The 144,179-nt window shown below is 37.8% G+C and overlaps 1 protein-coding gene and 1 pseudogene across 4 annotated transcripts; both read right to left on the bottom strand.

The window, feature by feature from the left end:
• Positions 1–37,116: 37,116 nt before the first annotated feature.
• Positions 37,117–112,535, bottom strand: HYCC1 (hyccin PI4KA lipid kinase complex subunit 1). Of its 4 annotated transcripts, XM_054564421.1 has the most exons (12): positions 95,937–96,141; positions 78,987–79,065; positions 72,089–72,190; positions 65,218–65,397; positions 64,210–64,290; positions 63,591–63,706; positions 63,133–63,228; positions 58,788–58,904; positions 55,670–55,757; positions 54,992–55,151; positions 42,307–42,602; positions 41,408–41,519 (listed from the first exon to the last, which is right to left on the bottom strand). In XM_054564421.1, exons 2-11 carry the CDS (start codon positions 79,035–79,037, stop codon positions 42,334–42,336), a joined length of 1,260 nt encoding a protein of 419 aa, XP_054420396.1. In that variant the 5' UTR covers positions 79,038–79,065; positions 95,937–96,141; the 3' UTR covers positions 41,408–41,519; positions 42,307–42,333. The 4 variants fall into 4 exon arrangements, with proteins under 4 accessions (XP_054420394.1, XP_054420393.1, XP_054420395.1 ...); XM_054564419.1 differs by lacking the exons at positions 42,307–42,602; positions 95,937–96,141 and adding an exon at positions 112,471–112,535 and having other exon boundaries at positions 37,117–41,519; XM_054564418.1 differs by lacking the exon at positions 42,307–42,602 and having other exon boundaries at positions 37,117–41,519.
• A 24,424-nt stretch (positions 112,536–136,959) lies between these two features.
• On the bottom strand, positions 136,960–137,528 carry LOC129063008 (60S ribosomal protein L18-like; annotated as a pseudogene).
• Between the last annotated feature and the right edge of the window lie 6,651 nt (positions 137,529–144,179).

Raw genomic sequence — 144,179 nt, 5'->3', positions numbered from 1 at the left:
TATATCACACTCTTTGGGATTTCATTTGTGACTGAAGTTATGGATATAGCCCATGAACCAATACTCCAGAGTTTAAATAAGTTAGCCTTTTTTGGATGATGTGGCTTTACAGAATGCCTTTTCCAAGCCTCCTAGGTGGACTGAAAACAATCCTGTTGACTAGGAAGCAAAAAAGTACGTAAAAGCTTGGGAAATTTTACATTCCTATTAAGGAGAGGAGGGATCAAAGACATTAGAGCCAAAAGCTAAAAGTAGATCTACATTCGAACAAGTAAGTCTCCAGATATTAATTCATGGTCTTCTAGACAGGTGAGTTGGTACAAAAATATCTTTTACACATAGAAATTGCCTTTAATAAAAATAACATGAGTATCTTATACATAGGTAATGCCAGAATTTCTTTTCTTTCTTTTCATGTTTTCAGGAATTTAATATTAAAAATCTGTGATGGGTAAGAATGTAAAAACTACATTAAAATATTTTAAACATAGTACCAGAGAATGACACAAAGCTGTAGAAGTCTATTTCTAGGTTTTAAAAGTTATTCTCTGTTGTTATTATGTTCAGATCTGCATTCTGTTTAACTAAATAAACCAAATGAGTGAGATCATCATTCACCACATCATTGGACATGCCATGCACAAGAGGATTGCCTTTGTTTCTTGGTTTCCTGTCAATCCAATCAGCAAGTAAGACCTCAAGTATGAGTACAGATCCAGCCACCACCAAGCCAAACCGTGTGGTTAGGAGAAGATTGTGTCCATATAATTCTATCAGGAACACAGACGTGGTGAAAGGCCACATTCAGTCTCCCTGAAAGGCAGCAGGAGCAAGGCATGCATCAGGCATTGGCCTAAAAACTGGAACAAAGTTAAAAACCAGAAGGACGCATTTCACCCAGAGGACATTTAATACTCCAAATTTAAAACCAGAACCTATCACATTTTAAAATACAACATACTTTTAAAAGTTGGACAGAATATACTTTAAAATTTTGGAAGCATCAAAGAGCTAAGAAGCCTGTGCAAAAATATCAGATGAATACTTGTGGGAACATGAGAACCCCAAGAAGCAAGCCCAAGAGGCCCTGGAATACCTGCCTGATTCAAAAGATACAGCTAAGAAAAAAACTGCCATTGTGGTGGCTTCGGAGAGGCCAATGAGGGAAGTGCATGCCCATCAAAAATGAGGACAGAGGTAAAATAGTTTCCACTTTAAGCTGAGATCCCATATAAGTCTACTCTCAGGATAAGTGAGGGTAAACTACAAGCAAGACAGCCCTTGCCTGGACTTGCGGTCCAGCTTTCCCTCACCCGCTTGGGCCAGGAAACCTCAGTTCTGAGCCTGGTTAAATGGGTCCCAGTGGCAAGTGCCCACTATGCACCTGGCAGAAGCCAATTAGAGTCCTCCCTAAAGGAAGATACAATCACCTTAGGTTTTAAAGTACTCCTATAATGATTTTAAAATATGATGCCCAGCACACAAAGTTATACAAGGAAATGAAGCACCATGAGCAAGAGCTATGATAAATAACAGACAATAGAAACAGACCTGTTGAGAGTCAGATATTTAATGCATCAGCCATAGGCTGTAAAATAATAATGCTTACTGGGTTTAAGGAAAGAAATACCAAGTCTGACCATGTGAGCAGGGAATTGGACAGTAAAAAAGAACCAAACAGAAACTCTAGGACTGAAAAATAAAGCAATAGAAACTAAAATTTAAAATTCCATTGATAAGTTCAACACAGATTTTAACTAAAAAAGAGGCAGTTAACTGGAGACATGTCTGAAGAAAAACCCACATAAAGCACAGAAAAACAAGTTGAGGGAAAAGACGGTAAAATAAGAAGAGAAAAAAGGAGAAAAAAATATAATGGACCAAATAGAAAACACAAAATAACACAGTAGATTTAGCTTAAATGTATCATTAATTATCATTAGGTATAAATGAACTAAATGTTCCTGTTAAAGGATAAGTATTGACAAGTTGGATTTAAAAATGTAACTAGATGTTGTTTGCAAGAGACATGTTAAAACGAAAGTATAAAAAAGATTGAAAGTAAAAGGATGGAATGACATACTACGCAAACACTAACCAAAAAGAATGTGTCACTAAATTGGCATCAGACAAATAGAATAAGGCCAAAAAAAAAGTATTCCTTGAAATATAGAAGGTCACTTCATAATGATAGAGGCTCAGTTCATCAGAAAAATACAAAAATTCCAATGTTGTATATATGTAATAGCAAGGGCTAAAAATATATAACTAAAAAATGTGTAGAATTAAAAGAAGAAATAGACAGTTGTTGTGGAAGCTTTTAATGCACCACCTCCCTCTTTTAATATGTATTAAGTGTATATATTTATATGTATTTTGTATATTATATGTGCGTGTTCTACCTAAAGATTACATTTAAAAAAAACACTGTACCCAACAGTTTCAAAATACACATTTTTTTTGGTGCATAAAACATTTTTAGGAATTGACCAGATAGTGAATCATAGAGCAAATTTTATTTCAAAATATTGAATCACACAGAGGATGTTCTCTGACCTCAAAGCAATTAAGCTAGAATTGACTTTTTACAAATCAGAAATTCCTTATCTGCTTGCAAATTAAGGAATACATTTCTAAATAATTCACAGGTCAAAGTAGCAATTATAAAGGAAATTATAAAATATTTTTAGCTAAGCATATCAAAACTTGTCAGTTGCAGCTTTAGGACTACTTAAAGAGAAATTTAGCGTCTTAACTACATATATTAGAAAAGAAAGTCTGAATTCATATAGATCAGAGCTAAGTATCTATATGAAGAATTTAGAAAAGGAACAGCAAATTAAACCCAAAGGAAATAGAAGAAAAGCAATAATAAAAGTAAGAGCAGAAGTGAATTAGCTAGAAAAATGAACATACAGTAGAAAGGTTTAATAAAGCCAAAATCTGGCTCCTTGGGAAAACTAATAAAATAAATGGTTGTATATTACACAATGAAATACAATATAGCAGTGGGACGTATGAAACCAGAACCACAACAACACGGGAATTACCAACACAATGTTGAGTAAAAGAAGCCAGACAATAGCATGTGTAAGTTAGGATGTCATGCGTAGTAAGTTCATAGTCAGCTTGAACTAAACTACACTAAATCATATCACTTAGGGATGCCCACCCCACTGGTAACACTATAAAGAAAGCAAGGGGGGGCTGCCACAAAAGTGGGGCTCATGGCCATGTTCATTGGTGAGAAGGGGGTATGATTGCAAAGGGCCCCCCGGGGGAGTCTTCGGGGACAGCGACAGCCTGGTTTTTGTCCTGAGTGGTGGTTGCATGGTACTCACTTCCTAATTATTTATTACCAGCATGTCTTGCACACATTTTATGTACTTCTCTCTTTGTGTGCTATAGTTGGTCATTCAAAAACATTTTTAACAAAAATATACACATATTTTGCATTGGATACTTTGAGCCATTCTAATTGTCTATGACAGTTCTCCTAACCACCCAAAAATACATCACGTTCATTTTGAGTCATCTTACCCATATTGATAAGACACAGCTTACATACATCAAAAACCTTGGGCTCATCCAGTAGATCAAAGCTGCTCCTAAAACTCATATATACAAATGATAAATGTTATTAAATAGTAAAAGTACATGTATTTATTTTAAGCAAATTTTGCTAGCTAGCCCAGAGAAACTACAATCCCATTTAATGGACCCTCTGGAACCCAAAAGGCAGTATGAAGCACCGAGAAAGGACATCGAAGCTGGACACACCCTCCCCTGACACAGGAGCGCGACACACCCAGCTACCCCAAAGCTGGAAGACTGGCGTCTTGGTCCTTCACGCTGTGGAGATCCGCAGCCCCACAACCCCCCGCAGGTGCGCCCCATCCTTTACCATCCGGCATTGCCTGAGGTACCAGGGTTTTGCTGTCCACATCACACCCTAGCGCTGCACAAACCTTCCAGCGACAGGCCCTGCATTGAACAGCAGGGTGTTTGGCCGGTACCACAGCCTGCTCCCCGCAGGCCCCACCGGCCCCCAGCTGGTATCAAGAATTTCTTGGGAGCTGACTTCTCACATCAGGAATTCCCTGGAATGGTTCCTAATTCCCATCTGGCCCAGCCTGCTGGGGAGAGGGCCAGGGTTGTGTCACCCCGCCCGGGCTGACCTCACTTCAGAGTCATTCACTAACCACAGCCTATACCCTCATCCCCTCCTGCATTTTTCTTGACAACGACTTTCCCATCATCCAGACTTCTCTCCTGAAATTGTTCTCACCCTTGCTCTGAGTTGATGGCCTTGTTTCCTATGTCACTAAAGAGACATAAAAGCAGTAGGAGAGGACTTCTCTGAGTTCCCATCACTGCACCTGCCCCCCTGCCCACAGCTGGGCTCTGCCTTCCCACCTGTTCCGGTGGGTCCCTGTCCACACTCCCAGCAAAGCCAACTCCTCACCACCTCTCCTCTATCTAGGACATGGACTTTTTTTTTTTTTTAAGTAATGTACCCTTATTTTATTAAGATTAAGTCAAAAGGAAATATCTCATATAAAACACTGGAGGAAATCAGTTAAAAATTACTTATCTTACAGGTAAAATCTAAGTTTGGATATAGAACAGTCACCTGGCTTCTATCAGTCATAGGACAGCTCCCAGCGGTCACTGCAGAGAGACAGGCAAGCCATAGGCTACAGGTACAGCCCCAATAAGACACTTGGGTCAGGGAGCCTGTTCAGCCTTTTCGACTTTGAAGAGAAGGGGGACTCTTCGACCTGTTCCAAGCCACTCCTTCAGCAAAGCCTCCGCATAGTGGGCAACGTCATAGTCAGTCACATCCCAGAGGTTATCCGGAAACAGGGAAGAGCCAGCCATGATATATTTGAACACAACGCCAGACATCACCACCACCAAATACTAAAATATTGGACAAATGGACCACTGTAGTGGTGAGGGACTTCTGCACACTCCAAAGGCCTTCTGAGACCAGGCCATGCAATTCTATGCCCTCCAGGGACACATGACTATGGTTCCCAATGTTTTTCAGGTGGCTATTATTATAAACGAAAGCCTGCTCTTGGACCAAGGGATAGGGAAGGGAACATAGCTAGAGGGAACTCTAGTTATGACTATTACTTGCTATGGTCATTCACTGGCTTTCATTTAAAGAGCCCAGGTGTTTAGAGTATCTGACTTTATGGCCTCATGCAAGTTGGGGAGAAAGTAGAAATTCAAACAGTTGCTGAAAGCTTTTTTATTTTCTTTCTATAGGAAGTCTGATGACTGAGATTGAATTGGGCATTTTTGTTAATGGCTGGGCACACTCTTCTAGCATGAATGAGAGAACACGTCACCTACCTTGCATATAGAAGACATTCGATCACCTGTGACTACTGATATGTTGAGTAGTGTTATATATTCTGTTTTGCTGCATCATGTCTATCACAAAGAGAACCATCTTCAAAAGTAAACTATTTATTAAAATATATCACCAAACTTGAAAGTGAAACAAAAGATAGTTTTCATGGATGTCTACAAAGTTTCTATTTCACTGGGCTAAAGAGATCATGTGTAGGAAGACAAGAAACTCAGTCCCTCTTTGTGCACCATTTGTCTTTCTGTTAAATATCCTCATGATATATATAGTGTGTGGTAGTTTTAGTTTTAGTTTCATTTAACATCATTTCTGTTACCTCCTAAAAACAGAACAATTTCCCCTCCAGTGAAAAAGGGCATCTGCTTAGCAAATGGCAAGTAGCTGCCATTTCCCTTTCTCTTGTTAACAGAACATCAATTGTGTTCAGACAGTGCAACCACAGCGCATGGGGATGAATCACTGTGGATGTAAGTCACTTACTCTGATGCCATTTCTGACCCCCTGTGGCTAGGATTGGCTTCTGACAGTTGTAACCTCTGAGGGGGAAGCCAAAGTCTCCTAAGGGCTTCTGAGAAAGATTCTTCTTTCTGAGAAAAGAGGCAAGTATGAGAGGAAAGCATGCTTTGGCTGTTCCCCACGCACTCCCTCGCCTTGAAATGTGGCTGTGATGCCCGGAGCCCCAGCAGCTGTCTTGCCATCAGGAATCAACAGCTCCAGAAGCCAGTCAGCTGAGGATGACAAGGCAGATGGGCGGAATAAGGCAGGGCCTGGATGGCATCACTGAGTTGCTGCACCAACCCTGACTTGACAACTTCTAGCCTTGCTTCTCAAGTAATGAATGTTCAAGTTTCAGCCCTTGTCTTTTACTTGCAGCCAGAAACATTTCCAACTGACAAGACAGACCTTTAATTGCTGGTTCAATGGCCACCCACATACCCACTCTCTCGATTTGACTATTGTTAATCTTTATCATATTTGCTCCATTTATGTATGCATATTTTCAATATATGTTGAAAATAAGTCATAGACATCATAGTACCAACCCTTTAGCACGTATCTCCTAAAAATAACAACCACAATGCCATTATCCCTCCTAAAAATATTACTCATTTTCTGATACTATCTGTGAGCTAGTCCTTATTCATTTTCCCTTGCATTCTCCCAAATGTCCTTTTGTGGTGGGAGAAAACTTCCATCTAAATGATGCACATGGGACTTGGAATTTCATTTTACGTTTTCTTCTTCATTTAACAAAAAATAAATAAATAAATAAACAAATAAAAGACTGACCATTCCCTCTTCTGTATAACAAAAAAGCCTCATTCTCCAGACTTGGATGGTTTCTGAGCCCAGGAGAGCCCCTCAGAAGATTTGAATTAAACTTTGGAGATAGGATCGTAACAAATCACCCAAGAGCCCCCGCCACATACCTTTCACAAAGTGTTGTAAGAATTCCCTTGGAAACTTTTTTGGGATTGTGCGCCTGGTGTGCTGATGCTCTTCTCAGTTAGACAGCGAGGCAAAGGGCTGAGAGCCCTCAGTGGGCAGTGAAGCCTCTCTGGTTTGGGGACCTAACTTTATCCTTCCCCCTCAAGAGGCCCCACACATCCCACTCCGCAACAGACATGGAATGAATGGTCTGAAAACAAAAATAGAAGGTGACCTTTTTTTACCCATAGTTGTGGTCATTATAGCACTAATTGTATATTTGCAATCATCAGCACTCTTTATAAACATAACCAGGAAAAATTAAGATGCACCTACACTCTGGAAGAGAAAGAGAGAGAGAGAGAGAGGAAAACAAAGCAAATCGTTTTGTGACATTTAAATTGGTGAAATCAACGGAATTCTTTGTAAAACTTTGTTATGCAAAAGGACAAATGTTGCTTGATTCTCTTTGCTTTTTAAAAAACCTCCCATTTTACTTCATTAAAAATCACTATGCTCAGAGGACCTGCATGATTTCAGGTGGGCGATGTGAAAGCAGCAGCAATGAGCCCCCTTTGTCGAGTAGAGCGGCTCAGAGTAATGTCTAAGCAGAGACACATCTGAATGACTCTCGTCTCTCTTCAGTTGCCTGGTGCTGGTGGTTTTGCTGTTTTTCCCCATATCCCAAAATTGTGGTGTCATTTAGTTCTCTCAGCATTACTACATGCTAGGAGGAAAAGATTTCAAATAATAAAAAATGCATTTAAACTACTGTAGTATGGTCATAAACTGGAAGAATTCGAAGTGTTTTAATTTACTTCCAATTGAGTTCCTCTAAAACCACTAATGTTTTATTCATTTCAACTGCAGAAAGTTAATTGTGTAGTCTATTATAAGGGCTTTATTGCATATGAATAAAATCATAGCAATTGGTGTTGGCAGATAGAGGCCTATTATTAATGCTAAAGCCCATTATTTGGGGGGAAACAATCAGCTGGCTCTTGTCAGAGACAAATTTTTCACACACAAAAAAATAGTTGAAGATATATTTTGACTAAATTATCTGTGTTGCCACTCAACTCAGGAAAAATGGTGTAATTTGTCCTTTAACATGTTATTTTTCCCACGTTAAGTCTTCAAAAGGACAAATTTATTATGCTTATATAACTAATGCAAGTCATAAATAAAAGCTCCATTATGTTTTCACGAACATATATCCCCAAGAAGCAAATGCTTGCTTCTGCTAATGACTATTTTACTTCTCTATAGAGTTAAAACAAAGAATTTCTCAAACTTTAACATTTTGCTTACCGAACACAGAGAGCAGGAAGGTCCAGATCTCTCACTGGACTCACAGAGGCCACATAGAGAGAGGAATTACAGAGCAGTGCCATGAACGGCTTCTGAACCACACACGGGCATTGCTACATGGACCGCTCCGTGCAGAAAATGCTGGAAATGCAATGTTTCCTGGAAGCTGTAGAGAGAGGCCAGCATTTTCTGCCTCCCGTGACCGCCCAGCACAATATGCTCTGGTGGCGGCCCTTCTGGACCTGTAGGTTGCTGCCCTGGGAAAACAGATGTACCATTTCTCTTCTTTCAACTTGGTCAAGCACGAGAGGTGTCCAAAACATCTCTGTCTCATAAAAACCTAGGCCACGAGCAGGAAGACTTGTTAAGATTCTTAAAGATGAAAGTGTTATTCTGTAATTTGACATGTCAGAAATCAGAGGCAAACAGGAGCGGGCCCTCTACAGAGTTAAGTGGCAACACGTCCCCAGGTTGCCTTTGTGTTTGGAGTGTCCCCGTAAGGGCCGTGGCTCCCCAGGCCTTTCCAGGGCAAGGCTGTGCAGCATCTTTCTCTTCCTCAAGGCTTTGAGGCAAGGATGTTCATTCTTGCTGCCTCATTCCTTCAGGCAATTGAGCTGCCCAGGACCTGAGCAGATGACACCCTACTAAAGGTTCATGCCAAGCAGAAGTTTGGGGCTGGTCCTCCTTGGTTGATTGGCCTTCTTTCCAAGAGCAACACAACCTAACTAAAGGATTCCACTTTTTTTTAAAAAAATACTTTATTTATTCATTTTTAGAGCAGGGAAGGAAGGGAGAAAGAGAGAGAGAGAAACATCAATGTGTGGTTGCATCTCACACACCCGTTACTGGGGACCAGGCCTGCAACCCAGGCATGTGCCTTGCACTGGGAATTGAACCACCGACCCTTTGGTTCGCAGGCTGGTGCACAATCTGCTGAGCCACACCAGCCAGGGCTAAAGGATTCCATTTTTTATGGCAATTTCAGGAATCAGTATTTTCTTTTGGTTGGAGGATGGAAGGTTTGGGGATGTTTCCAGTTCTTTGATTCATAACATAATGCATAATGATTAGTGGAAATTGTAGCCTAGCAAAAAAAAAATTTTTTTTCTGTCACAAAGCCTTAGAGCATTGAGTGAAAAATCCTTGAGGCCCCAATTCACTTCAGTAATGACCTAAAATATTTCTTACAAACAGGTTCAGAGTCTTAGCTGCCTCTATGTTTAGTCCACACATCTTGTTTGCAGTTAATAGCAGAATTAGTTGAAACATCTAAGATAACAAGACTTTTACTTTATAAATGTCCTACCAAAGAAAGCCAAAAAGCTATCTTGAAAGCATTCGACTTGACACATTCCAGATAAATTACTTAAATTGTGCTCCAAGTTCTTCAGCCTAAAATAAATGGCTTTGTTTGCAGAAATGTGTATGGTAGCACCCATTTGTCAAAGCTCCTCACCCCCTGGAAGATGCTGCAGGCCTGGGACGCCCCGCACAGGGGCAGGGCTATAGGTTGGCCCCTGAGGGCAGGGCTCGCAGCTGCTGTGCTTGCCGCCCTGTCTCAGGTCCCAGACACAGGGCTGGGCACAGGCCAGGCCTGCAAGGAATGAGCCCATTTGCTGTCTGTCTGAGTATAAAAATAAAGCAACAGCACTAGGCGCTGAGCTGGGAGCTCAGAGAATGACAAGGACATTTCTCTGCTTTATCTGTAATGCACACACGTGTTAAACCATGTGGAGAAAAAAAAGGAGCAGGTGTTGTTTTTTTCTAAAGGAAAATATTCACAAGGTACGTGGAAATATTAACACAACTCTGAAACTGCAGGGGGCTTCCCAAGGCAGGAGCTGACAGAAGTCAAAAAAGCCAGCTTAGCACGTGAGGCAGAAACTGGGTGGAACTTGGGAATGGGAGAAGAATTTTACAGCTCTTCATCCACTGATATATATACACACACATTACATTGTGTTAGAGATGCACATATAAATATATATACATAGTACATGCATACATATATACACAAGTATACGTACATATATTTAAACACACTTTCTGTGATGTATCAGAGATCCTTTGGTCATGAATAGTGAAATAATTCCCAAAGTTTGGACAGAAGTGAAAGGTGGGGAGAAAGCTGTTTCTTATTTAGCACAGGACAACCAGCTTCTTAAAAAGTACCTTTCTCTACATAAACTATAAAAACCATTTTAAAATATACCGTTTTATACTTCCCACACTTGTAAGGAACAAAACTGACATATCCAAAGTCAATATGAAAAGGAATTATTCACAGGCCCCCAGAAGCCAGCCCTTCTCTCCTTTAAAAGGTGTTTCTTGTTGTCGTTGTCCTAAGGAAGAACTGCGAACTGGGAAATTGTTGCAAGACTTGCACATAGATGGGTCTTTATTCCCCAAAGCCGAATATTTGTCCCTTGCTACACATTGCCTGATAGAATTACACACTTGATTGAGTAGCCCAGGGGCAACTGAAACCTTATGGTAACAGGCTCAAGGAGCCAAGGAGGGGGCGATGGGGAGCCAGGCCAGGCGGGGCTCTCCAAAGGCACGCACGTTCCAGTTCAAACCAGGTATACTTCCAGGGGTACACAGGTAATGCTGACCCCTGTGCCCGAGCGCCGGCTCCACTCCAACGGCCTGGGCTCAGGTCCGGGCCCCTCTACTCACCAGCCACGTGGCTGCAGTCCGGTTCGTGGATTTCTTCAAGCCTCAGCTTCTCACCTCAAAGTGGGGGTAATAATAGTACTTAGCCCACACCGTGGTTGTGGAGCTTAAAACAAGCGGTTAAGAAGTTGAAAACGTTGATAATGGAAACATGGAACAGACTGGCAGCTGTAAGGCGGGGGCAGGTGGGGGCTGGTTGAAAGAAGGTGAAGGGATTAGTCAGAGAACAGATGCGTGACCCATGGGCACCGACAACAGTGTGGGGCTTGCCTAAGGGACTGGGGGGCTGGGTGGAGGGGAGGCAAGATTTATTTTTGGGTAGTCACAGATACACAAATTCATCGGGTAGAAGTTGGTTGAAAAGAATGGCATCTGGGCTGTTCGGGGGCATGGAATTAGGGTGTTCGAGGGCAGATTTGGGGAAGTGAGTGCTAAAAGAGAGGCATGATGTTCTAAAAAGTTCATTCAATTATTTGTTCAACATTTATGGAGTGCCCACTAGGTCCAGTGGTGAGGATATTAAAGAACCAAGGCCATTAGCTGTTGTGCCCCCAAAATCTTAGCCATTGCCTGTTAGCCACCTAAAGGGTTTTTGCACGATGGAGTAGACCTCCTGCTCCTCCGTCCACCACCAACCTGCCTCGCTGCTGGGGAGCTCAGACGAAGCCTTGAAGAGCTGCTTGTCAGCATGTCTTTTTAACAAGGTTCCCGCCACCCCACCGTTAATGTTTTATTCAGTAGAGGAGAAAGGGGTGGTTGACAACAACCACTTTATTACTTTCATCAGTGTTTCTGAAATATATTTTAAAAATAGTTACTAACACCAAAAAGAAATATTCTTTCCAGAGAGAACTGGGACCCATTGTGGTGTGAATGGGCAATGCTAAAATTTGGACTATATAGGGTAGTTAAATGTGAGGGTTGCAATATTGGAGGCAGGGAGAGGGAGACCCAGCCAAGCTTCCCCTACTTTCTCCCCTGAACTGCAGTAGGTTGTAAAGACCTGGGGAGTCCTTGGCTTGGCCTGCCTCACATCCCCAGGTGCCTAAGAAGTCAATCCTTAGCCTCCAGCCCTTAGACTCCATGCCTGCTTGCATCAACCAGTTATAGTCAAGTGGGCACTGGAATTAACCCGAGTTTTCTTTAATAGAACGCTAAACAGAAATCCATGAAGGGCTAAGCAAGCCTTCCCTTCCCCACTCCTGCCTCTCCACACTCTTCACACATTTAGAGCCCGTGGAGAACAGGGCTGGTGGCCTTAAGTAGAACTTAAGCTAGTCCTTTTTTCTTTTTTTTTGCAGCCCCCCTTTCCTTACAGTGACTTTGGTCTGTGCCTTCCCCCTGCCCCGGGATGCCCAGGCCCTGACTCCGGGGCTCCTCCCCCGCAGGAGAGCCCTCCCGGTGGCCTCACCGTTGGCACAGTGCCCCTTCCGAAGGTCCTTGTTCACGGTCTGAACCGCAAAGCAAAGGCTGGGGTAAGTGCCTGGATCCCCATCTCCAGCCTGGGGACAGACGCCTGCTCTATGCCTCCCGAAGGGCTGATGCTGAAGAAGGGGGTCCCTGGAGGCACAATGTTTCCAACACTTTGTCTTTAATGGTGTATTTCAAATTCTGTTCGGTGAAGGGGGTTGGAGTGTGTTAGGTGGTAAGTTTTTCTGGAGCAGCTCAAATCTCCCCACGTTGCCCTGCTAATAATGGAAAGAAATTATTCTATGAATTTCTCTAATATCCCTCTCATTCTCAAAATTTGAGGGCTGAAATCAGGGGATAAAATTGCCACCTGACTACAATTCAGCAAGATGGGACAGACTACAAGTTATAAATTATCTTTTATGTAAAGTGAAAGTGAGTTTAATGATCAGTAAATGAAAACTGGATTATTTAGATACTTTGGCAAGAAATACTCTGGACTTTTAAAAGCAGTCATTAACTACTATGCCTGTGTTAGGCAGGCTGAAATTTAAAAAATATATTCCATATACGTTACTCATGTGTACACACACTCCTTTTCTGATAAATCATTCCATTTATATTGATTTGATGTCAGAAAAAGCTTCGACTGGCTTAATCTTGGAATTTCCTCATTAAATGAAAATATGTGAATTATCCAAAAAATCATTTTGGATAGAGTTAAAAATGCATGTGTATAGTGTGTTTATGTAATAAAGTAGTTTCTTTAGAATTACAATTTACTTCCACCGTGTCTAGGAGCATTCTAGGTATGGTGGGAAGATAATGTGTAAAACTGAATAAAGAGTCTAACGTTCTTTCTTCCCTTTTCATTCATGTGTCACCGCTTCTGCAGTACCGGGCTCTGTCAAAATGTAGTTCTACTTGAGGCATTTATGTGCCAATGTTCTCTTGCAAAAAAACATCGCCGGAAGTATTGGCAGAAATGACAGGAATGTAAAAGCCATGTGAATAGTCAAGGGCAGGGACCTAGCAAGTGCTAAGCCTGTTGGGTGGGTCACCCCTCTGGCAGCCCAGACCCCTGTACCCCATGCGCACATGGGCCACCCCAGTACTGGCCTTCCTTGCCCCTCTGCCTCCTTGTGAACTGCATTTTTCTCTTAACTGCTAAGGGATGTTCGGCATTCTTACTGTTCTTTCCTGGCATTCACCTTATTCTGCCCCTCCCCCCACTGACAGTGGGGCAAACAATGCTAAAAGTTTTAAGAGCATCATTGCCACACTGCAAGTTGTCCATCATAGTTCATCTGCAGAAATCCATTCATCACTTCTCAGCTACTTGTCATAATTCAATTTTTCCACCTTTTGGATCTCCCATTCACAGTGTTGTTCCTCTAAACAGCAACCTGCGGGGAAGGGTGAGAGGCAAAGCGAGCACCGAAGCTCAGCGAGGCAGAGACGCTGTTTTTATTATTGTCATTTCCTTGTATCGTACACGCTGTGATATGCAGCTAGAGCAGCTCTGTGGCTAATATTATATTTGAAATGAAGAAGATTCCAAGTTCTTCAAAATTTGCATTCTCAGAAGCTGTCTTCTTGGATTTCTATATTTTAAAAATGATCTTCTGAAAACTAAGATCGGATTAGTCGGCTTTGCAAATTCCAGCAAGAGACTGAGTCCATATCACTTGAGGATCTATTCTGTCGACTTCCCTTGCTTCCCCCTAGCCAAAAAGATAAGCCATTTAAATTTTTTATATAATTACTTTAAACATCATTTTTAAGTATCCAACATACAGCTAGCGAGGCCCCTGGGAGTTATGGTAGAGAAAGAGCAAGGGACAAGGGAAAGCAATGCCAAGAACTGAAAGAGGAAAATTCATCAATTGAATATGACTCTAAAGCTATGGAACAAAGCAAACATTATCGGGCCGACTGTACTTCTGGTTTAGTCGTTTCTGAGCTAACCCTGAATGAATTTGTTCAGTTTGACCCCTATGGAGCTGGCTGAAGGGCACGCAGCTCACAGTTGCATGAATTTTTCCCTCATGTGACAGTTAAGCTGCAAGGCGAAAGCACACAGCTGTCTGGCAAACGCACAGCCCAGGAGAAGTGGGGTTTGGTTCTCGTCCAGCTGCAGACTCCTGACTTGATGAAGTCTCTGAAAGTGTCTGCACCTTCGTTTTGCCTTTTGTGTAATACTCTTTGGTTATTGCATGGATCTTAAAAAAAAAAAAAAAAGAAATTTCACTGAGCATTCCCTGGCAGAGAGAAGAAGAAAGACCTTGTTCATGCCCATGTTAAGCCACCTATTGTTTTCCAAAGAGGAATCTTCTTTGACAGTCTGGGAGTTCAGGGTGCTAATCCACCCCTTATTAACTCCGAACATTTGGCAAATGGCTTAACTTCTCTGAGCCGCATGTATTCACAGATACTGAGTTACTACATGCCAACCAATTTTCCAGGGGTTGAACAAGACAAAGCCTGTGCTTACTAAGCTCTCATTGTTACGGAATGAGAAACAATGAACAGATGGACAAAGAGGCATTTAAAATACTGTCAGGTAACGCTAAAGGCTGTGAAGCAAGGTGAAGCAGGGGGAAGGAGCGTGAGGGCAGGAGGCTAGTTTAGGCAGAGCCATCAGGAAAGGGGTCCCTGCAGCGTGAGGATGGTCCGGAGACTGAAGGAAGTAAGGGGCCCAGCCCTGTCTGGGGAGAGAACAGAGACAAGTATGGCCGGATCCGAGAGTGGCAAGGAGTCGGGGTGATTGGAGTGAGGTCGGTGGGAGGCAGAATAGAAGGAGATGAGGTCAGGGAGGTCCGGGGGGCCAGTGCACGTGTGCCGCCTGGGCCACTGTGGGACATCATTCAGCAACAGGAAGTCGTCGGAGAATTTCAGCAGAGGAGCGCGAGGATCTGATTTCATGTGCTAGAAGTGGCTCAGGTTGATGCTGTGGAGAATGGGCTATCTGGGTGTAACCATGGTAACAGAAAGGCCAGAAAGGAGGTTGCAGTACTGACTGTGGCAAGAGGTGATGGTTGTTCATGAATCTGTAGCATGAGGATAATAGTAGCAACAACTGCGTGGCACTGTTGTGAGAATTCAATGAGATAACACAAGTGGCTTAACATAGCGCCTGAAACTAAGCAATAACTCAATTGTAGCATCATTATTGTTATCATCATGACTATTTGGGTGCAATTCTTCTACCCCAGCTGGTAGCTTCGTTTCTAAGTTCTGGCACCCCCTTTGCTTTGACAGATTCCAAATACTCCTTTATCCCCTCTAAACATTTCCTCCTGTGTCCTAAGGAAGCCTGGTGTACAATGTGCTTGGTCAGAGATGCGCAAAAGGCTTTCTCAAGACTATTTTTCTTAATTGTGGCTCTGAGTCCTGCCTTTGTGACAGTGGAGGCAGCAAGGTGGGGGGCACTGGCCCAGCGCCATTTCCCGGGGGCAGCTGGTCATGCGGGAGCCCATTTCTGGACGTCACAACGACCGGGGTCAGCGCGGGCACTTAGTGGGTGGGCTACTACATGGGGCAGCCCTGCGCAATAAATGATTTCCAACTCCAGCTGCCCATGTTGTCCCTCCAGGAAACAATGAGGCGGCAGGAGAGTCTCCCTCCACGCAAGGGGCACATGGCCCCACTCCTGGGCAGTTACAGAGTGGGGCAGGGAGACCGGGAGACGCTGCTGTAGGGGAAAGAGCATTGGGTTCAGGACTAGGTCTCTGTCTCAACTATCATAATACAAGTCATGTGAATTTAGATATTTCATTCGTTTGGCTTCCTTATCCATAAAAATGGGAGAATTTTCTTTGACGACCTCCCGGAAAGGTTAAGGAAGTTCAATAAGATAATGCCTGTGTGTGCATTTATTAAAACATAAATCACAATGTGGCTGAACAACCTGTCTCTCTGCACATACAAGTCACTAATGAGATAGAAAATGCAGTCTCTGCCCTAGATAATTCATAATTCAATCATCATTAACAAAGAGCTGCAAGCTCCCATTAGAGAAGAGAGTAAGAAATGTGTTTTCAAAATCACAGGCCTGATTTTCACAAGCCAAACATTTTATATTTAATTAAACTTTGCAAATGGTTTTCTTTTCATTTCTTTTCACCCCTGATTAGCATATTTCCCAAGTATATCCATGTTGTACTAAAATATATTAAATAAAAGATACTTAAAACGGTACTTAGGCTTTGTAAAACAAAATTATAAGTAAAATTATTTATGATATCTACCTTCTTTTTAAACAAGGATAGAAAACAGACTTCTGATCAAGAAGGAGGAGGCTTAGGTAAACATGCTTTGCCTCCTTGCACAGCCACAGAAGGTATTACAACTAGACCTCAAAACAAGTAACACCAAAAACAGTCAGGAAATTGAGCTGTATGGAAGTCCAACCACCAAGGATTTAAAGAAGCCACATTTATCCAGACACAGAGACATGGCGTGGGGTGAAGAGGCGGTCCCATATTCATGTGTGGTGGATAAACATCAGGAGGGATACCTTGGGAGTGAGGAATCCCAGCCCAAGGCCAGACTGCACAGTCCAGGGTTCCAGAGCTGGGAAGATAAATCCCCCTAACTTCTCACTATAGAGACCAGTGGGGGTTAGGGTGGTGGAAGAACCTGCCAGCCTTTCAGGAGACTCAGCTTAAAGGGCCTGCTTGGACTTATAACATATGCAGACCCAGTCCCCCTAGAATTCAGCACCAGAGCAACAGCTGGAAGAACACCAGTCACATATGGGAAGTGTGTGGGGTGACTGGAAACAGGGCAAGTGCCAGGCAAACCTCCAGGAGCCAGAGAGTGGACTGTCCCCTCTCCAAGCTCTCCCCTCACACAGAGCCACAGAGAAGGTTGTCCCACCCTGGATATCACCTAAGGATCTGCCCCACACAATTTACAGGTGTCTTTTCTACAAAGCAGCTCTACCTAATACACAGGAACAAACACAGGGAGGCTGCCAAATTGAGGAGACAAAGAAATATGGCCCAAATGAAAGAATAGGAAAAAACGAAAGAGAACTACATGGAATGGAGATAACCAAACTATCAGATGTAGAGTTCAAAGCACTAGTGATCTGGCTGCTCAGAGAACTAATCGAGTACAGCAACAACATTTAAAAAAAAAAAAACAGGAAGAAATGAAGGTTATACTAAGTGAAATAAAGAAAAGTCTACAGGGAACCAACAGGGGAAGGAATGAAGCCAGGACTGAAATCAATGATTTGGAACATAAGGGAGAAATAAGGATTCAACCAGAACAGCAAGAAGAAAAAAGAATTTTAAAAAAGATGAGGTTAGAGAAGGACTGAGGGTGGGAGGTGGGGCTGGGTGGGGCAGGGGAAAGTGGTGGCAGGAAAATGGAGGCAAATGTATTTGAATAATAAAATAATAATAATAAATAATAAATAAATTTATACATTCATGGAAAAAAATGAGGATAGAATAAGGAGCCTCTGGGACATCTCTGAACATACCAACATATGAATCATAGGGATGCCAGAAGGAGAAGAGGAAGAGCAAGAAATTGAAAACTTATTTGAAAAAATAATGAAAGAAAACTTGCCTAATTTGGTGAAGGAAACAAACATACAAGTTCAAGAAGCACAGAGTCCCAAACAAGATGGACTCAAAGAGGACCAAAACATGTCACAATTAAAATGTCAAAGGTTAGCCCTGGCTGGTGTGGCCCAGTGGACTGAGCACCACCAGCCTGTGAACCAAAAGGTTGGCTGTTCAGTTCCCAGTCAAGGGACATGCCTGAGTCGCAGGCCAGGTCCCCAGGCAAGAGGCAAGGAATCAATGTTTCTCTCCCTCTCTTTCTCCCTCCCTTCCCCATCTCTCAAAATAAATAAATAAAAATTTTTAAAAGCCAAAGGTTAAAGATAAAGAGAGAATCTTAAAAGCAGCAAGAGTAAGGAAGACTTACCTACAAAGATGTTCCCATAAGACTGTCAGCTGATTTCTCTAAAATAGGAAAAGAAAGAACCCAATGGCACAAATTCAGCTATTTCTGCTTTGTTTTGTTTTGTTTTGTTTTTGTTTCAATTATGATCATCTTCTTTTTGGCAAAATAGTCTCATTGGGAGAAATCCTGATTTACTAGGATAAAATTAAACTGAAACTAATCAAATTTCATTTTGCAGTCAAAAAATAGCTACTCCTATGCATTCATTCATTATTCATTCACTCACTAATAGTACATAATTACTACCTACCTCAGTCAAGTTTTGAACAACCTTTCAAAATTTATTCTAAAGGGCACTACTAGCCCAAATAAATGACAAAACAGGAATAAGAGATATAGGGGCAACAAACACTAAAAGCTAGACTTTGTATAATTCTTTGAAAGAGATGGTTTTCTTTAGTTAGTGAAATAAATTATTAATAACAAAAAAATGTATTAAAAGGTACTAAGGTTAAAATTTTGACAAACTAAATATATTAATAAGATTAATTACTTCGGCCGACATAAGACTATCAGCTGATTTCTTAAAAGAAAGCTTGCAGGCAAGAAGGGCTAGAAAAAAGTATTCAAAGAGATGAAAAGCAAGAACTTACAACCAAGATTACTCTATCCAGCAAAGCTATCGTTTAGAATTGAAGGGCAGATAAAGTGCTTCCCAGATAAAGTGAAGTTAAAGGAGTTCATCATCACCAAGCCCTTATTAATGTGAAATGCTAAAGGGACTTATCTAAGAAAAAGAAGATTAAAACTATGAACAGTAAAATGAAACAAACTCACAACTACCAACAACAAGATCTAAAAAAACAAAAACAAACTAAGCAAATAACCAGAACAGGAACAGAATCATAGAAATGGAGATCACATGGAGGGCTTTCAGCGGGGAGGGGGAAGAGAGAGAATGGGGGAAAAGATACAGGGAATAAGCAGCATAATTGGTAGGTACAAAATAGACAGCGGGGTGCTAAGAATAGTACAGGAAATGGAGAAGCCAAAGAACTTTTATGTGCAGCCTATGGACATGATCTAAAGGGGGGGATTGCTGGAGGGAATGGGGGTACGGGGCAAAGGGGAAAAATGGGACAACTGTAATAGCATAATCAATAAAATATACTTAAAAAAAGAAAATTCAGGTATCATTGTAAACAAAGAAGCAGTGTGGGACAGCAATAATTCAAGAGGAGGGATGGGGACTTATTTTTATTACATCAAAGGCTAATGTATTAACTCAGAAAATAACTCCAAATGGGATACTATTAAACATTTAAAACTATATTTTAAAAGCTATAACAAAAACAGTAGACTGGCATATTTCTCTTAACTATGGAAGAATAATACCCAACAAAATGAAGGCCATTTTCATACACATAAAATATAAAACTTTCATAACTGTGCAAAATATAGGAATACTGATCAAAGAGAGAAATATATAATAAACTATTGAGAAAAGTTTACTGTCCAAACAATTTTAAATATAGAAGTTCAGCGCCTTATTCTACTTGACTTACAAACCATTTACACATCAAGACTTGCAGACATCAAATTGTCAAAATAAAAAATGCACAGCCTTCCTGGCTTTCTTTAACAAGGAAATGAGCATTTTAGGGCACAATTATATATCTATTAAAAAATTCAGAACGAATTAAAGCTCCAGACTGGGCGTACCGGTTGGTGGAGGTGGGGGATGGATGGTGTCGGGAGTAACTCACAGATGCTGACACACAGATGTCACACGTAATTTGCAACAATGCAAATTTTTTTTATGATTCCAAAAATCTACCTAAGCAATGAGCCATGAAGGAACTAACATCCTTAAGTGGCTAATTCTACTCAGGGGACTCACGGTGGAATAGTAATAACTTGAACCATTATGTTCAAAGTATTGATACGACCTTGGACAAGTCATTTCACTGCTCTTGGTCTTGCTGCTGTTAACCTGTGTGTGATGGGTTGGACTAGAGCAATGGTTCTTGCGTTTAGTGTCCAAGTCAATCGCCTTGGCAAGGCGGGTCCAAGCTCCCGCTGGAGAACAAGGAAGTCTCGAAGAGGTGGGAAAACTTCCCTTTTTACCTTACTTAATGCAGCTAAGACCTGGGTTTTTAAAAATGAGCCATTATTATGAAATGAAGATAAAAATAATGAAAAAGTATCAGCACCTGGAGACAACGAGCCAGAGACTGGCTGAGGCTGACATCTTATCACCTTTGTCCCTCAGGGTGACCTCAGCACAAAATCCCTCAGGCCCTAGGCTCTTGAATGGAGGAGTTCTGTTAGAGGAGTCAACAGCCATTCAAAAACACCTACTGAGGGCTTTCCAGGTATTAGATACTTGATTGAAACAAATGTTCTCCTGGGATTTACCTAAACAAATTGTAAGGAAATGATCGTGAGTGTGCAAAAACATTTTGAAGGACACGTAGGTAGAGCCAGACAGACATGCTTATTAAAATGCAGCTTCCAGTTCTCCATGACTGCCTCCCTCGCCTGCTGAGCCAGAATCTCTGTTGATAAGGCTGAGAAATCTGCCCAGAAAATGCTCCTGCAGGCAGTTTGAGGGCTACACTTAAAATCAAAAGTAGACTTAAAGGAGCTATAAGGTCTTTCTGGCCCCCAAATTTTCCAAGTCTATAATTTTGTTTTTAATAAGTTAGAGCTTAGAAATAGCTTAAGTGATGAGAAACAGGGAAACGAGTGAGGCATATCACTGTCCAAAGGAGTAGCAGAAAGGTCCATTCGACAAATTTCTTTTGGAGGATTTGGTGCTCTTCATTTTATTGGATAACAAGAGTCTCAATACCCATAATTTTCTTTCCGCCATGACTTCCATCGTATGCTCCATCTAAGTGGCTTTCCTTGGCGAGATATTCTGCTATGAAGCTCACACCCCAGTGTTCCAGCACCCAGACACCGCTTGATTCTTTTCTTGCTTATGATTTCGGTTTTATTAAATCTCTGTTATGGCCTTCCAGGTACTATGCAGAGTAAAAGAATGATAAACAACATCCCCCAACTATGCTGATTAATTCCAAGCACGTCCTTGATCTATGTCTTCTACAAATGGCATTTACCCCTCTCCTTTTGTCACCTCATCAGTGATTCTCTAGCCTGCCGTTAGCCACCTTTCCAGCATCGAAACACTCTGTACTCCAGCCAAAATGGATTCTTCATACCTGCTCTCATCAAGAATTGACCTTACGCAGAGAGGCTCAGCCTTTGCCCTGAGCTCCTGGGAGGTGATCTTTAATTCTTGGAATGCCCTGCCTCATTAGAGAGTCGCTGTTTACCTGGGGGCTTTGGACCACACTGGATAGCCTAACAATGTGATTTATGGAAGGGTTTCAGGCCAGGCAGTATCAGCTTGACTTCCAGAGGAACTAGAGACTGAAAGCTAGCCATGCAGGTGGACAAATGTATCTACATGTGACCCCAATAAAAGTTCTGTACATCAAGGCTCAGGTGAACGTCCCTGGTTGACAACACTCCGTGCACCCTGTCACACATCGTCACTGGCAGAAGGCAGTGCTGTCTGGGACTCCACTGAGCGAGGGCAACTGGAAACTCCACATGGAATCCTGGACCCCGCCCTATGCACCTCTCCTACAGACTGACTTCATAGTCTGTATCTTTTTACTGTAATAAGCCATGAGTGTGACAGCTTTTAAAAGGGACTCCGTGAGCCCTTTTAGTGAATTATTAACCCTAAAGGTGGTCCTGGGGACTCCCTAACTTTGCACGCCTAGAACGCTCTGAACACATCAAGGCAGGCCTTTCCTCCCACAGCTCCCTCTCTCCGATAACCCTGTTCCCCATGGCCCTGCTCTCCCCTACTCGTCTGGCAAAATCCTGCTCTTAGATTTGGGGTCATCAAACAGCACCTCTTTTGTTGCGTCCTCACCTCACCCCTCTTTCAGACACAATTAGTATCTCCCGCCCCTCCCACATCGTGCCCCTACAGTTCCATCAGGAGACCTAGCACAGATAACCAGGTCCTTCTCACCTTTGTATGCCCAGTACCCAGCAGAGTGCCCAGTATATAGCAGGTACTTAGTATATGTGTATGGGTCGAATGAACTACATATAAACACAAATAACTAAAATAAAGAGGAAATAAGCTAGGCTAAAAAAAATGCACAATTGAAGTAAACTCAGTGGAAAACATGTAAGGCCATTAATAAGCATCAGCAAGGAATATCGTGTAATGTGTATTTAACATTAATATTATTTATCTTTAGTAACCAGAAAAGGCCAGTTTTCTTTTAATATGCAAAATGAGGGTAGGACTGCTATGATAAAAATTATTTACCAGAGAAGCACATGTATAATTGCAGGATTAGGAGCTCTAAATTATGATGTGTAAAATTTTACTAAAATGGGTAATTTTTCATATTTTAAATTCATAAGCAGATTTGTTTTAGAAATACAATTACTTTGGAAAATAAAATATATCATTACATCTCCCTGTTGTTTTCCTGGCCAGTAAATTTTAGTTAACTTCTAGTGAGTTATTGTAAGAAAGCATTTCAAGCATATACTCATTCTTTCTGAAGTATGTTTACTCAAAAAAACCCTTCCAACCCAAAACACTTATTCAAAAGAACATAAGCACCCCTGTGTTCATTGCAGCATTGTTTACAACCACCAAAATATGAAAGCAGCCCCAAGTGTTCATCAGTAGATGAGTGGTCAGAACAACTACGGGACATTTACACAATGGAATACTTACTGCTGGCCATAAAAAAGAAGAAAACTTTATCCTTTGCAACAGCATGGGTGGACCTGGAGAACATTATGCTAAGTGAAATAAGCCAGTCAGAGAAATACAAATACCATATGATTTCTATATGAAAAAGACCGTTAGATTCACATGTGGAATCTAATGAACTGAATTAACAAGCAAACTAGAGACAGACTCATACATAGAAAGCAGGGCAACAGCTATGGGGGGTGGTTAGGGGGTGGAGGGATTGAGCAAAAATGAAAAAGGAAAAAGGACTCATGAACATGGACAACAATGTGGTGATTGTGGGGGCAGGGAGTGGGGTATAAGGGAAATAAATGGAAATTGAAAAAATATATAAAAATTAAAAAATAAATAACTTTTCCATGTCAAAAAACATACCCTTAAAAAATCCACAAAAAATATGTTACTCTCATAATTTCATGTTAATATTTTTTAATATAGTAGTTATTCAATTAGGGTTTGTCTGTTTGGACTTCCACAAAAGCCGACATCAAACAACATTTCATGGAAATGCTAAAGTAATAAACATGCAAAGTGCTCATTTATACAGTTTTGGTTTCAGGAACAGTCTGAGTTTTATGACCTTTTGGCTTCATATGATAGCATCTGTGGACAGTCACTGGAATTGGACCGTAGCAGTTGCCATCAATTTGGTAGCTGCTTTGAGGCACTTAACCTTAAGAAGGTCTTGGGTAAACAGGGTCCCTGTAAATGAGAGCAGCGGTGTATTAGGTTGGCCTGTTATTCTATTTTTGTTTTTCTTGGCTCATTTTTTAATTGTTAATTACAGTTAATTGCCATGGTACTAAAGTTCTGTTTGGTTTTGTTTTTATACCAGACAATCGTTGATAATCAGTCTTGAGAGTCAGTCTTTTGTTTAAAAGAAAACTTCAGTAATGTCTTTGGCAGCAAGATAATTTACCCCTAAAATAGTTCCTGGAAAGGAATCATTTACTGTTCTCATATCTACATTAAGCACAACTTCTCCAAAATATTTTTAATTCTAGAACTATACTTTAAAGTATATTCCAACTCAATGTTTCTTGCCACGTAGCCTCAACGTAGCAAAGCCAGATATCCATCTTTTTCTCAACAGGAACAAACAGTGAAGTAAGGAAGACAAATGTATTTGAAGATTGGCTAGTTATCATAAAAGTACAGTGATTGACTTCATAGGAGACTACAGAAAATTTGCAACTTGTTGGAAATGTTGATGACATGTTTTTCAGGAAAATCTAGTAAAACTCAGAAAGAACAGAAGAAAAACACATGGGATGTGAGTTAAGATTTTCTCCATCCCTTACAACTCCCAGGTCAGCTTGACAGAAGCTCCGTTCTAATTGGATGTGGCCAAGAATATTGGGCTTCCTCTCCCCTAAGCTCCTAGTCGAAGGTTAATATATCTCAGGAGAAGGGCAGGCCACCAGCATGTCTGATCCACTCCAACTCCAACAGGAAAAATTCCTGGAGAGTGCAGCCAAGGGGTTGGGGGCTCCATAACTCCACTCAGCACGTATGCATAGAATAAAGACTCTGCCCCAGACATAGCAGGCCAAGAATACTAGGGCCCCAATTACCCCACTCCCAGCTCCCCCAAAAGGCAGAGTCTCCATGCCAGGATAGGTAAGCTAAGAAGATCAGAGGCTACTTCCCCACTTGGCACCCAGAATAGTGCTTCAGAGAATTTTTTTTAGGGGAAGAGGTTGTTCAGAAGAAAAGAGAGCTCTAAAGATTTCCCCAAAGGAACTGACTTTATCTGAAAGACTGTGGGAAAGTTCACGCCTAAGGGTGCTCTGGAAAACAACAGCTCAGCTCTTCTCAATTATAAGCAGCCATTAAACCATAGGCCAGCTAGTTCACCAGAGAGAACAAAAAAAAACAAAAACAAAAACAAAAGGACAGCTAAGAAGTGCCCCATATATGGAAGTTAGAAAAAATTTCAAAGACTGGCCTCAGAAAGTGGTCCTACCTGAATTTAACTGGATCAGACTGAAGAACAATTTATGCCCCAGTGCACTGTTGGAAACAAAAGAGGACTTAGCCAGTAGTAATTCATAAAGCCTAAAAGTTGGATGTGATGCCAAATGAAGTAGACAGTTTAACAGAGAGACCAGGGGAAGACACAAATAAAGCCCTTCTAAAACCAGTATTATCCAGACATGACTGTGTGCATGCCCACAGCACTGGCCTCCAAGATGTGACACCACATAGTGGGAGGAAAAACAAACTTCACTGGGATAATGTAACCAATACTTTCTCTTCTCTTCCTTCTCCTCTCTTGCATCACACACACACACACACACACACACACCCCCATTCACGCCGCAAACAACAATAAAAATAAGCCCCAGATGAAGGGAAGGGAAATCAGTACCCATAGTTGCAATATATTACTTAATATGTCCAGTTTTCAACAAAAATTATGAGACATGCAAAGGAACAGGTAAATGTGAGTCATACATAGAACAAAATAAACTGAGAGGAATCAGATGTCAGATTAACAAAGACTTCAAAGTATCCATTATAAATCTATTCAAAAAACTCAAGGAATTTATGATAGAATGTCCCATCAAATAAAGAACATCAATTAAGAAATAGAAATTATAAAAAAGAACTACATAAAAATCTGCAGTTGAAAAGTAGAATAAATGAAGTGAAGATTTATAAGAGGGGCTCAAAGATAGAGTTGAATTGCTGGAAGAATCAGCAAACTTTAAGATACATCGCTAGAGAATACATAATAAGAAAAAAACAGAATAAAAATACAATCAGAGAGGAAAATAGAATGAAGAAAAATTAAGTCTCAGAGAAATATGGGACACCTTTATGTATACTTTCAAGTAATGAGAGTCCTAGGATGAGAGAAAAAAGTAAAAGCACAAAAAAATATTTGAAGAAATAATGGCTGAAAATGTCCCAAATATGTTGAAAAAAACATTAATCTGCACATCCAAGAAGCTCAACAAATTCTGAGTAGAATAAATGCAGAGATACAGAGTCTAACATATAATAATAAAGACACTGAAAGGCAAACATGAAAGAAAATCTTGAAAGCAGCAGAAGTGAAATGTCTCATCAAATACAAAGAAATCCCCCCAAAATTAACCCTTAACTTCTCAGTAGAAACAGTGAAGGCCAGAAGCCAATAGGATGACACATTCAAAGTGCTGAAAGGGAAAAACAAAAACAAAAACAAAAACAAAACCTGTCAACCAAGAATCATTTCCAGCAAAAAAAAAAAAAAAAAGAATTGTTGAAATAAAGACATTACCAGACAAAGCCTGAAAGAATTCATTGTTTGCAGATCCACCTTCCAAGAAATTTAAAAAGAAGTTTTTCAAGCAGAAAGCAAGTAAAACCAGATGGAAATAATGAATCTACATTTTAAAAAAAAACCAAAGATATGGATAAGAGCAATAATGTAATTATAAAAGTATATTGCAGTACAAATGCATGCTTCTCTTTCATTTCTGATTTGCAAGAAAACTGTACACAAGTATGTATGCAATTGTGGTGTTGGACCTATCACATATAGAAATGTAATATACTTGGTAGTAATAGTGCAAAGAAATTGGGTTAGAGCAAAGTACTGGAGTAAGAAGATGACACCAGATGGTAAATTAAACCAATAGGAAATAATGAGTATCAAAATGGTAAATAAGAATTTAAATATAACTTCCAGTCACGATGGTGGCAATGGGCAGACATGGCTCCCCTCTTCGTACAACCACATCAAAATTACAACTAAAGCACACACAGAACAACCATCACTCAGGAATATCAGAAATGATGCTGAACGGAAATCTGACAACTACAAAATCAAGTTGAATGGAAGTCTGACAACTATGGAATTGAAAAAAGCACATCCATCCAGACTGGAAGGAGGGGCACAGACATGGAGTGGCCTGGCCCCACACCCACGTGTGGTGGATAAAAATCAGAAGGGCTATCTTAGGAATGAGGAGTCCCAGCCCCATAGCAGGCCTCCAGCCCAGGACTCCAGTGCCAGGAACATAGATCCCCAGAACTTCTGGCTGCAAAGACCAGCAGGGATTTTAGTCAGTGGAAGAAACTGTTGGAGCCCCAAGCAGTTCCTCTTAAACAACCCACACATGGACTCACCTACTCAGCCTCATTCCCTCTGAGCCCCAGCACCAGGGTAGCAGCTTGGAAGGCACCAGTGGTACACAGGGAAACTGAAGTGTCTGCAGGAAGGCAAGCTGAGGCCCCATTGTCCCTTTGCTAAACCCTCCCCCGACAGAGTTGGTAAGCTGGCGCCATATCTGAAACTCCATCAACCTGGCTAACACTGTTTGACCTGCCTTGGAGATGCCCAGAGGCTCTGCTCTATCCAACTTATGGGACCACTCAAGCTGCTTTTCCGTAAGAACGGCTGATCTTGGCTTCTAAATCCTATCAAACAAGCCACAGCTGGTTTCAGTGAGCCCTAAACAGCCAGATTAGATTCACAGCTGGGCTTCACCTGGGAATCTCCAAGCCCAGCACAAGTAGGAGCCATCTCAGAATGCTTTAGGGCTCAGGCAGGGTGGCCCTCGGCAAAACACAGATTGGGGCTGACTTTGGCCTGCACTGCCCAGAAAACCCCAGGGCCTGCACACCCAGTGAATAGCTACAGATGACATTGAAGCACCACTGCCCTGCCCCTGCACAGCTGATCCTCCACGGAGGGTGGAGTTTGGTGGTCAGTGGTCACAGCCAATCCTTGCAGCGGAGTGGCCCGGGTAAATCCCTCCCATTGACCTGCCAAACACAGCTAAGGCTCAACTACAAGAGGAGGATGTACTCAGCTCACACAAAGAGCACACCTTGAGTACCCAGCTTGGGTGATATGAGAGGCTGTGCCACTGGACCCTACAGGACACCTACATACATTAGGCCATACTACCAAGACGTGGAGTCAAAGCAGTTCTACCTAGAACATAGAAACAAACACAGGGAAGCTGCCAAAATGAGGAGACAAAAAAAGATGGAAATAGGGCCCAAATGAAAGAACAGATCAAAACTCCAGAAAAAAGAGCTAAACAAAATGGAGATAAGCAATCTATCAGATGCAGAGTTCAAAACACTGGTTATAAGTGTTATATAGTCCTCAAGGAACTTAGTGAGGACCTCAGCAGCATAAAAAAAAAAAGAAAAGAAAAAGGAAAAAAAACCCAGTCAGAAAAGAAGGATGCACCAATTGAAATAAAGAACAATTTACAGGGAAACAACAGTAGAGTGAATGAAGTCGAGAATCAAATCAATTACTTGGAACACAAGGAAGCAAAAAACAACCATGCAGAACAAAAAGAAAAAGGAATCCCAAAAAATGAGGATAGTATGAACAGCCTCTGGGACAACTTCAAGAAATCCAGCATTTACATCATAGGGGTGTCAGAAGAAGAGAAAGAAATGGGAAATCTATCTGAAAAAATGGTGAAAGAAAACTTCCCTAATTTGGTGAAGGAAATAGGCACGCAAGTCCAGGAAGCACAGAGAGTCCCAATTAGGATGGATGCAACGAGGCCCACTCCAAGACACATCATAATTAAAAGGCCAAAGGTTAAAGATAAAGAGAGACTCTTTAACGCAACAAGATAAAAGAAGTTAGTTACCAAATGGTTGCCAGATGGGAGGGGGGTGCAAGAGAATAAACAGGTTGGGGGATGAGGAGTGCAAATGGGCAGTTGCAGAATGGCCAAGGGATGTGAAGTACAGTATAGGAAATGGAGTAGCCACAGAACTCATACTCATGACCCATGGACAAAAACAACGGTGGGGGGACTGCCTGAGGGAGTGGGGGGCACTGGGTGGAGGTGGGCAAAGGGGGAAAAATCAGGACCACTGCAATAGCATAATCAATAAAATACAATTAAAAAAATATTTTAAAATAATTGAAATATAACAAGTGCTATTCATATACACTCTTGTCCTTTCTTTCCTCAGCTTCTTTAATAGACATAAAATTACATAATTTTATAATTAAATACATATATAATATACTACTGGGTTTGTAGCACATAAAAATTCATTATGTATAACAATACGCAAAAAGGGAGGAAAAAGGAATGGAGTAATAAATATCTCAATATCTTAATGGAATTCAGTTAGTATAAACATGAAACTGATTCTGATCTGTTATTATGAATATGGTGAGCCCTAGAAGAACCAGTAAAAAAAAACTCAAATGGTTATAGTAAAAAAAAAAAAAAAAGGTAAAAAAAAACTTTTGAGAAATAAACGAGTTATGAGTATGGAGTTGAATAATGATACCCTGCCTCACAGTTCATGTCCACCTGGAATCTCAGAATGTAATCTTACTTGTAAATAGGGTCTTTGGAGATGCAGTCAAGTTGAAATCATACTGGATTAGGGTGGACCTAAAAATCCAACTAATGGTGCCAAAACCTTCAGGGAGCCTCCAGAATTAGACTTAGACTCCAGAATTACGAAGAGGCATGGAAGGATTCTTCTCTAGAGCCTCCAGAGAAGGCACTGAGTGCTGATACCTTGATTTCAAATTTTTAACCTCCAGAACTGTGAGAGAATACATTTCTGGTGTTTTAAGGCACAGAATTTGTGATGATTTGTTATAACATTGTGATGATTTGTTCTAGGAGGTTAATATACCAACCTTGAATTACTAGGATGAATTTTTGTTGATCTTCTGCCGCATCATTATATCCATTATTGAAGGTGGTGTATTGAAGTCTCCAAATAATTGTACATTTTTCCTTTCAGTTCTGTCCATTTTTTCTTCATGTATTTTGGGGCTGTTTTTAGTGCATATGTTCTTAATTTTTATATCCTCATCCTCATGATGGGTTGAAATTTTTATCATTATATTGTAAAATGCTTCTCTATTTCTAATAACATTATTTGTTTGTTTTAAAGTCTAATGGTTTGATAGTAGTATAACCATTCTGGCTCTCTTGTGGTTGCTGTTTGCATGGTATATCTTCTTTCTATTTTCAATCTGTTTGTGTCTTTGAATCTAAAGTATGTTTTCTGTAGTCACCATGTAATTTTTTAATACAGTCTAGCAATGATTCTCTTGATTGTTTAATCCATTCTCTACTATAAACATACTGAGTTCTCAGTTTTAGGTTTTGCATTTTTCAATGTTAAAATTCTGAATTGATTTAAAAAATACTATGATTCTCATGGAATTCTCCATCTTAACTCATTAATCGAAGCTATGTTTAAGTCCGTCTCTAATAACACTTACAGCTGGGTCGTCTGTGTATCTGGTTTTATTGCCCTTTTGCTCATGGTTCTGCTCTTCGGCATTCCTTGCAATTTTTGACATAATGGTAGATACTACATACGATACACTTCAGTCTCTGGATGTTATCTTTAGACAGAGAGGGATCACCCTTTCCCTGGTAGGAAGATGGAGTAGTGACAAGCACATCACATTAATCCAATATACAATTCAGTGGAGGTGAAACTAGGTTGCAATTTTTATAAAACTTAATCTGATTCTCTCCTGTTCCTAGGGTGTAGGTCTCAGAGTCCTGAGAGTCTAGGGTATGTACTAGGCCCTCTCTCGCTTCATGGTCCCTGAAATCCAATTTTTGTCTCTTCAATACCATGATGCAATATACAAGTATATTAACAAAATACCTTTGCTTTGGCCTTCAGCAGGTTTCTGCCCCACCCCCATTTTTAACCCTTTCTTCTCTGAGCAGTCCAAGAGCTCAGCAAATTCTCAATGTCAAAAACCAACGGAGTGCCAAGCTCACTTCTCTGAACCTTGCTTTACTGGGATCTTAGGTCTCCCAAGTGCTGGTTGATTTGGTGACCCTAAACTTTGTCTTTCCAGTCCCATGTGGTTGCCTTAATTTTGTTTGCTTCTCTGATTCTTAGCAGTAACTCTCTTCCTGGGCCGTATACCCAGATTTGTGTCAAAAACTGGCAAATTCCATAAGGGATGAAGTAGCTGCAGAATGTTTGTTTACTTCTGTGGTTACCTTCTGCTTTGAAAGTCCCCAAGACAATGCTCAAGTTCAGCAATTCAGTAGAAGCACACACTGGACTCAGCAATCATACTCACAGCTATGATTTATTATAGCAAAACAAAGCAAAATCAGCAAAGGTAAAAAGTGCATGAGGTGAAATCCAGGGAAAATCCAGGCACAAGCTTCCAAGAATCCTTTCCTTGTGGAATCACACGGGATGTACTTAATTCCTTCGGTACTGAATTGTGACAACATATCTAAAATGGTGGCTGTTGAGAACACCCATTAGAGACTTAATACTCAGGGTTTGTATTGGGAGCCAGCCAAATAGGTATCTTCTGCTTATCACATACGTAATTACAGACCCATAAGGAAAGTAGATGTTCAGCATAAACCATATTGTTTGTGTAAAGTTAATACATTAGTAAACTGCCTTATCATTTAGGGAATGCTGGGAACATTCCTGTAATCCAAGTTCCCGTTTGCCTGCCAAAAGGTCAACCTTGCAAGCAGGGCTCTCTAAGGACAGTGTCTCAGGCCTGCTACTGACTCTTTTCTGCATACTTTCTCTCTGGGATTTTGGCTCTTAAGAGTCCTAGTTGCCTGAAAGTTCTTCAGTGACTTCAGAGTTTTAAAAAATTTTATCCAATGTTGCTTATTGTTCCCAATGAGTGTTGCTCTGCAATAAAAGTGGTTATTTTTCCTTCTCTGCTGGACATTTAATTTGAAAAACTGTAGAACTTGAGACTTAGGATAGCTTCCCCCCACCCCCTTCAGGGAGTATTTTTTTTTTAATTACCAGGCGTATAGGGGATTATTTTTATCCAATCAGGAACTGGGATGACTTAAGGCTGCAATGAATTCCAGGAAGGGGGTGGGGAGAGTACATCTCCAATTCACTTTTACTTTGGTGGAACTTTCTGGGGTCCTGACTCAAAGCACGGTAGTTTTCAAAGGCCTCCCCCATGACTTGGCAGGCACTAATTAGCATCTACCTTTTTCCTCCTACTCTTTCAGGGGTGGTAAAAAGCACTGCTTATCCTTTGTGTGCTCCTTCTAGAATCAGCCAATACCTCCAGTAAAACACAACCCCAGTGTTCAATTTGTTTCTCTAGAGTTTCATATCTTTAAAACATTGTGGTCAGATTATCTAGTTGTCCATGGAAATTTTGATGTTACGTAGTCTGCCATTACTGGAAGTGGCATTCTCCTTCTTTCTTCTTCTTAAAGTATAAAATAAGTTCTTTAGACGCACTATTGTTAAGATAATCGTGATGGTGGATAGGGTGCTTAGCACTGCTCGCAGAAGTATGGCTTACAGGGAAAGCAAATCTAAACCTAGACTCACAGTAACTGTCTATTTTATGAGGACAAATAGCTGTCTCTACATGAGAAAAGAGATTTGATACGATAAATCTGCCACCAAGCAAATATTTAGTCTCCCTAGAGCATATCTTGGGGTTGGTCACTCCTGCTGGCAGTGGCAGTAATCAGGGGGGCCTTGATGGAAAGAAGGCCACATTGTTGAAGTCAATGTACAGCCCCGATCTTTCCAGTATTGCCACTTTATCCATAAGCTGAGTGAACAAGGACTGGGATATCAACAGAGATCTATTGCCATCCTTAGTATTATCTCAGCCACCTTAGTATCTCATTCACAATGGGACTTTTGTTCAGTATTTATGTGGGAAACAACTATTCTTACAATCTGAGCCCATACGTTTAGCTCCCAGTTTTTTTTCACTCATGCTCCAAGCTTACTATGTCCATGTCCTGCACCACCTGGCCAACCATGTATCATTTGATTTGTACCTTGGGATGTCTCACCTTCTGTACAGAGCAGACAACAGAAACACTGCTCAGGTTTATTGTTACTGTGGAGTTGTTTTCCTTACTGTCCTCCACAACCATTGCTGAGTGGCGTAGCAGAGCCACACTCAACATCTAGCTAGGACCAGCATACTGTGTCATACTGCTTGTTTAACCAGACTCCATTTTTTTAATTCCTAAGTGAACTGGGAAATAAAATATTCTCTCATTTATAATATAGTTCATAGGTCTGCTTGCTTGTTTTCTCCTTCTTTCAAACATATTCTGCCTCATTAAATTCAGCTTGATGGATGTAAATGAGTATTGAAACAAAATTCTACATCAGAGTGGATTTAGAAGAAAAAGTGGTGACATGTTTTTCTAGAGGGTTATGTATCAAGAGATTTATAGAAGAAAATGTTAGTAAAAATCATAAAGCACAAGGGGCAAGACATTAGTAGAAGAATCTGGGCTAAATGAAGTGAGTAAAAGGTTTAAATAAATGCACTGCAGGCATTCATTAGGCTGTAGTGACCTGGGATACAAAAGTTAAATATCTCTGTATCTAGCTTCTATAAAAGGAAGCAGGTGAAGCAAGAAGTGAGAATGTGTAGTGTTGAACTTAGGTCATTCCTATGTTGTCTTCTGACATGTCTACACATCACTAATGTGCACCACAGATACACAGAAGAAAATAAAAAATTAATGTCAAACATTAGCCCAGGAAATTTTTATGCTATTCATTACTTCAAATTAAAAAAATGATATATCATGATTTTCTTCTCAAAAAACTTTGATGCACATACTTTAAAGAACTAAAGTAGTCAAGTTTTACAACCTTCATATCCATCTCTGCGCAGACATACATTAGAGAATCAAAGGAGTTTTACAGACATCCCTTGGATGGAAGAGGACCAACACGGTATCTCCTATGTTGCCACTCATTTCCTGGATTTGATTCATATCCTATCTAGTAAGACAAATCTTTGCTCACGGTTATGTATTAGGTATCATACTAAAACTTCCACAGTGCAAAGGTCCAGTGAGGGAGACATATGTGAAAAGGTAAGCAACGTACAATGTAAGGAGTCTATCTGAGCACTTAACCAGTGTGATAGAGGTCATGAAGCTTCAGGAAAAAAGCCTTGAGCTCACCAGTAGGATCCAAAGAAGTCACAGAAGACATATCAATATGCTGTATTTGTAATATTGAATTACAATCTTTGAATAGAGAGAGAGAAACAGAGCTGAAACCATCAGTATAGATGTGGTTTAGATAAAACCATAGCCCACCTATGACAACATGATTTAGTTGTTTATGCCCAGGAAAGAGAAGATTGTAAATAAAACAAAACAAACAGAAACAAATTTTTTGTTCGCATAAGGAAATTCCTACAGTATGGAGACAATAATCAGCTTACCTGGGCAAAAAGCCAGCTGATCAGTTTATCAAGACTCTTTAAGACCCTTGCTTGCTGTCTCCACCAATCTTAAACCATTTCAGTAACTTTGCCAAATCCAGTCAGTTTCCGATCTTCATAGTCAAGGCTTAAATTATTTGAACAAAGATTCCAAAGTTCTACAAATGTCCAGTTTTCTGGTTCTGAGACACAACTAAGCATACCAAAGTGGTGCACTCTCTTATGGCAGTTTTAGTACTTAATTTTACTTGATTAACAGATCGTCTGATGATATTTGGCAGAGTTCAACAAAGTTTTTTTTAAACGATAACTCATGTAATTGGTGTGAACTATACAGTAGATCACTTTTTCATGTCAGGCCAATTCATCTTTTTACTAACAGGTCTATGTTGCTGATGTTAATACATGTTAATTGGCTTTATCTTAGGGAGGCCCCGTTAAGAATACAAGACCTCTTCAAGAAGTTTGTCTCTCTGAAACCGCCTAGGTGTCCATCAATGGATGAATGAATAAAGAAAATGTGGTGTGTATATATATAAATGGAATATTATTCAGCCATAAAAAAGAAGTAAATCTTGCCATTTGTGGCAACATGGATGGACCTTGAGGGCATTATTCTAAGTAAAGTAAGTCAAAGGCAGGAGTGAGGGATGCACAAAATGCCTAAAGGGGTCAAAAGGTATAAACTTCAGTTATAAATACATCATGGGGAAGTAATCTTAGAAGTTCTCATCACAAGAGGGAAAAAAAACCTTTTTAACCCTTTATGGTATGGTAATGGATGTTGACTAGAATTATTATGGCAATCATTTCACAAAATATACAAATATTGAATCATTATATTGTATAGCTGAAACTACTGTAATATGTCAATTATACCTCCATAATTAAAAAGGTAGGTATAACCCTTTGTTACTACAAACTACCACCAGCGACACAAAGATTCTCTGCTGTCACCTACTAAGCCAAATGTGAAGCTTGTGTGAGAATCCACTGAGGGACTTGTTAAAACACAGGTTTCCATGCTTTACTCACAGTGATTCTGATTCAGGGAATTTAGCACAAGGCCCAGGGATCTATTTTTGAAAGCACCAGGTTTTTCCTAATTCAGGCTGTTTTTTGATCACACTTAAGAGAAATATACACATACCCATATTAAATGTTCCACATACTCATGAAAACAGGATCATATTCTCTCTACATAGTTCTATGATATATTTTTCAGGGAACATTATATAATTTTTTTTAAATAATCACATTCAGATCTGTGTTGTTATTAATGGCTACATTATACTCCACTATATGCATGTATAGTACTTTATCTAGTACTCTATTAATGGTCATTTAAATTCTTTTTTTTTCCTACTACAAGCAATACTGCAATGAATACCATTACACATTTGTGCTAAAATCTCTATAAAATATAGAGAGTGGAATAAGCATAGAAAAGTAGAATTTCTAGGTCAGAGGGTATGTATACTTTAAAGTTTGATACATCCTGCTGAACTGCTCACCAATTTAGTTGTACCAATTTATAGTTTTGCCAATGGCCTTGGAGACTAATGATCTCCCCACACCTGTATCAATACTATTATCGGTCCTTTTAACCTTTATATAGCTGACACGGTAAATTATAATTACAATCTGAATTTGCATTTTACCATTTTTAAATATCAGAATAACCAGCATTCACTGTATCACTGCAACGCAATTATCTAAAATTCTATAAAACATCATAATTACTTGAAAACTTTTACTTTTAACTTAACTCTATCTCTTATAAGACAAAGAGGATAAATTTCAAATATATGTCCATTATGCAGTGTTTACTTAGCATCTTCTTTTACTAAGTGATATAAAAGAAAGAAAAGTGAGAGCCCTAAGTCTCATGTTCAAGTCCTAGCTTTGCACAAGTCAGTGGCTCTATGGAGAGCTTCAGTTTCCTTTTTCGTAAAATGGGGATTATACTCATTTTATAGGATTGCTTGGAAGATTAAATGACACCGTAATTTTAATTATAAAAATTGCTACTACCACAATAATAATGCAAGGAAAATTACCAAATGGCTAGAATTGTTTATATCTTTCTTATAATTATAAAATGATTATGTTGTTATTACTAAAGTCAGATTGTATTAGGTGAGTCAGTTGTTCATTGGGATAAATAACATCACTATAAGAGTGTATAGTCCACAAGACTAACAACTGCTTACAAAATCACTGCTCTGGTTGCTCTGGTTCTCTAGAAATACTCCTTTATACTAGCAGTTCAGAAAATATTTCCCAGATTAGTTTCTTAGATGAAATGGAATTATCCAAATATGTAATCAACTACACACAATTTTTATTTCAAGTTTCTAAGAGGGTCCTGTTTCTAAGCACACAGTAATGCAATTCAAGTAATGCCATGGAGATTTCATAGAGCCAATAAGTGAAATTCTAAAACTTCACTGAAATATATATAATACATTGGAGACCCTATCACTGATTCTTTCCCCAAACTAACACCAATCTAACTCATTCATTCATTAAATGCCTCAACACCTATCATGCACAAAGTCCTATGCTAGGGACTTTGGGCATATAATCTGCACTCAAGAGATAAAGATTCATTAAAAGTAAAATGTCAAAGCATTGTCTATAGTTTCCGGTGCTTTTGGTATGACAAATAACCAACCAATGGTACATGACCCATGGAGCTCACCTTCCTTTGGAGGGACACTAACGGACCTGTCACAGTTCTCATCCCTCAGCCATGCAACACCTAAACAAGGCATGAGATGCCATTGCCCCGTGGCTTACTCCCAAAAGCTCTCTCTCAATGGCTCAACTCACCTAAGTCTTCTTTATTTTCTTCATCCCCAGAATGATTTTTGAAAAATTTTATGATTTTTTTAAATGAGTAAAATGATCTGGAAAAAATATTTTTCAGTTTTTATTTTAATGAAAGAGCGAACACTGCTGTATAAAGTATTGCTTATGGAGACCATTTACACAAATACACAAAACTTCAAAAAACTAAACTCCAGTTTATTTCCATAGACTTAAAAATGTCAAGAGCACATAAAAATATCCAAAGTCATAGTTTATTCTTTAGGAATGTAAACTCTAGGAATACAATTAAAAACAGGTATATTTATTATGAAAAGATTAGTATCACTACATGATTAGAAGTGAAGATAAGCAGTACACAATAAACTCCACCTAAGAGAAAGCAACAGTATGTGAAATAGGATCTTGAGTTTACTTGTAGAAACTTCATAGCAAGACACAGGTAGGTACTAGAATGCCACTAGTAAAAAACCACAAAAACATCTTCCAAAATGTTCACTGCTGGTCTCTTTAGATATGCACAAGTTACAAAGTATAGAAGACAATATATTTATGTTCTCTGATGAAGAATCTAACAATATTAAACATAAATGTGAATAACTCAAAGTATTGGGTATAATTTTACTAAGCAACAAATCTAAAAGATTAAATTCATGCTAATTAAATGACTAGAGTTTTTATTTTTCATCCAAAGACTGGGAAAACACTATTATACATTAATTTCTATCTATAATGATTAGTTTAAGTAACCATCAAATTATCCCTTATTTTTTAAATGGCTTTTTAAAAATATTTTTTCACTTACATTATTTAACATATGTATTCCCTTGACATGCTCCCCTTTAATAAAGTATAGATTTATTGTGCCTATGGACTCAAATGTTAACAGCATATTTAAAATATTTGTTTAAAATTATCTCAGAGTACATTGTTCTCTATAATTTAAATTTAAAGGGCGTAACACTTTAATTTTATTCTTCCAAAATAAGCAGAAATCCCTTAAAACTGGGATCATCTTTATCTATTTTGGTTTAAAAAATAAATTTCCCTTTAATTCAACTTTTTGTTTTTAAATGAGTAATGCTTGCTAAGCAGTTACATCATGATAGAATAGGGCAATAAAATATTGCTTTTTCAAACTGAACTTTGTCGTCAGTTAATGACTGAGAATTTCTACTCTACAAGTCTGCAGAGGGTCCTTAAAAAGTTCACTGGTGTTACACAAAGGATTCTAGGACACTCACTTGCCCTGGGTCCTCTGGGAAAAGTCTACTTTGTTTCCCTTGAAAAGTCCTCTTTGCTTTTCTCTCCATTTGGATTCTAAAAGGCAAATGCTGGGGCCCCACTAGAATACCACAAGTTCTGGGGTATTTGAAGAGTGAGAGGTTTAAAATGTGGAATGGAGCTACAATTTTTGCTCAGATCCTGTGAGTGATGGGGTGCAAGGCCCGAATCTTGTGCGGAATGCTTCTCATGATAAAAAAAGTATTATTCTAGATATGTAGGAAGTCTGTGACCAAATGGTCACATCAGCATCTTTATGAGCAAATTACCTACAAAACCCACCTCAACTTTCAAATTTGCAAAGATGAGTAGAAAGAGAATAGTAGGGATAATTACAATTGCTACCATAGTTAGCATTATCCAATATTTATAATAGCTGTAAAAATTTTCAAATGTATAGTCCTTATTTGAAATAGTATCAAAGGTACTAATAAAGAATGATACTATAACTTCATACTCCAGAAAATTAACTGGTAGAAATTACTTGGAGCAAATATTCAGAACCACTCCAATGAGTAAGCCTTCAGAAATTTTAAAGGAATATGCATGTGCAGATTTGTTGTGCACTGTTTAAAATTGTCTCAGAGTACATTGTTTATGTACTATAAAAGCATGGTATTCTTTTCATAGTTAAAATTATAGACATCTACAGCTCTGATTTCATTTATGGTTAACAAGAAAAATATAAAATGTTACATTTTTATTGTAAAATAAATAAGACTCGCTAAAAATTTATAATTAGAGGACTTATAAGTCATGTCATTGACATTTAAAAATTCATTTTCCTTCTAGGGTTGTGAGACCACTGAGAATTCTAAATGTAAGTGATTTGTTTGCACTTTGATACTCTCCTCTCAAACTTTATCGTACATAAAAATCACTTGAGGATCTTGCCAAAATGCAGACTATGATTCAATAAATCTGAGATAACTCTGAAATTCTGCATTTTTAACAAAATACCAGGTGATCTCAGTGCTACTTAGTGGTCCTCAGGCCACATAAGTGGCAATGATCTAGAATGATACCAAAATGAGCTTCCATTAAAGCAGTTGAACATTAAAATGTCACTCATTTGTGTCAGCTAATGTCTCCACAAACTTATTCTACAATATTTCCTAAGTACCTTAACTTGCTTAAAATGCCAGTCTTTTAACTTAGTTCTTAAGATTTTTAATACTATTAGTAGCTAAGCTTAGGGGAAATTCTTTGTTAAAAAATTACAAAAAGATAACAAGAAATTCATGGTGACATTTTACAAACATTTTAAACTGTACACAGGATTCCTATTAAATTAATGCAATATAAACTTTCACTGTCTGGTTGCCTTACTTTTTTTTTACTACAATTTATGCCAGTAGATCTTATTTCATTTCTATTACTGGATTATAACAATCAAATTTACTTATGTTAAAACCCATATTCTATTCAGGGTTAATGAATGAAAATGAGTTCATGCCTTTTGGATAATTAGATTTAAAAATGGTAGCTGTAACAGTTATGGTCAGAAGTGAATTTATGTTGTAAATGTGTTAGCACTCAACACACACACTTTTTCACATATTTGAGCCCAGCATAAGCAGGTAAAAGAAGAAAAGTAGCATTTTCTCTGTGTGACCACAGCTAGTGACCATGAACAAGAAAACCACTCTGTACTAACAGTGAAACAGACCAAGTGGACAGTTCCCTAAGCCTTCCTTCCCAGTCAGCCTACTCTCGTCCTCAGCCTTGTTTCTCTCTCTTCCTCTGAAGTCTTACTTAAATATTCTTGATGTACAGGAACCTCCGCCATAGCTAACATGACCCCCACTGGCAAACATCAAATGCGTATCCAGGCAGAGGTCACATAGTTCCCTGGACCTACGTACAAGTTTGCTTAGCTCCTACTGTATTGCCTTTATTTTGTTGTTGTTGTTGTTGTTGTTGTTGGGGGTAATGACATTAATTATTCTTTCTACCATAACCAAAACATTTAAAACAGGCTTGTTCACAAAATGAAAAACACATTTTTTTCATATTTTATAATTTTGAATTTAAGAACACAAACATAAATAATCCTAAACTAGTTAATATGTAAATGTTTTGTCCGTATTTCACTATCTTTATCTTTTATGACATTTTATAGATTTAAAAAATTTACCTATTTTCCTTCATTTGTAGACAAACAAGATGGCTGACATTGCCATCTTGAGAGCTGTGTCGCAAGATGCACAATTTCCAGGAAGTCTTCCACGATGTGTGCTCTGAATTACAGCAATCCAAACTAACTGGAGTTTCTCAAGTCAAGCAGGAGTTGCACCTCTGCCTCATCCTTTAAAAAACAGTTCATGGATATTTCCTTTTATTCTGAAGGCCAAACTTACATTTACTAGGACAGAAGTTATTAGGAGGGAAAAACAATTCAAGACCTCACATGAGATGTTATCAATGGAATCAAACAACCTGTCAAAATGTATCGTTACACTGACAATCTTAGGGCAACAGAAACAAAGGGAAAAAAAAGAAAAAAAAAGACAACTGATATATAGCAACACCATATTTCAACTCACTGCAACCTAGACATTATTCCCTTCATAAAGTCAAAATAGCCTTCAGAGTTTAAGACATCAAGGCTCTGTCAGGAACAGGGATGAAAGACCCTGGGCACTTTCATAAAGAAGCAAAGGCGTATTTCCAGATTTGCTCGTCACATAAGAAAACTCTTACAAATTAATCCGTGGACAAAGTAATGCTAATACTAGGAGGTCTCTGCTGACCTGACTGAGGCTTCATCGGAAGTTCTGTCCTTTCAGAAACGTAAATAAGCTTTTCTTCTTGGAGACTACAAGCAGAAAACCTGTTGGCATCTGTCCCAGCCCCACAGCCAACAACAGATGATGGGTTATGTGGGACTGTGACCCCGCTGACTTGTTCAAAGGACTTACTAAATACAGTCGCAGCAGTCTTAGCCAAACCATGGCTGGTAGGTTTAGGCAGGGACTGGCTGGTTGTTAACGTCAGTCTCTTCAGAGAGAGCAGCTCAAGATTCTCACTTTGGGCTCTCTGCGTTTGTTTTCGAGCAAAGTGATCCTTGCAAGACTCCCCTGTAGTTTCTTTTTCTTTTCCTCCAGTTTTGCTTCCTCCCGACCTTCTCTGAGTCTTTCCTATACTTGTCTTGTTACTAGAATTGTGACCATGGTTTGATAAACCTGACTGGCTGGTACTAGATGCAGCCCTGGAATAAAATCCCTCGTCAACTTCGGATATGTCCATCAGTTCTTCTTGACCTGTTAATTCTGTAGTTCCTAAACAAAGAAATAACAAACATTAATTAACATTAAGTATTTTCAGTAATTTTTTTCATTAATACCAAATCAATTACACTTTCAATAAATCAAATTTTAGCATAATTAAAGCAACAGATTATAAACAAAATCAAAGAATAAATCAAAATATTGTACAAAGTATGAAAAATAGTTCATTGTGATTAAATAACAGTAATTTATAGTATATTAAACAAAAAGCATGCCATAAACCACACCCCACTATGTTTTTAGAAAGAGCTTTCTCACTATTCATGCAAAAGATCAGAAACAATTAGGAAAAATACCACATAGTAAAATTAAGGGCAAACTCTCCTTCAGTAACAAAGCAGTAGAAAATCAAAGCTCTTACCAAGGAACTTTTTAAAAAATAGTATTAAATTATTTTTTAAAAATTTTAAAGGTTGTATACTATAGTCTAGATTATTTATAAGGATTTAAAAAATAGACTATAAGTATCACAAGCTCAAACTTGTTAAAATTCTATATATGTCACTCTTCATATCAAAAATGGCAAAAATACAACATGAAATAAATAATTTTTTATCTCAAAATATGAGCAGAAAATTATTTTGGAGGCAGTTTTCTGCCTCAGTTTTCATAACAATTTACTCAAAGACAATATAGGTATGACCAAAGAACATTAAGAGTCATTGAGAAATTATGGTGCATAATTCATGCATTTTGATTATTAGATGACATGCAAAATTTTTGTGACTATGCAACTGTTCCTTAAAACATGCAGCAGTGGCCCTTTTCCATGAGATACCTTGGAGTGCAGCTATAAAGTGCTGTGCTAAAACTGCACTCTGCCAGGTGAGTTAATTCCATCCTCCATCATTTTTCTTACAGATTTTTGCCTCCTGATCTCTGGCAAGCCTTTGCTTTCAGTTCTAGGATCTGTGGCTGTTTCCTGCACACCCTGTATATGCTGAGCATCAATCTCTCCTAGTGTTCTGCCTTTTTCCCCATTCCCGGTTCTCTCTCCGGCCACATTTGTGACACTAATCTCAGGAATGACAAGGATGCCCAATTCAGTAGTATCATTATTGTTGTCAGGTTGCTCTAGAATTGAAGATGATAAGACAAAATGATGGCTGAAAACAAAACAAAATAAAAATGCAAAACAAGAAAAACAAAAGATTCAAAACAAAAACTGGATGATGTTATGAATTAAGTCAAATATTTGCACTGCAGAAATGTCTGTAATTTACAATATTGACAGCACTGGAGACAATAAGATCATATTCTTTATTTTAAATGACAATGAAAAAAACTAACAGAACATCAATTCATGTTCTGCATTTTTTCACACATGTATTTGACATGGACTATGAAACAGAAATTTTTAATGTGTCAAAATAGGATTTCTATTGTTTGAAGATAATATTGTGAACTTATTTGTAAAGCCCTAGGCAAATATTCAAGGGTATATAGCCAAAACTCTGGCTTTTGTCAACAAAAGGAACCAAGCCACTTAAGGATTCCCCTTTGTACACTTAAAATTCTATTTTTTTATTAGATTACACTGAGGCTGACTTAATAAATCGCAATATTGGAAAACGGTTCATTCACTTATGCTATCACAGTAATGCTACAGGTATACTTTTCAGCTCACATACCCATCATCTTGTATATTAGTAAGTATTAATGCAGCTGTGATATAACTAAACTGCTTATTCCTTCAGACTCATACTGATTCCATAAATTTAGGCCAGCTTTTGACAATTCATTACTAAACTGGAGAAAAATAAAAATGGATTTGGAAAAACAAATTATGTGTTGGTCCTTTATTCTGAAAATGGTCATTGTAATCAAAACAAAGGAATGAACCTCCTGACCAATACTTGTAGACATTTTATTTTACAAGTATTTTATTCTACAAGTCATAAATCATAAAGACATGCTTTTATTTAAAGCTGTTAAGAAAATATCTGTAAGAAATGGGGAAAAAATAGCATGAATATATCTACCATGGGCCACTAATGAACGTGAAAGTTCAAAACAACATAAGACTATGTAAAACATATACTCTTAAAAAAATGTAGACCACAAATCTGCTTGAGGGACATTATGTATTAGTTTCCAATATTTTTCATGATAAGATTTTAATGCTGTCACTAATGATACTAGAGCATGTGAAACAAACACAGGTAGTAAAAGAATGGAGGCCAGAGCCACATATTCCCAAACTTCGGATCATAAACTTCATAGCACATTTGTGTCATCTGGGGATCTTTAAGAACTACCAATGCCTGGCTCTCTCCCTAGACATTCTGATTTAATTAGTACCAGATATGAACTAGTCACTGGGATTTTTATAAGCTCCCAGGTAACTAATGCAAATCACAATTTGGGAACCATGGTTTTATTCTGGTTCTTTCAAATTTTGAAAAGTTATTACGGATGCCCTGGTTACCCCATATCCAGCAGGAATATGTACTTCCAGAAGTCCTCAAAACTTCACGTTGCCCTGGACTTGTTGGTCAGTGTGCTGCTATAATAATTCCCCATTTACCTAGTGCTTCAGAAAAATGTGAGTGATGGTTCTCTAAATGAAATTATTATTTCCTAGACAGATCAAAGGTAGCATCTCACTGCAGCTTCTGGGTGTCCCTAATACAGGTTTAGGAAGACTAGAAAGTTCCAATTGAGCTTATCCTCTATTGCTAATAGCTGTCTTCAAAGTGAGGGCAAGTAAAATCTCAGTGATGTGAATGTCAGAGGCCACAGCAACTGAGAGTAAAATCATCACTGCATTGTTGGGAGACAATGGACAAGACTTGTCCCTTGTGGAAGCAGTCGCAGAAGATCTATTAAGGGACCATCAGTCCAAAAAATTAAAAATTGTGGAAATTATCCAGGCATAACAAAGCCAATGCATATTAACACTTAACAAAGTTTTAAAAGATAAGCATAGGTCACCTAACAGAAGAGAAAGTAATACTATTTACATTGGATGGCACTAAATAGTTTTTTTAGAGAGTGTTCAACTATATTCACAAAACAATGTGTTATAGTGAGCCTCTGAGGTAGTCAATTTGACTCCCATTTACAGAAAAGGAAACTGAAGTTCAGAAAAAGCTACACAATTATTCAGTGGGGAGCTAAACAAAAACATCTTTCGACTTCAAATGTCGTTCTAACATACTATAAATTCAAACCCTTCAATTCATTAGAATCAGTTTGAGTTAAATGTCCTCTGACATCCTTCAGTTACATTTAATTTATTTGCTTAGATTCCTGGTCATTTAATAGAAAACAAATAACTTGATTTGGCTCAACAAAAGAGCAAATAAATGTCTCTAAGAAAACCTAAGTTTTTCTTTCACTGCATTTATTTTTAAAAAGATGGCAAACATTTATTAATTTCAAATGGTGAAAATTTAGAATTCTATAAGAAAAAAACTATAAAATGACAACCATCATCATCATCACCATCACCACCAAAATATAAAGCAGCACTAGGCAACTGGATTGCTAATCACATTTACTGGAATAGTGGTGAAGATGTGCAGTCCAAAAAGCAATGATATTAAAATTTTAACACATGAAATTAAATGGCAAATAGAAAAAGGTAAGATCATGTGTTTTTTCACAAGCACAAATCTTTGACTACTTAATATATGCATGTTATCAGTCAAAAATAGTAAAGATGGCAAAGTTTTTAACTGCTTATTAAAATGAACTCAGCATAAAATTCTGTCCAGAGCTAGAAAGAACAGAAACATAATCCTCAGGAAAATTACAGAAGAAAGATAATTATATAACTCCAACAAATACTTGTTACATGATCTTGCTCTCCATTATTTCTCCGACATCTTCCCCTAAATGGCTCTGTGACCCAATCCCATAAAACGCATCTTCCTACTGTTCCCTAGGCCTGGAACGCTCTTCCCATGCAGTTACATGACTCACCTCCTTACTGCCTTCATGTTTTTCCTCAAAAATTTCCTTCTTAGCAAACTTTGCCGATCAACCCATCAATATGCCGCATATTCCATATACCCTCCTCCCTACTTTGTTTTTTCTTTTTTATTATTTGAGATTGCTTTTTCTTCACTTTTTAAAATTTAATCTTTACTATATTTTTCCCAATACTTTGTTTTTTGTTCTTAGCACTTATTCGCTCTCTAACTTACAGTTATTATCTTGCCTACTAGACGTAAGTTCCATGAGGGCAGGGATTTTTGTCTAGTCACTGCTGTATACCTAGTACCTAGGAAAGTAGTTTGCATACAGTAGGTATCCAATAGGTATTTGTTTGAATTTTGTTATGAGGTGAAATTATTAGAATAAATAAAACCTGTAGAAGATATGAGGAAGGAAGACTAGGAATGTATTACTTAAATTAAATATATATATGAGATATACAACTTATGCTAGTAAGAATTTTTAGATGACAGAGAAAAGTAAAGGTTCTTTGCTTTGGAAAGGTGGAGTAACCACCTCTAAACATAGGTTTAGTAATATGCTTAGTAACATCAAAAAGATTTTTTAAAAATCTATAGTTCCTTTATTATATCATCCATAGGATAACATACATAGCTAAAAGGAAGCAAGTAATCCTTTCTTTAAGAAAATCATAGAGAAGATTTTTCAAGGGAATCTAAATGAATAAGAAAACAGAATCTGTTTAAAAGCCCAGAACTTAAAAATGTATGCCAAAGGTGTCATGATTGTTCTACACCTATAAAAATAATACTTACATTTGATTTCAAATAATTTGAAAAGTTTGAAAAAGATCCAGAGAAAGTTCTCAGAGAATATTTTATTTGTATAACCTCTATAAATAGGTAAACTTCTCTCCATATACAGAAATGAGGAGAGTTAAAGAATACTTTTAATAGACATTTCCAAATTGGTTCTCAAAGGCACTCAAATCATTTCTCCCCACAAAATTTCTTCTGGCTTTGAGGGGAGGAAAAAAGGTGAAACAAATTACAAATATTATTAAAGCTGATCATGAAAAGCTGTGATTTCTCCCCTATGTAATTTTATAATCCCAAATATCTACACCATTAGGTAACTCAAGAAACTCTTTATCCCCACTTTAATTTTTGTATTTTGAAGGCCACACTATTTACTAAAAGTAATAATTTAAATTAAGGAACAATATATTTATTCATAGAATTCACATAGCTCTGTACTCCAACTGCTTTATAAGTCTAAAATAATCTGGTTATGACCCAAGGCACCAACAAAATTTATTTGCAAAAACAATAAAATAAGCTGAAGCTTTAAAAAAAAATCCATACTGTAAATGTCTACATCATACAAGTCTGACATTAATTATGAGAAGTATTTTAGAGTAAACCCCAAAGAAATTCATATACCTTTCTTTACAAGTTATAGGATATAAATATTTTAAATGTCATGAAATACCTAAACAACTTCATAACCTTTAATCCAGTCAGGTTATGTTTATAATTTATCCTATTCAATGGAAGAAAAATGCCATCTATGTTCATTAAGCTATTCATTGCCATATTATCTATAATAGCAAAAAGTTAGAAACAAATTATTTAACATATTAAGAGAATAGTTAAATGATGGAATATCAATTCAATGTGGTATTATGTAGCCATTAAAATATCTGGAGTTAGTAGGACGACTCTGGAAAATGTTTGACAATGTTAACTGAATGAAAGCAAAATAACAAAAAATTGATTTTTTTAAATTTTAAATAGAGCACAACTATGAAAAATATACATACATATGAAAAAACTGTAAAATTATAACTCTTTAAGTACTGGGGTTATACGTGAATACCCTTCTACCCAGTCACTATCATGTTGTTACACTCATTTTCAATACAACAAGAAAAGAACAAATTGCTCAGTCTACATTATAAATTTATCATTCATTCACTCATTCATGCATTCAACTACTATTTATTGAGCAACTACTATGTGCCAGGCATTGTTTTAGCCTCTGGGAACACAAGAGTCAACCAGACAAAGACCCTGCCCTCACAGAGATTACTCCATAAGATGGGAATTAAGTAAACAAGAGAATTTTAGATAGTGGAAGTAGCAATGAAGAAAATACGAATAATGGGAGAGAGTGAGCAGGGTGTTAGGAGATAAGGTCTACTTTAAGCATGTGATTGGGAAGCTCTCTTTGAGGAAGAGATATTTGAGCTGAGAACTGAATGAGGAAAAAGCACTGGCTACAAAATGATGTGGATTTAGAATTCAAGCTGGCACTTTTTCGTCATTTAAAACTCAGCTCAAACATCCCAAATAGCTAGTACAAAGCCCCTAAGGCAGAAATGGCTTAGTATTTTGAAAGGTTGGAAGGAAGGGTGAGCATGGTCTTCAAATGAGATCAGAGCGGTAGGTAAGACATCATATCACTAGGGCCAGCTATGCGAGGGTATGGAGTTTAGATTTTGTTCTGATTACAATGGGCAGCCATTGACAGGTACACAGATAAACTATGTACTTACTTTACTGGCATTTTTTAATCAATAGATGTCACATTTGTGTAGTGCAAAATAATGGGCATGAAGTGTGTCCTGTGTTAGAAGGAACAACACTGTCCAAATTCACAGCCGGGGCCATAATTTGCAAAGTAGATAAGGGGAAAGTGAAGCTGCCATAGAAACACAGAATAAGATCCTGGCAGTCAAAGGACTACACTCTGAGCAAGTACATAAAGACTAAGAAATCTGGCTCCTGGAGCCAAAGGTAGACTTTCCACATAAGAAGGGAGCAGCACACAAGAAAATGAAGTGTAGACCAGAACGATTTATTTACAGACACACTGGTTAGGAGCTATTATCAGTTTCCTTAAATAGAGAAGAGTCAATCAAGTCTTTAGCTTTTGTTGCATATATAGTAAATGAAATAATTCTCCTTACTGAGGTAGATGCAGTCATTCTCAATAACTTCTTTTGTCATATTTATTAAGTCTCAAGTTAAAAAAAATTCTTCAGAAATTGCAGCGTGGATGCTGCTGAACCAGATGAATCCTCCATGACGATTAAAGATCCCCATGATCAGACAAACCAAAAACAGGTAAGCAACATCTATTACAAAACTGTCTAAAAAGCTTATTTTTTCCTCTGTGTGCACTGTGCAACAAATGCTCCTAAAAAGTGCGTAGTACTCCATAATAAGTAATTATAAATAATAATTTCATTAACTACAGAACTATGTGAGTCTTCCTTAGTAAAAACTGCAGAACAATTTACAAACAAGTGTGTTTGCCTAAGATCATTATTTCTGAAATATATTATGTCTCTGTATAGAAAATGATTTTGCTTTCTTTTACCTAGAAATAAACTAAGCTATTTTTGTTTTTTCCTAAAGTTAGCTAAGCCAGGATTCATTCCTCTTTAAACCTAATGTTCACATGTGTCAATTGTACCAACATAATATTTTTGCTCTTTGGTTAACATGTCCTTTTTCTTTTAGTCATCTAATATTCCTAATATTTTATTTTGTCCTTCATGAGTATAAAGTTCCATATCAAGAATGCCAGTTAAAATTCATGCAATGTTAACTTTGGCCAGAAGGAAATGATTATTTTTGGTCTAAATGTTTTATCATCTATATTGGGAAAGGAAAATTTTTTCCTCAAATAGCACCTTAGAATCTGAAAATAATGAAGCTTCTCAAAATGATACTAAAAACCTTTTTACAAAACTGTTAGTTTTTATTCTAAATGTCCTTAATAAGTATAGAAAACTTTTAAATTAAAAACATAAGCATTATACGCTTCTAATAACAGATTTAAAATTCCAATTAGCCAATTCTTTAAAATTTGCTACTTTGGGTTTAAAATAATAATTTCTGCATTTTTTCAAAATGCTTTTAAAACTATTAGCAACTTTGTTTCAACTAAATGCTTTTCTCATAAAGTCATAAAAATCAGATCCACAAAATAAATGTTCCATCTCAAGGTATCTCTAGAAAGATACTGCAGTATCTAGAGGGAAGACTACTTTAAATGTTTTGCAATATTTATAAATAACAATTTTTAAAATATTTAATTAAAATACACTTTTTCATATTTATTTTTTTATCCTCACCCAAGGACATTCTCTTTTCCATTGCTTTTAGAGAGAAAGAAAGGGAGAGAGAGAGAGAGAAAAAAAATCCATGTAGAGAAAAACATCAATTGATTGCCTTCCACACTGTGCCCCGACTGGGGACTGAACCCAAAACCGAGGTATGTGCCCTAACAGGGGATCGAACTGGCAACTTTGCAGTTTCAGGACAGCACTCCACCAACTGAGCCACACTGGCCAGGACCAAAATGCACTTCTTATAATTATTCAGATTTGTTTAACATTTAGAAAGTTAATAATGTCCTGTTTCATCATACAGTATTATACAATAGAAATTTAACATATTCTAAATCAAAAACCAGTTTTTAAAAAATACCTTTCCAAGATGAACTGCTACTTTGTATTGTTCCTTTTCTTTTCTCACCTAATAAGTTAGGACTAAACCACTTAGCAAATTGAAAAAAATCAATTTCTTTTCATTTAAAAAAACAATCACAGGTGTCTGGATTTCTTTATAATACCTAAAACACCTCAGCATCATTTATATAGAAACTTAATACTGAAAATGCAATAAAACTGCTTTAACAACATGAAAATTCAGCTATGTAAATTATATTTTGTTTGATTTTTCAATAAAACATTCCATATAGTTAATTAAATACTCTAAAATTCCCGTGGTACTTATTTTGTGTTACTGTTAGAAAACTTAAAAATATATACAGTTCTTATTTTTCTATTCTTTCTCACTGCTTAAAACTTTGTACTCTTGGATCCCCTAAGTCAAAAAAAATCAAATGCAGTGTTATAAAAATAAACTGTTTAATATATACCAGGACCAAAAGTAGAACAAAATTTAAAAGGATCTAGTTAACAGGTATTGCTTTTATTATTGATAACTAGCTGATGCAAACAGTTGTAACCATGCATAAATGAAAAATATAAGTTCAATCTATTCTATATTCATGTTAATTGGGGATTGAGAAAACAGGTATTAAAGTAACAGTCTAAAAAATCATGCTTGTAATAATAATATAAATATCAGATAATAGGATTAGAGTACTGTGTTTAAGAGTTATAGAAACTACAAAAAAATCATTAAGTGGGTTGTTACTGTTTATAACATATGTATACTTTTGTGTTTGATACAACATTCAAACTAAAGTTTATTTCAGATTGACGAATACGAAAGAGCTAATGAATCACTTGAATAGCAAGCTAATACAAACTTATCAAAAGCATAATTAGGATGTAGCTAATAAAACAAATTAAATCATTCTCAATTAACAATCAGCCTTTATGTAGAGCTTTTTAAGTACGCCAAGTGCTTTTCACTTACTTGTTTCATTATCTCACAAATACACAAGTGGAAAAAATAGTGGGCAGTAATACAGAATTGGGATTTTACCTTTATATTAGATAACTAGTTGGCAAAAACTATAAGCACTCATTATTTGCAACCATAACTTAATTAGGGGACTTTTGTAGAATGAAGAAGTGGTATTTCAACAACTATTTTAAAAGAAAGGAGGAAAGTTGGTTATATTGTTGCAAGTACAGACAATCTTTTAAAAGTGGAAGTGAGTCATGGTGGTGGTAAAATAAGACAAAAAAGTAGCAATTAAATTTCCTCTGGAAGAGGAGGGGGGGAATGGAAAAGTACAAGGAAATAAATAAGTATAGATTGTATGAAAGAATCTTGAAATGGTAAGAATTATATAAGGATTTAATAAAATGGGCTCTTATAGCTGATATGGTAGAAAACGAATATAGCTTAGGAGCTAATATTTAAGAATGACTTAGAATTAAAGCATAATTTTAAAGAAATACTTTGTTTTCACTTTTAACTGTTGATTTTTTAAGAAAATATTTAAAAATAAAATTGTATTATTAATTTTAAAAATTAACAGATTTTTTTCACTGTTATATTTTTCTTATTGGAATTTTCATTTTGATTCATGTTTATGGCCATAATCTAATGATTCTTCTATTTCCTTTTTTAATGCTTTTTAATGTTTATTCTATCATCTTTCTCTAATTTCTTTTTATTTTCAAATTATGAATTGTAAATGGACCTCAAACTGTAGACTGCTTAAAAATCTAGGTTTAAAAAAGACACACTAAGTGAAACATAATATCCTTTTAAAAATAATATATAGCCCTGGCCGGTGTGGCTCAGAGGATTGAGTGCTGGCCTGAGAATCAAAGGGTCGCTGGTTCGATTCCCAATCAGGACAAATGCCTGGGTTGTGGGCCTGGTCCCCAGTGAGGGGTGTGCGAGAGGCAACCACACATTGATGTTTCTTTCCCTCTCTTTCCCATCTCTCTAAAAATAAATAAATAAAATCTTTTTAGAGAGAAAAAAGGGGGGGGGGGCGAAGGGGAGGAAACCCAAGCAAAGAAAGGGAAAAAAGGAGCCAATTGCTTTCTTCTTTCCCAACACTGCAGTAACAAAGAAAGAGGCAAGGAGAAAAATAAAAATATTCCTGAAAGTTCATGCTTCCCTTCTCTTCCCCAATCCTAGTCATCACTAGCTTGAAGTTGCATATTCCATGTTCCTACTGTGCGATATACACTTCAGGGTCTGGGAAGAAATCCCTCCTCCTCCTCCTGGGAGGTTTGGTGTGTAGTAATGGGGTAATGGGGAGGGATTTAGGTGGAATAGGAAATGTACTTTAGAGTTCCACCGAATAAAGAAACTCTAAATATGTTCTCACACAGTCATAAACTAAACCTACAGTCTACAGTACTCTGCATCAGAAACATTAAAAGATGAGAAGGTTTTTGTGGGTCACTCTGGAATCTACAAGCCCTTTAACATTTCTGAAAAAAAAGTATAAATAAATTTTATTTTAATTCACATATAACTTATAATGAATGTAATATAATAAATATAATTTATATATAAATTTAATTTAAAATCTATTTATAACGGGAATTATTTATATATTTAAGAACTATAACAAAGGTCTCTATCTTCACCATAAAAAGCAAGCATCACTAAAGAGCCCAGAACAATAATAAGGTACTCAAGCAGGAATCAAGACCACGAAGATGGAAAACAGAAAAGTTTTTAATTCAGCAAAACAAAGTAACAATGAAAAATTCTGCGGTAAAAAGGAAAACCAAGATTACACTATAAAAGGGAGAATGCAACCTACCTATAGAAACAAATAAAGGGAAAGCACCCTGCAGAAGAGTGGTAAGCAAGACTAAGCTTATTCTGTATCTGTTTCATGAACCTGACTTCTTTTTATAGTTCATTCTCTTCTAAATCCTCATCTGTGACTTTTTTGTTACTATCAACAGGAGTTGCCCAAGTCTTAGAGTTGTGAAAGTTGAATAAATGTAGGGGAATAGGTGGTAAGGAAGGTTATTTTCATGAGGCTGTGGACTAAGACACAGTGCCACCTGCCCAAGTGGTGGCCAAAATGTAATCTGGAAAATATGTACCATATTTTGCCGTGCATAATGTGCACTCTTTTGCTCAAGTTTTTTGGGGGAAAATAAGGATGTGCAGTATACATGGGTAGTACTATTCTGTATCTATATAAATGTTTTTAATTCTTTTATTTATGCTTATGCATTAAAAGTGTAACTCTAGTAAGCAATAAGGAGATAATATATGAGTATGCAAAATAATACCCTGGAATATGATAATTTGTTTTGTTTCTAAATATAAATAAAAAATTGAATTAAAAAGTTAAAATGAAAAATTTTTTTCCCTGAAAGTATGGATCAAAAATGTAGGAACTCAGTATACACAGGAGCACCTTATACACAGCAAAATACAGTAAGTATCTAATAGATACAATATACCTCAAGCAGCCTTTTCTCTTGTTTTGGTAACATATTCCTATAAAATTATTTCTGGACAATACCTTCTATTTTATTGCAGGTTACACATCTTGTTCTGTTAAATGCATGCAAGGACACATCTACACACCTTCTCTTTCTCTCACACACATGCACAAATACAGCTGAACTTCAATATTACATTTTTAGCTGCAGGACCTATATTTTTTCCTCCTAATTCCCAATATGTCCACCTAAATAGCAAGAAAGAAAAGTGGAAAAGGTATTAAAATTCACTCCTGCATTTCCTATAGTGGTAGTTTGGGAGCCATTATGGCTACAAAGACCTGTATGATTTGGTTCATTGCCTCTGTGCCTATATTCACCTATTTATGCCCCAGAGATCAGTTTTTTTGTTTTGCCATAAATAGATGAATATAGGAGCATATTTTTTTCACTGAAGAAACAGAAGTCTCTGACTGTATGTTTCAAATAGTATCATAATTTGCCTTGCTAATGGTAAATATTGACAACTCTTTTATGCCTTCCTAGAGGACTTTCAAGAATTGTCACACTACTTTAAAAAAGAAAAGGATTCAAAATGATCATTGATTAAGTTGGAAAATTTCATCATCATTCTTTATTTGACATATCATCTCCTAGATTCCCTGAGAAGGAACAATGGTTCTCATCACCAACTTTCTATTTCACCATAAATGATCTATTTCTTTTCACTTTTGCATTTCTCTATTGAGACTATAAGGACAAATAAAACCATATACACCAAAAGGAGATACCATTTTCATCAGCTTATAGGAAGAAGAAAACAGAATTGATTTTGCTTTATTCCTAAACAATGTTTGTTTAGGGCAAAGAAGTGGCTTTTTTGCTTCCCACTCTCTGGTTACCCTCTGAGAAAGGTGGCAGTGATTTTCTTCTTACACTGGTAATTTGTCACTATAATAACTTCTATGTAGAAGGGGAGTTATAAAAAGAATAAGACATTAAATAAAAAATAATTATAAGAGAAGGGAGAGAGATAAGGAAACATTGAAAAGGCATGGTGAATAAATTTAACTTTCAATAGAATTTTTAAATAATAAAATGAAGCAGTCAAGAAGAAATATTAAAACAAACAATCTTGGAAGAAAATTAACTTCCAGAAAACAGAAATGCCTAGAGTAGTATCAATACCTGGCATCCTTTACAGGAAGGCCAGAAGAAAATATTAAAGTTGCTATTAGTCATTCTACTTCAATACACAGGTTTACCTGCTAGAAAGTTAAGTTGAGAAATCAGACACATTCTTAAATATTTCTTTCTTAAGAAATATTTGCAAGTTAATTGTGGATAGAAACCCAAAAATGTATGAATGATTTTAAAATGCATTTTTCTACTTTTATACTCTGTTGAAATATAATTTAAAAGCCAATACAATGTTTAAATAAATTTTCATTCATATATGTAACATAAGGGGCTCTCTTTGCCTTATTGCCTGTCACCCATGGATAATAAATTAGAAGTTCAAGGTGACCCAATAGCTATTTCTTCCATGCCACTATGATACTATTTACTAAAGCCTAAGTACCACGGAAAATGTGATAAAATCAACAATCCTCTAATGTGAAGAGTTTTTATGTCTTACCATGTCTCTTCCACCTATGACCTCTTATTGACATGCTAGTTACTGCATTTCTTGATATTCTAGAGGCAGTTGGTGTGACTTCAACTTGAATACACCTTGTACCTTCCTTACTAGATTTCATGGCGCCATGAGGCAGTGAAGCCTTTATTGCATTAGCAACCTAAGAAGGAAGCATATAGTTTAAGATTGGTATTTAAACATGTATTATTATACCCTTAGGTAAAACAAGATGTTAAATTTTAACAGGTTTTAAAAAAAGAATACTTTCTCTCAGGTATTGTGTAAAGTGGTATATAAATCCTCTGGAATAAAGTGTAAGAGTTCAGAAGAAATCTTATAGTTAAATATAATATGTAAGTGACAAAAATTAAAAATTTCAAAGTATTGATTTATATTTCCAAATGCCTAATGCTAATTAATAAATGTTGTTCTAGCATGTTAAGGAGAACATTCTGACAAGTTAAAGACTATTTATCAGGTATCTAAGAAGTAAGTCAAATAAAATTTTCAAATTTTATTATGTATATTCTTTTCAGGTATAAAATTTTCCTAGTATAAGAGGAGCATGAATCATGGGGTATTAATGACATAGTAAATGTACTATTAATGGCTATGCCATAATTTATAGTTTTGAGAATTTTTAAATTAAAAATTTGCATAAATATGTAAGGCACTTACCAGTAATGGCTCTGGATATAATTCTAACTGGGCTCTGTATATAATATCATCCAATGCTTTTTGAGCTAGATCCCATTCTCCATTATAACTATAAAATTAAATAAAGTAAAATTATTCTAAATTAATTCTACATAATTTAAAAAATACAATGAAAAAGTACAATGTCTTTACTGAGGAAAATAATAGGTCAGATTAGCATTTCACTCTCCTTAAAAACATATTTTAAATCTTTGAATTCCTTTCAATTGTATCTGAAAGCCTATAATAGAAAAGAAAATGTTATAGATGTACATTTCTTCTCTAAAGAACATTTCTATTTATGGAACAGATATCAAAAAAGCCAGGCAATCTCAAAGCATTTTACACTTTCAAAGCAAGTCAGAGCATAATAAATTATATACCTTAGAATAACGTTCAGAACACTTGATGGTCAAACTATTCTGTAACTGCCATGGTTTTTAACGAGAATCTGCAACTACTGTGGCTTTCATTATCCCAAGTAATTACTTCTTTAAATTTTAATAGTCATTTAGAAGTACATGTGATACATGTTGCAAATATCAGTAGTATATTGGGGGTAAAAGTGTGTGTGAATATAATTTTCGAAGATACAAACAAACTAACTAAAAATTGGCTAAATGATGACAATGGACACAAATAATGGGTTGGTCATCTATCAGCAAAATAAGTGTGAATCACATCAAGAGTGCAAATGAGGCCTAAAAACTGGAAAGAGCATTGTTACCATCCTAAATACAAGATAAATCTACAAAAACAAATTTTATGGATCCAGCAAGGAGTTAAGATCATAGGGCAACCAAGTAACCTGAAACCTAAGGGCAGGCAGGTGCCCCTAAGGGAAGACAGACCACAATGCAAGCAAGTAATAAAAATTCAGCTAACCTTTTTAACAAATTGCTAAAAGCCAAGTGTCACTTAACCAGGAGAATATAGTATGTCTGGGAACAGATACATGGGGATTTCACACCCTCTCACAAGCTCTTCTGCACAAATCTCCTGTAGGTGCTTACAAGGAAAACTGTGAGCAAGACAGGGGCCCAGAGAATGCTGCCCTTGGTACATGTGGCCTGTATGAGAAGAGTGGCCACCAAGCAAGAAAAGACATGAAGATCCAGCCAGATCCCTTTCTCACATGAAACAAAAATTTTAAAGCCTTTGGGGAAAGAGGAGAAAAACACTTTCACCCTAATGACAAAGGTTAAAAACAACAGTGGCTGAGGTGAAGAAAAAGGAGAAAAACCTCTACCTGTGGGGGGAGGATCAGGATATGGTCCTATGCTGAGGTCAGTAGACGTCTCTTATCACTGGAGGAAGGGCAGGACCACTGAGCAGCCAGGAACACCTCACCACCCCCACCCTATGCAGGGACTGAGGGCCTACTTAGAACTGAGGCTTCACCAGGGCAACAGAGAACACCAGCCTCTGCTTCCCCCAAACAGGGAGAACAAACCAACAATAGCTTCTACTCCTAGAGGAGGAACAAGAAAGCTGAGAGAACATCTCCAAAATGCAGATGGACAGGGAAAGCTGAAAGCTGAGGATGGAGCAAGTATGTTGAGAAAAGCAATCCAACAGTCCAGCTCCTCTCACCATAAGTGTCAGGTAACATGACAGAAATTTCAAGTAGATTGTGCCATGAAGGTAACCATAGCAACAACAAAATCCAACTCCAGCCACTCCTTCCTATAGTAACTCCACTAGCAGCCTAGAAGAGTCATGCTCATCTCCAGTCATAAATAATATTTACCTCAGTCTCTAATGTCCTACCCATGAACAAAATGATCAATCACATGTTACAAGGCACACAAAAAGCAAAAAGAAAACAGTCCACTATGGAGAGACAAAAAACAATAGAACCAAATTAAAAGATGACTCAACTGGTGTAGTAGCCAGGAAAATTAAAATAACTATGATTACTATATTAAAACCTTTAGTGGAAAACATGAACAATATGTATGGACACAGAGATAGCAGAGAGATGGGAACTATAAGAAAGAGTCAAATAAAAAGGCTAGAAATAAAACACACTAACAGAGATGAAGAACACCTTCAGTGGACTCATTAAGTAGACTCAACTTAGTGAAGAATGTAATCAATGAACATATAGATAGATCAACAGATTTACTCAATCTGAAACACAAAGCAAAAACAAAGAGGGAATAAAATAGATCAGAGTATACAAGACTGTGTGACAATATTAATGGTATGTCACAAAGGTCAACAGACTTTTTCTTAAAGGGCTAGATAATGAATATTTTTGGCTTGTGGGCTATATAGTTAGTCTCTATTGCAACTACTCAATTCTGTCACTATGACGTGAAAGCAGCCATTGACAATACGAACACAAATGGATGTGACTGTGTTTCAACAAAACTTTTTAAAAAAACAGGCAGCAGGTCAGATTTGGCCCAACGATCATAAATTCTGCCTTTAGTCAAGAAGTTTATAATCTAGTAGGGAAAATTAAAGTATCAAATGAATATAATACAAAATATATAGTAATATATGTACATTAAGAGAACTGCCAAGTAGAACATATGATTCAAAGAAAAATACTAGTATCTAAGTTAGTTAGATACTAGTTGGAAATTAGTAGAATAGTAAATTAAAAATAAATTATTTGTGATCAAAGAGTTACAAAGTAAAAGAGGGTTCAAAGAAAAATACTGGTATCTAAGGCATTAAGCTGAGCATGAATATTAGACATTAATTATGAATTGTGACCAAAAAGACTAAAATGTTTTTCAAAAGTTAAAATTTCTAGAATGGACAAAAATATTTATTAGGGAAAAAACATTATTTGGAAATTATAGCAAAAAAAAATAATAAAGAAAGGAACTGGGAGTATATTTAGGTGTTTCATTCTGTCCTTAAATTTTAAAGAAATGATGAAGTGCTTCAATTGGACACAAATTCTTTAAAACATTAAATGATATATTTAAAATTATAAAACTATTATGAAGATCTTGATCGATACTCTTTCACAAAAATATGCCAATTGTTTATCTATTGAGATTAGTATATAGTAGCAATAAAACAACAAACTATGATTTTCAAAAAAGGTCAAATGTTTACTTTGTATCTGAAGTAAACTTACAAGGCAAAATAAATCCCTGTTAACATCTGTACCATGAATCCTGAAGAAACTGGTATCCTGCTACTTATACCTTTGTATTTTCTTACATGTTGTCGGGGATATCCGCAAACACAGATTCTAGAAATGCCAAAATAAATATATTTGTAAAATCAGTAAAAATTTAGGTAATTTATTTTTTAACATTCATAAGCCAACAGTATAGTAGATATACTCTTTTCTCTAAATAAACCTTATAGCTATGAAACAAAGAATCTTTCCAAATAGATCATTTGTCTATAACATTTTCCTGAGCAAATTAGACTGGGGGGAAAAGTATATAAAGTCACAGGGATGCTAATATATATTAAATGAACCAGATTCTCAGAGTTGATTCACTAATTTGACTGATCCAGTTAATAATTTCTGGTCTCTGTAATAACTGTAACACGGAATTCAGCATTATTTATCAAAATAGATCTACAGAATGATTCTCTGTTTTGACAAAGTTCTTGACACATACTGAAGGCTCCAAAAATATACTCGAAAATTAGACTCAAACGTCATGTAGTACACACCTTAATAAACTAAAAATAGATTGAAATTTCTAATGTTGAAAACCATAAGAGATATAAAGTATAAGCAATTAGTTACAAATTCTTTGAATGCCTAAATATGACAACAAAGGTAGAATCCTAAAGAAAAATCAGTAGATTTTTACCAATTTTTTTAAAAGAAACTATCTTTAAAAAATTGAAATGCAAAGAAGTATTTATCCTTATACTTCCTGGCCTCCAGAATAGAGGAAAATAAGTGCTTATTTTTTTAAAAAAAGATATTTTTATAATGAAGAATATTTAAGGAGTACTAAAGTTAAGTGATGCTTATTATAATGACAGGAAGCCACCTAAAGTCCAAAAAAAGGGACCATTAATAAATCATTCAGACAATGCTATGAAACAATTAAACATGGCATTCTGAAAGTCTATTTAAATGACAGGGAAAAAACCTGTACAAAGGCAGCCTAATCTGATTTTATAATTAACATTTTATAATGTGAATGGCATGTGTCACTATAAGATTATATATGGAGTCATACAGTTATCTCTGAGCTGTGGGATTATAGGCATACTTTCTTCTTCATATTTATATTTATTTTCTAAATTGTTCTATGATCAATATGTACTGCTTTTAAAATAAAGAGTAAGTTTCTATTTTTAATACAATGGAAAAATAGCTGTTTTCTCATAATATGTTATGGTGGATATAATACAACCATCACTTATTAGACTACTAGTCAATAGATCATAATTATTTACCACCTGCCTGCATGCAATTACTAACTGGAACTTAATATTTCTTCTACCCAAGGAATCTAAGCCTTTACTTAAACATGCCCAAGTATACCACAGATTATTCTAAAAATATCCCCCTGAGAATATCATTAATTCAAAGCTACTTTAAGGAGTAAATATAAATTTATTTGATATTGAGAGGACCTTAAAACTCTTTAGAAGCAAGAGTAAAAAGGAGCAGGGATACTTATAGACTGAAAGTTTCTATCCGCCTCATATTCATGTTGAAGCCCTAATCCCCCAATATGGTAATATTTGGAGATGGGATCCTTGGGAGTATCTAGGTTTAGATGAAGTCATTAAAGTGGGGCCCCCACAATGGAATTAGTGCCCTTAGAAGAGGAGGAAGAGAGACCAGAGGTCAAGCTCTGCCATGTGAAGGCACAGTGAGAAGGCAGTAGCCTGTAAGCCAGGAAGATGGCCTTGATCAGGAGCCGAATCTGCCAGCACCCTGACTGTGGATCTGCCAGACTCTGCAACTGTCAGAAATTAAATGTCTATTGTTAAGCCATTCAGTCTATGGTATTTTATCATGGCAGCCTGAGAGGACCAAGTAGCCGAGAAAACTTAGCTATGCATGAAATAAAACCAGCTCAACTGTTGTTTGCTATTACAAGAGCTTATATCCAAGCTCTTACTCTTATTACCTAAAGAAGCAAACCTAGACCCATTTTATTTTCTTACACCTTGCACCTTTATGATAGAAATGGTAGTAAATAACAGAAAACTAATACATGAAAGATAGAACTTTTCAATTTCTTTATTCATTCAGTAAATACTTATTAAAAATGTTTATTGTGTCAGACACTAGGGATATAAATGAAAGCTGTAGCACCTACAGGGATTCACAATTTAATCATGGAGACTATAGTAAACAAATATTTGCAACAGACAAGTTACAGAGGTAACAACAGGAGAAAGTGGAAAACTCTAGCTGAAGAAGTAGAAGGTCAGAGAAGACTTCCCAGAAAGAGATTCCTTTAAACTGAGCCTTGAAGAAAAAGGGATGAAATACCATGACATCAAGGAGACTGGGGAAATTTTAGTAGGACAGAATGCTGGGACACTAGAAAATAGCAGAGAAACCAGGTAGGGGTCAGATCACAGAGTATCTTATAACCTGTTAGGCTTTTTCATGTAGGAACTGAGAAGCAACTAAAGGTTTTTGTTTTATTGTTTTAAGCAAGGGAGTGATATCATCAGATTGTTCTTTTGATTATATCATTCATGTTATATTGGAAGAGTTCACTGAAATGGGAGAGGAGAGTGTCAAAATATCCCATGAGTTGAGATGAAGTGAGCTGAACTAAGGAAGTAATCATGGAGAAAAGGAGTAACGGTGGGATTGGAGTCACATCTAGGAAGTAGAATCCAAAGGGTGGGCACTAAAGGTGTGTATAATTATTCCTGCACTAGTGTGGATAGCAGCCTGGATGGTAGTGTCATTAAATAAACTTGAACAAATAAAATATACTGTTTTAGAAGACGCTAAGTTTCAGATATATGGTAGAGATGTCTCTATATATCTATAACTGCATTCCTGGGTCCTATCATCCAGAACACTGCTTCAGAGCAGGAAGTGGGCTTTGTAGCCTATTTCAAGTTCTAAAGGTGATCGTTGCTGCATCAGGTTACCACCTAAACCAGTGTTTCTGAAGTGTTAGTCCTTATTCTCATTTTAGTCCATAACAAAGTTTTACTGGACCATAGTGAAATGAGGAACAAAGAAAGCTAAACATTCCATTTTTAAATAAATTATTGTCCTTCCCTTCCACTCTCCCTGTTTTTTGATGTTAAAATAGTCTGTTTTGTTAAATAATGTTGATGGTAGGTATTTATAGTATAATCACATGGCAAATTAAAAAGTTGGCAATACTGTACAGATACTCCACCCGCTCCAGCCTTTTTTGAAATTTTATAGATCTTGTGATTCAAAAGTCTGGGCACCCATGACTTTAAAGGATATAAAACAAGAAATGTATTAGAAAGACCCAGTAGGTGGGGGAGATAGCACATTGGTATCATCTTCCAAGGTCTAGGAAATGTAATTATGCTAACTCAAGAATCACCTGAAAAAATCACCACTTCCCTACCAAGCCCCTTGCCTTTACCTCCCTTCTCACTCTGGTCCTGAAAAGTTTTTTATCCTATTCAGTACCAATTTTTCCTTGTTTGTTTTGTTTTATTTGAATCCTAAGTATTGCTTTATGCACCTTCCCTCTAACTTTTCAAAGTTGCATTTTCTAAATATGTTCCCCAAATCTAAATTATTCCACAGGTTCTTTAATTCTCTATTTTCTCTATGTATCTGAATTACCAAAGGCATTTGATGTTTTTTGGTTTTGTTTCTTTTTAAGGGTAAGACTTTCATCATAGCAAATTTAGAAAAGGACATAAAAATCACATAGGAAAAAATTAAAATAAACCATAATTCTACCAATCAGACATAACTATTATTGATATTTTGGCCATATTCAGTCAATGCACAAATCACAGCATATATAATCTATTAGTAAATACCTTTTTAAATCAGAATTTTCAAATGTTTGCAGAGTATACCTAAGGACTATCATAATTTACTTAACCAACCTATTTGCTCAATTTTTTTAAACAAGGAAAGTCTGAACACCAATATCTCTTACTTATTTCTTAGTACCAAATTAGAGCACAATAAAAATAAATAATAATTTTTTGAAAAAAGGAAACAAAACAGAAACCAACCACATGCTAAAAACTGAAAGGTCATAACAGTTCCAACCTTTTAATTATATAATCAGACCCTTTTCTGATTAAATATTCCATTGAAATGCTATTCAACTTTACCCTCTTCATTGTGTCTTTTGTGGCTATAATTAATAAGGAACTTCCTATGTATTGGTTAGGCTGAACTGTATATTAACTTATTTAATGTTTTAAACAAATAATTAAACAAAACAAAAATAACAGATATGTAACAAACTAGCAATCTTAGATTCATATATTTCAATATTAAAAACACTTAAGTTTCAATTTACCTTGAACAAATTTGACACAATGATTGAAGAGACACACTGGGCATATAGGTTAAGGCAGCATTGTAACACAACAAAAGGAATGTCAATACTTCAAACCTAAAAAAAGATAAAACCAAAACAATATTTACAAATCTATAGAATTCTAAGTCAAACATAATTAAATTAAGCAGGCATTGGGAAGAGATATTATGTTACAGAACAGACCTGTACAAAAACTAAAAGGAAAAAGAAGACTTCCCAAGTAGTCATATGAAAATTATCTTAAAAATTTGATGTTTCCAATGACATCGAAAGCAAAGTATATGTGACAAAGCAGGAAGATGTGTGTTTTTTTAATAAAATGACTCAAAATTTTAAAAAACTGTTACACACAGCTCATTAAACATTATTTAAAAATCTACTGAAATAATTTTTTTTATCAGTGTGGTACTACAGTCCGTTACGTCTCCACCATATACCTATTCTGCGCTGTGAGCATCTCCCTTTGGGGGTGAGGGCCACTGTACACCACCTTTGACAAGCCATGCTGGGAAAGTGCACTCTCAGTCAGAGCCATGGAACCAATGCTGGAAGGCTAAAGAAAAGACATTTAAGTAAGTAAGAAAAAAAGTTCTGTTGAAAACATGATATTTAGAATACATATACCACTAAGAATGATTGCCATGAACATCATATATCTTTAAAATATTCAGACTACTAAATTTTCTGCTCACAGATTTAATAAATAATTAACAACCAACCTTTTATGCAAAAAAAAAAATAGTTTAACTTCAAAAATTCTACCATGGAAATACATAACTGTTATAAAAAAAATACTGTTATTATCCATTGGAAGGAAATAAAAAATATTTCAAAATGAAAACTTTGAGTCACTTGCTTACAATCAGATTTTAGTTTAAAGTTAAATGATCTTGATTTCTCATTTCAAATTTGGTAATAGCAAATACTTTATTTGGTGTTTTATACTTAGAGTACTAATGAAATTGTCAAAAAATTTTTCCTCAAAAACCAGACTCTAATTTATAGTAGCTTCAGATTTTAGAAACAATAAACATACTTTGATAAAACGTCACTTACTTCATGATATACAGATGGTTTAGATAAAGATGGAATCGTAAAACTCAATACTTTGCTATGTCCCTGTTTGTCAACTATTTCCTACAAAAGTAAAAGAAGGTATATTTCAATATTTAACTTTTGCACATAAATTTAAAAACTAAATTTAAATTGTTAGTCTAAAAAATGACCTGAAAAGAAAATAATTTTAAATAACTAAAATCTTAAGTTATGATAATCTATCATCAATTATTCAGAAACACCTATAGATAATCTTCCTCTTTTAAAATATTAAGTAACATATAATTTTAAGGATGGCTAAAATACAGATGTAGTGTCTTAACAATCATCAATTTTTCTCATGTATAAAGTTACATTTTTGAGTGATGGTGGGAATATGGAGACAACTTCATATTCTTCATGTACTTCAATATACTTCAACAGTAAAAACAATGCAAAAATAAGTTACATTTTAAATCAATTAACTGACTATGAAAAAGCCCTTAATATTTTTCCATTTTGAAAAAAGCAGAAACCTAAGTATCTAGAATACCATACTAATTAATATAATAACACTATTAATAATTCACACTATATGTTAAATCAATGGTATAAATTCTGGAGACAATACAGATTTTATAGATTAGTGGTAGATGTTAGGCTAAATCTTTTCTCCTAAACTTTTTATGAAGGTCACAGACAATTTATAGACAATAGATTTGAAGTTTTAAAAAATGTAAAATTCAACAATATTCTCAGATACTTCTATAAAGGAATTGGTCTGATTTTCAGTCTTCAGTCAATACCTAAAGATTTATTTTCATAATCATATGTATGCCTGTATAGCCCTCAACCTCCATAAAGTTATTTTTGGAAGAAGAGCTATAAGTCATTTGATGTACAAAAAACAAATATTAGCTTTACAAAAATGAAAAGTAGTTGCTGTTAGGTATTTGTTTTTGCTGAAAAGGTTATGTATTTGATCTTGCGAAAAAACATTTTGTTAACCATGTCACATTAAATACAAACCAAATTATAAACCCCAAGAAGAAGAGCTTCAATGCATCCACTGCTATGCACATTTCTGCTGGCCGAGACTGAAAGGTAGCACCAAATCAGTTCTGGAAGAAACTGCAGTGTAAACCGAAGTAACTGCTCCTCTCCACTGCGATAGAATTCAAAGAGCTGGTGACAAACAGGTTCTAGCAACTGGAAGAAAAATGAAATGTTAATTCAAGGATTGGATTGTTTTTGAATGGCACTGAAATGCAAAATATAAAAGTTTTTCCCTGATTGGTTAATTACTGAAATATATAAATGTGTCTCCATTTTTTTAGAAGCAAAACTACTCTTTGCTAAGCTAGTTAGTAAAACTTTGAACTCTAGTGGCTAAAGCAAAACCAGTATATATGGAAAGGCTTTATGAACTTTAAAATATTTTATAACTCTAAGGTAGTATTGTTATTAAAACCATACCTTTTTAACTTCTTAAAATGCCTAAATTGTAAGAGCTTCTTCCTTAATACCTTTAATATCCTTTCTTCCTGATTTAAAAAAAAAAAGCCAATATATAAATAATTGGCTACAGGGTTGGAGAAATTGAAATGGGAATTTTAGGTAGTTACTGTCACCTCCTGAGCTTACAATTAGGCAGCATCTGACAACAATGACTGGTTGGTGAAGTAGCTGAATAATTATACAGCCCCTAGATCTAGATCTGTATTGTAATCACAGTTAATTGCCACTATATAATCTAAACATTGCTGTCATTTTATTTTAAATATGATTTGAAGATTATCTGTAACCTCCTCTATCCCACCACCCCCCCAGCATTATCCAGTTAACAGGGTTATTTTTATAAAAGACATTTTTTAAATCAGAGTCAAAATAAGATAACTTTACAGGTAAGTGTTATCTGAAAGCATATGCAATGATCACACACAGTCATAAACAAATATGTTAAGAGTTTCACAGAATACCCATTTCTCAAACCATCAAGGAATATTTTAAGTCAACTTACTAAACAGATTTTCTACTACTAATAATTGTAATGAACAGAAACTAATTTATAGTAGATGTTTTAATTTCAAAGAAGTTAAATATATAAAGTAAATTGGGTGTTATTAAAGTATTATTTGTATAAGGTATAGCAAAAGTTACACTTCAATAATCATTGACTAAGTCAAATTAACCTAACTTCTGACAGTTAAGAAGTATTTTCTCCATTCTCAACATGGTCATTACACAGCAGCAGGAGTCCACTATGGCATGGCAAAGGTAACAGGCATCTGGAGGGCCAGAGGCACGGGGATTCACAGATGGCAAGAAAAACTTTTTAGGGGAGGAATTTAAAAGAATGGAGTTGAGGTGGTAGGAACAAAGAAAGACGGAAAGAGGACTGTTCAGCTCTCAGGTGGAGATTTAAAAATTTCTTTACAGAACAGTGTCAATAATCTTGTGGTGTAACATCCCTTATCTCCAAATACCTGGGGAAGCTTTGATTAAATCTATTGATACAAACTAACAAGTATTTGCAAAATTATGAAATTTTATGTTGAAACTTTATTCAATAGAATCAAGATGGCAGAGGAGTGAATGGAAGTCACACTGACCTCCTCCCACAACCAATATGGAATTACAACTAAATTGTGGAGAAATCACCTGGAAAAACAGCTGAACAATAGTGAGAGAGGAGCCTTATAACCTCAGACAGACAGAAGAATCAGCTTTAGCACAACCTAACTGCCACTTACCCTGGTCTCCAGCAAAGGCAGGGGTAGAGTGAGCTAGAGATGCCTGAGGAGAGACTGGAGATGGAGGCTTTGGAGAGAGAATAGAAAGAGTAGCTAGCGGGATCCTGGTGCTGACTCCTCCCCAATATGGCAGCAGCCATCTTGCTCAGGAAAGACCACTCCTCTGAGCAGCAGCAGCCTGGGAGGACACAATAACCCCTCCCCCAGGAGGGACTCTGCCCAGCCCTCTGGTGTCTAAGCCTGACTGCTGAGTGCAGAGTGACTAAATTAACATCTGAAGCAGACAGCCACAGACAGTAGATTCCTGGAAGCCTCAAACAGACTGCCTAAGGTTAGACAGGAACAACAGCTGACATCATCAGAGGCAATTGCAGAAAGAAAAAGTGGTCTCCTACCATAGAAGTTCATACCACAAAGTCAGGAAATCAAGACAGGTCAATTTAAGAGGCAGAAGCAAAAAAGAAGAGTCTCACCAATAATGGGAAGACAAAGAAACACTCCCCAGTCGAAGGGAAAGGCAGAATCCCCAAAAAGAGAACTAAATGAAATAGAGGCAAGTAAACTATCAGATATGGAGTTCAATACAACAGTTCTAAGGAAGCTCAATGAGCTCAGTGAGCTCAGAGAGAATTACAAAAATAACTACAGGGAAATTACAAGCAACTCACTGCAAACTATATCAGCATGAAAAAGGATATAGAAACTATCAATAAGAGACAAGGAAAAATGAAGAACACAATTTCTGAATTGAAGAACACAGTAGAAGGAATCCAAAGCAGGCTAGATGAAACAGAGGATCAAATCAGCGAGCTGGATGATAAGGTAGAAAAAAGCTCCCAGAAAGAGCAAGAAAATGAAAAAAGACTCAAAGAGAATGAAGAGGCATTACAGGAAATGCAGGACAACCTGAAACATAATAATATCCATGTAATAGGGATACCAGAAGGAAAAGAAGAGGAGGAAGGGATAGAGAACCTGTTAGAAAAAGTAATGATGGAAAACTTCCCTAATTGGAGGAGAAAAGAAGTCACATAAGTCCAGGAAGCACAGAGGGTCCCATTCAAGAGGAACCCAGTGAGGCCCACTCCAAGACATATCATCATTAACATGGCAAATATCAAAGACAAACAGAGAATCCTAAGGGCAGCAAGAGAGAAACAGGTAGTAGCATACAAGAGAGTCCCGATACGGCTAGCAGCTGACTTCTCAACAGAAACGTTAGAAGCCAGAAGGGAATGGCAAGAAATATTCCAAGGAATGAAAAACAAAGGCCTGCAACCAAGACTGTTCTACCCAGCAAGGCTCTCAATTCAAGTGGAAGGCAAAATAAGGAGTTTCCCAGACAGAAGATAGCTAAAAGAATACATCTCTACCAAACCAGCATTGTAAGATATGCTAAAGGGACTGCTTTAAGAAGATGAAGAAAAAGAATCTATGAATTCCCAGTTCCTTTCACAGTCACCAATACTTGATATTATCAGTATTTTTAATACTTATTAATCTGATTGTGACAATGATGTGCTATTTTGTTACTTTATTATTTGCTGAAACTTAACCTGTTTTTGTATATTTCTTGCCTATTTCTGTTTTAAAAAAGCTTTAAATTACTTTTTGGTATTCTTTATCCATTTTTTGATTAAATGTTTGTAGAATTTTTTCCCTAAAAAAAAAAAACAAAACTATTTACCTTTTTATAGATTAGTTGCAAATACTTTCCTATTCTATTACTTGTCCTTTAACTTTTTTTATGTTTATATTACTGTATAGTCTTAAATGTTTAATATTGTCATATTGTCAATATTTTACTTTATAGCTTCTGGGTTTGAATATTTTACTTCAGGGTAAGAAAAATATTAGTTTGTATTTTCTCCTAAAACTCTTAGATTTTACATACTGATTTTTAACTCACCTGAATATTTTTTGTATAATGTGTGAAATAGGGCTCTACATTTGTTTTATCTTAAGTAATAGTGGCCCATGCACCTTATTTGTTGAATAAGCCTTATTTTCCCCATTGATTTGAAATAGCAATTTAATCATATATTACATTGTTAGACAGATATATACATTTGTTTCTAGAATGCTCATTTTATTTTTTGATCTACTAGATTATTTCTGTGCTGACATCATGTTGTTTTAATTGCTGAGATTTTATAATGGATTTAAATTTATTAATATTTTATCATGGATTTTGACATTTAAAAAATAAGTAAATAAAATCTATCTGCATTTTTTTAAAAAAAGAAAGGAGGAACCACCTTTTGGGACAACATGGATGGAACTGGAGAATATTATGCTAAGTGAAATAAGCCAGTCAGTGAAAGAGAAATACCATATCATCTCATCTATAAGTGGAATCTATTCAACAAAATAAACTAATGAACAAAATAAAACAATGAACAAAATAAACCATAGGCATGGAAACATGGAACAGATGGAAAGTGACCGGAGGGGATGGGGAAGGAGCACAATGGTGGAAAGAAAGGGGTGGAACTAGACAAAGAACATGTATGAATGACCCATGGACATGGACAACAGAGTGAGAATTTACTGTGGGGTGGGGAGAGGATGGGTGGAGGAGGGCAAAGGGGAAAAAACTGAGACAACTGTAATAAAATAAATGTGATTTTAAAAAAAAGAAAGAAACTTTATTCAACAGTCTGCATGAACACAGTCTATTTTAATCAAAACACCCTCAAAAGGCTTTATAATTGGTTTAAAACCCAAAATTAAAAGAGTTTTTGCTTTATGAAAGTAGGATCAAATGAAGGCAGATTCAAAGCGGAGGTAGAAATTATGTGTTTCAGTGAGATCAGATGAAATTATGCATATCAAACCAATAGAAATAAATGCAAATGCCTGTGCATTGTTTCACAGCTTGCAAAATGCTTTCATATACATGAACCCATTCAATTTGTACAACACTCTAAGGAAGAATATCATTATATGTACTTTCTACGTAAGAAAATTGAGACAAAGAGGCTCTCTACTATGATCAAAACCATACGGCTTTCAAAGGTCAGAACTGAAGCCAAGACTTTTTGACTCAATTACAAACATATATGAAAAATGTTACAGAACAAAATGATTATAAAATCAGGTTTTATAGTACTATCATGAGAACTGCACATCAAGTATATTTTCATATGTTAAATAGGCTTCTCATGGGTCTAATGAGAACCTAATCATCATGTACCTTCTTTCCATTCTTTTTTAAAATGTATTTTATTGATGTTAATATGATATCCTAATTTTTCCTCCTTTCCCCACCTCTGCCTGCAATTCCCTCCAGCAATCCCCCCCAGTTAGTTCATGTCCATGGGTTGTGCATTTAAGTTCTTTGGCTTCTCCATTTCCTGTACTATTCTTAACCTCCCCCTGTCTATTTTGTACCTACCAATTATGCTTCTTAATCCCTGCACCTTCTCCCCAGCCTCTTCCTTCCCACTCCCAGCTGATTACCCTCCAAATGATCTCCATATCTATGATTCTGTTCCTGCTCTGGTTGTTTGCTTAGTTTATTTTTTTAGATTCAGTTGTTGATAGTTGTGAATTTATTGCCATTTTAATGTTAATAGTTTTGATCTTATTTTTCTTAAATAAGTCCCTTTAACATTTCATGTAATAATGGTTTGGTGATGATGAACTCTTCTGGCTTCATCTTGTCTGGGAAGCACTTTACCTGCCCTTCCATTCTAAATGATAGCTTTGCTGGACAGAATAATCTACGTTGCAGGTCCTTGCATTTCATAACTTTAAATACTTCTCACCAGCTGCTTCTTGCCTGCAAAGTTTCTTTTGAGAAATCAGCAGATAGTCTTATGGGAACTCCTTTGCAGATAATTCTCCAGAGTAGAAATTATTTTACCACTGAATAATAAGGTTAGTGGTATTAGAGCCTATCATGTCTTCTACCAAGATCAAGTACAAAAGAATCACATGCTTCATATTCCTTCCCTCTACCTCCCCTCTCCTCTACCTCTTTTTATTCCAATTGACACTGCCCCAGCTCAGGTCCTCAACATCTCCCTCCTAGGCTATTTTCATAGCTTCCTTGTCTCTTGTTTTCAATTTTTCCATTCTCCAAATCTATCCTCCACAGTCACCTTCCTACAAGAATAATACAATCAAGTCATCCCTTCAGTGCAAAAAAAAGTCTAAACTGCTTATGATAGATTTCATGATCCACCATGGTTACAAACTAAACCTATCTTTCCAGTTTAAGTTCCTACCAATGTTTTCCTCTCTTGTTAACTATACATTAGCCTATTTGCTTTTTTTCCCAAATGCCATGCCTTTTTATTTCCTATGCTATTTCTAACCCTTTTTTATTTCTACTATGAATGTTAGAATTTATAAGCATCAGAATCTAGAGGATAGATCATCTTATCACCTTCAAACTAAATTTGATATCTTAAAAAAAAAAAAAAGGAGATGGAAGCAAGAGAAAAGAAGGAAAGCCTGGGGGACTGGGGTAAGCACCAGCCAGTGATTGCCATTCTTTAAATGCCTTACATTTTTTCAGATCTCCATATATTTCCCTTATGGCTTAGAACGTTCTTTCACCTTGCAGATCTGGCAAATTCAAGAATATCCATCTAGATTCATTTGAGAATAAGGAAACTATGTTTACTTATTTTCTACTCCTCTCCTTTTTGAGATAAAGACCATGTGTTCCTCATCTTCCATTTTCTATTGTCTAGCATTGCTGCTGTCTCATAGTGGACATAGAAATATTTGCTGAAGGAATAAATGGATGTAGTACCCCAGACTCTTCTAGGCTACCTCCAGCAAGAGAGAAAAAGGGGGGGGAAGTGGGAGAGGGAGAGAGAACATGTTCAGAGGTGGCTTTTGGAATATGGGAAAATTCTATTTTTTTGCCTGGGGTAGTGTACATTAGAGTTCATTTTATTACAATGTTTTCTTTCTCTGCCAGTTTTGAACATAAGTATTCTTTTCTTACCCCCTCCACCCCATTTCTCAAAAGTAATCAGCTAAACGCTTCATAATATATACTGTAGTTCTTTAAACACGTTACTTTTCTTATTTTTTTATATATGTTATATTTCACAATAAAAATTTAAAAATCAATCAACTGGACTAGTACAATCAATAGTACTAGTACAATAAACTGTAAGAGTACTTACCTCACTTTGTGGCTCCTGGATAACTTTATAAAGAGATGAAACTAAAGAACTCTTATCTTTCAAATTTGTTGCATAATTTTGTAAAGATGTTTCTGGTAGTGTCTAAACAAATAAAAAAATGTGTTTTATTTTTATGAAATGTCCAGAATAGGCAAATTCATAGGCAGAGGGTAGACTAGTTGTTGCCAGAGATCAGAAGATGGGAGAGTTAGGAGTGTCTAACAGGTACGGAGTTTCTTTAGGGGGTGATAGAAATGTCCTAGGATTAGATGTTGGTGTTAGTTGCACAACATTATGAATACACTAAAAATCACTGCATTTTTACCTTAAGACAGTAAATTTTATGTGAATCATATCTCAACAAAATAATTGCAAAAATAAAATAGTATATATTTAATCCTCTTATCATCAACAGGAACATAAATTAACATCAACACTTCATCTGTGGCAACAATGTAGGGTTAGAAGTGAGAACACAAACCACATGTAAAGCCAAAGATATATTTTCTGTTGCATTATATGAGTTACAAATCTCATTAGCCATCTCAAGATCAATCCTGCTTTTTAATGAACATTGTTGTATAAGGATCTAATAATGTTTCAAACCTGAAAACCATAGATCATTATCAAAGTAACCCTCCTTAGTTACATATTGTGACTGTTAAATTCGGTAAGGCTGTTCTCCTTTATACAATATGGAGGAAATTTTAGACCTCTCATAACTGCAGAACAAGGTAGTCACACTACCAACCAACCACTTTTCCTAATGTCATTTAAAATATGAACAACCAATCACAGCTTGCCAGCACTACCCCACTCAGAAGGGACACCATGACAAGAGAGGAATGAAAAAAGATAAAACTCCAGGAGTAAGTCAGATGATCTGGGGTAAAAGTAGTAGGGAAATCTGAAAAGCAAAAACAAAAACAAAACACTTCATTATAATGAATGATAAGAAGTCTGTCCTTCTAGAATATACCCCTTCTTTAACAACATGTGTCTATCTCCCAAGTCATTATTCTTTCTCATGCATATTGCTTCCTTCAAGCAATCAATCAGCAAATGTCAGTCCTGAGGTAGATATAATGTCTCAAAATATTGCTAACAGTCATTCCAAGATATACGACTTCTTACATGTCCTGTATCCTAGTATATGATTTAAAGTGGGTATGGTTAGTGTGCGCCTAGATACACACAGAAAAATTACACAGCATAAATTTTTATAAGAATATTTGATTCATTTTTACTGTGAGCTCCTTCAGGACAAGAACTATATTGTCTCTCCATCCACTGCACTCAGCATAAAGCCTTGTATTCAAACTTTTGCTGAAGGAATTTATTATAGATGAACAGAATAAAAAATAAATACTGCCACTGTTTACACGAGTAGATTCTTTAAAAATAGGTCACATTTCACCTTAGGTTATATAAGTGAATAGATTCCTTTTTTTAAATTCAATAAGATAGTTTTGTTCAGCAGAGTGTAAGTAAATGTGAACTATCTGGGAAACTTCACCATTCCTGAGGCAGGGTGCGGAGTTTTACCACAACTGTTTATATACAGATGAGATTAGGGCATTCTTCAATATTTCAAAAGCATGTAACAAAAGATCTCCAGGCAACATTTCATTTCTGTCATTTGATCAAAAGTAACCTAATACTGAGGAGTTTATATAAAAGGGAATAATAGTCAAGTAAATAGATTTCTAATACCCTGTATGGAAATGAACCTGAATTATATACGTAAAATACATTATTATATATGTATACATATATGTCTAACTATGAAATTTTAAACTGAGTGAACTGAAACATGAATCTTTAAAAAAATCAGTGAAAATAAAGATTATCATTATATTAAATATACAATTCAGTCTAAAAAATAAAATATTCATTAAAAATGTGAACCATTACAATTTTTAGTTTACACACCAATTAACCTTTTTGAGGTAACCAGTTTCTGTGAAACAGCCAAAGACAAAAAGGACAGCTCTTTTTTGGAAAAGACAAGCTCTAGAAAACACCCTGGGTCTAGGCTACTGCTGTTGAATGACAGGACAGGTCTCCTAAAATTTAGTGTGGTGAACTATTACATTTTATCACAATTCTGTTATTATTTCATTTTGCGATTGTGGACTAAGTTAATTTTGTTTATAGAAGGGGAGAAAATATAATTGTTGTGTTTATGAACAGTGCTTTGAAAAACTTAAGATCTAAAAGAGGCTAACAAGACCAATGAGCCCTGGCTGATGTGATTTAGTTGACTGGGGGTCTCCCACAAACCACAAGGTCACTGGTTCAATTCCCAGTCAGGGTACATGCCTGGGTTGCAGGTTTGGTCCCCATAACTGATCGATGTTTCTCTCTCACACTGTTTCTCTCCCTCTCTTCTCCTCCCTTCCCCCTGTCTAAAAATAAATAAATAAAATCTTTAAAAAATAAAATACCCTAATGATTTAAATACTTTAAATGATTTAAATAAATGTTACAACAAACCTTAAAATGTTTCTGCATTGTATCAATTCAAATGTACTGGCCTTCTTAAATACCAGCTAAGCTTTCTCACTTTTCAGAAAGCAGAACTGGAGACAAAAAAAAAAAAAAGGAATAATGGGAAATTATGTTGGAAAATTAGTCTTGGCAAAATTTAAAGACAGATGCTTCATACTAAAGTAGGGCAGATGGTTTTTTAAAAAATGTAAGGATGTGATATGGTTTGGGTGGAAGAGAATTAATGAAGATGGACAGATGGGTGGAGAATCAATAAATAAAACAACTCTTCAAAAATGTTACACATGAGACAGGATTTTTGAGTCACATAATGATATTCAGTGACTATCAGAAGACTGAAAAAATCCAAAGTCTGGAGTCTGGAAATCTGATAGGTAAATCTACACATAGCCTTAAGAAAAACCCAATACAATCTGAAAGATAATATTTACAAATAAATCTTTGAAAAGCTAGCAGTTGAACCATTCATGAAATATTAAAGAAGTCCCAGTCTAATTATTTTGTTAGGATTTATGATAAAGAGTACTAACAACAACAGCCCAAAGTCTGAGTATACACTGACTGGTTCTCCAAAGGAAAAAAGAAAAAGATTTACACGCAGAGCAAACTGAACTCTCTTTGTACATTTGAGAGAATGTTTAGTGCTGTTATGAAGCTGGGAGTTCAGGCTGTGACCATGCAACAATGGAGAACTAAATCATCCTCACAGAGCACCTACACTTAAATTTTTCTGTTGAGAATACTGAGACCTAAAGAAGTTAGGTGATTTGTCCCACATCATAAAACTGACTACCAGAAGAATAATTAGATCAAAGGGTTTCTGACTTCTCAGACCAATGTACTTTGTACCACTTTACCAATCACGATGACCTTGGCCATATTAGCACATGGTTATTAAATTAAACAAACAAGCAGAGGCTTTTTCTACATACATATAGTTATATAAATATATATGACTCAAAATCCCGTCTTATGTGTAACATTTTTGAACAGTTATTTTATTTATTGGTTCTCCGCCCATCTGTCCATCTTCATTAATTCTCTTCCACCTAAACCATACCACATCCTTACATTTTTTGAAAAAGTCTGCCAAATGATACTTTCATATGAAGCATCTGTCTTCAAATTTTGCCAAATTTTAACCAAAATTGTAATGAACATCACAAATCATTTCAAAAGACAAGACACTCTAATTTTAAAAGTACTTAAGAGGCTTGTTTTCAAGCACTTTTCTACATTCCATTACCTATAGTATGCTGCTGACTTTTCCTGACAACCTTAATCTCTTTATCAAACATAAAGAGAGCTGAATTTAACACACGCTGACACAATTTAAAATAACATTCAAAATAATTTTCAGGAATGCTTACTGAATTAACCAAGGAATAGGAAACATCTTTTTAAATAGCTACAATATAGACTAGACAATAATTTAAAACATTTGTTACACCAAATTGGTTGAAAATTGGGTAATTTTAATCTTACAGGATTAGGAAAAAATTAAATTAAATTACTTTTTATTTCATGGTGCTTAGGATTTCACTTCTCCCAATGGGAAAGTTTCCTTACCCTTGAATTAAGCTTATAAAAATTTTAATAAAATATCACTACTCCCATGGTACAGGGTGGGGCAAAAGTATGTCAAAGAGTTTATTCTCTTTTTTAAAAAGATTTCCATTTATTTATTTATTTTAAGATTTTATTTAATTTTTAGAGAAAGGAGAAGGAAAGGAGAAAGAGAGGAAGAGAAACATCAATGTGTGATCGCCTCTTGCATGCCCCCAACTGGGGACCTGGCCAGCAACCGAGGCATGTGCCCTGACTGGGAATCAAATTGGTAATCCTTTGATTTGCAGGCCGGCACTCAGTCCACTGAGCTGCACCAGCCAGGGCAATTTATTCTTGTATTATTATTTATTCTTGAATTATTTTCTATACAAACAACTGTAAACTCATTTTTGTCCAACCCTGTATATGTTATATTGACAAAATATTATTTAGATAACACTTTGTTTACTTACATCCTAGTTTATTTAAGTGGAAGATACTATTTAGAAAATAAGATGTATGTGCTTGGTGTACTCATTGCTACTGGGGTACCATTGCTTCTTGGACATCTAGTGAAAATATATGTATGCATATATGTATTAACATACATATGTAAATATATCATATACATATTTAGACCCATGAGTTCATAGTGATTCTCCTAATTCCAAAACAACACCTTAGGGTGCTTTCTTACCTTTCCCCATTCCATGTTTCTAATTCCTTTCTCAGACTCAGATAACTCTAACTCCCATTATCCTCCATATTACTTATTTACTCACATTAAACAACATCCCAATGTAACCACTCTGGCTGACTCTTCCACATGCCATCTCTGCAACCCTTTCCCCCAAAAAGTCCATTTCCTCAAACACTAGGGCATATTACTGTCCTTACTGCTACACTACCTCCTTACCCCTCACTGCTGCACTTCCTAGGGTATCTCTAGAGTCAACCCAAGAGGAGAAGGGAATAAACAAACAGGTGGGAAGGGAAGGCAATCAGTCATAATTTTCAATTATTTGCGTTAATAGTTGACCCCTCCCCTATACCCCATCTTTTAATATGCTATCTTTCCACAACTGTCTTACTAAAGAATGGCTAACAGCTGGCTATATTTGCATTTGCAAATTTGACTTCACCATTAAAAATAAGAATGCCCTAGAAATGGTACTCAATTGTTAAATTTGATGATTTCCATCAAGCTGCCAAAAATGAAATCATGATATAAGGAATCATACTAAACACTCTTGAAGCAGAAAAAAAGTTTAAAAATACCTTGAACGCTTATTCACAAAGACAGCATATGCATTAAAAAAAAGCACATATAAGATTTTATCAAACTATTACAATATGTAGACAGTACTTTATACAGTGCACTTTTATAATATTCTACATTGCTTTATGATGAGTTAGGGGTTCCATAGGAAAATACATGATTCATGACTATAAAAGCCAAAAAAGTAAAAATCTACCCAGCCATTCATTCATCATGATGAGATAACACTGATTGATAAGGCTAGTTTACAAATTTAATAGGAAACATGGTTTCTCTCAAGGACACACTGCAGCTGAAAAGTATAACGACCTCCTTTTTTGAGTGATTATCATACTGTTACTCACTGAGAAGCCTTATTATCTAAAATCATAGCTATCAAAAACTTTGTTGTTTAAACATGTATCAGTAAGAATGAAACATTCCACACTCCTGCCTGAAGGATCTAAGTCACCTTGACACAGAGAAGCAGGCTCAATTTCCAACCTAGGTACAGAGGTTCAGTGGAGGGGTTTCTGAATACAACATTCCACATAGATGTTAACTTGATAGTTTCCGGGACAACAGGACCCTGGGTCTACTCCAAAGCTGAGACCAGATGTTGACCCCATTTACACATAGCTCTGCTTGCTCTGAGTCCATCAAAATACAGCTTCATTTAAATTTCATCAGAACTACATCCTTTCTCTAAATCCTACAGTTTTATCTTCTCCTTTGTTCGGCAAGATATGTAGTCTCTCTCACTGAAACAAGTCAGAAAGTCCGGCATAAGTACGTATAACAATGAGACCCAGAGGACAAGGAGACGGTAATTAACTGGTTAAAACAACACAATTTTAGCTATCATAGAAACAAGTTCATGAAAAAAGAAAATAGAAGTTTTATTTTTGTCAACTAACCGAAAGTTATACACCCCTTATATAGTCAATACTGCGTTAGCCAGCTAGAGAATGATCCACTTACAGAAAGTTGGGTAAATATCTGCCCTCTTCTCATTGTTGATTGTGCCCACTTTCAATACACAAACTGGGACTTCGATGGTGGTTGAAAAGCATGACATCAACCTTCAGACATTTTAACCATTCTTTATGGTGTTGCCACGAAAGGGAGAAAACAAACTGTTTGAACCACTTGAAAGAAAAAAGGAATTCTCTCCTAAAAAAGAGTACTAAGTGTAAATAATTCCCTATTAAGATTTTGTGGAACATACTTTGGCTTCCAAAGATATTTAGCTTTCCAGTTGTATTTTTTTTTTTAAGATTTTATTTATTTACTTTTTAGAGAGAAGGGAAGGGAGGGACAAAGAAAGGGAGAGAAACATCAACGTGTGAGAGATACATCGATTGGTTGCTTCTCACAAGCCTCCAACTAGGGAGCCTGGGCCACAACGCAGGCATGTGCCCTGACTGGGAATCAAACCTATGACCTTTTGGTTTGCAGGCCGGCACTCAGTCCACTGAGCCACACCAGCCAGGGCCAGTTGTATTTTTTTAAAGCCACTAGAATTTAAACCCCATACAAAACTTCCTTGAAATAGAACTATTACATTAAAGCAAATATTACCTTAAACTCTGATAACCATTCCTCCACAACTCCTTTCTCTGAAGTGAACATCTTTCCACATCTGTTCTGAACCTTCAACCTGAAAATTAACATAGAAAATTGTTAAAACTTTAAGTACATTTTCTTTATAGTTAGATTACTATAGATAAAAATAAACCTATGAATTTTAATTACTTCCTATTTGTAAAATTAGAGCAATTTCAAATGTAAATTACTGGGTTCATTTAAAAACCGATGTGAACAAACAAGCATTAAAATGGAAGAATTATGACAAAAGTATAAATATGATAATATGAAATTGGCTCTGCAATTTTCATTCAGCTTTCAGGAATGCCAGCTGCAAAATATACTGGGCATTTTTTCCAAGTTTCAGTTAAATAATTTCAAATACATCATGCATCTTAAGAAAACTACAGAAAATTGCAGTTTTCTTAAAACTGCAAAATTGACCTTATAAAAGGCATTAGAGTAATTTAATTTGCTTATATTGCAGTTATTTACAAGAATAACTATCTAGGCAAGCAACTTTGGTTCCCTGAAAGCTTAATATTCATAAAACAAAAGTAAAAGTGATAATATCCAAGACAATGACTATATTCAACAATAGTTATTCAGAATATTGGAATTACTTAAGCATAAATTAGAAAAAAGGAAGCTAAGGAAGTGCAAAATAAATTTATCTCATGCAAAACCTGTCAAAGTACAATGCAGTTTTCTTCACCCATCCTTAGAAATGGTTTCTTGAGGAAAAATCTTGGCTCTCTCTGAATTTTCTAACTTCTGAATTCAGGTACAAATCCTGCATTAGGCTTCTTAATTTTCATCAGCATTATCAGGTAGGAGAACCTGAGGTTGAATTGCCAGAAACTGAATGCACGACCTTGAGCAAGTTATTCGCCTTTTTTCATCTCTGAAATAGGGATAACCACAGTATCTACTTTCAAGAGGTTGTTGCACGAGTTCAACAAAAAATTGCAAAGAAAAAATTTATTACAGTATCTGGCAATGAAGTATTATTATTGTGAAATATTATTATTGAAGAATATCACTCGTACAGCCTCTGCTCAGCTATCAAAGTATATAGTGGATATGCCTTAATGAACACAAGGTTCTTGCTAAAAAATAAATTCTAAAGTTTCTGTTGTCTAATTTCCATGAAAAACAATGTTAAGAATACATTCATGGTGAATTACTTGAGAGATACGTATTCTATATTTTAGAATAAAAAATAGCGCATTTGTTTTTATTGTAAATTTTATCTTTGGATCAAGTTAGACAATCAGAAAACCACATATTTTTACCATAATACTGATTTCATAGAACTGTGCACTCAGAAAAACTGCATTTTGGAACTATGTCCAAAACATTACTGAAAATGCTACTAGACCATGTTATCCCCTTTTATATCCAACACAGGAAAAAATTCACATCTTCAGTTTTCAGTACCAGGAAAAACTGTCCTTTAGAGTAGCTGGTTTGCTTTTATATTATGGATACTGTGAATCTCATAACTGATTCTCTTTGCTTTGGCTGTGATAAAATGGGAGTCAAAGTTTCGGCCCTAACTCTGTCCAGAGGGAAAAAAAAAAAATGGAAAAAGTAGGCCGAATTAATCTTATCTGTTGTTTTATTTTACACTTTTACCCTTTTCTTTTTCCCTGAATTTGTGTATTTTTATCCTGTTATACATATTGTGAAGCAAAATGAAGAACGGTAAATATAAGTTCACATGAGTTTTCTTTTGTATTTATCCATTGTTTTACCTAGTAAATTAGGAAAGTTATCACAAATAAAACCAGACTACATCAAGTTACTGAGAATTAAGGAGGTACATTTTTTTTTTGAAAGATTTTATTTATTTACTTTTAGAAAGAGGAGGAAGGACGGAGAGAGGGAAGGAGAGAAACAGTGATGTGAGAGAGACACATCTATTTGTTGCCTCTTGCAGGCACCCTGCCTGGGGACAGCACCTGCAGCCCCGGCATGTGCCCTGACCGGAAATTGAACCACTGACCTTTTGCTTTGAGGATGACACCCAACAAACTGAGCCACACTAGCCTGAGCAAAATGAGTATGATTTTAGAGAGAATATTTATGTTTCAGTAATACATATCTGTGGCTATTTGATTCTAGAGCTATTTGTTATCTTTTAGGCTTTTTGTTTTCTACCTGTAAAAAGGACTGGATGCTGAATTCTTCTAGTTTCCTCTAATACCTTCTATGACTCTCCAAACTAACAGTTACAATTTTTCTCCCATCCTTTGAGTTGGAATCATTGAGAACCAAAACTGCTCGTCTCAAAGCCATGCAAGCTAAAGTGGGACAACTTGATAAAAACCTCAGAGAAATCACTAAACAGCTCATGCATTGACAAATCTTCATGCCTGTTGCAGAAGAATCACCAGAGACACTCAAACGGCAAACCAGAAAAATCTATTGTCACTGCCTGCCTTCACTTCATCTGAAAATGCTTGAAGCCAGACATCTGGAAATCTTCTCTACTGGCTGCCTTTAGAACTCAGAAACTGAGATCATAGTCTGCTCCAATCATTAACTTTTGTTTTTCTTTAGTTTCTTTAAAATGCCTCTTATTAAATACCTGATTGCTTGCACCATAGGACTAATTTTGGGAGCCCACCTGCATCACCACTTCCTGAAATGAATAACAACTGTTTAACTGAACCGACCTATACTCAAAACTGAGACTGGTTTAATGAGATATGGAACAATCAGCCCAACTCCTGGAATATGATACTTCTCAGGACATTTCAGAGGAGGAAACTGTTGGGATTCAGAACAAGTCACCCTAAGATGTGTCTCTGTGGTATTCAGATTATTCTGAGCTAAAGGCAACCAAGACTCTGTGGACTCAAGAGAAACTTCGTTCCTCCACCCCACCCGTTTAACTAACCATAAGAATTCAAACGAGGGGCATTGCCCATAATAAGAGATTATGAGAGATTGCCTTTCTTGACCTATCAATCTGGCAGGGCAAACTACTAATTACTGAACTTCGCTTCTTATTGTCCTGTAATGATCCTTTGAAGCCCAAAGGATCTGTACCTCATTGTTAGCTCATCATGCTCTACATACATACACACCTCATTTTAATTTTCTGTCCCTGAACTGCTCCTGTATGTGAGGTCTCTGACTCTCTCCTGTGTGTAGCTATCTTGCCCACATTACGGAAAAGAGGATAAGGAAGACAAAGAATGCCCCATAAGGAGGCTTCCTTCCTAAGGAGTTTATGTAGGTCACTGGCCATAGTTCAGTGTTAATGGCCACATACAGCACCATGGGAGGCTAAGCAAAATAATCTTTCACAGGGTAATGCATAGCTAAAAATTTGGGTTCTATTCCTAAGAAAGAAGTGAAAAAAAAATATTTGTGAGCAACCAGCAGTCTGTGCTGTAAGTGCATTTTGTTATCTGACAGGGCTTAGTTATGTTGCTATTATAAATGAGCTCTTCTCTTTTATTAAACTGTATGTTTTGGGGTTTTTTGTAATTATAATTACTGATTACAAGTATTTACGAAAGCCATCATTTTCCTCTGTATTCTGACTATGTCATTTCTTCCCACCTTACTGAATTATTCAGACTTCCAATAATTCTTCAATCCATTATCTTTAATTTTCTAGATAGACAATCATGCTAATTATAAATAACTGTCCCCTCTTGTAACAGGGGGACACACCTCCTGGAAATGAAAGGGTCTGAGCTGTGCATGTGTGACTGGAGATTTAGCCCCCTTGCTCAACAGAGCAGCCAGAAGAGGGCCAAAGGCAAATATGGCTGACATCAGCCCTCATTGGTTGGAAGGCTGGAAACTCCCATTGGCTTTTGGCACAAATGGGATTCTGGGAGAGGACTTCTGAAATGCTGGAAAGCAAAAAGGAGTCGGTTATTTCCCCTCCCCCAGGCAGGGAGGCATGTCAGTGGTCACTGACAGACCTGTCACAGGTAGCCAGCGCGGGCCTATGAGCAGAGGCCTTGGGGCACACACTCCAAAAGATGCCTGAAGCTGGACAGCAACTGGAGACCAGCTAAGTCACCTACATTCATGATACATTTGGGTGGGAAAGGAGGCTCCCGGCGTAACCTTGAACTGAGATGGCAGAAGGTGTTGGAGATTTTTCTTTGGGTGCCTTAGAGGGAACAAGTTTGAGGCAGAAATTTGCCATTATTTCCAAAGACCTTGGTGATAATAGCTCTGTGAACAGATTTTTGGTCTTGTGTTATTTTCAGTTCTTAAACCCATGTAGTAGTTATAATGACAAATATTTAAATAGATACACTCTGACTTTTTCTTTCCTTCTACTTTTGTTACCCAGATACTTTAGTTAAAAACGTGCCATTAAATAAATATTTCTTTCTTTTCCACTGAACTTCGTCTTTGGAGATTTGCCTGGTAGGTGGTGAGCAGCAGGACCCCCACCCCCATCCCACCTCCCTCACTGGTTTGGTTTGGTAACAGCCAGACAGTTAGTTTCTATTCTACCACAATGCTAATCTCCAATTTTTGTATATGTTCAAAATTTTTCTCTTTCAGAAAAGTATCTCAGAACACTATAAAAGAGTTGGCTAAACACAGCACTATTTAATATATGACCCAATTTTAAAATGGCCAAAAGAAACAAATGGTAAAAATCGCATATACAAGGCCTGTCCAGAAAAGTCCAGCTATTGTAAATATAACAAGAATGGTTTGTGCAACATCGATATAACCTGGCAGCCAAGGAGAGTGGACTAGAATGCACATGCATAAACAACGACAACTTCACTGTACTACTCAGTGGGGGCTGTAGACACCATTGAGTGAGCATGTGTACTGTGTGGTCATGACATTCAAAATGGCTGAACAAGTAGAGCTACTAATCAGCATCAAACTTTGCGTTAAGCTTGAACATTCCTCCATGGAAACTACTTGGATGATCCAGAAGGCCGCAGCTATGGGCACCTAGTAATTGGCAGCTTCATCACGACAACACACCGGCTCATGCATCACGTCTCGTGCAGAGTTTTTTGGAGAAACATCAAATCACCCAGGTGACTCAGCCCCCCTACATACCAGATTTGGCACCCTGCAATTTCTGGCTTTTCCCAAAACTCAAATCACCTTAAAAAGGGAAGAGATTTCAGATCATCGATGAGATTCAGGAAAATATGATGGGAATTGGGAGAACTATGTAAGGTCCCAAGGTACCTACTTTGAAGGGGACTGAGGTATCATTGTCCTATGGACAGTGGTTCTTATATCTTGTATCTTCTTCCATAAATGCCTCTATTTTTCCTAATACATAGCTGGATACCTTCTGGACAAACCTTGTATATTTAGCTTATGGCTAAAGGATGCGATGAAAAAAATGCTGAAAACGATTGTGGCCACTAAGTATGTCTGGTTGCGGATCTGAGGGAATAGCAATTATCAAAGCAATAGACATGAGCCAAAAGACACACTGCTCTGCTCCTGTTGATTATAACACAGGCAAAGTAATGTTGCCAAGACTATGCACAAGCAATTAGTTCAAATGAACATTATAATAAAAAGTATTGTATTTAGTCTTCCTCTTACATTTTCTACTTTGAAAAAGCAACTAGATATCTTGGCAGGGGCTCTTCAACACTTAAGAACACAAATACCCCATAAACATTTTCTCTTTGCCAAATCAAACAAATTCAATTGAACTAAAAAATTAGCCAGCTGCTTGCCAATGACTGTTTTGGGATGGGGGCGATGGAAATGACTAGGTATTACTTTCTCCAGTAAGCCATCCAAATTTCCCTCTCCCGTGTCTTGCCTGGGGGAAGTATGCAAGTTTCAAGGTTTTGGCATTGAATTTGGCAAACTATTCCTTGGGGATAGGCAAATTGAAGCTATTTGGGATTGGGATTTTGCTATAGCCAAGTACACAAGCCACCTCTATCAGTTCTCTAGGGTTACTCTAAAAAAGTACCACAGACTGGGTGACCTAAACAACAGAAATTTATTTTCTCAGAGTTCTGAAGCTAGAAGTCCAAAATCAAGGTGTCAGCAGGGTTGGTTCCTGCTGAAAACCATAAAAGATCTGTTCCAGATCTTTCTCTTTGGCATATAGCCATCTTCTCCCTGGGCCTTCACATCATCTTTCATATGTGCAAGCCATGTCCAAATTTTCTCTTATAAGCACAGCAGTCAAATTGGATTAGGGCCTAACATAATTACCTCTTTTTAGCTTAATTACCTCTGTAAAGACCTATCTTCAAGTATGATTACATTATGCTGGGGATTATGACTTCAATATATAAATGGGGTAGGGACACAATGAAGCCCATTAACAACATCAAAACTGTAATAAACTAGGATCACAGCAACTAATCTGACTCTATTTTCTTGTACTAGAGGTACTTAAAGATCAACCATTTTTTCATAAATTATTAAATCTACTATGTCCTAGATGCTGGGTTTACAAAACTGAACATGACATAGTCTCTGACTTAAGGGATTCACAATCTATTGGGGAGACAAATCTAAAAACACAGCAGAAGTGAGCGTCTGAGTGTCCTTTAATTAATTTTGAAACAAATCAAGGCAAATCAGGGTATAAGCAAATAAAATAATAAAAACAAATGCTATGAGGAGGAATGTCCAATGTAAAGCCCTATGTAAATATTATATTACAATCATTTTGCTATTATTTGCCCCTCTTCCTTGCTCTTTCCCAAAAATAACAGCATACAGAAATATACTTCCCAAAGCAGAGCTCTACTTTAATTCCTTTTTTAAAAAAGATTTTATTTATTTATTTTTAGGGAGGGGAAGAGAGGGAGAAAGAGAGGAAGAGAAACATCGCTGGGGACCTGGCCTGCAACCCAGGCATGTGCCCCAGGCTGGGAATCGAGCCTGTAACCCTTTGATTCACAGGCCAGCACTCAATCTACTGAGCCACACCAGCCAGGGCAATTCCTTTAAATCTTTTGAAGAGTTCAGAACAAATCACCCTAACACCTTGGATCATTTTGAGCGAAAGGCAACAGAAACTGCAGGCTCAAGAGAAACTTCTGCCCCCCACCACAACCCAACTACCTAGAACTTAAATTAGGTGCCTTGCCCATAATATGTGATTATCAGAGACCATCTTTTTGACCTATGTATATGGCAAGGAAAACTTAATTACTGATCATCTGCTCTTCTTATCCTCTTACAATGATCTTCCTCTCTGCTGAAGCCCCTAGGTGCCTTACCTCATCCTTCATTCAGAATGTCATATATACCTCATCTTTCCCTTTCTGTCTCTGACTCTCTCATGTACATGGGGTCCCCATACACAAAATTAAGCTTGATTTTTCTCTTGTCAATCTGTCTCATGTCATTTTGATTATCTAACCAACAAAAAGAACCAGCAGAGAAAGGAGAAATTTTCCCTTACCCACACTTTTTGCATTCTGACAATTTTCCCTGCTCTAACATATTGAGGACAAAGGAAGAGAAAAATGTTCACAGAACCAAACTCCAACTGACTGATAGGTTGGGTTGGTATCTTAGGGCGAGTCACTGCCCTTTAGTAAATCGGAAGGAGACCATTATGAAGTCTACTAATAGAGGCTCAAATGTTCAATTAGAAAATAGTGGGAACAAAGAGAGAGTGCAAAGAGAAAATGCAAGTAAACAGTGGTGGTACTGTGTGCTTTTAAAGCCATAATAACAGAAGAGAGGAAGCAAAGTTTGCCACCCCAAAATATGACTTTTGGGGTACTGATTATTTAAGTTGGTCATTTTTAGGAAACAAGAAACTCAGGGGAAAAAATCTTTGACCGAACTGCCTGCAAGAATTTAGATAGAGGATCTTCTCCAGGGAGAGGCATACCATCATAGATAACTATAGCTTAATAGGAACTAAATATAAAAGACAAGGAGAAACCTAGCAAGGCCTGTTTGGTCTAAGTCCTCTCTGTGTCCTGTTATTAAAGATGGCCCAGCAAACATTTATCTACCAAACATTGGCTTTTCCATCTCCAGGTGAATTGCCTTCCTCCCCTTTGAAGTCCCAAACCACACACATACCTCTTACCCTTCTCTTTAGCTCAAGCTGGCATATAAGCCTTAGCTGCCTAATCTGTCCTCAGGTTTCATATTCTTAGGAAAGTCCTGTATGCACATATATAATAAACTTAGCTATTCTCCTGTTAATCTGTTTTGTGTTAATCCAGCCAGAAGAATTTTAAAGGGTAGGAGAAAAATTATTTTTCCTCCCCAACAAAAGCAACAGATTTTGTACTACAAAATTCTATTTGATTCTTCTCCATCAGAAACTCAGTAGATCTTATTAAAATGGTTGCTTTTCTTGGTTTAAAAAATTATACTAACTAAAGCAAAAATAAATAGTTCAAGTGTGATCATGTTGATTCATATTAACTGGGGTAACAGTCAATTTGTTTGTTTTAGCAGAGGCTGAATTATAAAATCATTTTTAAAATAAAGTTTTCAATAATATTAAGTCTTATACTAATATAACAAAATGTAGCGTAGATGTTGCTTTGCAGCTGAATATGAAACTAGAATAAGTACAGGAAAAATTTATCTCTTGGTTCCTCCAAAAGTACTTGAAAGTCCTGTAAGAATGTTTAATCCTTAAAGTAGTTTAACTATTTCTTTTTCAATTATGCACTGTTTCTGAATAAGAGGTCTATAGCAGAAAACTAAACATCTGCTTGGACTCTTTCACCAATAACTAATTACTGGTTGGTGGAACCAAATTCAATAAATCATATATAACAATAAACTCTAGGACTTTGTAATCTGGAGGCACAAAGAGTGTCTCCACTAATTACTGTCTTGTGACCAGCTCAGTATTATTTCCATGAAGAGTCTGGCCTTTCTGAAGTGCTATCTAAAACTGTATAACACATATGAAGTTCTCATAGTGAAAAAAACAAGTTTTACTCTTACTTTGCTGAATGTTGCCTTTCTTGGCCTGTCATACTCTTCCCTTCAATCTATCATTATCATAGATAAAAATAATATCTCATCCTCAAATAAAATTGTTAAAAATTAAAGATTACAGAAATGGTAGAGGAGCTTATTGGAAGGAATAATTTTAGAAAATATTTTAAATAGAAAATATAGCTAACACAAAGTATAGTGAGCATACCTAACATCTCTCTTCCACTCCTTTCTATAAGGAGAGGAATCATACCTTTTAGTCCTTTTACAAGAACCCTACCCAACCCCAGTAAATAAATACAGCTCAATAAATAGAAGAAGCAACATGATACAATGAAATAGTTCAAAAACTCATTCCCAAATTCCAGGAAGTTACTTGAACTTTCTAAGCCTCTGTTTCCTTAACTCTAAAAAATAGGTGATAATATCTACATTGCAGGAATGTTTTAGGGATTAAAAATAATACAAATAAAGCACTGGCACACCATAGATGTCAATAATGAAAGCTCTAATTATCACTAACAAAATATCAATTTGACCATTGAGAATGCATTTTAGGATCTTATGATTCCTGAAACAGGGGATAGAGGGAGGATGAGAGAGAGGCTTTATTAGATTCTGATGCCTACCAGTTACTTCCACCCTTATTTATTCTTTATGATTAACTTTCTGATTTAGTAGCCTATTTTGGTGTCACTGCCTCCAATTATCTCACCACCAGTTTATTCCTTAACCCTCTTTACAGGATATATCTGTCCTTATCTTATACTCTCCATGATCTTATAAATAAATCTATTGGTTCTTTCTCAATAGTCGTTTTTACTCCTTTAACCTTGCCACAAGTGTCTTCCTTTCTGAAGCTTCCTTCCTTTCTAATACTAAGAAGACTTTCCTGACTTCACTATTCTGTCACCCATGTAACCATCTTTCTGATTTTCTGTACTTCTCTAATAGTCTATTTGATTTGCACAGTTCTACCCTCCCTACTTAATGGGTGTTTTTCCCTCTACTCATTTCTAAAATACTTCTACCTTCTTCTCTATTCTTTTATCAGGACCCACTTGAAGTTTCATAATTTCCCAAAAAAGTATTTCCCTCTTTTAAACTACTAAAGTGAGTACTGTTTTGGGGGCTATGTTGCCACTCTGTCCACCACCATAATATCTATGGTTAACAAATCAATGGGAAACTTGAAATTTAGATAAATGGTATATATGTGCTTAGCAAGTTTAAAGAGGCCAGACTGGCAACTTTTTCTGCCCCACATGTGCAGGGGAGGGAAGTACAGTATGTGAATGTTGATTAGAACCAACACCCTAACTGAATTAACTGTTATTTACATTTAAAGTGGCAAAAAAACAAAAGAGCTCAAAAAGATAAAAATTGAGTACATAATTGCATGTGCAATTTTAACACTTTTAAGGATTATATTATTCTCTTAAATTTCCGAGCCTATAAGTCACTCTACAACCTCAAATAATTGTCATAGAATAGTTTAAAAACTCAAATACAATGTTTTCATTAAATCTAGTGCAAATAACTGAATAAATCCTTATGCATTTATATGAGAAAGCAACTAATGTTCATCAGAACAAAAGACTCTTTGTTCAAGAAACACACAAAACAAATATCACTTAACATTTACTACTAAAAGGCTACCCTGATGCAAGCTTCCACAATGGCGAATATGTAAACTACAGTGGAAAACTACTGTTTCTAAAACTCCTTGATCTCTTAAATGTGTTTCACTTAACATTCTTTACAAGGTCCAAACAGAATTCAGGAATACAAATTGATCTTGAATACCCAATAAATTAAAATGTGAATTATATAAAGTGCATAACACAAATATTATCCCATTCCCATTCTGGGAACTCCTATTTAATCTCAATTCCAAAACAAAGGAAACTGAGTCTATTTTCTTAACATGCTAAAAAAATTCTCAAAAAGAATACACAACTGTGAAGCCCTAAAAGCATTCTCATTTAAATGAGAAACAAGCCAAAGATGTTTATTATTTACTACTATTATTTAACATTATCCTAGACATTTTGGTTAATATCATTTTAAAAAATAAGGATTAAGTATTGGCAAGAAGATAAAATCATCATCATTTCCAATGCTATAATTGCCTTATTACAAATATCCAATAAAAACTATTAGAATTAAGAGTTTATAAGATGACCAGTAAGAAAAGAGTATACACAAGCCACCAGTTTTTCTATGTTCCACCCAGAAGATGTAACCCTCTTTAAAATACAACAGATAAGAGATTCCATTCACAATAGCAACAAAAAGTTTTAAAATATCAAAAGTTAACTTTAAAGATAGGCAGAATCATATGAAGAAAACTATAAAACACTGAGTCATTAAAGATGACTTGGAGAAATGATGAATATATTGTAAAGATATCACAACTATCTTTAAAAAATTAATTTAGAAATTCCAATGGGGTTCTTTTAAGATCTTAATAAACTGAATTAAAGGTAAATTGGAAAAATAAATACATGAGAAATGCTGGAAATCCTTAGGAAAGATAAAAGGAATTCACACAACCATACAATAAGATATATTAACAATTATTGAAAGTTACAATACTTAGGAGTTTGAAATTACTGGATCAAAAAATAAAGATCCCAATGAAGCAGAATAAAAAGCTTAGAAAAAAATCATATAGCTATACATGATTTGCTATATAATGAAAATGATATTTAAAACCTCTGAGGAAAGACAATTGTTAATAAGCAGTATTAAAATAATTGACTTGCCACTCTACATTAAAATACATTCTAAATACAGACAGATACCATAACAGGAAAATTTGATAGATTTAACTGCACTAAAAAATGTTAAAAATCTGTTAAAAAAGAAAAATGTATACCAAAAATGAAATTAGGATGCAAATGACAAACTGGAGAAATCATTCGCAATATAATTGGGCAAAAGTCTAATAGTTTTATATATTGCACAAAGAGCTCTCATAGCTCAATTCTTAAAAACCTTCAATAGCTTAATAAACAAAGTACACTAACAAATAAGTCACCAAAAATACAAATATTTAGTGTCACTAATAATGAAATAAAATTTATAGAAGATCCAACTTTTCATATCAAAATGGCAGTTTTTAATTGCTAGTGCAAAATATGGTGAGGTTGCTGGCTTTCTCAAAACAATTAATAGATATGAATATTAATTATATCTTTCTGTAAGGGAATCTATTAATATCTATTAAAAATAATTTAAATATGCATAACTTTTGACTTCAGAATTTATCCTAAGGAAATAAAGATATGGGCAATGATTAATCTATCAAGAAGCTAACTGTTACATTATTCATTCAAAATTACAGGAAAAAGAGTAAATTTTCAACAACTGAAATGGTGATTAAATAAATGATGGTAAATCCATTTGCTGGAATATTAGCCACACATTTAAAATGATGTTACACTGTAAACCAATAATATTTTATTGACTCAAGTAAGCATTCATTCTATTAAGTAAAAATAAGATAGTGACAAAACAGCAAATTAAAAAAATAAACTACATTCGATATGTTTTCTTTTTGTTAAAGAAAGGTAAATACCTATTAAAAGGACCTAAAAGAATATTCTCCAAAGTGTTAATAGTGATTATCTCGAAGTGGAAGAAATTTGTAGAACTCTAAAAAATAATCAAACAAAAGTTTTCACCCCACCTTTACTTATGATCAAGTATAATATTAAAAAATATTTAGGTATTAGCCATTCTGCTTTTAGCCTTCTATCAAAGGTAAAAATCAAAAGTAAGGAACAAGCTCTGGACCTCGGAACCAGTAAGGCTCAGCTTTTAGCTACATCCAAATCACGAGCCAGAAATTTTTTCCTAAAAAGTGAATGGGGGGAATATGGGTATTATCTTTCTCAGTATAAAAAGTATGGGCCTTTGACTCTTCTAATCACAACTCTTCTCTGTCTCATTTGGGAGATAGAGGAATAATTTTCTCCCCCAATGTCTTTAAGAGGGATACATCCAAGAGGCAACCAAACAGGATTTCTTCTGAGCAAAAATGTTGTAAACAGATTTTCAAATGTTAAATGTTCTCTTTCCTCAGTGCGAATATGCAGTGTAACTTCAAGAGGGCCAAAAAGACTCTGGCAGTCCTTGGTTCTCAACAATAAGCAATAGCCAAACTGTTAATTCCATCTGTTCCCCTCCAAGAAAATGACAAAGCATTACATGGTGGTGCCAGGGGTCTCAGGATCTATTTAAGGGATTTTCTGAAGGGCATCCATTTTCACAATATTAAGATGCTCTCTAACATTCTTTTAGCACTTGAAAGTACCAATCTTGATACTATGTGATGGCAGCCTCAATGCTGATAACAAATACACTATCTTTAACATCATAATCTTTGTTAGAGACATTGCTTCCAGAATTGTCTTCCTTTCTTATTGGTCAAAGCTCTAAATTCCATCCACTTCTATTGTCTCAGGAACTTAGTTCCAATAAATAGCTAATCCTTCCTGAATATCTTACTTCTTGATTTTCTTAACAATGTAAAGAAACAAACATTCCTCTGCAGTGGTTTTCAACATGTCTACACAGTGGAATTACCCAGGGAACTTTAAAACACCTGTGCAACTATTCTTTCGTAACAGAAAGTAAACCAGTAGTTTCCAGGGGATTAAAGGGAAAAATTACAAAGAGAAAGGAGAAAATTTTTCAGGTGATGAATATGTTCATTATTTTGATTGTGGTGATGGTTTTGCAAGTGTAAACATGTCAAATAAACTGCACACTTTAAATATGTGTAGTTTATTAAATGCAAATTATACTTTAATAAAGCTGTTGAAATAAACAATGATGTCTAGGTCCCACCCCACCCCACAAATTGGCATGGGGGTTCTCCCTGGATATTGGGATCCTTTAAAGCTCCCCAGATGATTGTAGATGTGCAGCTAAGATTGAGAACCGCTGCTCTATAGCTACCTTTATCCCCTCTCTCAATTTTTTATTTCAGGTTTCTTGAAATGCCTCACTCAAGCATATCTACTATATCATCATCCATTCTTTCTCACTTCTCTGAAGACTGGTTTCTGAATCACCACTCAGGTAAAACAGTACTTGTTAAAGTCCCTGATAGACTCCTGACAAACTCACTGGTCACTGGAGTGCTCACCATACTTGACAGATCTTTACAGCATTCTCTAACTACTACAGTACTATTCTATCTCTTTCACGCTATTCTTCTCCCTGTTTCTGCTCTTTATCAGTCTGTTCTCTGGCGAGTGCTTTCATCATACTAAAGGCTTTCCCTGAGTCATTTCAATATAACCAAATCAATACAGCTTCCGTTTAACCCCAATCTTCCCTCTAATCCTGATTTACTTTATAAATTCCACATCCATAGATCCAAACACCTACATCTTCACCTGAATGCTCTCGATAGCTTCCTCAAATTCAAAAAAAGCAAAAGTAGAATTTATCATCTTCCCTCCATTCATTTCCAAGCAACGAGACCAAGCCAAATCCTCAGGGTCCTGATTTCTCCTTCTTTTCCCCCAAAGGTGACAGGACCTATCAGATTCTACCTCACTCTGGCAGACTGATGGTCTAAAACACAAATCCGTGAAATGGCTTCTTCTTGATCACCTTCAATCCCATCCCCTTAGCCAGGTAACAAGGCTCTGGTCTGGCCCTGAGCCACCTCACTGTTCTCACACTCCACCACGCATTCAAGTCTTGTCAATGTCAATGTTATTGACTTTGGATTTGTCATTGACCATGACTTCTCTACATTGTCATGGTTTCTCATGCCTCCTTGCCTTCTCACTTACTATATTCTCCTCTTGGAAAAGTACTCACTTCCTGCACTTGGCAAAATTATATCACTTCAAAACTCTACTGTGTGCTGCTGACTCAGCTTTCACCAAGCTGCTGGCCATCTCCTACTCTGCTCCCTTACTATGCTAGGCATATCTCTAATCATACTTACCACATGGTATTGTAATTGTTACTTTACTTATCTGTCTTGTAAATTAAACAGTAAGTTCCTTGATAACAAGAGCTATAATATTCATTCTCGTATCCCTAGTACCTATTCAGCCTGAGTCAGTACAAAATAAATTTGTTTGACATAATTTCAATTACTTACAAAATGTAAACTTGAAACCCCAAAAATGGTCTTGATACTAACATTATTTAAAGATTTCTTAATATTCACTATAAAGTAAGTATCGGACAACAGGATCCTGAGTAAGTCAAATATCTTAACTGTACGACATTTTTAAACTATCAAAATGACACAACTCTAAAAGAAAATGCAACCAAGAGCAGATCTCAGAAAAGAGGAACACAACAAAGAAAGGAAACATATCAGGAATAACACTGACCTATCCAATGCCTCGTCTGGATGTCCAAATCCAGGGGCTGTTAATGTTGATAACTAAGAGGGTATATAATCCCTCTATGGTAATAATCATAATCATAGTAAATAAAAAAATAAGCCAAACCCAGATTTTGCTTTCTAAATATTTGATGGTTTTCCCCCTTGCCATTTTATTTAAATGAATTATTTGAATAACTGACTTCGAAGCTACTATTGGCTAAGACGATCCTAAAGCCTATTTTTTTTTTCTTTCTTGCTTTTCCCTGCACTTTAACAATATGGTGCTTTGGATTAAGATTCATCTTGCAAACTTAAAATGTACTAACATAAAGAAAAAAAGTGCTTCAAAGTTTGGCGCGAGGGGCCAAGGGGGTGGGGGGCGGTGTGAGGGATTAGAGTTTGGACGTTAAGAGAACGTTCTTCAGGAAAACAAGCCTCCCAGGACTATAACATTGACTCAAGGTTACACGGACCTTTATGGCTTTATGCAGATAAGAGTTTCAAAGCTGGAAATCTCAAACTGTGAAGCGTTACATGAACCAAAGAGGTAGAATACCTGCTCCAAAAACTACGTGTGACTCAAAGGACAAATAATCTGCAAAAGGCCAGCAGGGTCCCGCCGCCCGTAGAGCGGTCCCGCAGATCAGCAGCGGCTGCCGGGGAAAAAGCTCCCCCTACCTGAGGAGCGCGGCGGCTGCGGGCGCGCGGTAGCGGATCTCCCCGAGCGCCCAGTCCGTGCGGGCAAAGCCTCCAGGGCGACATTACAACCTTTCAGAAATGTCTGCCCTGTCAGTGTGCAAAGCACACACGTGCACCCCGAAGGGCGGACACCCAGGTTGGCTGAAGCATGCAGACTTGGGGTCTTTAAATGCAACAATTTCCAGACAAAACCCAGACGATTCTCGAGCATGTTAAGTAAGATCAGCCTCGGGAGAGCAGTAACTCATAAGAAGAAGGAGGCAAGTGCTGAAGAGGACATCTAGTGTAATAACCAAGGAAAGAATCGTGGCTGCTTTTGGAATCTCTATGTTCTGCGGGGGTCGGGGGTCGAGGCGGGGGGGGGGGGAGTGGACCAAAGCCCGAGGCGAAAGCTTTCAAACAACGAGGGGGGTCGACGGTGACCATTTTGGCCACTAGACCGGACCAAGAGTGGCAGCCTCGCTGGACCGGGAGGAAGGGATGGGAGGGGTCGGACCCGAGCATCAGCCGCCGTGGAGTGGGGGTGAGGGGCTCCCACCCCACATCGACCCTGCAGAGGGGCGGCCGGGCCCCCTGAGGCGGTGGCACCCGGGTCACGCCCGGGGTCTGGACCGCTCCTCGCTGGAAAGAAGAAAAGACCCGAGTCCGCGTGCACAAAGCTGCGGCCACCCAGGCAGCAGCAGCAGCAGCGGCAGCGGCAGGAAGGCTGCAACCAACTTCAGGACGAGCAGCCGCTGACCGCAGCCCACTCACCCAGCTCCGCGCGGCCCGAGACCCGTGACGCCCCCGCCTCCCCCGCGTCGCCTCGCGCGGGAGCCGTTACCCCAAACGAGGCCGCCGCCCGGGCAACAAAGTCCGGGCCCCCTCCCAGCCGCCGCCTCACCCCGGCTCCTCCCTGACAAAAAAGTTATCAGTTGTCGACCGCCTCGGGGGCCCGCCTTGGGTCGCTCGACCGGACTCACCAGAGTGGCTCCCTGAGCTCCACCTCCAGAACTTCGACTTGTCTGGCTCGCAGAGACAGCGACGGCGTCTGCTCTGCCTTTTCCCGGGTAGCAGCAGCACCTGCCCCCCTTCTTCCTAGCAAAACGGGTCCAGACGAGCCATCTTCCCCCTCCGCTCCCTGACTGACAACCCAGCTCCGAGAGCCGCCACTGCCGCCAGCCACTCTGACAGGCACGACTAAGGACCCGTCCCCAGACAGCCAACCACCACCTCCCCACGCCAATTTGGCCAATTGCCGTCGCCAGGGGCGGGACCAGGACAACTTCTCCACCAATGATAATCTTTCTCTGCTGTGTCTGGGGAGGATCCGTGAGGTGGGAGGGAGAGCGACTTAGGTGGGCGTGGTCTCAGCAGCAGGCGTGGTCGGAGCGCCCAAGGGAAGATGATTGACCGTAAGATTTGCGGTGCAGGCTAGGCAATAATGATCAGTGAAGGTCTCGTAGACTGTGAGTCATTAGAATTTATGGCACTCTCAGAAGAAAACAAGCTTTTCGGAATGATTCTAACCATAATCACAGAAGAGAAACTAACTGATTTTAATTCCTTGATCAGAAGGATTTACTTCCCAGGAAGTCGAGACACAAGGATTTATCAAAATCTATCAAACTATAAGAGGGAAAAAAATGTACCTTTCTGCAAAATGGTAATAAAAACTCTTCCCACTTTATTATATCGTTGCCTTTGGCCTTAGACTAGGAAAAGTCAAATACAATTTCCCAGTTTTATCTCCATGACCTGTTTTTTCTTTGTTTATTCGGGGTTTTGTGGGGTTTTGTTTTTTTTTTTAATCTTCCCTCTCTACTCTCCACCCACACACATTATTTTGTATAACAACTGGAACCTGAGCACACCTGAGCCAGCTCCTACATATACTCCCTCTGTTTTTGACCTTGTCAACTCTACCTACCACATCCCTCTCAAATCCAATCAGAATCCATTAGAAGAAAAGTGGACCTTCACCCAGGAAGACAAAGTCATTCCAGGTTCTTGCTAGAAAGAGGAAAGGTTTCTAAAGCAACTGGTGATCTTTTCAAACATGCTGCACATAAACATGAAAATATATAACTTGCCCTGACCAGTATGGCTCAGTTGGTTGGGTATTGTCTTGCAAGGCAAATGGTTTTTGGTTCAATTCCTGGTGGGGGCATGTACCTAGGTTGCGAGTTCAGTCTCTGTCAGGCACATACAAAAGGAAACCAATTTATGTTTCTCTCTCACATCAATGTTTTGCTCCCTCTCTTTCTCCCTCCCTCCCCCTCGCTCTAAAATAAACAAATATTTTTTTAAAAAAAGAAAAGAAAATGTATTACCTCATATCAAAAGGGCACCAAGCAAACAATTTCAGGTAATCATTACGGGAGATCTATAGAACAATCCGATAGGATCACCCTTCCAAGAGCATAGACAGGATTATTGGCAAATAATAACAAAACACAGTGATAAGGGCAACAGACCTGGGTTCAAAGAGCAAAGAGAACAACACGGGAAGAAATTATTGTGTTTAAGAAAGTCAGGGAACTTCACAAGGAAGGTGATGTTTGAATTGGATCTTAACAAGTAGGTAGGAGTTTGCCAGAGTAAAAAGTAAAAGGGCATTTCAGGGAGAGAAAACATCATGTTCAGAGGCATGAAGTTGTAAAAGGGCACCGAGTGGTTGGAGAACATTGAAAAAATGCGTAGGGCTGAAAGGTAGGTAACAGCCAAAAATTACGTTAGAAGAAAAAGTAGAGATGATTGTAAAAGGCCTCACTAGCTACACTAAGGTATTGAGATGAGCATGTCCAACAGAGCTTTCTGCAAAGACAGAAATGTTCTATATTTGTGTTGTCCAATGTGATAACCACTAACCGCATGTGACTATCAAGTACTTGAAATACGGTATAGCTGAAGAACTCCATTTTTATTTGAATTTTAATAACTCCCATATCGGACAGCTTAGATTTAGACTTCATTCTACAGGCAATGAGGGACCAACAGAATCTTTTAATCCTGTGGACAACACAATCATTTTTCTTTGAAAGATTGAAAATCCTAAAGCTAGTGTAGAGAACATCTGTTCTCTTTGAGAGGAATCTTGACAGATCAGAACAGGGTATTGGTGAAGGATAGGCAGGATAATTTAGGTCAGCTGGGCCAGAACCTGGACAGGGGAAGTGTTCACCGAAAGGACAAGGACAGGAAGATGTCAAAAGTGTGTTATACCCTGACATCTTAGAGAATGCAAGTAGTCAAAACCAGAGAAATTGAATTCTGCTATCAAGTCCTGGCAGAATAGAGGGTAGGAGAGTTAGGGGCCAAAAAGAGAAAGAAAGCCAAAGAAAGGGTCAGCTAGCTAGCTCATAAAACAGGGAGAGAGCAAGAGTGAACAGAGGAGTACATATACACAATCAGTTTCACTGGCTGTTATCCATGTGAGCCATGTGTTGGCCTGATTTAAAGAGCCAGAGAGTTTAGTATCAGGAAGACCCATTAGGACCAGGGCAAAACTCCAGGAGAGATGAAGGCCTGAGCCACACCTGTGGAAGTAGGACTGGAAGGGAAGGGCAAATACTGACTTTCTGCACTGTGCAAGGCATTCAGCTTGACAAGGATACAAAGGAATGCTAGAAGCTTCCAAGATACGTAGCTGGATAACAGGTAAAAAGTTAAGCAAAGATTAATCATTCAACACAACAATAGAAGAGATGGCACAAAGCAGTGCATGACTGATTTAGTATTCAGATGATTTCCTAGGCAATAACTGCTGTGTGGGTTCCATAGAGAGAGCAAGCGTTGTAGTCAAAGGCAGTCAGAGAAAGCTTCATAAAGGAGGTAATATTGATCCCGGTCTTGAAAAAGGGACAGGAATTTGAATTGGCGGGGGGAGGGGGCGGAAACGTGTGAAGAAGAACCTCTTGGAATGCTGGGAAAAGGAACAGAAGAGGAGAAGCACAAGCAATAGACAGAGGGCACCAGAAGCCATTCCGGCTGGCCAGAGCCTGCAAGCTAGGCTGGGGATAGAAAATAGGCTCCTTGAACGCAAATCCCAATGTTCAGGTTCTGTCCTTTTCCCCAGCAGCTTCATAGAGTTACTTAGGATGTCTTTTCAAAATATAAATACCCAAACCACACTCACACCAAATAAACCAGAAAATTGGGGGTGGGGCCTGTATGTGATTCTAACATACACCCAGGGTTAAGAACGTAGAAATGACAGCATAACATTTTAGTAATGGCAAATCAGGACCGTACACGGGATGGATTAAGTGGAAAGAGAACTGAAGTTTGCCTAGTATATTTACATATCTGTTTCCTTTGTGCAAGAAGACAGGAAGCAGTTGACTGCCTGACTTCACTTCCTGTTTTGCAGTGGTGAGATGATATAGAGTAAATTGTCTTTCCTCTAGAGTAAAACCAAAACACAATTTTATTTTTATAATCCAATCTCCTTTTTATCGCTATTTGTGCATATAAAAATAATTTTCAACAATAACAATCTGCAGTTAACCATTACATATAACTACTAATATTTTAGAAACAAAGCATGAGGAAAATGCCTGAGAACATTCTGTTTTAAAAGGGAAATGCTTTTTGCCTACATTATTAAAGTCAGCATATTCCAGACTTCCCCTACCCATCTTTGCTAGCCTTTGATAGCTGTAAACACAATTCTACATTAACTATTAAAAAGCATTTACCTTCTTGCAAATAGGTTTATTAAAATGTTGAACATTTTAAAGCATGAACATTTTTTCTATAATATTAAATTTCAGGAACTTCAAGGAAATTTAGTTCAAATATATTTCTATTATAATCAGCCAGAAAATAGCGAGGTAAAATAAATATTTTTCCAGCTTTATTGAGATATAATTGATATATAATATTGTGTAGGTTCAAGGTATACAATTTGATAATTTGATATATATATGTTGAAATGATTAATAAGGTTACGTAACACATCTATCGCCTCATTTTTCCTTTCTGTGTATGTCTGTATATGTGTGTGGTGAAAACATCTAAGATCTACTCTTAGCAATTTTCCCATATTTGATACAGTATTGTTAACTATAATCACCACGCTGTACATTACATCCACCGTATTTATCTTAGAACTGGAAGTTTGTACTCTTTGACCAACATCTCTACATTTCCTCCAACCTCCAGTCTTTGGCAACCACCAATCTATGCTTTGTTTCTATCTCACATGACTATTTTAAATGAAAGAGTCAGGAGAATATTGCCTTGGGAAAAAACATGAAAAATATGTTACTTTAATGATCAGTGTATTTTTTAAATAAAGATTTTATTTATTTATTTTTAGAGAGAGGGGAAGGGAGGGAGAAAGAGAGGGAGAGAAACATTAATCAGTTGCCTCTCACATGCCCCCAGCTGGAAACCTGGCCCATAACTCAGGCATGTGTCCTGACCAGGAATCAAACCTGTGACCTTCTGGTTCACAGGCAGGCCCTCAACCCCCTGAGCCACACCTGCCAGGGCAGCATATTTTTTAAAAAATCAAAGCAAAAAGAATGTGAGTAAGGTCACTCTGTCTTGCTGTGCCAGATTCCCTTTAGTTCTAAGAGAGCTGCTCCAGCCAGTCTCACTAGCTGAGGCAGCAGCCCAAACCGTGATGTGTGCATCCAACCCCCGTCACAGAACCAAATAACAAAAAGGCAGTCAGGCCCAAAAGGTGCCCTGATGTGAGCACTCTGCCCAAACAGGGATGATGGTGACTACTACACCCATTTTCTTCCAAGAATTTGAACTGGAAATGGAAAGGGAAAATCAATCAATCACCTTGTGGGAGTAGAAGCTAAAAAGTAAGGCAGTAGGAAGAAGCCCTAAGAGGAGTAAGTCATGAGCACACTATGGTAAAGTGAAGCCATTAGGCAGAGAAAGATATAGAAGGTAGAGGAGGAAGCAACTGGTAACAAAGGAGCAGTAGAAGTAGAGACAGAGTAGAATGAGTCACTATAACAAAGATGGCAACCAGTGACGTGCCACTGTCTAGGGGACAATGAGATAGCCCAGATCCTCCGGCTGCACAGAACATCTCCTACAGCTCCAGTTTCCGGTGTTCACGTTCAGCACCTGTGAGGTCCAACAACAGCTCTGCCCAGAGTCCTATAAGATTCCCATATGTGTCACCTAAGATATTCTAAGTGAATTGTGGTACCTTTCACCTTATATAAACCAATAAGTAGACTTCCAGAATGCGGACCAAGTGAAAGAGGCTGGACCAATTGCATTTTGCAAAGAGAACTATATACTTCAATGTTGGTTACAGGTTTTTCTAGGAATAACATCTAGAAAGAAGAAAACATTCTCTATATTTTTTAAAAGAAATTCACATATTAAAGTTAATTTTATATCTTTATAACAGATATTTTAAGGGAAAAGTCTTCTTTCTCTTGGTTTTTAATAGCAGAGCCAATCTTGTTTATCCTGACAAGAAAGTCATATAGTTAGGGGTATAAAACCTAGTGACTAACTACTATCCTGATTGAAAATGAAAATATATCCACATATATCTTCTAAGACATTTTATTAGCCAATGTCTTCTAGAAGAATTATTGTTGGCTGAGTCTTGTTATACAGCTTTTATGAATCATGTTTTTTAAATATTTTATGCCCTGGGAAAAATATTTTATGACCTGCGAAAAAGATGAAAAAGACAGATACAAAACAGTATACATGGCGTGGTCACAATTTTGCAAATGTTTGTGTCAGAAGACTGTATCAGCAACATATAAGCATGGGGATATCATGGGTGAATTCTGTTTTCTTCACATATGTTTTTAATTTATCTAATGTTCTACAATAAACAGGAGTTAGTTTTATAACCAAAAAAAGAGGTATGTATTATTTTTTAAAGTAAGGAGATGACAGACTCCACATCACATTGTGAATTCAGCCCAAGTGAACCTCTCAGTTAAACATTCTTCCTTTTACTTTCAGCCAACTCATTATTCAAAATTCTTTAAAGTGCCCTAGAGATTCCACAGAGAAGCCCTTGTTGCTGCTGGAAGCAAAAGACCTCACTAGTCAGTACTTAGTATAGAATTACAAATTTGTATGTACATTGTCTCTTCCAAATGGGGGCCCAAATAACAGAAAACACAGAAAAAAATATATATAGATAACTGTAATAAACAGAGACATCACCAGCTGGGAGCAGAACTGTGCTTTGTCATCTCTGGGTCCCCACAATAGCATTAGTAATGGCTCAGCCCATAGAAGAGCTTCAGAAATACAGGCTAAAGGAGAACATGAAAAGATGGCAGTTTCCTCCACTGTCTTGGTTTGGTTTACAAATCTTTTCCAGGTTGGCAGACCTGTCCCAAGTCCATAGGCCAAGTGGAAACATGATTTCTCCCCTTTCTGACCACTCACGGTGTTCATCAGAAGCAAAATATTTCTGTGGTATTCAGTATAACATTTCATAGTGTATTAACTTGAATATTTCCAAAATTGTTTCCCAGGTGTTAACTTCTCACCCAAGAGAGCAAAGGCAGCAAGCAGGTCACACATTTCTTTGATTTCCTTACCAAGTGGTATCTTCAAATAACTCAACAAGCACAAATAATGGTCAACGGGTTATTGAGTCTGGGAAGGAGAGTGAAAGAAAGAAATGGCAGGAAGAATCACACCCTCAAAGAGTTTTGCCAGCCCATTCATTCTGGTATATAATGCTTGGGTTAAGAGAGTCTAATGTATGAATAATACTTCCATTTTCAAATTTTGTTCTCATATACTTAGTCATCATCACCACACCCTGATATTTAAGCCAGCAAAAAGTTTCAGTGAGTGGATTCAGCATCATCAGCAATGTTCAGTCAGGGCACCATCCAGCTTGTCTTTCTTAATACCCGTTACGCTGGCAGAACCAAGGAACACCGTCTCTGGAACTTGTCTGCTTAGCTGAGACACTTTCTCAGCACAGGCATGGGATACGTGTCCAGTCCTAGCTACCTTGTGACATTCAAAAGTTGCCATTCCAAGAAACCTCCACCTCTGTGGGCTGAACCATGATACTAATCTCTAAGGCACTCTTAAGGATTTTTTTTTCAAATTTAAACTACAGTAAGAAGTGAACAAATCACATTGCTTATCAAAAAATGAGCAAAGATTAAATGGTGATGTCCCTAAGAAAGGACAGAACAAAGCTTTCAGAAAGAAAATAGGGAGGGCAAAGGAAAGGAACATAGAAAGACATCTGAGCCGGACATTATCTAAGGAAGCCTTTCCTCTGGAGTCCATGGGCAGTTAAGACGCTGCCAGGAACTGAGAAAAATCAGGGAGACTCTTGAAAATATATCCTAAAAGAATTAAGGAGGGGCAGAGTATGTTGACTTGGGCCATTCCTGCCACTCTGCAATTTTTTTAGTTGCAGTATACACATAAAAAATTAAATAAAACAAAAATATGATTACTTCAGTGGGTTGTTACAGATGAACACTGCAAATGCTGACCCAGCTCAAGAAAAAGAACACTGACAACAAGCTCTGGGGGGGCTTGTTCCTAATCATTACTCCCTCTGTCCCTCCCAGAAATAACCTGTTTTGACCCATACTGCTTTGATGGATCTGCCTATTAAATTTTATATAAGAGGAATCATACGGAATATATACATTTGAGTCTGACTTTTTCTCTCCATGCTATGTTTGTGGAGTCTATCCATATTTCTTGTTGTAATTGTAGTTGATTCTTTTTTGTTCTGTATGGCATTACTACATGAATATGCCGCAACGTACCTGACAGTTCTACAGCTGAGGGATGTTTGGGTTGTTTTCAGGGGAGGGCTATTACAAGGAACGCTGCCAGGAGCAGCCTCATACATGACTCTCGATGCACGTTTGTGGACACTTTTGTGGTCTATATCCAGGACCGGAATTACTGGGTCTAGGGTCAGCACATGCTCTTATTTGCAGGGTGCTGTGAAATCATTTTGCAAAGTAATTATATCATTTATACGCTCATCAGTGGAATATGAAGTTCCAGTTGCTCAACATCTTTGTCAATATTTATATCACCAGTCTTTTAAATTCCAGCTATTCAGGTGGGTATGTAATGGTATCGGATTGCGATTTTAATTTGCATTTCCCTGATGACTAATGTAGACTTTTTCATGCTCTGCAATTTTAAACCTTCTCTGCAGGTCTGTTTCATTGCAAATCACTGCTCAAACACATTTTAATTTAGAATCAATAATCATTTTAATTAAAATACATTTGACATTCAACATTGTATAAATTTAAGGTGCTCAGCATTTTGACTTGATACATTTATATATTGCAATATGATTACCATTGTAGTTATAGTTAGCAATTCCATCATGTCATATTATAATTTCTTTTTTGTGGTTGGAGTAATTAAAATATAGACTCTTAACAAGATTGATGATTATAATACAATAATATTGTCTATAGTCACTGTACTGTACTATCCATCAGATCCCTGGGACCTGTTTTTCTACTAATTGCAAGATCAACAATCATTTGTTAAGTTCCTAATGTGAACCTCAGACTATGTGTTAGTTGCCTTCACGTATGTGGCCTGAAGCTGGTGGTGAGAGATTTTTCCAGTATGGGTGATTTCTGGCCAGGCTTGCCAGTTTAGCTCCGCATACTGTCACTGACATTGTAGAAAGAGTATTTCTGAGAAAAGAATGTGCCAGCAGGGGTGAGGGCAGAGAAGAGGGAAAAGAGTTAAGTATAAAGAATAAAAACCAACTGTGTTTTCAAACTTGATGGCTTGAAAATAGTTAATGACAGTCTTTACAACTAAGTCATTTATTCTGTTAGCTATAAAAGAGGATGATGATCAACAGATAATACTAGTCCTTATCAACAAAGGGAAAAGTGGAATTTCACTGGTGTTTGATGGTGTTGTGAAATAAAACTCTCCTCTAAAGATCTTTCTTTGAATGACTCTTAGAATAAGTTTTCTGAAAATGTGGGTGAACAGTTGATAGCATGATGTACGCTGAAAGCCAAAGAAAGGTATAACTTGACCTCAAATCCCATCTGACACTTCTTCCAGAGCTGGCTACAAATTTCCTTCTTCTGTATCTCACCCAAGAAGTGGTGCTGGACGTCCTTCCCCTCTGTCCCGGGTTGACTGGAGTCTGTGAATATCCCATGATAGGCTGTATTTATCTGATTGAAATATGGTAAATGTGGAGACAGTGGCCAGGAATGAGAATATGAGGAGAGCACTTGGGAATGGTAACCCACTTACACGCTAAGTAACAACTTTAAAAAGTTAAACACACTTTGTTTAACAGACCTCCAGATGAAATCTCACTGAAATGACAGACTCCCATGGAGCAAAGGGCCAGGGACAGTCTGAACTGCTGAGCCACATTCAAGGGGGGAGGGGGACCAGCTCCTGGCTGAGCCAGGAACTAGCTTTGGATGACAAGGAATGAAAGGGAGGAAGGAACCCTGAAAGGAACTTTGGAAAGAGGAGTGAGCATGAAATGACATAAGGCAAAGATCAACCATTTTCCAATTTTTCCCTAAGGATGGCACCAAAGTACTGAAACCTAAAGTATCCTGCATTCTCTGAGTGACCAAAGCCACTACTGAACCTAATAGTAGAATAAACGTTTTTGACTACCTTAATTACTTATTACCTGTGGTACATTTGGAAAGATCAAGTTGAGCTCTTCTTCTGAGCCATTTTTTTCTTATTCATCCAGTTTTCCCAAAGAGGTGTAGGGGGTGTTTAATATAATCACATTTTCATTTCTGTACAACAGGCATCTGATTCAGATAAATAGCCTAGTGTTTGGTGGCATGCATCTGCCTGGAGAGAAGAATCTTCATTCTCTCTTTCCTCTCTAGGAGACACAGAAGGTCTGAGAAACTGAACTTTGAGGCAGAAATAAGATAATGAGTAAACTCAGAGGGTCTACAAGATGCAGAGCAGGAGAGTGGAAAAGATGCATCATGGAACCAGAAGTCAGGATTGAGCTGAAGCCTCACATTGACCGTGTAAGATGTGTGACTCTGAACAAGCTCTGTGGATCTCAGTTTTGTCATCTGTAAAATGGGGGGATTGGACTCTGATCTGAACATAAAATGTTCCCTTAGTTGACATGCTGGGGTTCTACTCAAAGTTTTTTACCCAGAAGTTAGAAGTAGCAAAGAAGCCTCCATCTTTGCTACTCCTCCATTGTCCATCTCCTCCCCAAAAATTGCCTACTCTGGGCCCTGAGAGGCTCATACTACTCATACTGTATCTCCTGGGCTCCTTTGATCTCTGGTTCTGTCTGGTTTGGGCCAGTGGGAGATACCTGTGGGAGAACTGAGAGAGAGAGAGAAAGAGAGAGAGAGAGAGAACTCTTAACTCTGTATACCTTTTCCTCCTCCACATTACTAGTCCTTATCAACAAAGGGAAAAGTGGAATTTCACTGGTGTTTGATGGTATTGTGAAATAAAAATCTACTCTAAAGATCTTTCTTTGAATGACTCAAAGATAGATATATATATATCTATCTTACACTTTTGCTTTCTAACTGGACTTCAGCAGAGCAGCAACTCACAACAATATACAGCTACATATTTTACACAAAAGAAATCCAGGTTTGGAAATGGTTAAGTTATTTAGCTAACATAAATGTCAAATTACAGGATCCAAGTTCCAAAGACCATTCCCTCCCTCTCCACGCCTCCTTCGATAAGAATTATTGGGTTTAACTTTGAAACATCCAGATTACACAGGCAGTTTCCTAGATTTCACTTTTATTTTTGCATTCAAGATATCGTGATCCATGACCTTAATTTTTATGCGTTTTTGTTGTAGTCAGGAGCTGGCAGCTTTTCAGAAGGGCTGTACTAACTTTCATTTATGTCCTGAAATTTACTTTTTTTTCATTCTGATTATAACCTTTCTCCCTATGTCCTCTTCTTCCCCCTTCCCCCAGTCATTGTGTATAAGCAAAGGCATTTGAGAAGCTAAATGTCTATCATAAACATCTCAGATTTGACTACAAATGTCTGTGATGTCTGAAAACTAGATGTGTTGAAGATGCAGAAGATTGGCAGGGAGGTGGGAAGTTTGAAATGGTAGAGAATAAAATCTGGAGCTTTTAGAGCACTAGAAAGCTTTGAAGTAGAAAGAGAAATGAAAAAGCTTTTAAAAGCAAAAATAGCTTGGCTCAGTCTTTCCTGAAATGTGTGCCCCGGAGCTCTAACACCCTATACCTGCTGTGGGGGTAGAAACAGGGGTGGCAGGGTGGGTTACAGTCCAATAAGTTTGGGAAATACGTAGTGCAGAATGCGGCACCTTCTTGGAGAGCCCAAAAGCATGGTGAAGGCACTGAGAACTTCTGTAGTAAAGAATTCTGTTTAACAGTTGAATCCCCATGTTTCTCCTCAAAATTTTTAGTCCTCGGGACTCTTAAAATAACACCTGTTATCATTTCCTTGCAGAAATATCAAGGAATAAACTTTGAGATACACAGTACATTGTACTGAGAGCAGAAACTCAGAGAGTAAAAAGAAGAGAACAGGATTTTTATCTTCTCCATCTCTTACCTCCTGGGCACTACCGCTCTTGCCCTGGGGCCTCAAGTCAGACGGCTGCTCCTCCCCAACCTTAGGCGCATTCTAGCTCAAAATGGTCTGCAGTACCAGACTGGCAAATGTCAGGAATTTCACAAATATTTGTTGAATGAATTAATGATTGGGTGAAATGAGATAGTCCCTATAAAGCCCTTGGCTCAATGCCTGATACAGTGTACTGAGTAGCAACAGATGCTGTTATTACTGCTTGTCATAATTTTTGGCTTAGAAGAAACAGAAAAACTCAAAACTTGTTATTGACCCCTCTCAAAACAACTGAAAGCCAAAGAAAGCTTATAGCCATAAGCTTGTTTGCTTACAGTCATAAAGAATAAATGGCAAGTTTCTACAAGGAAGAAATGTTGAAACGGGTAAATATTCCAGTTCTGTGATGCAGAAAGGAGGAGCTAATGCGTTATTTGAGAGTTTCACTTTTTTATTTTTAATATCCTTCTCATAGTTGCAGTTTTTATGGCAACAATATGAAACATCAAGGAGGTAGGTAATTGATTTCACTTCTGCTTCTGCCTGGACTTATAAAAGAGAATGGAAGCTCTAACAAACTGCAATTGTTAAGATGATGTGGATCAGCTTCTTTAGAAGGAATTTATCTCGTCTAAGAATTTCAAGTGTTTCCTAATTTAGGAATGTACTGCAGTGTGTTTCTCACTGACAACTACTAACTAGTCACATCGAATCTTTTGAAAGAAAATTGTTTTTTCTTGCTCACAGTAAGAGATGAAAGCATTAAGAATAGGGTTGTACTTTTATTGAGTACTTTCTGTGATTTAAAGCATAGAAATGTTATTATTTATACAAGTATTATCTCATTAATGAAAGATAACATCATCAGTTATTTGGGAGAGGAAAACCTGGCATTCAATTAAAATGTTACATGTTTCAAATACATGTATTTGCATTTTATTGAGTTTGAGGAATTTATTGGACAGTGTTACATGTGGCCAAAGTAACATAAGCTCTGGTTTACAGTTGCTTAAACAAGGAAATTTGTACAATCTTGCATACCAGGAGTGCAGAGGAAGATCAAGCCTCTGGCTTGGTTGAGTCTATGGCTCAGTAATGTTGTCAAAGTTCCTCTCTCTATTCTGCTGTCTACAGCACTGACTTAATACTGAGGCCAGTTCTCTCCTCATGGTCACAAGATGGCTGCCAGGTAAATAATTGTTCATTATTTACCTACCTCAGGAAACTGTAAATCTTCCAACCAACGAATATGAATCCTCAGCTAATTTACTTCATTTGCTCTTCTCCAGAACAGAGGACTGATACTGACTGTTCGAAACCAGGGATTCTCAAAGTTCAGCCCCCAGATCAGCAGCTTAAGCTTCTGAGAACCTGGAAATCTGTTAGAAATGCAAATTCTCGACTGGAGAGCATTATGCTAAGCAAAATAAGCCAGGGGGTGAAAGACAAATACCATATGATCTCACTTATAAGTGGAACCTAGTCAACAAAACAAACAAGAAAAATATAAGCAGCAACATTGAAAGGAAAAAGAACAACAATAACGAGAGGGAAGGAGGGAGGACGGTAACTGGGAACAGAAGGGGAAGGGTCAAGTCAGGGAACAGGTATAAAGGACCCACGGACAAAGCCAAAGTGGGGAAGGATTGAGGGTGGGAGGTGGGGGTGGGTGGGACAGGGGAACATGGTGGCAGGAAAATGGAGAGGAAAAAAAGAAATGCAAAATCTCTGTCTTCACTCCAGTTCTAATGAATGAGAAATGCTGAGGGCGAGGTCCAACAATTTGAGTTTGAACAGGTCTCTTGCATATTCTGCTTAAGATAAAACAAAATTCACCCCTAGCAATGAGGGAAGGGTGGATTCCTGGACCAAATCAGGGTTGTGTTAGAAAAGAGGAAGAGGAAGTTATGCCTCTGAAGATACTACTAACAGTGTCCACAACCTGGATTTTTCAAGAACAGTACTGGTTTCAAAAATTCCATTCCATGGGATTTACCAACATGGTCATCATGAAGAGGACGATCTCAAAAACTCGCTTGACATCCTCTTGTGAACACATTGTCTTGGAAAAGATTCAAAAGAGCTGCATTCCAGTTGCAGTTCTGTCACCGATTACCTCTATCAGTCCTTGAGAAATTCACTTAGACTCTTTGAACCCCAGCTTTTACTTCTGTAAAGGTGTTGGGAAGAGAGTCTTTAAGTTCTTGAAAATAAAAACAATTATAGCCAGCATTTGTTGAGTACTTACTATATGCTAGTTGCTGCCAAGGGCTTTATTTAGTGCACTATCATTTAAAACTTAGAATAGCCCCTCTGAAGAATATAACTCGCCCAAACTCATTAGGTTTCTAAGAGTGAAGAATTCGGGATTCAGGTCTATCTGACCCTACCATCCATGTGCTAAGTCACTGTTCTATACTGGCCCACTCCCCCCCACCCTCATCAAACTAACTCTTCATGATTCTATAATTTATTTGGTTTCACATGGTTTAGTTCATCATGCTTCTTTAAAAGACAAAGTTCAGTATAAGGAAAAGAAGGGGACATTGACTTCAGGTTACAAAATATTTGGAAACAACCTGAATGTCCTTTAGTGGGTGAATGGATAAAAAAGTTATGGTACATTTAAACAATGGAATATTATGCAACTATAAAAAAGAAGAAACTCTTATATTATGTGACAGCATGGATGGACCTGGAGAAAATTATGCTAAGTGAATTAAGCCAATCAGTGAAAGAAAAATACCACATGACCTAACTTATACATGGAATCTAATGAACACAATACATTAATGAACAAAATAATAACAGAGGTTTAGATACATTAAACAGACTGACAGCTGTCAGAAAGAAGCGGAGGGGAATGGGATGAAAGATGGTGAAGGGATTAACCAAAGAACATTGGCGTACGACCCACGGACACAGCAATATGGGGGCTGGCTTGGGGAAGGGAGAGGCTGGGGCTCGGAGGAGGTGGGGAATGGGAGAAAAAGCAGAAACAACTGTAATGGCATAAACATAAAAATAAAATTAAAGAAAGAACTCAGGCTACAATTAGAAAATTACTCTGCTTCTCTGAAACTTAAATTGCCAATATGCAAAATAACATTTGGTATAGTTTTTGTAAGGATTAAAAAAGATAATACATATTAAAGTGCTTAGCACAGTGCCTAAGCTATAGTTGGCATTCAAGAAATGTTCATTTCCTCCCTCTCTATTGTCTATTGGGAAATGTCATTTGCTGCATAAGGTTGTGTTGTGGAACAGATTTATATCTTTCTCCAAATATTTCCATTAATTAGTGACCTTAGTAAGTAGCACAGGGAATGGGAAGATTCTCCCTGTGACTTCTTGGCTAAAACTTTTCTAGATCTAAGAACCCAGATAGAGAAGCTGGTCCTGGACAAGAATAGTTCTTCCCCACCCCCAACACACACCCCCATGCATGTTCTCCTAACAACCTCTCCCAAGTTTTTCAAGTATGCATGCAGGTCTACATTTGAATTTGTATGACCATTTCAGTATTTCAGCAGTATTCCTTCTAATCCATGTTAATCTCAAAATAGGACAGTTATGATGGGGTGAAGATTCTCCTCTTTTCTTTCGCAGGCTCCCCTGCAATGGGGGGGGGGTGTGTAACAGCACCCACAGACCGAGTTTGGGGAATGTTATTTGGCTCATGACAACCAAGGTCGTGGCTCCCTAGGAAAGAATCCCCGCTTTGAAGCAGGCATGTCAACAAGGGAAGAATACCACCCTCCAAGAGCAGAGTGTGTGTGGCCAGTATTTCCTGATTCACTTCCATGGGGTTTAAAAAATTGTTGAGGACAAATTGTTTTATGGCTCTATCAACACATCATTTTTAAAAGTAATAGATTTAGGAAACACAGCCCTTTCAAATGCTTGAAAAGTAACAAGCTCTCACATTTGTTTTAAATTTTAATGTTATAGTTGGTTGTGAGATTAATTTTGTCCTCTTGAAGAATAACAGGCTTTGGAGTAAATTTACATTAAATGGCTTCTGACGTTATTTAATACTTATACTTTCATACCATGTAATTCAAACAGAGTGGACACTTACAGCCTTGTGTTTTCCAAGGCCATAGTCAATACTTCTTATAGTCACGTCGTGAAGCAAGAGCTTTACATTAGAAATTCATTGAGAGACTAGTTCTCTAACATGCTCCTTGTTGCAGCCAGGGAGCAGTAATAGATCATAAAGATGAATGTATGTTATTTTACCTCTGGTTGACATAAAAAACACAAAATGATAAAAGCTTGTTTTATGGTCTCTCTTTATCTAACACATTGCCAAGAAAGCCTATGGCCAGTACCTTGTGTCTTCATGAGCAGAGGAGAATATAAAATTGTGAAATATCCGAGTATGTCATTATTGATAGTCGTTCTTAATAATTCAACTCTATAATTGTGCCAAGTTTTCCTATAAAATTTTTATGTATAATATATATTTATTTTATATGTGTGCATATTTATATAAACATAGTTGTTCTGATACTACAATATGGATAAATGTTTTTAATTACTAACCACTGGAGCTGGGTTAATAACCAAGGATATTGAAACTTTATGCTGTGAAACCCAGACGCAAGCATTTTTCCAAGCTCCCAGGGTGATCATAATGTGCAAGCAGAGTTGAGAGCCACTCCTCCGAAAGGTCTACCAACCACAAATGAATATGAACACATACATTTTCTTAACTTCACTGGGAACACCTACTACTGGTAATAAAGCCTCACAGTACAGAAAAGTTCAAGAGCCCTGCTGTTTGCTCTCTGCCTGCTCCCCCTCTCCATTATCCGTCTTTAATTTCCCCTTGAGCAGAACATCCAAGACCGCTTTGCCCAAGTGTGCGTGGGTGTGTGTAGCAACAAAGTCCTGTTCCTTTGCCAAATATTTCCTTCGGACTTAACAAATGAAACAGAACAAAGCAGGACTTACAGAGTGGAAGTGGAATAAGTGCCTCAAGCCCCTTCTGCTCTCCAACACCCTTCTCCAGCGGCATTGAAACCCCAGGACCTCGGAGAAGGCCGTTTTAAAACCTCCCACGCAGGCGCAGGTCATTTACTGGCCGCCAGAAGGCTTATTTCGAATGTGAGAGGAAGATCCCCAGAACAATCTGCTGAATCGTACAGTAAACAACTCCACCCAGGCAGGTCCTGGATCCATCTCCGCTTGCCTGTGACCTTGCCATGAAATTCAAGTAACTGGGTTCTTGGAAGATTGTTCTCCTCCAATTACTGGTGCGAATAGTTCTAAGCAGAGCCTTTTCTAAAGGGCTAGTGCAGTGAAGCAAACCATACCTTGTTCTCTGTTCCCTGCTGTCTCCCTGCCTCGAAATCTGGTCTCAGGGAACATACCAAGAGACCCAAAAAATGGGATTGCCCATCATGAATGAGCAATATGCGGCCTGAAAGGGGTGTGAGGAATAAGGGAGGGCAGTTTTACCCTCTTTGCTTTGGTGATTTGAGGAAGTAGTGCTGGGTAGGCAGCATGTAAGTCTTGGTCTATGTTAAAAACAAGACAGAGCAAGGCTGGTTGACATCATGTCCTCCCTTTGGCTTCCTCTGAGCCTCTAGCACTGCTCTTTGTGAGAGCCTTGCTCCAGGGCTTGAGACCTCGGCAAATCATTTTGATTCACCACACAAAAGAGAGTTTGGCTGAAGCTGCTACCTGAAATTTATAGGGTGCACAAATGTTCTGCGCCTGCCAACAGCCCAGTGGTTAACCCCGAAACCAGTGCTTAGAGAAGTTAACCATCTTGGCTAAGGTCACAAAGTAGTGGGGGTGGAATTCCACTCCATACCCGACTCCAAAGCCCGTTGGCTTTTTTTAATTTTGTCATCTTGACAAATAACAGATTTTGGAGTAAATTTACAATAAATGGCTTCAAGGACTGTATTTTCTTGTCCTTGGGACAAGAAGTTTTGATTAGAGGATGAAGTAAAAGATGGGTGAATTTAGAGTCAGAGTAGTCCTAACTGAAGTTTTTTAGGAGGGGTCTCTGGGAAGACACAGGGAAACACGGACCCCAGCCACAAGGGACTGGGAGGGGCGGGGGCAAGGACAAGGAGAGGGAAGATACTAGAGGCAAACATCACCAACTCCAAAAACCTGAACACTATGAAACAGATTCTGATCCCTGGAAATTACTCGATGTTTTATAGAAACTAAATATGTACAGCTCTTACTTTTGTGTATGTGTGTGACATTTTAATTTGATATTAGAAATTCTGTACTCCTTCAATCCTTCATCTTTTTTGTGAAGCAGTTAGCACAGGAAGATAATCTGACTGGTCATAGATGGTCAAACATTGTGAAACCTTGCACATTGGTTAGGGTGTCAAAGTGGTGATTTATTTCACAGAGACAACCAACAGGGGTGATTTCTGGCCCTGTCTTTCCTCGGCTATATCAGAGATAGGTAAATGGAGTCAAAATATACAAACTTCCAATTATGAAATAAATCAATCCTGGGGGTGTGGTGTACAGCATGGCAACTATAGTTAATACTATACTGTATATTTGAAAGTTGCTAAGAGAGTAGACCTTAAAAGTCATCATCACAAGAAAAAAATGTAACTGCATGGTGACAGATGTTAACTAGACTTATTATAGACATCATTTTGCAATGTATACAAATATTGAATTATTATGTTGTACACCCGAAACTAATATGACGTTACATGTCAATTGTATCTCAATATAAAAAATAGAGACATGCAGGTTATTCACTGATTCAGTAGTTAGAATTTGTCATCGAGTTGCTCCTAGTCACTATATATGTGGATGTGATGATAGGCAGACCAAAATGAGGTGGTGTTTTAACTAATTTAAATAAGGTAGCTTAAGTAAAAATTAGTTCCAATCATCCTCATTCAACCAACTGACTGTTTAAAAGAATGTATAAGACAACCATGGAAATATGAACACCCATTGTAAATTTGATGATGTTAGAGAATTTATTGCCTGCTTCCCTTGGTATTATAATAATAATAATAATAATGGCACTGTGGTTCGTTTTTTTAAGAAAGAATATTTATCTTTTAAAGCTACATACAAAAATATTTACTGATGAGATGATATGATGTCTGGGATTTGCTACAAAATAATTCAGTGACAGTGGGAGGGAGTGAAGAAAACATAAGCAGACAGAGATGTAAAAGACTGGCTGAGTTAATGATTGGAGATGCTGGGGGAAGGGTACCTGAAGGTTCATTACACTATTATGGACAAAAAGAGGGCCACATGCTACATTTGACATGCTCAGGTGCAGCCTGTGTGGCAGCCTTACAAACTTAGAGGCCTACAGTAACCCAACAGGATGGTCTGAAATTAAAACTTATTAACTAAAAGCAGTTTAGGGGAGGTAGTCAGGTCCTAGGCTAGAATCTTCCCTGACAAAAGTCAGTCTTTACCTTCACTGAGCCAGTCTATTGTCTCTGCATCTATGATAACATACCTTTGGAATGTCAAATTTCCTTTTTTGGGGGTCCCTCAAAACACAGGCACACACCAGAGGGAGATCACAAATACCCTCATTGTTATTGTTATCATGTTAATTGTTGACCGTTAACTATCCTGTACCCACCTATGTAAAAGTACATGTCTATCCTTTTACTCATTATCCAGTCCCAGAGATTTCCCACTTTTCTTTCTCCTGCCTCCTTACTCTATCACCAAGGGATTTCACATAACACTCTTGCAGCTCCTTTTTAAAAATATTTATTTATTTATCTGCCTATCTATCTATCTATCTATCTACAGAGGGAGAGAGAGGGAGAGGAAGGGAGGGAGAAAGAAAGGGAGAGGAATATTGATAAGAGAGAGAAACATTGATCAGCTGCCTCTGCAGAGGTCCTGAATGGGACCAAATATACAACCTAGGCATGTGCCCTGACCAGGCATCAAACTGGCGACCTTTTGCTCTGTGGGACCATGCCCAACCAAGCCACACTGGTCAGGGCATGACACCTCCTCTTTTGATGGTTATGTATAAAATAAGGTGCAAAACTACCATTTTCTAGAGCATTTTCTCAATCTGTTGAGGCTTTGTTTCCCACCAATTAATTGTTAGTTTGGCTCAAATAAACTCACAAAAATTCTCTATCAGTTTGAAAGTTTCTTATGTTGACACTATCCCCTCCTCTTTTGTTTTTAATTTTTTTTATCAAAAAGCTCTGTTTTTCTATATCTAGATGTAATCAATGTGCTATGATGAAAAGTTCAAGGGCTTTGAAGTCATGTAGACCTGAGTACATGTACTTCACTAACCGGTTAGGGAGACTGGAAAAGATCCTTACACTCATGGAACTTCTTCATGTTTAAAATGATGAAACTAAGTTTTACCTTATACATATTGAGAATTAAAGAAATAATCTCTCTAAAGCAATTAGTACAGAGCCCGATACATAGTAAACACTCAGTAACTATTGTTATAATTGTATATTGTGTATCAAAATAGGCATTTCAAAGAAACTTGGAGGAACATGTTTTGAGATTTCAATGGAAATAAATCTCAAAGCAGAATGAAGTGCACTAACAAAATGAAGAGAGTTGGTGTCCTTTCACAGAGAGCCTAAGATTAAAACTTATCTTCCTAGGCAACAAGACAATTGTTTGGAACACAAAAGGGAATAACTTTCTGTTTATCTCATTTCTAAGGTAACTATTGTATCAGTAGTTAAATGACTCAGGGGTAAATTGAAACGTGGTTTGCAAGGTCTCACATTCATTTCTTTTCTGTATTTGAATGAGAAGGAGCAAAGAAATGTGTACTTGACTGGGGAAGAGGAAAATGGGATCCGGAATTTTTTTATTGACATTTTTCTCTAACTTAAATTCGTACTGGTTTTGATCTCCTATGTGCAAATGGATTCTTATTAGACAATTATGTTTAAAATTTGTTCTTCTGTACTACATTAATCAATTAATGGTTTTACCTTCCAGCTACTCATACCAGAACTCTGGTATACCTTGTGTATACTCAGTTCCCTTTTCCTTCCTCACCTCTCCTCTCCCTGCACACTTTCAATTAATTCCCAAGCCCATCAGTTTCGCACCTCTTTTGAAAGTGTCCCTTAATCTATACCTTCACCGCCATTGCCTTAGGCCAGTTTCTGAGCACCCCACAATTAAATTTTTGCAGCTACCATCAAACTGGTTTCCCTATCTCTAGTTTCCTCTATCTTCAAGTCATATTCCAAAATGCTAGTAAAATGACATTTTTATACTCAAATCTGATAATGTATTACTCTGGGTAAAATATTTCAACAGCTCCCAACTGTCTACAGAAGTCCAAATTCCTTATCGTGGATGCAAAGACCACTTGTCCACTTTTCTAGCCACATGCGCTCTTTGCCTATGCATCCAGAGGCACTGAGTCCCTTGCTCTCTGGCCACACCAAATGATGTCATTTTCTGCAAGTGCCATGTTCTCCTCTACTGCTGTTTTTTGCATATGCTATGCTCCCTGCCTTGCAAGACATTAGTCCCCTGTCTATTTGACAAACTTTGTTTATTCTTCAAGATCCAGCTTGAATGTCCTTTTTTGGTCAAGTTTACCCTCTCATTAGTAGTTGCTCACAGCCACCATATTGAATTAGACCGTCTGGTCCCTGAGCAACAACCACACATCCCTATTTTTTAATCTTCTACCAGTAATTTCCGTGTGTATGTGCATGTGTGTGTATACTAGCCCATGAGCTCCTGGAGAACAGAAACCATAGCTTATTTATTTTTATCTCACTAAGCCTTACCCACCACCTAACACAGAGTTGGGTGCTCAGGGATACACAGAATGAGTAATGAAGAGAATGCATTAAGCATAAGAAAAGTTAACAAATGTAATACAATCAATACCTGTACTTGAATCTTTCAAAAATATTTATCTTTCTTAGAATGCACTTTGGTACTTTGGCACTGTGGTGCCTCAGGTTACTTCTCTAGAATACCCTTCTCTTCAATTTTATCCTTGTCTCATCTTTCAAGAAACTGCACAAGAGTTAATCTAGTAGGCTTGGTCTTAGCCTCTAGGCACAGTTACCTACTTCCTCCCTTGGATGCTCACAGGTTTATGCGAAAAACTGGCTCCTGGTAGACTCTTTACAGTGCAGGCAACAGACCCACAGTGTACACCCTGAGACCTCACAGGCTTGAACATGCCCATGTTTACATGGGCTTCTGGGATTCCAGAGGCACTACAACCTTGTCAGCACTAAGTGTTCACAGTGATATGTCTCATTGTGGTTTTAACTTATATTTTCCTAATGACTAATGATATTTTCAGTGTTAACTTTCCATATTTATTTCTTGTTTTGTGAAATGTCTGTTCAAATAGTTTGTGTATTTTTAATGGGATCATCTCATCTCATTATTGAATTGTCAGAGCTCTTTACTTATTAAGGAACTCAGTCTTTTATTAGATAGTGTTTTATAAATTTTTTTTTCCTGTCTGTGGCTTCTCCTTAATTTTCTTAACAGCGTCTTGAAGAGTAAGATGGTTTTTATTTTGATCAAGTCAAATTTGTAGACATCTTTTCTGGTTTGCACTTTGGGGATGCTATTTAAGAAATCTTTGCCTAACCCAAGTTACAAAGATTTTTACCTGTTTACTTCTAGAAATTTCATAGTTTAGGTTTTACACTTAGGTTTCTGATCCACTTTGAGTTATGTTAGATTATAGGCTTTGCAAGCCATGCAGTCTCTGTTGTAACTACTTAACTCTGTAATTACAGCACAATAGCAGCCGCAGACAATATACTGAAAAATGAGCCTGGGTCAACTTCAATAAAACTTTATTCACAAACAGATAGTAGGTCTTATTAGGCCTTCAGGCTGTACTTTGACAACACTTGCTTTAGTCTGTTCCACTGATATGTGCCCATACTTTTGCCAGGATCATACACTGTATTGATTACTGTGGCTTGTAAGTTTTGAAATCAGGTAGTAGTGTGATTTTCCAACTCTTTTCTTCTTTTTCAGAATTTTTTGACCATTCCTTTGTTTTAGTCATTCTTTTGCAGAATTGTTTTGGCAAAATTGTTTTGCTTTTCCATATAAGTTTAGGATGTACTTGCTGGTTTCTATCAAAAAAAAAAAAATTCTGCTGGAATTTTTATTAGGATTGGCTAAATCTATAATTAATTTAGGAATAATTAGCATCTTAACACTATTGAGTCTTCTAATTGATGAACACAGATTCTTCTTTCTTTAGAGATTTTTGGGTTGATCATAAATGTTTTTATTTTTTAAGATACAAACTTCACACATATTTTGTTAGTAGATTTATACATAAATACTTAATGGTTTTAATGCTGTTGTGAAGTGATGTTTTTATTTCAATTTCTAATTTTTTATTGCTAATATATAGAAATATTAAATACAATTGATTATTGTGTTTTGCTAAATTCACGTGTTAGTTACAGTAGTTATTTTATAAATTCTTTGTGATCTCTTATGTAGACAATCATGTCATCCATAAATAGAGTTAGTTTTATCTCTTTTTTTTACAAATTTTTCTTTCAATATGCAAAAATAGGTCTTTGCATATTTTTCTTTCCTTATTGTGCTGACATGTCCTCCAGTAAGATGTTAAATAGTGGTGGTGAGAGTGTACCTCTCTTGTTCCTGACCTCAGGGGAAAACGTTCAGTCCTCAACCATTAATTAGGATGTCAGCAATACATTTTTCATATATGTCCTTTATTAGGTTGAGGGAGTTTCTTTCTATTCTTAGTCTAATTAAGAGTTTTTAATAATGAATCAATATTGAATTTATTTAAATGCTTTTTCTGCATCTGCTGGTCACACAGTTTTTCCTCTTTAGTTTATTGATATGATGCACTACATTGATTTAGTTTCATTGAGCCACCTTGCCTTCCTGGGACAGGAATTGATAAGGATGTGTTATTTTACATACACACACACACACACACACACACACACACACATGGATTTAATTGGCTAGTACTTTGTTGGTAATTTTTGGGTCTATGTTTAAGTAGGATACTGGCCAGTAGTTTTCTTGTAATGGTTTATCTGGTTTCCATATCAGGATAATGCAGGCCTCATGAAATGAATTTCCCAGACCAACGTTTCTAGGACAAATGAGATAGCTTTTCAATTTTTACCCACTTACTTGATGACCATACTTAAAGACAAAAGAGCCTCGTCAAAGTCATTCCCCATACAGGTAGATTCTGTTTCATTGCTCTTCACCGTAGTATAAAAACAAGTGCACATTGACAAAGCCTCTTAGGATATGGATGCCAAGCAGTAAGCTAGATGTATTCACTGGTTCAGGAGCTAGATCCAAAACTCCAGTCTCCCCAGGATTAAAGAAAAAATTATAAGCCCCAGTGCAATTGTATATTAGTATACATTGGTCTTTTATTTTGGAACTAGCCAAAAAACACACATTAAATCCAATTGGGTCTCAGTCTATGTTTTTGCTACTCTAATTTTTGTTTCCAAAAAACAAAAACAAAATTCTTTCTCACTATAATATAATCTCCTTGTGGACAGGACGTATAACACATTCATCTTTTGTATTCACAATACTATTATAAGGCTTAGGAAATCTTGGACATTAGCATAATTTATTTAATGAATGAATGAGCACATTAAAAATTAAAGCTTTTTTTCTTACACAAAATTATTCTTATATCAGAATAAAATTCCTCTTATATCAGAGAAACATATATATCATCAATGCTAAAATTTAAATCTTTGACTGCTACTACAAGTACTCAATTTGTCTTTGGATTTTACAGGGAAAAAGTCAGACATTATTAAATATAAGTAATGGTTATTGTTGAATTTTTTAATATGGAGGCTTTAGTAAAGCCTTGATATCATTTTTAAAGCTTAATAGTCTCCAGTTGACCACTACATTATATTTCAGGAGTTAAAATATTGTTCGTTATACATATTCCTTTCATAGAAATTTTTTTAAATTATGCTTTGAAATCTCCTTTGACTTTCAAAATAACCACAATTTTATGCTAATAGTAGCTTTGTGTGTGTAAAAAAAGAAAACTTACATAATGCCTTTTTAATAGGTATGCACATCTTGCATCAAGACAATAAAACATTTTTGAATTCCATGCCTTTGGGTTAGCTGATCAGTTAGCTGACCTACGCTACACTGACATCTAGTGGCACAACAAAGACTGAGCACCTAGACGTAATCGGGTTTTCCTCTGTGATGACTGGCTGACAGCGTGAATTACAAAAGTCTGACTTTCTTAAGAACAGAAATCATGCTTTGACCTCTGCATCCCCAGTGCCTAATATTGTGCTTGTCACATTAAACATGCTCCCAAAATGCGTTGGATGATCATGAATGTACCTGTCTGACCTTTTAAAAAGCATCGTATCCAAATAATACTATAATAGTGACTTAAATTTTAAAATAATAATAATAATAATAAAGTGCACTAAATGAGAGGCTCTTCACCTTTGTGGTTGATAAACTTCTTTTAAATTCTAACAATGACAGGGTCTCATGTTCCAGAAAAACCACACACAGTTTTACATTCAGTCATACAGTTGAAGGCCCTAAACCCGATCTCTCAACTGCAGATTAAGAACCCCAGATCAGGAGGGAGCAATATGTCTTTAGACATTTTAAAATACTCGTGGACAAGTTAAAATAGCAATTAAATAACACTGCGTATCTGTTAGAATGGCTTAAATCCAAAATGGAGACAACACGAAAGGCTGGCAAGTATGTGGAGCAACAGGAATTCTCATTCATTGCCGGTGGGAATGCAAAATGGTGCAGTCACTTTGGAGGCTGGTTTGGAAGTTCCTTACAAAACTAAACATACCTTGCATGTGACAGAGCACTCATGACTCTTGGTATTTACCCAAATGATTTGAAAACTTAAGTCTACACAAAAACCTGTACAGGGATGTTTATAGCTGTATTTGTAATCGCCAAAACTTGAAAGCAACCAAGATGTCCTTTAGTAGGTGAATGGAAAAACAAAATGTTACATGTCCATACAAGGAAATATTATTCAGCAATAAAAATAAACTAATAAGCTACAAAAAGTCATGGATGAACATTAAATGCATTTTGCTAAATGTAAGAGCCAGTCTGAAAAGGGTACATACTGTATGATTCCAACTATATGACCTTCTGGAAGACAAAACTAAAAACAAAAAGTTCAGTGGCTGCCAGAGGTTAGTGGGGAGGGAGGGATGAATAGGTAGGAATGGGGATCTTTAGGATAGTAAAGCTATTCAATATGATACTATAATGGTGGATACATTTGTTTAAACTCATGAAATGTACAACATAAAGGGTGAACCCTAATGTAAACTATGGACTTTCATTAATAACAGTATATCAATATTGGTTTATCAATTATAACAAATGTATCACACTAATGCAAGATATTAAAAACAGTCCATTAACTTTTTTAATTAAAAGAGATAAACATCTATCATATTGAAATATAGTGTAGGACCTATTTGTTACAGTAAAAAAAAAAATGCATGCAGTTCCATAAGAAACGGCATATATTCCAATGTTTTTCTCTGCTGCATTTTAAATGACACATCACTCATGCCAGTTTATTTTATAAGTGCTCATGTAACAAGTCTCTAACAGAAAGTTATTTTGCTATTATAAGCCCAAAGGAGAAAAAGACTTTTTACTTAATCTTTGGGTTGATGAAATTAAACACTTGGTGTGCTTTTCATTTTGATGTCCCTTAGGACGGAGAATTGCCTTTCTCAGAAAGTATTATAAATCGCCTGTGAATTGCTGGGATGAGAGAGGGAAGAAGAACAATTCTATTATAGCTTCTGCCAAGAGCTCTCAGGCACATCCAGCAAGCTGCTGCCAAGAAATGTTTAATAGTATGGCAGGGAGTTCTACTCCCAAGATCCTGAAAAACTGAAAATTGCTTTTGATCTGTCAGTTCCATTATAAAAAGTCTTAGGCTTTAAAACTGATTAGCATCTTAACTCGGAAAGCAGAACAGCAGCCCAGCAAATCATAATTTGTACAAGTCCTCCTCTGAACCCCTAATGCTTATGTCGGGGAGAAAGAAAATTCCTGCTCTCTCTCCTTCTTTAGTTCTCATGGCTGGACTAATAATAAGATAATAAAATTAACTCAGGACTAGGCTAACAGGAGAAAACACAATACGTGCACACAGGAGAATCACAATATGATACTCAGATCATAAAAAAATGCTCAAAGAAATGATCAAACCAGGCATTTTTTAAATACATTTTAGAAAAAGAAACAATAAATTTGTTAGAAAATGGCAGGACAAAGAAAGTTAGAGCTCATTAGAAAGGACCCTAAACAAGGTTTGGATTTAGACAGGGAATCAGTAAAAGCGTTACAAGGTTTACTTACACAGGCTTTTATGGCTCTGCATTTTTTTTTTAACTCTTGTGATAAGGTTGTCTGTCAGCCCTGAGGAGCAGGTGGGCACCTACCTCATGGAGATTTACGAGGAGATTTATTTGCAGGATTTAGAGAGACAGATGAGAGTCAGGCAGCTCCTCCCACTCTTGCTACTTCTCAAGTGATTTCAATTCGAAATGATCGACAGGCCATGCTTACCAAAGAGGAATTTTTTTTAGGCAATCTCCATAAAGATCAAAGGGAAGGGGACATTTGGGCAATGGTTGAACAATTTCAGGGCAGCAATTTGTCTTTTAGCTTGAGTTATTTGGCGTTTGGGTCTGTTATAATAAAAATTTCACAAAATAATAATTTTCTGCCTTCACTACTGAGAAAGTGTAAATTCAACAGGAAAACATTAATTGTAAGATCAGATGGTGGCCATAACTGTGATATTATTCAGGTTAAAAGACATTGTTTTGGTCTGATGTTATTAAATGTGCAAAACTGAGATCTAAGGAAAAGACCTTGCCCCAAATGAAGATCTATAACAAAAGAAGGTGAATCTCCACACCCCACTGAGTCCTACCTTGCACTTAACTTGCTCAGGGTGGAAATTGGTACAGATACTAAGGTATGGTCCACCAGGACTTCAGAGACCGTCCGGAAGGAGAGAGAAGACCATGGGAGATGTGAGGGACCTTCGAGAGTCTCCTACTCTAAAATCCCTACCTAAGCTCCTGTTAGAAACGCATTTCTTTGTCTTACTTTGTAACTTGCAGCTTTTTTTTTTCCTGTTCATTCACTGTAAATAGCAATTATAGAGGCCCTAACACCTTTAGGTGAATTCATTTGTCAAATATCCCTCTTCTGTAGCATTTGGCCAAAAACAAGACCCTAGAGAAAGTATATAATCTGACATACATGCTGAAGATAGGGAGGAGGAATAATTTGGGGAGAAGAAAGTATGGGGACATGCAGGGCGGGGCCGGGGGGGTTGCCCAAATGCACTGTAGCAGCAACATCTCTGCTTCAAGGTATTTATCGCAGTCGACAACAGCAACAGCAACTATTCAGACATCTTTGCCATCTGCTCCGTGTCCAGATTCCTTTGCTGAGAAACTCAAAGGCTAAAATACCGAGTGGACAACTCTTATCACCTTTTCTAACATTTCCCCCTTCTTTTAGTACTAAATGTTTTATGTGTTGCGGCACTCCTTTGGCCAGATGCTAACTTGAGAAGCTATACTGAGATCTAGTTATCTTTAAGGTAGAGGAGACTAGGTACATTCAAAGCAGCATCAACCTGATACTAAGCAGCCACTTAGTATCAATCAGACCTATCAACATAGAGAACTGTGATTACAGGGAACGGGTCATGTTGTGGGCATATTAAAAAAGGTCATGTTCTTAAAACTCACGTATAAACACAGTACTATGTGAGGCACAGAGAGTCTATCTAGCCTTTTGGCCCAAGTCACACAGTTAGGATTCAAACCCTAGCCCATCTGATTTGGCGCCTACATTATTTCCACATCCCCTCAATCACCCGTTAGGTTTCAGCCACTCTTTTAAGTGCATCATATCCATTAACTCATTTGATCTTCCCTGTAGCTCTGTGAAGTAGGTGCTGTTGTCCCAATATATATACATGAAGACACCAAGGCAGTCACAGCTGAAATAATTCACCCAATGCCATGCAGCTAATAAGTGATAAAGCTTGGATTTGACCCCAGGTAGCTTTGACAACATAATAATGCTTGTCTAAAACTATGAGTCAGGATTTACCTTTTTTACAAATGAATTTTGGATTCCTTTCCCATGGTGATCAGTTTCAGTCATTAAAAAAATCTCTCTCTTCCCACTCTTGTCCCACCCTGGCCCTTCGTCTGCAGCAGGTAAAACCGAGCTTCCTGAGAGCAGAACACCAGAGGCATTCAGCAGGGTTCTTCTGCATCAGCCAATAGGATTCCAAGCCTAGGTCTCCACCCTATCGGCAAGTCCTAGAACCTCTCTCTTATTTCTCTCGCCTTTAAAATGGGGATATTCAACCCTATCTCATGAAGTTGTTATGAGGTTTAAAAATGTAGTTTTGTATATTCTCAGAGCAGTCGCTGACACCATTTAATACATGGTAGCTATTATTATCATGATCATTACTGCTATAATTATATTACTGTGTTATTATATTATACCAGGAACACAAAACATGAGGATGAGAGTGCTTGCCATTTTTAGTTACAGGGAGGTACTCATATTTTCAACCCTGTGGGAGATGACTCATTGTTTTTTTTCCAAAACCATTGGAAGCAAAGTAGTAAGAATTCACAATAATAATATACTTTATATTACACCACCATGTCCCGGAAAATGGCAGTTATTTCTCAGAAGTGCAGTCAGAAACTTGAACCCACTCTTTTCATTCAGCTGAGAGGCAAGGGTGACAGAGGCATTAGTTATTAAGGAGGATCTCCGGAACACAAGCACAGTGACTCAGCACAGTGGCCCTGCCCACCCGGGGCCACCGTTAGGAGCCTTTGGCATGGAATCCTGTAGCAGACACCGTGGGTCCAACTTCCTTTTCTTCCTTCCCCATCGCTGCCAGGAGGCCAAATTTGTTACAGTATCAGGCAACAATCTGCTCGGGGAAGGTCCATGTTGCCTCTGGGCCTTGGCCAGTCATGGTGTTCTCATTTCCTTTTACTTACGTTGGTTTAAGGATGAAAGTGTGTCACAATAGGACTCAAGCAATTGTAAGAGAAAGTCAGCTGAGGGTTATTAAGAAAATTTTCTTCCCTGATAAAAGAGAAAGTCACAGGAGAAGAAAATCCTTTTTTTTTTTTTTTCTGGCATTTTCGCATGAGGGTGTAATGCTTGGAACAGCGGCAGCTATCTTGTGACCACAAGGAGAAAGCCGAGAGAACAGCAGCCTTGCTCGCCACGCCTCAAGCATCCTTAAACCTCTAGGATCTCCCACCTCTGGACTTCTTTTTACGTGAGATAATAGATCCCCACTGTTGAGTCGTGTTTAATCACGTATTCTGCTCCTTGCAACCAAAAGCTTCCCAATTAATTCAAACCATGATCCATTAGGCTCTAAACTAAAATCTGATGTGTGAAGTTAGGAGCGTTCCTAACGCTCTCCATGCAGGGATATGTAATGGGGAAATAAGCATTACAGAATTTAACTAGACTCACAATAACATTATGTTGTCACATACCCCCAAATTCCCTCATATATTAGGATGAGAAAAGAATGAAAAGAAGATGAGCTTTCAGATGAGACAGGTACAGTCTTGAATCTTGGCTCTGCCACTTACTGGCTGTGTGACCTCAAGCAAATTACTGAACATCTCTGAGTCTCACTTTTGAAATGTGTCAAACAAGAAGACCAATACTGACCTGGTAGCACTTTTGGTAAGGATCATCTAGGAATACATAGAAAGTATTCTCTTGGGTAATCTCTCTTTCAATTCTGCACACCCTGGCACAGAGGAGAGCCTTAATGCAGTGACTGCATGATTTCTTGCTTAAACTGGGACTGAACCAGGCAACCAGGACACAGCCATCCTAGGTTAATAAATGTTCTCCTTTCCCTGTCTCCAGCTCTCTCCCTCTGTCTCTCTCTTTCTCTCCAATTGAGAAATAATCTTATTTAAATCCTTCATGTTTACATGCAATGCTAATTATGACTGGGGGCACCCCAGCCTCTGAACTCTCTTGCCACTTCCCCGGCCAAAGAGGGGAGTTTGAAGGCTTCCCCAAGATGTCAGAGAGTTAGCGCCTCAGGACCCCTCCGCTCCAGTCCCTTGTCCTCTTGAGCCGTGCCAGCTCCACACATCACTACCTCTCATGTCGCACTTGGGACAAAATTCTTCAGTGTCTGTAGCATCAAAAACAAAATCACTCACACCTAACATCTTAGAAGAAAATGGATTCTACTGGAGATTTCAGTAGAGACAGGGGTGGGGGTTATACTCAGGTAACATAAACACTGTCATTCTCGAAAGACCCTTTGGTCAAGCTACGACTGTGGATTCTCACTGGCTTTGCCTGATTCCAGCCTCGATCTTGCTGGCCTCTTCCTCCGCTTACTTTTTTTCTCTCCCCTTGCCTTCCTTATGCTAGTATGATGCAGCTCACCCCCAAGCCCTAAATCTTGACCATATCCAACATCCAAGCCCTCGGCAGGACCTGCCTTCTTCCCAAATGTGGCAGCCAGAGTCTCTAGGATGTCCCTCATCACACACCCCACAGTGTTCCTGTCCTTGTACGATCCCTTCCCATTGAGTATGGACAACATCTGTGCCTTGCTACTAACCAACAGGATGGGGCCCGGTGGTGTGGTATCACTTCTGTGATCATGTTATATCATGTTAGACTCCATCTTGTGAGCAGCTCCCTCTAGAGACTCTCCTTGCGGGTTTGGTGGAGTAAGCAGCCCTCCTGGGAGGTCCCCAGGCAGGAAGGTTGGGGCAGGGTCCAGGAGCCATAGGGTTTCTAGGAGTTGAGGACAGCCTCCAGCGGCAGCAAGAAGCTGGGCCCTCACTACAACCAATGCAAGGAAATGAATTCTAATCTGAGTGAGCTCAGAAGTTGTTCCTCTCCAGTCAAGCCTCCCAATGAGACCACATCTTGGGTGAGGCCTGAATTAGAGGACCCAGCTGACCTATGCCTAGACTCCTGACCCACAGAAATTGTGGGAAAATAAATGTCATTTTAAGCTGCTAAATTTGTGGTGATTTGCTACACAGCAGTAGATTCCTAATAAACCAACTCTTTAGCAAGGTGTTTTTCCAAGTGAAGGTGGTTCTCTCAAAACAGAGACAGACTCATAGACAGACAGCAGGCTGACAGCTCTTAGGAGGAAGGCAGTTATAGGGTGGAGATATGGAGGGAAGGAAAAAGGACTCACAGACATGGACAACAGTGTGGTGATTGCAGTGGGGGAGGGGGTATAAGGGAAATAAATAGTAATGGAAAAAATACACTAAAAATGATGGTTCTCTCTCCAAGAGGAATTCTGATTAAAATATTAGTTCTGTTCCAACATTAAGATAATAACAATTTCCATACACTATGGTATGCAAATTGGGAAACAGACTCAGAGAGATTTAGTGACTATATTAAGAGGGGTAATGAAAAAGAATTTAATAAAGGGTCTGTTTATAATGAAGCTGTGACCAGGGTTAAGGGAAGCAACAGAGCCAGTATCAGTGGAAGAGGTTTACCATCCCAAGCCTGAACCAGAGAGAAAAGGGAACAGTTATTAAAACCAGAGGGGCTATATGAGAAGGACTGCTTGACGGGAGGACCCAGCCAGCCAGTGGTCACGTGGGAGGGAGGGAGAGGAGTGAATTCCCTGACCTCGCTGTCCCCCCTCCTGTCCCCAGCCAGTGCTCTGCTTTGGCTGAATTTAAACGAAGCAGAGGGAAAGGAGGCCTGTTGAAGCAGTTCATCCATGCTGGGCTCCCAGGGCAAGCAGACAGGTGGAAAGGAGCAGAAGGTACACCTGTAAGGGACACTCAGAGAGATCCAGGACAGAGACTGACCCAAGATCTCGCAGGGAGTTGGTGATAGAATGAGACTAGGACCTATGCCTCTGACCTCCAGCCTCAGCTTCTCTGGCCAAAAGCAAGTCAGAGAAATGGGGACCGTGAGATGTCCAGGGGAAGAAACAGTAATTGCAGAAGATTCTCCTTCTCCTAAGTAGTGTCTAGTATATAGTGTATACACAATACAGTTTTACCAAATGAAGAACGTAAGTGAATAATGAAAGAATTCTGACCAACTCATCATCTCCAGGGACTCAGCCAGGCATGCTCACAGGCCACACTGCCCTCCACAGGCCTGAGCTCCCCAGCACCACCCAGACCGCGTTGGAGGAAGCCAGGCCGCAGAGCCCCAGGCTGCTCCAGCTCGCTCTCTCCACCATGCAGTGCTGCGTTGACGGCCCCACTCTGCCAAGGCCTGTTTACCCTCAGGTGCAGCATAGCCCTAAAACAACCCTCTGGTCACCAAAAGTGCAATAGAACAATAAAAGCTGCAGTGAGACCCTGTTCTATGTAAGGTCTATGTAAGTTGGGTGTCCAGAGCCTAGTGAGGAGGAAGAACATGGGACTAGAAGCAGGCTGAGCTGGATCCCAGTGCCTTCCCTGTCCCTGCGCTATACGTTCATTTATCCAGTCAACAAACTTCTACTGAGAACTTCTCCTAAATCAGCACGGTGCCATGTGCTGGGGTTACCAAGAGTTTTAGGGCCCCGTGGCTACCTTTGAGGCGTTTATACAGCCCAGCTGACTTACCTGGGGCAACTCATTCAACTTTAGTTTTTTCATCTGAAAAAAAAAGGATGATAATAGACTCTACTTACCTTTTTTAATTTATTGATTTTAGAGAGTGAGAAGAAGGGAGGAGAGAGGGAGGCAGAAGGGGGGGGGAAGAGAAAGAGAGAAACATTGATTCATCGTTTCACTTATTTATGCATTCATCAGTTGATTCTTGTATGGGCCCTGACCGAGGATCAAACCGACAACCCTGGCATATAGGAATGACACTAACCAACTGAGCTACCTACCTGATCAGGACCTCTTCCCTTTCTTTCAAATAGCACCAGTTTATACATGGACTTCACATGGCTGTTATGGAACAAAATAAACACAGGAAAGTGTTCTGGAGAGAAGATAAAATTTGATGCAGACACACTCTTCCATGCAGAGGGAACGAAAAGCGTGTTATTTCCCCTGAGTGCCTGACTAATGGGAAAATATTGTTTGACCTGAGGGTATTTCAAAAAGCAAAAAAGTATATCTATATTATTATTATCATTAGCCTTTTCTATCCCCAAATTATCATCATCCCCAAATGCTGGCATCTGAGAGCCAAATTATTACGTTTGTCTGTTTGCTTGCTTGCTTGTTTGTTTTAAATGTATAGTACCTGTATTAAAAGCAATTTGGGAGATAAATACAATAGTTATATATTTATATTACATATTCTCTATATCAAGCCTCCTTTTAGTAAGCATAAGTATCTTACTCCTTTCTATAGTTTATTTTAGAAAACTATATAAACAATTTAAAATTACAACCAATTTACTGTACAACCCAGACGTCATAGAGGGCAAGCAAAAATGACACAATTTTTTCTCCCCACCACCTTCGTACATCCTCTCTGTTCTTTCCTTGGATAAGCAGATCTCATAACTATTCTTGCCATTAAGAAATAAGATAACAAAGGAATTTCTTTTCCCTTTTTGCAGGTCTTAAATAATCCAGTTCAGTGAAATATTAAAACTGTAAACTCTCTTTCTGTTGAAAGGTCTCTCCTCCCTCCTTTCTCTCTGACAGAATTAGAAGCAGCGACCTGCAGGAGTGCTGCCTTGCTTCCCTCTGCCTCAAGGGGATTCTTTCCCTCACCCGCTGGCTGCTGTTTACAACCCTCGCAGGTTTGGAGCCAGGGTGAAGGAGAAGCAGAAGGGGCAGGAACGGTCGTCCCGGTCGTCCGTGACCAGTACGGTCGTGATCCCAGTCCAGGTGTGTTCATTTCCGAATGCACACTCTTACTCTCTGGGGCACCATTCGGGTCCTTTGGTGAAGCCACATCCCATCCCTCCTCCACACCCTCCCACTTCTGGGATCGATCATCTCCACTTCCTTTGATGTGGGTGATGCTTCCTCAGGCTGCCCTGCCTCTGTTCCGGCTCTGAAGGTTCATCTGCAGCCTCTGCCAGCCGTGGCTATCCTGCCATTATCAGGAGGCCCTCTTGGCCACAGCCCGTTCCAAGACAGCAGCTGGTGGCCATGCTTAATCTGCAGGGCCCGCTGCTGGCTCAGGGGGAAGAGGCCCTGCTGGAGCGCTTTCTCCCCTGCCAGACCCAGGCGCAGCCTCTCCGCTCTGCAGATACGAGTCTAATGTCAATCTTCTTGTCCCTCGGACTCCAGGGTCATAGGCCAAGTTCTCTAAACGGCTCCACTGAAGACTGTTGCACCTGGCTTCTGCTGAAGGTTAAGTCCCTCCCTCTGGCAGCCTGCTGTCTTGGAGGCAGAAAGAAGAAATGCATAGCACCCTGCCCTTCTTTCTAAGTTTCTTCAAATTTGAATGCTTGTCACCCTCTGAGATAGTCTGAGAGTAGGCCATGGACTGATAGTCAGAGACGGGGCCACCCTGAGGTAGCCCCGCCTTTTCTTTAGAATGTAAGAGTATGTATCATATTATTTGGGGCCTTTGAAGCTTCTGCTAAAACTTTCAGGGAATAGGAAAAGTTCATTTAATATCCAATTTCCAGAGTATATAAAAATATTAAATAAATTTTAGAAGTTAATACCCTCTCTTAGAGATTCCTAAATACTCCTTCCAGGCGTGGTGACCACCCCACATCTGTTTTATGCATAAAAAAATATTAAATCCTCTTGAGGCTCTTCCTGAAGCTCCAGGCATCTTCAAAACCACCCAAATTTGGTGCCTGGGATCAAAGATCAGTAGGGAGCTTTGCCCAGGTATTAAAAAATATCTAATTTTGATGAACTATAAATGGTGGTCTAAACCAACAATGTCTATAGTCCAAGCTGAAAATGCTGATCCTCTCGGGCCATGTTACAGTTAGGGCCCCCTGGGTTTATCGGACTGTCTGTCTAAGGGATCAATGAGACGGGAACTTTGAGACATCATTCTTGTCACTTGTTTAGTTTCCCTATACCCAGGAGCAGGTTAGGGTTGGGACACTCATAAAAAGCCATAAACAGAGCCAGGAGGACTCTGCCCTGAGAGCTGAACACAGACCTTCAGCCGCACTGGCCCGGTGCTCTTGCTCAGTGAGCTCACGCTGTGGAGATCAGTGAGTGCCGCGGCCGTGGCCCTGAGCATGCTGTTTCTCTTTGCCCAGAATGGTCCTAAAGGCCACACGGCTCTCCCCTGGACCGGGTGGCCAGTCTCACAGTCTAGATTTTCACATAAAGTTTCTGTCAATGTGATTGTGAATTTTAAAGGGATTCTAAAGAGCCAAGGAGACATATGAGGAGGTATCTTCTGAGAAAGTTTTAACTCTCAGCATATCACTCCACGGGGCACGATGCTATCGAGGCAGCCTGATAATAAGGCGTTTTGTTATCAAGATAGCTCCGCCAGTCCTGGGTGCCAGCACAGTAACAGAAGCAGGAGATGTGGCATTTCCCCCTGTTTGGAGAAATCGGTTCATCTCCCATGCCATAGCAAGTCCTTGTGGAGTTGGGGGTTTGTTTGAAATTTCCTCTAGGAGATTTGACAAAACTCTACTCTGGATAGCATTTGATAGGCTGAACCCTATGTATGAAGTGGTTTCCATTTCTTAAAAAGCCCAAAGAGCAGGAGCGGCATGAGTTCTGTGAGCCGTGACTCCCTGCTGGAACAGCGCCCGCGTCTTCGCAGGCGGCTGTCATCCGGAGAAGGGGAGTGTTTCCTTCGGAGGCGCTGAAGGCGCAAAGCGGCAGCTCATCACCCTAATGTCGAATGGCCTAGAGTCCGGCTGCAGAGAGAGGGCAAGAGGGATTCAGCCAATGCAAATGAGACTTCCTTTCCTCAGAGATTAAGGATGGTTGATAAATATGACAAGGATTCCCACTGCCTAGCCTGTAAGGACAAGTGACTAATTGGAGATGACTAATTTATTTTTCCTTCTTATTTTTAGATAATCCTCATCACCTCTGGCTGTCCCCCAACCCTCAAAAATACACACAGACATAGAGTTAAGGGCTGTTCACAAGTGAAAGTCAACCTTCATATCATGTAGGTCCCGGATTGCTCTCCACAGAAGATAACAGACCTAAAAGTGGAAGCAAATCTGATTTTCTGAAATATTATTCAGCTTGAGCCCTGACAAATACAAAGTGTCAGTGTAACCACAGCAGAACTTCGAAAAATTCACATACTTTTCTCTTTTGCTTTTCCTAGTCATGACCTTCTCTTTAAAGAGCTAAAAGCACCCACATGTGTGCCTGCGGGGGCGGGGGGGGGGGCGCGGGGAAGGGTGGTAATTAGGAATAAAAGAAGTAACAGTCTGCTTCTGATGTGTTAACTAGGACTTTGCAGTGAGAAACTGTCAAGGTAAAAGTTTTTTTCTACATCACTTTGGCTCTCACTTAAGATGTTAAGAGCTAGACTTGGCAAACCAAATCATAGAGCTTTTTCTCTTTACCTAGAACACTATGCCAAGAAACTTTCTACTCTGTGGTAGAAAGAGGATGTGATAGAGGAAAAGTAAAAGTGGACTTTCCTCTTGTGGTCCAGAGGATGGGTGAGAAGAAAAAGAGTGACCAGAGGAAGGGAAAGGTGAGCAGTGAGAAACTCAAGCTTCAAGGTGGTCATCTGGCACCGTGCTGTGGGATTCTGGGATAGCTACGCTGAGTAGCTTCATCTCAGCACAAGATGTCTTGGCATGATTAGGAGACTGGAGTGCTGAGGTCCCTGAGAGGAGATGGGTGGGAGGGGAGCCCGGGGCGGCGGGGGGAGAGAGAGAAAGAAGAGAGAAAAAAGGAGAGGGAACCTGAATTTTACTCCCAAGCCTCTCTTGGTAACACACACAACGCACAGCTGAAAGCCAGCTGCCTGCCGTGGGACCTGTTGTGGCAATGGGAGAGATGACCCTGCAGGATGAACAGCCTGGCCAGGAACTCGATGCAGGGATACCTTTAAGATCTGCAGCCAGAAAGAACTGAAGAGGGGGCAAGCCAACAAGGAAGGGTGTCTAGGCCCTTACTGAACCAGAAAAAAAAAAAAGATAAATTTAGCAGCCACTGAAGTCTATAGCCAGAACTTGGGTGAACTAATGAAAACACAATCAAGAACCAGAAGGCCATAGGGCCCCCCCACCATATCACATGAATACAGTAATCTGTAATTGTCCATGTACTTTCAGATAAAAGGGCAGTGAGTTGTGAAAATGTGGAAATCCAAGAACCTGAGACCTACCTAATAGGGTGGTTTAAATTACTGGATCAGAATACATTTCAAACCGTATTAAATTGAGTTTCACTTTGTTTTTTCTTTCCAGCTACCTACCAAGCCACAAGACCAGATCAGCTATGGACAAAATAAAGAAACTAAACCCCTCCTAAATTCCTGTACCATGAGTAATTTTGCAATCCTTTCACAAAAACACTGAGATCAAATGATGTTCTCATCATAGTGTGTTTGACTCCACAAAAATAATCTTTCACTACTCAGAAATTTGCTATAGAAAGTCTTTTATTTATGAGGCTTTTGTGCATGGCAAATGACCACTACTAATTCTGCTTTGGTACATATCCAATATTTTGAGCTCATGAATGTATTGAGTGTAGGAGATTACATTATTTGCTCATAATGCTTCCTTCCCTCCCTCCTTTTGCCATGATTCAAGAATGCAAGTAGAGCACTCTTCTCTACCTCTTTGATGTTTGCCTTGGCCATGTGACTTACTTTAGACAATGGCATGTGGATCGAAAAGAGAGCTTGCCAGTTTTGAGCCATGGGTTTAAGGTAGTCACATGTCTTCATTCTCCTCTCTTGCAATTCTGCCATGTGCCTTGAGAAGTGCCCTGAGTGGTCACAAAAGAAACACAGGGAACATACCTAACCTCAACTCACAGTCTGAAGAAGGGCCTCCCCAGGCCACCTGCAGGCCATTAGTATTAAATAAGTGATTTGGGAGTTGTATGTTATACATGAATATAGCAGAAGAAATGCATTAAACAATCAACACTATCCTAAACATGTATACACTATCCATACAAATGATACACCAAATCACAGATTTAATAACTTTAAATTTCCAAAATATTCAGGGATTATAAACTTATTTAATTATATACTCTAATTACTTAAAATTACAACTTTAACACATCAGGTTCTTAGAAATATTCTAAACAACTTATATAGAGACAAACACACTCACAATATTATATTGATTACCAGCACTGCAGGGTTGGCATAGTCAAATAATTGCTGCTCGTATTAACAGGCCCACAATTGGATTTAGAATCTGATCACAATCCAAAATGATTCTACCCCAAACCACTAGTTATTAAATTAAGACTTTATTTTAGTTTAAACTCACTGTTACTTTTAATTAGTTTCCTTTCCTATAGATTTTGATTTTTGATACATGGTTTCTCTCTATAAAACGATACACTCTTTCATACATTCTAGGTCTGGCAGTATCTAACCAATAGTCTCACCACTGTGATATAATAGTCTGGCATATGAACCACCTGTGAATCTTGTTAAAATACAGACTTTGGTTTAGTAGGTCTGGGGTAGGACATGAGATTCTGCATTTCTAACAGCCTCACAAGTGATGGCAACACGGCTGGTCCATGAACAATATTTTGCACAGCAAGGATGTAGAGGTAGCTTCTCCAGGGTGGGGAGGAGTTTAGTCTATACAGTTGATTCTCTTCTTTGGGATATCTGGCACTTTTATTTCCTTGGAATACAATACCTTCCCGCATGACTACTATATGTGCTGAATAATTTAATTGTCAAACCTCCATTCTTCTTGTTATTTCATGTGGTTGCTGGTGTTGATCAATTTTTCTCTTTTTTGGAACAATATCTGCTTCTCATGTTTTTTGTGTATATTATTTCCTTTATTAAGACATAGAAATAAGGATATTTATATACTTTGTGAATAGATAGTCAAAAAGAAATGTGAGGCTTTGAAATAGGCAGAAAAAAACATATACAGGAATGGGTAAGGATAGGTTTACAGTTGTGACATTCTTTTGAATTAATAAAACTATTATAACAATCATAGCATGGCTTTTTCCATACAAACAACTGTGAGCCTACTTTTGCCCACCCTTGTATTGACTGTCCTGTCTGGCACATTTTCCGTGTTCTGTTGTCTTTGAACTTGTTGTGCTATCCCAAACTATGGCAGCTTGACATAGTGCATATTTTAAGCTGAAGGAATTTGAGAAATGGCATGCGCAGGAAGAACATTCTGAACTTCCCCTGAAGCAGGTCATAAAACTGTCATGTTTGAGGTGCCCTTCCTATTCCCAGAGGAAAGGAACATCCTTATCTCCAAGACAGGAATCTGAGCAAACAGGCCTTGCTATTCACCCTGTGTGTGTGTGTGTGTGTGTGTGTGCGTGTGTATGTGTGTGTGTGCGCGCGCACGCACATGCTTTCATATTTTCTACCCCTCTCCACCTTTCATGAAACGTAGCATTAAAACACTCAGGTAAAACCACTTCTTCGGATCTTGATTTCCTTATGAAGCCTCCTCTGTCACAAAAAAATTTATACAAATTTATATGAATTTTTCTTGTGAATCCATCTTTTGTTACTGGGGTCTCAGCTTAGAGAACTTAGAAAGGGAAGAGAAATGCCATTTTCCCCTCACTATACACTATTTTACAGAGGGCTGCAAAACAATTTTTAGTAACCTAATAATAGTACAAAGGATTCTTGTCCATAGAAATGCAAATTAGCATTTGAATGCAATTTATTATTGCCTATGATAGACCCATTTTGCACCTATTTGTAAATCCATTTCAACATTCCTTACTGCCCATATATGTAGTCCTTGGAATTGTCCTTTGACCAAGTGGTAACACAGGGTTGGTTCCCTCTTTAACTAATGAATTAAATAGAATCTTTTACATGGATTAATTTCATACTGTTAAAGACAACAGGCCCATAATGGAGACCTTGCCTTAAACAATCCACTTTTTGCGAGAACAACTTTCTTGTTCCACTTTCTTCTGCATATAGAAGTTGTCCATTTTGTACAGCTCCTTAGAGCTCCTTTCTATCCGCTACATGGAATACTGTCCAATTCATGAATCATTAAATAAAGCCAATTACATCTTTAAATTCATTCAGTTGAACTGTGAGTCTTAATATCTACATCGGAGAGTCATATAAATATAATGCCCTCTTTTTAAAATTATCCCTTAGCGAGACATAAATTGAAAACAAAAATATTATCTCATTATTTCATTAATAAGTAAAAATTGAACAAATATATTTATAGTCACAATTCTTTTGTCTTATATCCACCTTTTTTCCTTGTATTTTAACTTTTTTCTTTGTCAGCATTCAAAATATTTTGAATAAGAAGGTGTGATCTGGGCTTAGCTTTTGTAGCCAGAGCTGGCCCCGCGGCCCCCTGGCGTGCTCGAACTCCCAGGCCTTGGAGCGCAGGCAGAGTTTGGTGAGGCTCTGCAGAGTTCCAGGGGCCTTGCAGAGATGCCTGCACACCTTTCCGCCCTTGCGAGGACCAGAAGGCAAGATGGTGCAACAGCTCTTGGGGGAGTCCGAGACCAGCTGGTTGAAGGTGAGGATGTTTCCCCTCGCCTTGAGGATGCAGCTCCAGGTGTGGCTGTTAACACAAGTGCGCACACATTCAGTCTGGGCACCTCCTGGACGCGCTCGACGTCAGTTATAGTCCCTACAACCACAGTGGTTTTGCCCTCCCGGCCAGGAAGCATCATCTTTTGAAGCATCAGGGAAAGGGACAGAGGCAGCCGGTTGGTGCCACTCCTGAACAACCTCTTTAGCACCACTTGGTTGAAGGTGGAGTTGGTTCACCCGGCCGGAAACCTATACAGCTTGACCAACAGCCTTAGGCAGCCGTTCTGGCTCTTAGGCTCCTCATGCTGAACCATTCCTCTTCATCACGGCGCATGGCCACTCCCATCATGGCGCCTCCTGCTCCACCTGCCTTTTTCTTTTCAATATCATTATGAACTTAAAATAGTAAAAATAATCATTTGATTCTTAATTTTTCAAAATTTAGCCATGTGATTTTTCCAAGGAACCCTGAGCTGTGTAGTCTGGCCTGGGGCTGGAATCGCTCGCTCCCAAGTGATTTTTGTCCTCCACACGTGAATGTGTGACCACCTGTTCAGCTGCCACCGCCACCCCTCCATGCCACATCGGGTCTCCTCACCCTTCCACCCATCTCCACATCTCTGCCTCTCCGTCTGGGTGACTGCGGATTCTTTAAATCCTTGGTTGTTGGATTTCCATACAGTTCAATTTTCTGACAGTTCTGGGAATTATTTGTTTTGAGTTTTCGTTGTAATTCTCTCTGTGGTTGTGCAAGGAGGTGATGCGTGTCTACCTATGCCTCCATCCTGACCAGAAGACCTTAATGTATTTTTAAAGAATCACTGTTTTCTGGCAATAGAGGGATATTTCCTGATCCATTAAATTTTTTTTTTCTCTTGTCTCTAATCTTGGAAACTGCTACAGTCCAAGGAGTCCTGGCTCCTTCTAGTGGAGAAAAGTAATAAAGACCCAAATCCAAGCATTATAAGTACCCATGCAAATGAGTGCTACTTCTTGCTGGAGCATTTAAGAAGTTGCAGTGCTGGAAAATGTCTTTTTAAGGTCTTGTATTTACTCTGATTTTTCCAAGGAGATTAAGTACTATGACCTACTTTTCTTAAAGTCTGGGGTTTTTCACTGATCTTAGAGATTTGCTACCTAGTTTCTGCTAAGGAAAATGCTGATGTATATGTAGAAAACTACAGACATAAATTTCCAGATGCAAAGAAGGGTTTGGAAGAGGGCTGCAACAAAAATTTGGATTTTAATTCTAATTTATTTACTTGCTCTAATCTTGTATGGATACTTGTTTACTTATAACCAGAGAAGAGGAGAGGGTAGGAAACCACAAGGATTTAGGAAAATCACTTTAGAGACGGAATGAAGACAAGAGATGAACCATGAGCAAGAAATGAAATAATCTGTCTCAAACAATCTCCATTCCTCTGAGGTTAAGCTGGGTCGCCAAATGGATGAAGTAAAATAGTCATTTTAACCTCCCCTTTAGCAGTGATGGAGAAGTCAGTGTCCTCTGAGGATATTGGAACTGTGGCATGTGATCCCCTGGAGCTTTCTCTAAAAAAGGAAATACAATTTTTTCCATGTGTGGTCTTTTGCTTTGCTGACGAAAACCAGATATCATTTGATTCTAAGAAGTTCTGCCCTTACCAGCTAACTCCCCACTGAGTGTCCTCCCCTCCGTTGCAGTTTTCATCAGACAAATTGTATCCCAGAGGACAGAAACCATGACTAATGTCAGATTCTTGGATCTAAGCATTAAGTACAGCCACATCTGAGTGAGGGGGTCTAGGCCTCCTCCCAGTTCCTTTTATAAGGCAGCCAGAGGGAGGAGAGAGAGTATGGTCATATCCCATGGATTCATTATGCTTTAGCACAGAGTTCATATGACCTGGGCCCAACTTCTCTCTAAAAATCTAGATTTTTCCCAAAGAAAAATAATCACATCAAACATTTAGGCTCCCTGTCTACTACCACCCAAAACACACACACACACACACACACACACACACACAAAATAGTTAAATGCTCTTGTGTTACAATAAGATTCTTCCTAAGACCCTATCACAGATTACTAGGTAAAGAATACACTTGAATAATTTTTATCTGCTTTGAGAGAACACTATAGAATTTGTCAACTGATATTATGACATTTCAGTCTTGAAAACAGCTTTTTCCCTGCTTATCTGAAGCAAGTAGTAGTTAATGCCAAGTGAGCATGTAGCCACAAAGTGCTATGTTCATGTTGGATCACTGAGAAGCTAACAGTGTCCCCAAAGGATAGACGTTATCCTTTAAAAATAACAAATGAACCAAATGTGGGAACACATTGAAGTTACTATATCTTTTGAAGCATTTATAAAAGAAAAAAATGGGGGTGCTTAGCTTCACAAATGTAGGAGGATGAAGAAATAGATAAAAGGTTTTTCATAGTCAAAGACATGAAGGTGAGGTTAACAGGACACCTGACTGCCTTGTTTCCTGAAAAGACACTGCAATGTGTACATGCATTTCACAAACCCAATTCATCCAGTTTCATCACATGCCAGCACTAGGTAAAGTTCATGAACAAGAAGTATTTATAGACTAGTTAAGTTTGTATATGCTTACTTCATTTACTGAATGTGCCAGGTCCTGTGTTAGGACTAAGGATCAAAGATAAGGAGAAAAAATAAATCTTTGCCATTCACAGGATTTCTCTTGGTCCTGGTTTCACAAACAGTTCTCTGACTTGCATTTAAAAGGAGCAGCAGTGGCTGTGAAGGCAGCTAAAAAGGGAATAGTTGTTTTGTTGCTGTTGTTGTTGTTGGGGTCTGTTTGTTTTTGCCTACTTAGAACTCAGTGGGGACTTAGCTAGTGAGCAAAAGAGGTTTCTGAGAAGCCAAAACTGATTTCACACATTCTAGATACTGAAAGTCATTCGTTGAATCTGTAGACATGCCTCTTGGAGCCTATTTATTCCTACTTCACACAATTCGAGCAATGGCGGTATAGGAAAATACCGGCTCCCTTAGATAAATGTTGAGAACTTTCAGAGTTAACACTGGAAGGAAGACTGAGTGGCACCATGCAACCCTCGTTTACCCTCACCTCATTCTAGCAGGCGTGCTCACTTTGTTTTGAAAGAATATTTGACTAGCGATCCACAACTGATAAGAGACAAACGGGGCACACCCCCGTGAAGTTAGAGGTTACCCTGTGGGATTTGATCAAGCGTTACGATGTTATAGCCTTTAGAGAAATCAATTCCAAAGATGTTTTGGTTTTATTGCCCTGTAGAATGCTAACCAGTTTTGTATCTCAAGTGGCAGTGTTTCCGTTTGCTAACTGTACGTGTGTGTACGCATTTAAGGAAACCAAATCTTTTGTCTTGTTATCTAATTCCTGGTTCCCTCATCAAGTTCAGAACGAATGACTTTGCTCAAGCACTTTTGCTTTTAAAGCTCTGTATTGTTCCACTCATTCTCTGAGATACCTACCCGCCCTTCAAACACTGACATGTGCTCACAGTACTTGACCTATGTCACATTCTTCTTAACTCCTACTCTGTCTGCAAAAGGAGGGAGTCATCCCAACATTCACCCAAGAATATTGCTTTTTTCATTGTTTTGATGCCTTTGTGGTTGTGACTGAGAGATTTTTTTTTTCTTTCTCACAGCAGCTCTCCAGACCTGTCTGTTTTCACAGAAGAGAAAGGTTACCTTTGTCTAGCTCTTGTCCCTTCCCTCGCGTCCTTGGTACCAATGCCACGTTGCCGCTTTGTGAGCCAGGAATGGAGCCGTCACACCAGCAAGTGCCCGTAAAATGCCCTTTAGAAAACATATGACAAGATGAGTCATTATTATATTAATTTAATTTTGTACGAGAGTTGGTCCAAGAAAAACCAGCTGATTTTTATAAACGAAACAAACAAACAAAAACCTTTTGGCAACTTTTAAATTTCTTCTATATTCAACTTCATCTAATTCCATTTTCTACTACATAAAAATCATAGTCAAGAATTTTTTCATTTCTTCACCCACCTGAGCTCCTCCTTTACTTTTCTGAGAAGAGGCAGTGGAAGCTGTCCTTCCCAGCTTCTCATCAGCTGACTGCTGCCATGAAGGACCTGACTGGACTTTTGGATGCCTCAGCAGAGCCATCTTACTGTGATAACACGCCAAATCTCTGTGCAGGAGCAATGGGCCCGTGGCCTTTACGGAAAGAACTCTGCAATATTTGTAATTTATTCATGTTTGCTATTTCTGATACTCCTTTGTTTTCCTAAAATAAGTGGTACAATTTAAAATAAGAACAGCCCATGTTGAGGAGTTATAAGAGTCACTTTATTTTCTTTTTTATTTCTGTCAAAATATTTCTCATCCCCTATATACACACACTATTAGCAATTTGGTTTATAATTTGGTTTCCAGGCAGTTTTTCTATGTATTTGCCATATGTTCTGCTATTTTTCCACGTCTAAAGGTTGTCTTTTTGAACCATTGCCTCACAATTATGAAATATTTTCCCAACAGATTTTGAATGTTGATACAGCAATGGACTACTTGGGGACTGTGTTCAACCTATTTGGGGAGTTTAGGAAATCACTGTTTGTAATTTCTCCATGTGTTTTGTCTATTGTTGGACATGTTTGTGGAGTATGGGGAAAGGTATGTGGAAATGTAGAGGGGAAGAGAAGAAAAAATAAACCTGGAGAAGCTGGAAAGAGTTCCCTAGAAAGTCTGGTCAGCAAGTCCCCAGTGAGAAGAGAGCGGAGGAGCAGAACCTCGCTGACTTTCCAGGGTCACTCTGATGTGGTGTTTGCAGGACAGAGGGGAGGACGATGAAGAACAACAAAGATCAATGTAGTCTCAGGAGAATACAACTGCCCTTAAAAGGGTGCGGGGTTGGGGGAAAAGGCAGCAGATGGGTATTTAAGATAAATAGGAAAAAGATGTTGTAACTCAGTGGGAAGGAACTCAAAAAGCATATGTGTTTTCTCCAGCCAATTTGACCTGAGTTCTCAGGCAGAACTAAATGCCTTGGGCTCAAATCCTTTCCTAGCTGGGTTCATTGTCATGTTGTCTTCTTAACGAAAACAGCATTTTAATTACAAGCTATGGTTACAGTGAATTAGTGTAGGACCCCCAGGCAAAATAGTCAATTAAGCAAATATAAAAAAAATGTTCCAATCTCCTTGGGTTTCCTCTGCGTTCTAAATAACTCCTTGAGGGCATCTGAGATAATGTCTTTCAATCCTGAGTCTTTTTCACTAAAGCATTTATGCATATAATTCATATCTTATATTGAAAATGTAACTAAATTATCACTTTTTCCCACTTAAAATTCCCATGAGTTTGGAAGACTAAATGTGTCTGGCACTTTAATTGGAAAAATAAAAACCACTACGTTTCTGGGCACACCCCCTTGACATATTAGCAGGTGGGCTGGAGACCATCAGCTTGTCCCTTCCCATCACATTTGAAAGGATGTTGACTCCTTCTGTTATACTTTCAGTATCAGATTTTTGCCTTTGAGATTTAGACCAAAAGTGAATGTTTTTGAAAGATATTTTCTTGCCTTCTTGCTTACATATGAATTGTTTTTGTAATATAGTATTGGGAAAGTCAAAGCAATCTAATCACGCAGAAAACCTCATACTTAAATAGGAAAGAAAAAAATTAGTGTTTGGCAATGGAATTACTCAGTTAAGAGTTCAGAGCAGAGCCCCATTCTTCTGGCTTCTTCTTTTCATGTTTAAGAATCTTTTTTGGTCAGGTCTAGTCAGAAATGAGAAGAAACAGGTAGTAGAAAACATGGGAAATTAGTTTCCACTTCTCCAGGAAAAGTCTTTTTGCAGTTAACAAAGAAATAATGTCATACAATGCTTTTGATTACCTACTAAGTGACACACACCATCCTATTGAGGTAGTTCTCTAATTCCCACAGCGTTCCTAGAAGACATGCATTATTATCTCCATTTTCTAGCTGAGGAACTTCAGGTTCAGAGAGGTTAAGTAACACACCCAGCATTACACAGCTAGTAAGAAATGGAATCAGAGATCTAATCACATTGGCTTGGTTCTTTTATGTTGCTTTACCTCTCACAAGTTAAAACAACAAAAAACTTCTTATAAAATTTTGGATCCAGGGTTTGCAGAGCCTAAAGTTTTTATAGCTGAGGGGATTGGGGGGATAGAACTTTTTTAAGGAAAAAACCCAGAAATACCTACTTTTGCAAGTGTTACAAAAATATGTGAGCTTATGAATACATTGGGAGGCCCCTCACTTGGTAGAAACCAGGGCAAGTTACATTTAAGCTTCATTAACCTCATAGAAAGCCCACCTCTGCTGGGGCTCAACATTTCAGGGTAACTTCTGATTCAGAGAGTGGGGAAAGGTGTTATTGTGATGCAACAGGACTTTTTTAATTTTATTTTTTAATCATAGTTTACATCTAATATTATTTTATATTGGTTTCAGGTGTACGGCATAATGATTAGACAATTACACACTTTACAAAGTGTTCCCCCTGATATTTCTAGTACCCACCTGGCACCATGCATAATTACTACAACATCATTGACTATATTCCCTATGCTGTACTGTACATCCCCAGGACTACTGTGTAACTTCCAATTTGTATTTCTTAATCCCTTCACCTTTTTTCCCAGTCTACCAATCCCCCTCCTTCCCTCGGGCAACCATCAGTCTGCTCTCTGTATCTATGAGTTGCAACAGGGCATTTTGATAGCATCTTCCCACCTCCAAACATATCCATTGCTGTTGAAAACTTAGATGCTGCTGGGAATGGGAATGAATTGGTCAGAGCCCTCAATGCATGATGGTAATCGTGGGAGGAATGGAGGCAAGAACTTGTCTCTTTCCCTCTCAAGTTCAAGTGAATCACAATTGTTTGATGGACTTAAATTAGGCAACAGAGATGAACATGATCCCTAGGAGACAATTTACCATGAACATGGGGAAAG

This window comes from Pteronotus mesoamericanus, unplaced genomic scaffold, assembly GCF_021234165.1.
Source record: "Pteronotus mesoamericanus isolate MK-2021 breed Mesoamerican mustached bat unplaced genomic scaffold, CSHL_Meso_final scaffold_85, whole genome shotgun sequence".
Taxonomy (NCBI): domain Eukaryota; kingdom Metazoa; phylum Chordata; class Mammalia; order Chiroptera; family Mormoopidae; genus Pteronotus; species Pteronotus mesoamericanus.
This window is presented reverse-complemented; position numbering and strand designations above follow the sequence as displayed.

What these genes read in the sequence shown, in the direction of transcription:
- HYCC1 (XM_054564419.1), bottom strand. Translation starts at nt 79,037, where the DNA reads ATGTTCACTTCAGAGAAAGGAGTTGTGGAGGAATGGTTATCAGAGTTT. An exon ending in ATGCTCACAGCGCAGAATAG is followed by an intron (nt 63,229 to 63,590) that starts GTATATGGTGGA and finishes ATCTTTTTTTAG; the next exon opens with GTTTGAAGTATTGACATTCC. An exon ending in ACAGGGATTTATTTTGCCTT is followed by an intron (nt 55,758 to 58,787) that starts GTAAGTTTACTT and finishes TTAATTTTATAG; the next exon opens with TTATAATGGAGAATGGGATC.